The sequence below is a fragment of the Brassica napus genome, chromosome C6, assembly GCF_020379485.1.
Source record: "Brassica napus cultivar Da-Ae chromosome C6, Da-Ae, whole genome shotgun sequence".
Taxonomy (NCBI): domain Eukaryota; kingdom Viridiplantae; phylum Streptophyta; class Magnoliopsida; order Brassicales; family Brassicaceae; genus Brassica; species Brassica napus.
In genome coordinates, this window is record NC_063449.1 from 34,025,594 (window position 1) to 34,144,803 (window position 119,210).

General features: G+C 39.2%; 14 protein-coding genes, 2 long non-coding RNA genes, 3 other non-coding genes and 2 pseudogenes across 27 annotated transcripts; 13 read left to right on the plus strand and 8 right to left on the minus strand.

Annotated features, from left to right (window-relative positions):
* Positions 1 to 8,349: 8,349 nt before the first annotated feature.
* Positions 8,350 to 10,356, plus strand: LOC106402660 (fucosyltransferase 3-like). Its single transcript, XM_013843436.3, has 2 exons — positions 8,350 to 8,886; positions 8,964 to 10,356. The coding sequence occupies exons 1-2, from the start codon at positions 8,637 to 8,639 to the stop codon at positions 10,211 to 10,213; spliced, it is 1,500 nt and encodes a 499-aa protein (XP_013698890.1). The 5' UTR covers positions 8,350 to 8,636; the 3' UTR covers positions 10,214 to 10,356.
* Positions 10,357 to 10,406: 50 nt separating this feature from the next.
* Positions 10,407 to 13,341, minus strand: LOC106387214 (putative pentatricopeptide repeat-containing protein At1g74400). Of its 2 annotated transcripts, XM_013827032.3 has the most exons (6): positions 11,844 to 13,341; positions 11,458 to 11,610; positions 11,131 to 11,220; positions 10,966 to 11,008; positions 10,736 to 10,881; positions 10,407 to 10,647 (listed from the first exon to the last, which is right to left on the minus strand). In XM_013827032.3, exon 1 carries the CDS (start codon positions 13,339 to 13,341, stop codon positions 11,845 to 11,847), a length of 1,497 nt encoding a protein of 498 aa, XP_013682486.2. In that variant the 3' UTR covers positions 10,407 to 10,647; positions 10,736 to 10,881; positions 10,966 to 11,008; positions 11,131 to 11,220; positions 11,458 to 11,610; position 11,844. The 2 variants fall into 2 exon arrangements, with proteins under 2 accessions (XP_013682486.2, XP_013682485.2); XM_013827031.3 differs by having other exon boundaries at positions 11,131 to 11,610.
* A 66-nt stretch (positions 13,342 to 13,407) lies between these two features.
* Positions 13,408 to 15,370, minus strand: LOC106406374 (probable xyloglucan 6-xylosyltransferase 5). Its single transcript, XM_013847015.3, has one exon. The coding sequence runs from the start codon at positions 15,044 to 15,046 to the stop codon at positions 13,676 to 13,678; it is 1,371 nt and encodes a 456-aa protein (XP_013702469.1). The 5' UTR covers positions 15,047 to 15,370; the 3' UTR covers positions 13,408 to 13,675.
* Positions 15,371 to 17,092: 1,722 nt separating this feature from the next.
* Positions 17,093 to 18,985, plus strand: LOC106387210 (E3 ubiquitin-protein ligase KEG-like). Of its 5 annotated transcripts, XR_007324682.1 has the most exons (4): positions 17,264 to 17,335; positions 17,455 to 17,999; positions 18,396 to 18,602; positions 18,683 to 18,985. XR_007324682.1 is itself a non-coding variant. In XM_048760018.1 (3 exons), the coding sequence occupies exons 1-3, from the start codon at positions 17,316 to 17,318 to the stop codon at positions 18,440 to 18,442; spliced, it is 612 nt and encodes a 203-aa protein (XP_048615975.1). In that variant the 5' UTR covers positions 17,264 to 17,315; the 3' UTR covers positions 18,443 to 18,985. The 5 variants fall into 5 exon arrangements, 4 of the variants coding, with proteins under 4 accessions (XP_013682478.1, XP_048615974.1, XP_048615975.1 ...); XM_048760018.1 differs by having other exon boundaries at positions 18,396 to 18,985; XM_013827024.3 differs by lacking the exons at positions 18,396 to 18,602; positions 18,683 to 18,985 and having other exon boundaries at positions 17,093 to 17,313; positions 17,455 to 18,336.
* An 832-nt stretch (positions 18,986 to 19,817) lies between these two features.
* Positions 19,818 to 23,256, plus strand: LOC106406849 (chaperone protein ClpB1-like). Its single transcript, XM_013847586.3, has 5 exons — positions 19,818 to 21,147; positions 21,237 to 21,418; positions 21,538 to 22,160; positions 22,240 to 22,717; positions 22,802 to 23,256. Exons 1-5 carry the CDS (start codon positions 19,995 to 19,997, stop codon positions 23,105 to 23,107), a joined length of 2,742 nt encoding a protein of 913 aa, XP_013703040.1. The 5' UTR covers positions 19,818 to 19,994; the 3' UTR covers positions 23,108 to 23,256.
* Positions 23,257 to 23,754: 498 nt separating this feature from the next.
* Positions 23,755 to 24,898, plus strand: LOC106402672 (60S ribosomal protein L35a-1). The gene is made up of 4 exons (XM_048760019.1): positions 23,755 to 23,923; positions 24,058 to 24,093; positions 24,380 to 24,608; positions 24,705 to 24,898. Exons 1-4 carry the CDS (start codon positions 23,892 to 23,894, stop codon positions 24,744 to 24,746), a joined length of 339 nt encoding a protein of 112 aa, XP_048615976.1. The 5' UTR covers positions 23,755 to 23,891; the 3' UTR covers positions 24,747 to 24,898.
* Positions 24,899 to 39,280: 14,382 nt separating this feature from the next.
* LOC106387204 (probable phosphoribosylformylglycinamidine synthase, chloroplastic/mitochondrial) lies at positions 39,281 to 44,205 on the plus strand. The gene is made up of 5 exons (XM_013827022.3): positions 39,281 to 39,490; positions 39,705 to 40,104; positions 40,176 to 40,744; positions 40,820 to 43,199; positions 43,269 to 44,205. The coding sequence occupies exons 1-5, from the start codon at positions 39,449 to 39,451 to the stop codon at positions 44,081 to 44,083; spliced, it is 4,206 nt and encodes a 1,401-aa protein (XP_013682476.2). The 5' UTR covers positions 39,281 to 39,448; the 3' UTR covers positions 44,084 to 44,205.
* A 178-nt stretch (positions 44,206 to 44,383) lies between these two features.
* On the minus strand, positions 44,384 to 46,223 carry LOC106405173 (DNAJ protein JJJ1 homolog). Its single transcript, XM_013845762.3, has 3 exons — positions 44,829 to 46,223; positions 44,678 to 44,739; positions 44,384 to 44,586 (listed from the first exon to the last, which is right to left on the minus strand). The coding sequence occupies exons 1-3, from the start codon at positions 46,128 to 46,130 to the stop codon at positions 44,529 to 44,531; spliced, it is 1,422 nt and encodes a 473-aa protein (XP_013701216.1). The 5' UTR covers positions 46,131 to 46,223; the 3' UTR covers positions 44,384 to 44,528.
* A 1,433-nt stretch (positions 46,224 to 47,656) lies between these two features.
* LOC106405633 (formin-J-like) lies at positions 47,657 to 49,754 on the plus strand. Its single transcript, XM_013846151.3, has 2 exons — positions 47,657 to 49,452; positions 49,544 to 49,754. The coding sequence occupies exons 1-2, from the start codon at positions 48,788 to 48,790 to the stop codon at positions 49,752 to 49,754; spliced, it is 876 nt and encodes a 291-aa protein (XP_013701605.1). The 5' UTR covers positions 47,657 to 48,787.
* A 155-nt stretch (positions 49,755 to 49,909) lies between these two features.
* LOC106386362 lies at positions 49,910 to 54,158 on the minus strand (annotated as a pseudogene).
* On the minus strand, positions 52,209 to 53,505 carry LOC106406072. The gene is made up of 2 exons (XR_002656912.2): positions 53,053 to 53,505; positions 52,209 to 52,930 (listed from the first exon to the last, which is right to left on the minus strand). It is a non-coding gene; the product is annotated as an uncharacterized LOC106406072 (long non-coding RNA).
* Positions 54,159 to 67,066: 12,908 nt separating the features above from the next.
* On the plus strand, positions 67,067 to 67,173 carry LOC125589299. The gene has a single exon (XR_007325487.1). It is a non-coding gene; the product is annotated as a small nucleolar RNA R71 (small nucleolar RNA).
* A 1,994-nt stretch (positions 67,174 to 69,167) lies between these two features.
* Positions 69,168 to 77,933, plus strand: LOC111204467 (receptor-like protein 15). 2 transcript variants are annotated; one of them, XM_022699284.2, is made up of 4 exons: positions 69,168 to 69,588; positions 76,576 to 76,647; positions 77,206 to 77,409; positions 77,530 to 77,933. In XM_022699284.2, exons 1-4 carry the CDS (start codon positions 69,582 to 69,584, stop codon positions 77,856 to 77,858), a joined length of 612 nt encoding a protein of 203 aa, XP_022555005.1. In that variant the 5' UTR covers positions 69,168 to 69,581; the 3' UTR covers positions 77,859 to 77,933. The 2 variants fall into 2 exon arrangements, with proteins under 2 accessions (XP_022555005.1, XP_048615978.1); XM_048760021.1 differs by having other exon boundaries at positions 77,206 to 77,933.
* A 1,946-nt stretch (positions 77,934 to 79,879) lies between these two features.
* On the plus strand, positions 79,880 to 85,727 carry LOC106406068. Of its 2 annotated transcripts, XR_007324684.1 has the most exons (5): positions 79,880 to 81,445; positions 81,608 to 82,080; positions 82,173 to 83,823; positions 83,987 to 84,064; positions 84,237 to 85,727. It is a non-coding gene; the product is annotated as an uncharacterized LOC106406068 (long non-coding RNA). The 2 variants fall into 2 exon arrangements; XR_007324683.1 differs by having other exon boundaries at positions 81,608 to 83,823.
* Positions 85,728 to 87,262: 1,535 nt separating this feature from the next.
* Positions 87,263 to 87,369, minus strand: LOC125589398. Its single transcript, XR_007325591.1, has one exon. It is a non-coding gene; the product is annotated as a small nucleolar RNA R71 (small nucleolar RNA).
* Positions 87,370 to 97,148: 9,779 nt separating this feature from the next.
* On the plus strand, positions 97,149 to 98,504 carry LOC125575258 (receptor-like protein 15). Its single transcript, XM_048759865.1, has one exon. It carries the CDS (start codon positions 97,149 to 97,151, stop codon positions 98,502 to 98,504), a length of 1,356 nt encoding a protein of 451 aa, XP_048615822.1.
* Positions 98,505 to 98,761: 257 nt separating this feature from the next.
* Positions 98,762 to 101,226, minus strand: LOC106406070 (glycerophosphodiester phosphodiesterase GDPD5). The gene is made up of 8 exons (XM_013846661.3): positions 101,005 to 101,226; positions 100,449 to 100,627; positions 100,136 to 100,319; positions 99,976 to 100,050; positions 99,782 to 99,891; positions 99,464 to 99,682; positions 99,220 to 99,375; positions 98,762 to 99,134 (listed from the first exon to the last, which is right to left on the minus strand). Exons 1-8 carry the CDS (start codon positions 101,015 to 101,017, stop codon positions 98,895 to 98,897), a joined length of 1,176 nt encoding a protein of 391 aa, XP_013702115.1. The 5' UTR covers positions 101,018 to 101,226; the 3' UTR covers positions 98,762 to 98,894.
* On the plus strand, positions 101,139 to 104,948 carry LOC106403152 (annotated as a pseudogene).
* Positions 104,949 to 105,765: 817 nt separating this feature from the next.
* On the plus strand, positions 105,766 to 109,540 carry LOC106403106 (receptor-like protein 15). 2 transcript variants are annotated; one of them, XM_022699286.2, is made up of 5 exons: positions 105,766 to 106,258; positions 106,448 to 106,603; positions 106,746 to 106,820; positions 106,900 to 107,016; positions 107,069 to 109,540. In XM_022699286.2, exons 1-5 carry the CDS (start codon positions 105,766 to 105,768, stop codon positions 109,252 to 109,254), a joined length of 3,027 nt encoding a protein of 1,008 aa, XP_022555007.2. In that variant the 3' UTR covers positions 109,255 to 109,540. The 2 variants fall into 2 exon arrangements, with proteins under 2 accessions (XP_022555007.2, XP_022555006.2); XM_022699285.2 differs by having other exon boundaries at positions 106,900 to 106,981; positions 107,037 to 109,540.
* Positions 109,541 to 110,432: 892 nt separating this feature from the next.
* Positions 110,433 to 113,930, plus strand: LOC106403139 (receptor-like protein 15). The gene is made up of 3 exons (XM_013843981.3): positions 110,433 to 111,223; positions 111,441 to 111,515; positions 111,606 to 113,930. Exons 1-3 carry the CDS (start codon positions 110,686 to 110,688, stop codon positions 113,765 to 113,767), a joined length of 2,775 nt encoding a protein of 924 aa, XP_013699435.1. The 5' UTR covers positions 110,433 to 110,685; the 3' UTR covers positions 113,768 to 113,930.
* A 2,759-nt stretch (positions 113,931 to 116,689) lies between these two features.
* On the minus strand, positions 116,690 to 116,796 carry LOC125589336. Its single transcript, XR_007325524.1, has one exon. It is a non-coding gene; the product is annotated as a small nucleolar RNA R71 (small nucleolar RNA).
* Between the last annotated feature and the right edge of the window lie 2,414 nt (positions 116,797 to 119,210).

Below are 119,210 nucleotides of genomic sequence, written 5' to 3' on the forward strand. Positions count from 1 at the left end.
TCCGACGAACTGTAGGCGTCGGAATTTACCGACGGACATCGGTCGTCGGAATATACCGACGAACCACGTTCGTCGGTATATTCCGACGGAAATGGGTTTGTCGGTAAATTCCGACGGATATATGTCCGTCGGTATATTCCGACGACCGTTGTCCGTCGGTATATACCCTTTTTTTTTACAAATTAATTTTGCATTTTTATATATTTTTTGATATTAATAAATTTAAAAAATTGGAAATTTAAAACTAATAATATTATAAAATTTAAATTCATAAAAACCGAAATAGGAAAAAAACATTCATAAAGTTTAAAATTCATACAAACCGAAATAGAAAAAAAAAACATTCCGAAAGTTTTATAAAGCCGAAATAAACTAAGAAGAACTCGAAGACATCAAACGATCTAGCTTCTGCATAATCTCGGTGTTGAACTTCTTCTGGGATGCCAACTCAGCAAGGATAGTGGCATTCTCCGAACGGATAGTGGCATTCTCCGAAAGGATAGTGGTGTTCTGCTCCTCCAATGCCCCAATCCGTTCATCTTTGTCATGTAGCTCCTCGAGAATCATGGGATCGGCATACGGAGCTTGCGAAGAAGATGCCGGATACGAAGAAGCACGACGGGCCAACCCAACTAAACGGCCTCCTTTCCTTTTAGGAACCGCCTACAAAAATATTTAAAGTAAGTAAATATGGACAAGTAAGTAATCGACATTATAAAAAAAATATTAATAAAAAAAATTACCTTTTCAACCATCTCATTTATTTGCAATAGAGACAGGTTGGTTGAAGCTCCCGTGGAGTCGCCGTCATCAGAGAGAGGCTGAGATTGAGAAACTATCTCAGCTTCCACCAAATCAACTACACCTCTGATCACGGGGTCCTGAATTTGACCCGTCGTCTTGTTAGTGTGAGCCACCTTAATGAGTTGGAGACGATCAACGGGATTACCGTCATTTGCTTCGATCTAAAAAAACCGCCATTATTAGCCAAAAAATATATAAAATATTTATTTAAAAAATATAAAGATAAATAATAATAAAAAACTTACAAGTTCATCCTCCTTAGTAGACATGGAGCAAGCGCCGAGGTTGTGCACATACATACCTTTCCCGCCACGATCGCTCTTCCGGTTCCTGGAGTTCCTAGAAGACGTCTCTGCAGTGTCTTCCCTCTCCCAATGAGCTATCAACTGCTCCCACACCCCCCCGTTGATGAACCGTGGCTTCTTGTTCTTCTGCCAAACTGTCTTCCACGCGTTTATCTGCTTTGTGTAAGAGTCCATGGCCTTTTCGTTGAATTTCTTACGGACTGTTTCCGTAAGATCGGAGTGCCAGTTGAACTCTTGCTACAAAACAAACACAATTTAATAAGTAAATATATGTAAAAAAATGTAAAAACTTAAAAAAAATGAAGGGTTACTATACCGCAAACTGACGAAACCACAACTCTCGTTCGTCGGAAGGGATCACACTCCACTTTGGATATCCAAAACGGAGCATGGAGTACATCATCTGGTTGATGCTCCGGCTAATGCCATTTTTCGACTTGGTGAACCTTTAAAAAAAAATACAAGTTAGCAAGTTAATTAAAGCAAAAAATATAACGGTACAAATAAAAAAAAATACTAACCAAGTGCTATGGCCTCGTCGTGGGTTGGGTTGGAGAAACGGGAGATGCTCTCGACCTGGTTGTTGAACCAATAGATGAACCGGCATGACCCCCGGATCCTGTTGAGCAGCAGCGTGAGGGGCAGCGTGAGGGGCAGAGGGAGCTGGAGCGGGAATATATGCCGGAACCGAGTCATGAGACGATACCGATGCACGGGAACCGCTCACCGAACTACGTCGAAGACGGGCTGCGGGGCGGGCTTCATCCTCGGCCCTAAAAAAAAAAAATTAACCCATCAAACATATTTTCATTTATATATTTACAAAAGGTTTTATAAACGTTTTAAAAAAAACTATTAAACCTTTTATATATATATATATATATATGTATTCAAAATTATAAAAAATTTATAAATATAGAAAAATGTTGTTAAAAATTTATAAATGAAGAAAAATGTTGTTAAATATTTATATTTTAAAAAAAAAATGTTGTTAAATATTTATTAGTGGAAACTTAAAAAAAAATATAAAAAATTTTAAAATTTACTATACATGATTTACATATATATATGTATACAAAATTATAAAAAATTTATAAATATAGAAAAATGTTGTTAAAATTTATAAATGAAGAAAAATGGTGTTAAATATTTATATTTTTTTCAAAAAAACGTTTTTAAAAATCAAAAAACGTTTTTAAAAATCAAAAAACGTTTTTAAAAATCAAAAAACGTTTTTAAAAATCAAAAAACGTTTTTAAAAATCAAAAAACGTTTTTAAAAATCAAAAAACGTTTTTAAAAATAAAAAAAAAACGTTTTAAAAAATCAAAAAACGTTTTTAAAAATCAAAAAATGTTCCAAAAAAACTAAAACAACAATCCTAACTTATATATCCTAAACTATCCATTCAATCCTAAAATGTTCAATCAAACAACCTAAAATCCGAGATCAACTTCCAAAACCCTAAACAATTGAAAAAAAAAAAGGTTTGGGATGATTCTTACATGATTTGGGGTTTGGGGAAGAGATAGGAGGGTGAGGAGAGGATTCGCCGGTGAAGAGAGGCCGGAATCGCCGGAGAGTCGCCGAAATCGCCGAAATCGCCGGAGTTTTGAGAGAGGGAGAGGCCGCGGAGATAACGAAGAAGAAAGGAGAAGGTTTTTTATTTCCGTGGATTCCGACGGACACGGGTTCGTCGGTATTCCGTCGGTATATTTAAAATATACCAAATGCCGATTCGCGAAAATTTTCAAGCGGTTTGGTTCTCCCGGGCTAATTGAATTCCGACGGAACGTGTCCGTCAGTATTTTCCGACGGACACATTCCGTCGGTATTTTCCGACGGAATTCCGACGACTTAGTGTTTAGGGTGTTCTTTTCAAGTTTCTAAATGCAAAATCCAAACCTTTGATAATATATATAGTATTTGCATAAAGATTTAACAATAAAAATGTTTTATAACACGATTTTACACAACAATATTTTTTGTAGTGTAAGCTTATATAAATATGATTGTATAAGTACATAATGTTAAGATGAGATGTTATGAAAACAATGATATGCATACATAAATATTTTAATGAGTTGTTATATTTGAACGGTTGCGATCTAATACTATACTAAACACTTATTATGTGTTATTTTCATAGTTTTGGCATCTAAATTTATAGATTTTTATGATTGAAACTTTATAGAAAAACATGTCGTCGGTATTTCGTCGGAAAATACCGACGAAATTCCGACGAACTTGTCGAGTTCGTCGGAATGTCGTCGGTATTTTCCGACGAAATACCGACGACCTTTCCAATTTTCAATGAAACCCGTTGTCGTCGCTATGTCGTCGGTATATTGCGAGGGATTTCCGACGGACCATTAAAAAAAAAAAAAAAAAAAAAACTAATCAGAATCTTCTGAATCTTCATCAAACTCCCCAACCTCGGCTTCCGGCTCTGAATGTACGACAGCATCATGTCCAAACACAGTCAAATTCTCAACGAGTTGAACATTTTCCAAATCTTCAACTGCCTGGGCGTTGCTGGTAGACTCTGGTTGCAATGGTTCATCATCATCAGAAGTTCCATCCACTCGTCCTCTTGGGTTGATTTGCGTTACAGTAACCCATGGATCGTCTCTGTACGTCACCCGAGGGTAACTGATGTAGCACACCTATACATATCAATTATACAAAGTATTAGTTCAATATATAACATTAATTAATTATATTGGTAAAAAATTATGAATATATTGACATACCTGATCAGCTTGCGAACCAAGAATGAAGGGATCATAATATTGAAGTTTCCGCCGCGAATGAACTGATGTAACACCAAACGCATCAATCTTCACTCCTCTATCTGGGGTGGTGTCATACCAATCACAATAGAATACTACACAACGCAATCCAACCATTCCAGGAAATTGGATTTCCAATATTTCTTTTATGTTGCCGTAGTAGACATCGTCACCAGAAGAAGATGAAACACCAGCATCATATGTTGTCTTAGAATGACCTTTCCTTGTGAATGCATATCCTCGCGTACAAAATTTAGGATATGATTTGACCACATAGTTTGGTCCCTGCACAAATTCGCGTACCCAATCATCGAACACAAGACCTCTGGCCAAACCATCATTCACCTATAAAAAAAACATATATGATTGCAAAATTAATTAGTTTATATATATTAAATTTAAACTAATCATTTGCATAGGGTAATAGGATATATGACTCACATAACTACGAAGCCACGCAGCAAATCCGTTATCTCTAAGTTGTCGAAGCTCATCTTCTGTTGCATGCCTGTGAGTCATACGCAACTCCGCCATATATACACTATATACAAAAATATTATCAATATGAAATAAATTTATTGAATATTAATCTAACAATAAATGAATAAATATTTTTACCTCTCATATTGTAGAACATCTTCACAGTTGGTGAGCAAATATGTTTGCAAATGAGCGTTCTCAGTGTCCGTAAGTCTCCGCTTCGTGAATTTTCCACTAAGTCGTCCTATTTCCTTGAACATGCTTGGGACAGTAACATGATATGTTGCTCTCTCCCCTCTATCATCATGCCGAGCAGGTCTTCGGTGTTTTGTTTGCACTTCTGGTGGAAAATAATTTTCAGCAAAGATTGCAGTTTCTTCATTGATCACCTGTGCCACTATAGATCCTTCCACCCTGCTTTGATTTTTGACCATCTTCTTCAGATGATGCATATAACGCTCAAAAATATACATCCATCTGTACTGCACAGGACCACCAAGTTCCAATTCTCTTGCGAGATGAATAGCAAGATGTTCCATTACATCAAAGAATGATGGAGGAAATATCTTCTCAAGGTTGCACATGCTGACTGGTGCGTTTGTCTTCAAATTATTAATACCCTCTTCAGTCAATACTCTGCTGCATAAGTCACGGAAAAAAACACTAATCCCTGCAATTGCTTCATGAACATTACGTGGCAATAATGCTGAAAAGGCAAACGGAAGGAGGCGCTGCATAATTACATGACAATCATGACTCTTCAAGCCAGTAAACTTTCCTTCGCTTCTATCAACGCAGTTCCCCAAATTTGATGCATATCCGTCAGGAAATTTCACTTTCTCTGTAATCCAATCAAAGAACTCTTCTTTTCTAGCACCATCTAGCCGATAAATGGGAAAAGGGGCCGTACCGTTCTCATCAACGTGAAGTTCAGAACGATCACAAATATCGACTAAATCCAACCTTGACTTCAAATTATCCTTCGTTTTACCTTGGATGTTAAGGACTGTGTTCATCAGATTATCGAAGAAGTTCTTCTCAATATGCATGACATCTAAATTATGCCGCAATAGATGACTCTCCCAATATGGTAGATCCCAGAAAATACTCTTTTTGTGCCAGTTATGTAGCTCTCCAACCGCATTGACTCGAATGTTTTCATGTCCACCTACATCTGGCGTCCTTTCTGCATCAAAATACCTAAACTGCTTCAACAAATCTTTCCCACTAACTTCCTCAGGTGGACCATCAAACACCTGCTTGTTCTTCGTAAACGAAGTCTTACTCCTGCGGTATGGATGATCAGGTGGTAGAAATCGTCTGTGACAGTCAAACCAACACGTTTTCCTTCCGTTCTTTAGTTGGAAAGCATCTGTGTCATCTTGACAATATGGACATGATAGCTTCCCATGTGTTGTCCATCCAGATAACATACCATATGCTGGAAAGTCACTTATTGTCCACATAAGTACTGCCCGCATCTGAAAGTTTTCTTTGCGCGAAACATCGTATGTCTCAAAACCATGCGCCCATAGTTGTTGCAACTCATATATTAGTGGTTGAAGAAACACATCTAGTGATCTTTTAGGATGATCTGGCCCGGGGACTAGAATTGAGAGAAACAAAAACTCTCGTCGCATGCACAAGCTCGGCCGTAAGTTGTACGGTGTCACAATAACTGGCCATAGAGAATACTGCCTTCCATGCTTTCCAAATGGGCTGAAACCATCAGTAGATAATCCAAGATAAACATTTCTTCTCTCTTCCGCAAATTCTGGATATGTTGACTGGAAATGTTTCCAAGCCTTTGCATCTGAAGGATGTCTAATCTCACCATTTGTGGAATGCTCTGCATGCCATCTCATTGCTTTTGCTGTGCGCTCACACTGATACAACCTCTTCAATCTTTCCGTCAAAGGCAAATACCACATTCTTTTGAATGGGATCGGAACTCTTCCCCTCGTCTCCTGATAACGAGGTTTCCCACAAAATTTGCATACATTCCGTGTCTCATCCGCTCTCCAGTAGATCATGCAGTTGTCAATACATACATCTATCACTTCATACGGTAGTTGAAGACCTGCAACAAGTTTCTGAACCTCGTAGTATGAACCCGGTGCAAGGTTATCCTCAGGTAGAATACCTTTGACAAAATCAGTAATCGCATCCATACATTCTTCAGCCAAATTATAGTCTGTCTTAATACCCATTAATCTAGTTGCAGATGATAAGACTGAATGACCATCTCTACAATTTTGATACAAAGGTTGTTTTCCTGCATCCAACATGTCAAAAAATCTCCTAGACTCGGGGTTTGGTTCTTCCCCTCTATAATGATCATGTACCATCTGCTCAGTACCTACACCATAATCTATATCCGTTCTAGATTCTTCTAACCTAATATCAGGCTGAGGTTCACTAACAGGCTGAGGTTCGCTAGTACTACCATATTCATAACCAGTTTCCCCATGAAGGTACCAAACTTTATAATTACGTGAAAACCCTTTCATATACAAATGAGTCCAAACATCAAATTCTTTTATAACCTTATTATTATTGCAAGAAGAGCAGGGACATCTTAACATACCACTTTTTGCATCCGGTTGCTGTTGAACAAGCCTCATGAATTCTCCAATCCCTTGAACGTATTCTTCCGTAAGCAAATTGGTGTTCGGATCCAAATGAGGTTTATCCATCCACGAACGATAATAAACTTCTGAAGACATGATTTTCACGGAATTGTTATGACTAAAGAGAATGAAGAGAGAATGAAGTGTGAATGAGTTGAATGAGGAGGGGTTGTATTTATAGGAAATTGCTTACGGACCTCCGACGACTTTCCGACGAAATTCCGACGGATGTAAAGAAGTTCGTCGGAATTCCGTCGGAATTGTCCAATCCCAAACGGCTATACAACGGTCATATGTATTTGTCGGCAACGGTCACATGGTTCGTCGGAATTCCGTCGGACAATACCGATGGAATTCCGACGACTTTGCTATTAATCGGAATGTCGTCGGAATTTCGTCGGAATATACCGACGAACTTCCGACGACTACAACGGTTACATTTTTTAGCGGAATGTCGTCGAAAAGTCGTCGGAAAATTCCGACGAACCGTATGTCGTCGGAATTCCGTCGGAAATGGCCGACGGAATTCCGACGACTTCATTTTTTTGGATTTGGTCGGAAATTTGTCAGTATTCCGTCGCAAATGTCCGACGACCTTGGTGTCCGTCGGAAGATCCGTCGGAATTCGGTGTGTTTTCTTGTAGTGACCTAAACCATATACCCTAAACCCAAGTTTTAGACCGTAAACCCAAACCGTAAACCTTAATCCATACTCTATAGCATATAAGTTTGTGGTTTGGGTTTAGGGTTTACCGTTTGGGTTTTAGGTCTAGGATTTGGGTTTAGGGTATAGGTTTTGGGTTTAGGATTTACGGTTTAGGTTTAGGATTTACCGTTTGGACTTATGGTTAAGGTTTTTGGTTTAGGATATATAATTTGAGTTTAAGGTTTACGGTTTAGGTTTAGGATTTACCGTTTGGACTTATGGTTAAGGTTTTGGGTTTAGGGTATATAATTTGGGTTTACGGTTTACGGTTTGGTTTTATGGTCTAGGACTTGGGTTTAAGGTATAGAATTTTGGTTTATAGCCTAGTTTTTGGATTTAGGGTATATAATTTGGGTTTAGGGTCTAGAGTTTACGGTATAGGGTATATGGTATATAATTTGGGTTTAGGGTCTAGGGTTTGGATTTGAGTTTAGAATTTAGGATGTAGGGTTTAGAATTTAAGATTTAGGGTTTAACTAGAAGCGTTAGCATCGTTAAAATTAACATTTTTATTTTTTGTAGTTTTTTTTATTTAATTTAATATTTTTTAATTAATAATATATATGTCACTTTTGATTGATTGGTAGCGAAGGCCGGAGTGAATTCAAATGTTCAACCTAAGTTGTGTACTTATCATGACGCAAATAAGCAAGATATCATGTATATGAGACTTGTCCCAATTTTAGATGGTAATGTTCAGTAAAATCGTAGCAAAAGGTTGTCGTTGTCTCTGCCACGTACTCATTGTTTATCTCTGTTCTCTGAAACACATCACATGATGACTTCATCCGATCTCTGTCGTCACTCCACACTCCACACTCCACCACCAACTCTGTTTTCAAGTCTTGCTTCTAAACCCGAATACTCACTTTAAAATCCAACCCGGTTTTCACCTGACGTCTTTCTCTCTGTCTCGCCATATGAAGCGGGGCAAGAAGAGCTCGGATGCGGGTGAACCCGTGACCAACCCAGACACTCGAACCGGGTCTAGCGAAGCGGATGCAGTGAAACCAAGTCTGAGCTCCATGAAATCGATGGGTCTGCTTCTTGCTGTTCTTATGGTTGCTTCGGTTATGTTTTCTCTGTCGGTGGTACTCAGAGACCCACCTTCTGATGATGTTGTGGAGAGTGTTGCAGCTTCTAGGGTTCTTCAGCTCAGATTCTACCAAGGTAAGATTCTCACTCTCATTTCTTTGCAAGAATGTTGCATTTAGTAAACACTCTTTGGTTGCTTTTCTGGGTTTCAGCCAATGAATCAGACGGTGGGTTAAGCAAGAAGAAGGACCATCTTGTCCCTGGTTTCGATAAAGAATCATGCTTGAGCAGGTATGAGGCGAGTTTATATCGAAAGGAGTCGCCTTTTAAGCAATCTTCTTACCTGGAATCTAGATTCAATAGATACCAAGATCTTCATAGACGGTGTGGACCGTTTACTACTTTCTATAGCTCAACATTTGACAAACTCAAGTTGGGAGATCGGTCTGATGGTGGAACCTCTGGTTGTAGTTATGTGATATGGTTGCACTCTGACGGCGAGCTTGGAAGTAGAATGCTCAGTCTAGCTTCAGCTTTTCTTTATGCTCTCTTAACCAACAGGGTTTTACTAGTGGAACAAGGAGCTGAAATGGCTGATCTTTTCTGCGAGCCGTTTCCATGCACTTCTTGGTTTCTTCCCTCAGAGTTTCCGCTCAATGAACAACAGTCTCTTCTTCGCCATCTTGTTCTTGATTCCAGTGACCAACAAAAGCTGGAGAGTCAAGCTTTGTTTAACGAAACACCGTGGTTGATCATGAGAGCAGATGGTTACTTTGTCCCCTCTCTCTTCTCCATCTCTTCATTTGAGCAGGAACTTGAAAAGCTCTTCCCGGTTAAAGAAACGGTTTTTTACTTCTTGGGTCAGCGTCTCTTTCACCCAACTAATGTAGTCTGGGGTCTCATCACACGATACTATCACGCTTATCTTGCTAGAGCTGATAAAAGAATAGGAATCCATATTGAGGTCTCTGATGCTAGCAATGATCAGTTTCAGCGTTTGGTAGAACAGATTCTAGCTTGTGGGGTTAGACATGAGCTGCTTCCTGAAGTAGACAAAGAGAGACATCTCCCTTCAAGCCAAGTTATAAGCCGAAAATCAAAGGCAGTGTTCATCTCATCTTCTTCTTCTCCAGGGTACTTTGAGAGTATCAGAGACGTGTACTGGGAAAACCCGACGGTGACAGGAGAGATACTCAGTGTTCACAGGCCTAGCCGCAAGGAATACCAGAAAACTCAGAGGAACATGGAGAGCAGGAGAGAGTGGACTGAGATTTACCTTCTAAGTTGTTCTGATGTGCTGATGGTCACAAGCCCTTGGTCCTCGCTTGTGGAGGTAGCTCATGGTCTTGGAGGGTTGAAGCCATGGGTATTGAACGGGACTGATCATGACTCTTTTTGTACGAGAGCAAGGTCAATGGAGCCCTGCTCCCAAACGCCAAGGTCCCATGGCTGTAAACATTAGGAGATGAGTAGTATTTTTTTTCCTGTGCTAGGTGTTGTGAGGTCAAGAGTCTCTGAGTTTCCCAATAGAAACGTAAGGAACGTTAAGAGTTTAACTAAATGTATGAATGCATAACTTGATCAAGTTCTATATTTTTTCCAACATATCTGTAGGTGTTATTATTATTATTCATGTCTACAATAGTATACATTCAAAAGTAGAAACCTTATGGAGATGCTAAAGTTGCTATATTAATAAATAGAGATTGAAATAATGGTTCAAGAGACTTACAACAACACATAAGGACATTGAGTTTTAGCTATGTACACTGGTCGGCAACAATGGTGTTTCAATCTCTAACGGCCTGTCTGCTGAACCCTTTATCAACACACAACAGGTGAAACGTGTGATGGCATCTCGGTAAGCTTTCGTATGATTTCACCTGCCTTCAAGTCCTGTTAAATTCAAAGGGTGTGAGATGAACAAAGGGTCATGCTAAGAAGTTTGATCAGTTGGTATTAACGAATGAAACAGGACTGAAACCTGCAGACAGATTGTGCAGTGATTGATCTGACTCTTGGTCATCTCACTTGACATGATATAGCATGATAGTTTCCTTAGCGAGTCACCTGATAAGCCTCTGCGTTCCAATCCACCATACACATCATCCCGCTCTTCATAGCTTACATCTGAAAAAACAGTAGTACGTTTAATGCGTAAACATTCTTAACTAGGGGAAATTGCAGAACGTTGAGTGAACACAGGAATCATACAGGAGCGTAAGCGTACAAAATTCCCTTCAAATACTTGAGAAGTCTGCACCATGTTCATATGATGTAGCTTTCAGTTACTTTTTAATGTCGTCTCAATAGTGAAATTTCATAGAACAGTTTCTAACTATACACAAGAAGATGAGAGCAGAGAGACTAGAATAGAACCTGCCAGTGGTGTGAATTCAACATTGTCAACATAAGTTGTTCATCTACTAGTCTTATACGAAACAGTTGCTCTACAAATTCTGCCTGTATCTAAAAAAAAAAACACACCAAATAAACGACTAAGCCATTATGTCACTCCATAAGTTTGATGGCCCACCAGGAACATGTCAAAGCTAACTTCTTTTCTCTCAAAATCGTTGTCCTTCTCGACCATAAAGTCAATAGAAAAACTCCAAAATCCACTTCATATATACTTGACAAACGTATAAGATTGCTCAGATTTATTTCAAGACTAACCATAGATGATGGACCCCTTGATTCTAATACCTCTAAATACAGCCAGTAGGCACGAGAAGCCTCCAACACTGAGAAAAGCTCCAGCGATAGCGCCAAGTGCAGGCCTACGGAGGACTCCATACTAAGCAGCTCTGCCTGCCACAGCACCCGTCAACGCTCTTGTGTAAGCTCACTCAGCTCAACCTACAAGTGAGCAAAGAACAAGAATAACTTACTAATCAAATAAAAAGAAGACATGACCCATGTCTGATGAATTAAAGTTATATTAAAATTTAGATTCAACAATGTTGAACAAGAAGGGAACCAAAATTTCTTAGTTGAAGTGAATGGGTTTTGATGAATATATACTGGAAAAAGAACATTGGGCTTCACTTGAAACATAAGAATTTCAATCTGTATAAAGCACATTTTTATACCTCAACAACTTGAGTTAAAATTCTCCACCACATAATCATAACTTGTCATACAAGCAACTAAACACCTCAAAACCTCACTAATCTCTCCCACCATTAGCTTCCCATCACCATCACCACCCCCTGAAACAAACTCAGCGATAATGTTTCCCATCTCAATCCAGCTTTTCCCAGGCTCCCTTCTCTTCCTCACACGATCCCTTATCTTCAATTTCTCATCCCACATTCCTTTCGCCGCGTAGATATTCGACAACGCAACATAATCTCCCACATGATCACTATCCAACTCAAAGATCCGTCTCTGAGCTTCTTCCCCGAGCTCAACATTCCCCTGAAGACTACAAGCACCAAGCAGTGTTCTCCATATCACCGCGTTCGGCTTTACAGGCATCTGATTTATGAAATCGTGAGCATCCTTCAAACGCCCTGAACGACAAAGCAAATCCACTATACATCCGTAATGAGCGTCTCTAGGTTTCAGATTGTAGTCCTCAACCATGCTCCTGAAATGTCGTTTCCCTTCTTCCACTAAACCACCGTGACTACAAGCCATCAAGACGCCAATGAAAGTCACATCGTTCGGAGATACAGATGAATCTTGGCTCATTTTCTTGAAGAGTTCTAATGATTCTTGAGCTTGACCGTTTAGAGCATACCCTACGATCATAGACGTGTAAGTTGTCACATCTTTTCTCATTGTCTCATCAAAGACTCTCCTCGCTTTCTCAACATCCCCAGCTTTTACATACATGTTCAAAAGTGAGTTTCTCAGAGTTAAATCCATACCCAATCTTCGTTTTCTCTTGATGCTCTGCGAATATATCCGTTCTCCCATCTGCACCGCACCAAGATCAGCACAAGCCGACAAAGCCACCGTCACAATCACCTCATCAAGCTCGATTCTTTCCTCTTCCATTAGTCGAAACATCTCAAGAGCTTGCACACTTTTGTCATTCTCAGCGTAAGCTGTAATCATAGCCGTGCACAAGACTACGTTTTGTTTCTCAGGCGTTTCGTCGAACACCTGGCGTGCACTAGAGATATCACCTGCGGTTGAGTAAAACCCGACAAGGGATGTCTGAATTTGGATTATGCTATGAAACCCAAGTTTTCTTACGAGAGCGTGGATCTGTTGGCCCACAAAGGAGGGAGCTTTATGAGCTGAAGATGAAGCTTTGATGGCGAACAAGACAGAGAAACTGTCTATGAAGCTAGGGCTTTCTCTGAATCGTTGTTTGAAGTTTAAGAGAGCTTTGATTGGCTCTCCTGATTCAAGATAATGCTTCAAGGTGTGATTGGATTTAAGCGAGTTCATATGGTGATGAAGTAGACGAAAGGAACTCAATTGGTTGATCGTTCGTCTAGATGAAGCCACAGACGAAAGATGACGTAAGATAGACGCCATCGTATCCCTACCGTTGCGTCTAAAGTTTAGATTTTTAATTTTAACAGTTAAAAAAGTATGAAGGTGGCGCGTAACGGTTACTCGCTTTAACCTCATTAAGCTAAAATTGTTGGTTTTGGTTTTACAAATTTGTAATATAACAGTTATTCTGATTCCACAGTCTGATCATGGATTCTATAACTTTTCTTCCAAAGTTAATAGTTGCCAACAAGTTCAAGTGACAGACTTGCACGAGCAATGACAAAGTATATAGACTGAAGAAAACACAACAAAAACATCTATGGAAAAAAAAAAGAATTTTGCAAACAACAACAAACAAAAACAAAAAAAAGCAGAAGAAACAATGAAGTAGCAAGTACAGGCAAACAAATTTTGCTTTGCATTTGTAAGTGTCATATATATTACCTATACGTGTCCATGAAGAGCTCCTCTAGTTCTGTGGTTTGGTTTCCACTTGCGTTGTTCTGCGGATATCAAACTTGTCTACAAACTCCAACGGAGTAACCGTCTCATTCCTGATCCTCTTAATCTTGGGGCTCAACAATCCCCTATGTCCAAAACCATACAGCTTCAGCACTTGATTGTCCGCAAAGTTAAAAGCCCTCTCCATGCTCTTCAAGCACCTCTCGACCGCGTAATCAGCGTAGCTACCACACGGCTTGCATCCAACGAAATGCGTCACAAACGGCCACCTCTCATCACCTAACCCCGGGTGATACTTCTCCATCATCTCCTCATACTTATCGACCAAACCTTCCCAAAACCCATGTAGATAGTACTGATTCTCCACAAACACTTTCTCCATCCATGTATCTTTCTGAGAAAGCAGGAGATAGATCAAAGCCGACTGATCATCCGCCTCGAAAGCCGGTCTTCCTTTAAGATAAGCCGTCAGCACCTTCCCGGCCTCATCGCGAATCGGTCCTTTAGGTCCCATAGGAGCCCAAGCATCCAACAAATCCAACGACCACTGACAATTCCTCAGCAAAAAGCTACCAGTGTTCAACGCGATCCACGACTTCTGATCAAACAACAAATCCGGATAACCATGAATCACCAGGTTATGCTTCTCGTACCTAACCAAAGGGATCTGAAACAGAATGTCAGTGAACAAAGCATCACTATCCATCCACCAGATCCACTCAACTTCCGGATGAGACAGCATCAACCTCCTAATCATAGGCAACTTTGCCCAATACCCAGCGAGCTCCTTATCCAAATGAGCCATGTTATAAACAATCTCGATCCCATGGAGCCTACAGTAATCAATCTTGTTCTTCACAGACTTCAAGAGGTAATGATCACCAATAGGGTTATCACATGGCTTAGGAGGAGACCCTGTTAACAACAAGATCCGAGCTTTGCCATTAACAGTACTGGGAAACTCAGGGTTCTTGTCGAGCCATACCTTTCGCTGACTATCCCAATCCGTGATCTTTGGCCCCAGAGCGTACGTCTCGTTGGTACTCATCTCTGTTTCTTGAGGCCCTTCCAAGTCGGTTGGATCCGAATCGGACCGGATCTCGGCTAGGATCCGGTTAGTCTCCTCGATGATGTTCTGGTTAACAGCGTCGGCGCTTGAGCTTCCGAGGTTGCCGACGCCGATTGTGCCGCGTAGGACGAGGATGGTGACGAACCCGCAGAGGATCGTGATCTTGATGTTGTTGAACGTCTTCTGCATCTGTCTGCCACGTGGCAACACGCCGCGACCGCCTCTTCCTCCTCCGCCGTTTGGTGCCGTTGAAGTCGGGAGTCCTCCGCCGCCGCTTCCGGAGGGTCTTTTGTGCGCCGGCGAACCCATTTTCTCGTTTAGATTTTCAGTTAGAGAGTTGCGACGACCATTAAAGTTTGTTCCTTTTTTTGTCTGAAAAGACGGTCTTTGTAGTTCTCTCTCTCTCTGTGTGTACTTACGGATCTGAAGAAAGATCAGATCTTTAGCATGATGAGAAAGGATATTCGATCTGAAGAACCCTAATTAAAAAAAGAAACTAAACCCAATAATGCGGAAGCATTGTCTTAATTAAAAATACATTGTCGGAGGAAAATGCTTCGCTCGATCCAGAAGCAGAAGGGGAAGATACGCGTACAGCTCACTCACACCGACAAATGTCATTATTATTAGTTTAAATTGTTTTTAGTTTTTACTAAAATCGGTTTTTATGAAAATAATTTCGTTTTATAATAAAAAAATAAAAAATAAAAAAGGTGCAATACGAAGACTTCCCGGGAGGTCACCCATCTGATGGGATCCAGTGCATTAGTGCTGGTATGATCACATCCAATTTCGTTTTAGGAAATGTCAGTGGAAGCTAAATTTGTACAACTGTTAAAAAAAAATTAAATTCTATAATTATTAGTTACTAGGTTCTAACATTTTTATGAAAATCAAAGGTAACTGGTTTGATGAGTGTTAGTTAATATATAAAATTTATTGTCATTCAAAATTTATAATTTTTAATAATTTTATCAAAATTTGTATTATTAGAATTTAAATTTGTTACAATTTAATTCATAAAACAAAACTTTCAAAATATTACATATAACCTTAAATTTTTAAATGGACTATTTTCTCAAATAGCTATTTTAAAATTTTTTGTTACAAAAATAGCTTTTAAAGAGGAAAATGACCAAAATAATTTTTTTATTTTGAAATTTTTAATATATATATATATTAAAATATTTGAAACCCTATCCACAAAACTCCATTATTTTAACTTTAAACTCTAATTCTAAATTAATTAACCCTAGGGCAGAAATGTATGATTACTTTTTAATAAAACTTCTTTCGGTCATTTTTCTGTTTGAGAGTTGTTTTTATGAAAATAAACTAAAAAAAATTATCTTAAAAAAATATTAAATTATAATAGTTTATATATTTTTAAATTCTTAATGTTAAAATCAACCATTATTGTCTAATTTCAATTCCCACAAACCCCTTCTTCATGTAAGACTAGGACTATTTGGTTAACATAAAATTATGTCAAATTGAGCTTAATAAAATTTTACTTTGGTTTGATTTGGGTTGACATTTGGTTAATAAATTTTTTTTGTTATGATCTAATTTTAGAGTGTCGTAATTTTATTACAAATTCTAGTGTCTTAGTTAAATTTAGTTAGTTTGATTACTGGTTCGATTGGAAATATAATGATTTGTTTAAAAAAAAAAATCCAAACTAACTAATTGCCGAACAGTAGCCCTGGGACGGATCGGATATCCGGGGTATTTTAGATATCCGGATCCGGATCAGTAAAATTGCTATCCAGATCTGTAAAATTGCTATCCGGATCCGGATTCTGGCTCTCCAGATATCCGGGATTAGGATATCCGGACTAAAATCCGAATACTCGCAGATATCCGGATCCGGATCCTTTTTAAAAAAAAAATTAAAAAATTAAAAATTAAATTAAAACTAGCTAATTAAAATGATTTATTTAATTTATTTAGCCTATTAATTTTTTTAAATTAAAAATTATTGAAATTGAATAAAATTAAAAAACTCATTATTTTTTATATAAAAATTATATATATCATACATATATAAATATAATTAAATTTTAAATATTTTATATAAATAGTAAATTCGGATCCGGATTCGGATATCCGGACCTAAAATTTCATTATCCGGATTCGGCGGATCCGGATCCGGATCCGGAACCCCCCAGATATCCGTTTTCTCGGATCGGATCGGAGCAAATCCGGATTAGATAACGGATCTCGGATATAAGTCCTAGGCCTACCGAACAGAACCTAATTGTATCAAAGTTGAACCGAATACCAATTTTTTTCGTTTGGTTTGGCTGGTTCGGTATTGGTCAAAATCCCACCTCTAAACGGTGCGTTTTGTGGTGAATCCAGCGGCGTCAGATTTAAGGTGTGGAAATCTGTTGCGGCGGCAAACTTCGAAAGGCGTTTCCGTGTCACCGTGTCTTACTACGCGTGTCTCTTTCTGTGGTCGTCCTTACTGAAACGGCGTCGTTACGTCAGAGTTTTGGATATTTCTTTGCAATTATCCATATCTCATCTGACTAGATAAACTCTTGCAAAACAGAGACATTCCTTGCTTCGTGGTATGCTCTGTTCTCTTTGTAGGTTCGGTTGTGAACTTCGTGTCTGAAATATGATTATCTATGTCTTTTCGCTAACCATCTCTCTCTAATGTCTGAAAGATCGCTGTTAAGTTTTCTCTAATACTTCTTGTTTCTTTGAAGGGTTGTCAAGAACAAAGTCATAACCTTTTGTGGAATTTCACCCTCCTCCATTGTTATGTGGAAGCTAGCTTCAAGATCCATCAAAGAAGGCTTTACATCAAAAGGAGAAGATGCTGTCACAGAACAGAGAACGAAGGAAGAAAGACTGGAGTGTCCCATTTGCTGGGAACCATTCAACGTATTTGAGAATGTTCCTTACGTCTTATGGTGTGGTCATACCATCTGCAAAGAGTGTCTCTTAGCTTTCCACCGTGCCGTTGTGATCAAAACCTCAGGTTTTCCTCTCCACCTCCCCTTCTTCGTTACTTGCCCATGGTGCAATATGCTCTCTTTAAGGCTAGTACGTAATGGAACCATCAAGTTTCCTTCCAAGAACTATTACCTTCTATGGATGGTCGAAACCATGAACTGCTCTCGCAGTGACAGCAGAAGGGTCACTTCAGGGGAGAGAGATACGAAAGAGAGGTGTGATGGAGTGAGTAACACCGCTTCGGATGTGACCAGAGGATACTTGAGAACTGGGAGATCGCTTCATGGCTATATATGTAAGTCAATGGCTCTTGTTTCTCATTTGCTGGCTAAGTTTCCTTTGGTAGTCATGTTCTTGTTGATGGCTCTATATGCGATCCCTGTGAGTGCTGCAGTTCTCGAGGTTTATTTCTTTGTCACTATTGCTTTGGCTGTTCCGTCGTTTGTAGTCCTTTATTTCGCTTTCCCGAGCTTAAACTGGCTGATCAGAGAGATCTCAGCCTAATTCGTTGTATTGTCTTTCTCTTTGTTCCTTTGTGTCCCTTGACTTGTAAGGAACATGAACTATAGTGTCAAACGTTGTTATACTCAGTTTAGACAAAAAGAAGAAGAAGAAGAAGATTTTAATTTCAAGCTGTGTGTTCTGTACATAACGAACAAAACTACCTGTCTATCTTTATATGTCTTAACAGCAATGAGATTCTGTGAAGAAAGAAGAAAGATTTACATTTCTCTGTAACCTGGTGAAGACAAACCGTTGAAGAGCTTGGCTTTACCATATCTTAACCAACATAGCCAGAACTTCCTTCATGTTTGGTCTTGATTGAGGACGATCCACGGTATACTACACATCGACCTTTAGTAGCTCAATCATTCTGAGCTCCATACCCTGGTGATTGGTGAGCCTTTGGCTGTCACGTTTCTTGTCATTACTCATCTCTCTCATTCTACCATACACTCTTTTATCCATCATCAACAGCTCTTCTACCTGTCGCTTGTTCCATTGTCATTACACTGTAGCTGTAGACATCTCCTCTTGTGGTGGCCTGCCAAGTTTGTCAAGAGCTGCATACCCGAACAAGATTTATAAAAGTCATCCGGAAGGACATTGCTGTCAGAGTTCATAGTTGCAGATTAATGGATGTTATATATTTCTCTGTTTCTAGATTATATAAACAGCATGTGCTTTGTTTTAAGTCAAGTTGTATAAACAGATGAGGAGATTTTTAATCCATTAAGCTGCACAATTTTATAATTAAAATTTTAGGACTATCTTCTTTCATGTTGGTTACCAGTGGTTATTGCTTTGGTTTCCTCATCCACCATTATGCTCAACTCATTGTGGCGAAATCCAATAGTTCCATCATTCTTAAAGAGAGAATCCAATAGTTCCATCTCCATGGCCCAGTCCCAAGCAGAGACAGAGACATAGGAACCGGCTGAACATCATGAAGTTTTTTAAAAATGTCAGACATGCACTGTTTCCACAATACTAAGAGCATCTTTAACCCTAGACCCCACATTGAGGTTTTTTTTTTTTTTTGGGTCTGATTTAAAAAAAAAATTAAAAAGAGAACCAATCACGGACCGCCATGTGTCAGTGGAGCCTGAAAACAGTATAAGAAACAAAGAAAGAGGGTGTCTTATTTTGCATACAAAAGGGACAGTGGTTTATATTTTGGTGGAATCCGTGCACTACTTTTTTGGGTAGAAACCTCATTACATACGGGGACAAAGATGCTCTAAGCTTCTTCGGGTGAATCAAAGTCTCATGCATGCGCAGTGAGCCTAATACTGGAGTTACAAGGAGGAGAAACAGATTCATAAAAAGTCCCAAAAACCATTCATTCGTTTTTCCATGTGACAGAGAGGATAGTATTGAGATGTGGTGGGAAAGAAAATGGCTGAGGAAATGAAGGGCTTTTTGTTAAATAACATATAACATTTATCATAACTTCTGTTATTTTCTTACTCCTTCGATTTGTAGAAGGTGTCTTTTCTATAACACATTTTTAGAAGGTCCAAGAAAAATTCCACGTGGCGATCTACCAGTGAAAAAGTGAAATTCGTATCTCTCGCTCTCTCTCTTTTCCTTTAAGAAGTCTCTGGTAGCTTCGCGTTCTGACGAAGAAGACGACGAGAATTCTCCATCTTTCGAGATGAATCTCATTCCCTTAAAACCACCTCACCTTCCTCCTTCCTCACAAAGTTTCCAAACACCTGAAGAAGGCAATCTACAAACGATCTTGTTGCTAAGAAGGAGTTATACAATCAATTGAAGAAACTCGAAGATGAATCCAGAGAAATTCACACACAAGACGAGCGAAACAATCGCCGCCGCTCACGAGCTAGCCGTAAACGCAGGCCACGCTCAAATCACTCCTCTTCATCTAGCCGGTGCCTTAATCTCCGACCCCGCCGGAATATTCCCTCAAGCGATCTCCACCGCCGGCGGCGGGGAAGCCGCCGCTCAATCCGCCGAAAGAGTGATCAACCAAGCTTTAAAGAAGCTCCCCTCTCAGTCCCCACCGCCGGATGATATCCCCGCGAGCTCTAGCCTTATTAAGGTCATACGCAGAGCTCAATCCGCTCAGAAGTCGCGCGGGGATACTCACTTGGCTGTTGATCAGATCATCATCGGCCTTCTCGAAGATTCTCAGATAAAGGATCTGTTGAGCGAGGTAGGCGTTGGGGCGGGGAAGGTGAAGGCTGAGGTTGAGAAGCTTCGTGGAAAGGAAGGGAAGAAGGTGGAGAGTGCTTCTGGCGATACGAATTTTCAAGCTTTGAAGACTTATGGGAGAGACTTGGTTGAGGAGGCGGGGAAGCTTGATCCTGTGATTGGGAGAGACGAGGAGATTAGGAGGGTTGTGAGGATTCTTTCGAGGAGGACGAAGAACAATCCTGTGCTTATTGGAGAGCCAGGGGTTGGGAAGACAGCTGTTGTTGAAGGCTTGGCGCAGAGGATTGTGAAGGGAGATGTTCCTAATAGTCTTGTTGATGTGAGGTTAGTGTCTTTGGATATGGGTGCGTTGGTTGCTGGTGCTAAGTACAGAGGGGAGTTTGAGGAGAGGTTGAAAGCTGTGCTGAAAGAAGTTGAGGAAGCTGAAGGGAAAGTGATTCTGTTTATCGATGAGATTCATTTGGTTCTTGGCGCTGGGAAGAGTGAAGGGTCGATGGATGCGGCGAATCTGTTTAAGCCTATGTTAGCTAGAGGTCAGCTTCGGTGTATTGGTGCTACGACGCTTGAGGAGTATAGGAAGTATGTTGAGAAAGATGCTGCCTTTGAGAGGCGGTTTCAACAGGTTTATGTAGCTGAGCCGAGTGTGCCTGACACTATTAGTATTCTGAGAGGGCTTAAAGAGAGATATGAGGGACATCATGGTGTTCGTATCCAGGACCGAGCTTTGATCAATGCTGCTCAGCTTTCTGCTCGTTACATCACTGGTATGTTGAGATTTTTTAGTCTTGATTAGATGTTGTGGGTTTGTGTAGTGTTGTTCTTGGCTTGACGCTGTTCTTGTGTGATTGATCAGCTCGGCATTTACCTGATAAAGCTATTGATTTGGTGGATGAGGCTTGTGCCAATGTGAGAGTTCAACTTGATAGTCAGCCTGAAGAGATTGATAACCTTGAAAGGAAGAGGATGCAGCTGGAAATTGAACTTCATGCCTTGGAAAGGGAAAAAGACAAAGCCAGCAAGGCTCGGCTTGTGGAGGTATGAGACTGTTTTCTTCTTTCTTGCAGTTCAACCAAGTTTTCTTTGGAATTGTTGTTTGATAACTTCTTCTTTTGGGGCAAGTCTCTGATATTGTTATCTTGAATTATGATCTGTAGGTGCGGAAAGAGCTTGATGACCTGAGGGACAAGCTACAGCCTCTCACGATGAAGTACAAAAAGGAGAAAGAGAGAATTGATGAGATTCGCAGGCTTAAACAGAAAAGAGAAGAGCTCATGTTTGCTTTGCAAGAAGCAGAACGAAGATATGACCTTGCAAGAGCTGCTGACCTAAGATACGGAGCAATCCAAGAAGTGGAATCTGCAATAGCCCAACTCGAAGGAACTTCTGACGAGAACATGATGCTCACCGAAAACGTTGGGCCGGAACACATTGCTGAAGTTGTGAGCCGTTGGACAGGGATTCCAGTGACAAGACTTGGTCAGAACGAGAAGGACAGGTTGATTGGTCTTGCTGATAGGTTGCACAAGAGGGTTGTGGGACAAGATCAAGCTGTGAGCGCAGTTGCTGAGGCGATCTTAAGGTCAAGGGCAGGACTCGGAAGGCCACAACAGCCAACTGGATCATTCTTGTTCCTTGGCCCAACTGGTGTTGGCAAAACTGAGCTTGCTAAGGCTCTTGCTGAGCAGCTCTTTGATGATGAAAACCTCTTAGTTCGGATTGATATGTCGGAGTATATGGAACAGCACTCTGTCTCTCGCCTCATTGGGGCACCACCTGGGTAAGTACCTAACCTTTACTTTTCAAGACTATGTTATCTCCATGAGGTTTGTCTTCTTACATGGTTTCACTTTCCTCAGCTATGTTGGTCACGAGGAAGGAGGACAATTAACTGAGGCTGTGAGGAGACGACCTTATTGTGTTATACTCTTTGATGAAGTGGAGAAAGCCCATGTTGCTGTTTTCAACACGTTGCTACAAGTGTTGGACGATGGTAGATTGACTGACGGCCAAGGAAGGACTGTAGATTTCAGGAACTCGGTGATAATCATGACATCAAACCTTGGAGCAGAGCATCTTCTCTCAGGGCTAACTGGGAAAGTGACGATGCAAGTGGCCCGGGAATGCGTGATGCAGGAGGTGAGGAAGCATTTCAGACCAGAGCTCCTGAACAGGCTTGACGAGATCGTGGTGTTCGATCCCCTTTCACATGACCAGTTGAGGAAAGTAGCCCGCCTCCAGATGAAGGACGTTGCTGTCCGGCTTGCTGAGAGAGGCGTTGCTTTAGCAGTCACCGATGCTGCTTTAGACTACATTTTAGCTGAGAGTTATGACCCGGTAAGTCTCTTAAACCTACTGTAATGTTTATCTTGCTTAGTTTGGTAATGTCTGTTGGCTGACTATATTGTGTTGTATGGTTAGGTGTATGGTGCTAGGCCAATAAGGAGATGGATGGAGAAGAAGGTGGTGACAGAGTTGTCGAAGATGGTTGTGCGTGAGGAAATTGATGAGAACTCCACAGTTTACATAGATGCAGGCAGTGGTGGATCTGATCTTGTGTACCGTGTTGAGAAGAATGGTGGGCTAGTGAACGCTACGACAGGGCAGAAGTCAGATGTTCTGATTCATATTGCTAATGGGCCAAAGAAAAGCGATGCAGCTCAGGCGGTGAAGAAGATGAGGATTGAGGAAATAGAAGATGATGATGAGGAAATGGTTGAGGATTAAAGTCTTAGCCTTTAAAGTGTCTCCAATGTAATACTCATACTCTGTTCTGGTTTATGGATTGGCTTCTTTGGTTAACTTAAGTAACTAGCAGAAATCATGTGAAGATGTAAACAGTCTACTTTCATCGGAAATAAACTCAATTTACATTCCGTTGGTGTCCAAAATCTCATTCTAATTGTCACTTCTCAGCATCATAAATTAGATAAGGGCGTCTTAACAATGTCATTACAACCAAACCTTTAACGTAGTGGAGGAAGTGGCCATAAGCTGCCATGCCTCTCCGCCTTACACGGCAGCTTTGTTCTTCTTGAAGAGATCACACGAGAGAGCAAGTAGGAACGAGAAGTAAACGACAACATCTATTCTATTAAAATACAAGTGTGACCTATTGATATTAGTTTAGTCCAACAAATATTTTCCATGATACATATCTTTTGATATGATAACTGTATATAAGAAAAATACAAACTTTATACAATAACCACCGCATCAATTAACCTAATAACCACCACATCAGTTCTCACCTAACTGCATCAATATATTTGGGCATCAATAATATACCCGCACTCTCTGGTAAATAGATAAAGGCAACGAAAGACATTATAACTTGTATTTAAATATTTTAATGGGCCCGGTTTTGAGGCCCATAGGACCATTTTAATCAAATCTAAAGATGAGAGAACTAGGGCAACACGTTATAAACTCGTGGATATGTTTTAGGGTTCGGCTTCTCCGTTTTCATCACTAGCAGCAGAGTCTTGCGTTTTTATCAGCCGACGCGAAAATGGTGAAGGGACGCCAAGGAGAACGTGTCAGGTCTTTCTTCTTCTCCTCCTCTTATTGTTGACACATAAGCCTAGTTTTCAAATCTTGGTTTTTCCATAGTAGCACTTGAGCTTTGCTCCTTTTGCCTCTGTTTTTACTTAATGGTCTTATCGATTGTATTGCAGACTCTACGTTAGGGGAACCATCTTGGGATACAAAAGGTGACACATTTTACATTTGATCTCTATGTAAATTCATTGTATACTTCTTACTGTTTCCTGATTTAGCTCCAATTATGTAATGAACCGTGATGAGTAGTTTATGTAACTGAAGCTGCTAGAGGATCTCATACTCAACTTATAATTAGACTCTGTTCCTAATACCTTAAAAAAAAAATCAAAACTTTATGTAATTAGCTCCCTGCTTAATTGATTTGTCGTGTTGAACTTAGACTGAACGATTTGATACTTTCCTTTAAGTCTCTGACATTTTTCTTGATTGGTGCAGGTCGAAGTCTAACCAGTACCCAAACACATCCCTTATCCAGATCGAGGGAGTCAACACTACAGAGGAGGTGACATGGTACAAGGGAAAGAGGATGGCTTACATCTACAAGGCTAAGACCAAGAAGAACGGTAGCCACTACCGCTGCATCTGGGGAAAGGTTACAAGGCCTCATGGTAACAGCGGTGTTGTCCGTGCCAAATTCACATCCAACTTGCCTCCTAAGTCCATGGTACTTTATCAGATATCTTTTAATCGTTATATTGTTTAGATGTTAAATCTTTTGCTTGGTCTTCTAAAGAAGACAGCTGTTTCTTACATTTTGCAGGGAATGAGGGTCAGAGTCTTCATGTATCCGAGTAACATATGAAGCAAAGTTTGATGATGTAGCTGTGGTTTTTGTCCACTAGTTCGTTATTTTGTATTTTGATATTTAAAGAATTTTACTTTCTTTCTTTTGAAGTGTTTTGTTGATCATGGTTCATGGATTTGGTCTTTAATCCCAAGTTAGAATCTCTCAAATCTTTTTTTCCTCATCATATAGTAAGTTGGATCAGAATGAATATCATTTAAATAGATTGATAACGTACTTGTTATAAACATATTCACATTTTATAGAAGTAAAAAATTTATATTTATGTTAAATCTCTTCTAATCATTTTTGGCATCATTAACTTATCCTTCATGGTTTCATATGATCGAAGTTCACTCGATAATTACATATACTAGGGATTTTGTCCATTTATACAAATATCTGTGCATATAATGATATGTATTAGACATATATTACATCTCTGTTCTAAAAATATAAATAGTAAATTTAATTTAATTAAATATGAGTATTACTCATAAATAATTATTTTAACTATCTAAAATATGTATGGGATGGGGAACAAAAGTAAAAGAAAAAATAATTTATTAAATCAATGTTAAAAAATTGGACCAAATATTGATTCAAATATTCAATATTGTAAGAGTACCTCCAACGTGTGTATAGCAAGGTGGAGTTTTTACGATTTTTAATATTAAAAAAAGAAAAATAAGTTAAAAACTGATCAAAATTTTTTTAATAAAAAACTTTTTAGAACCGTTCCTAAACTTTCTATGCTTGTGTGTCTGTTTTCTATTGGTACAACTTTTTTTTTAGTTTTAACTTTTAACTTTAGTTCTTCAATGAAATAGTAGTAATGTATTGTTTAGATACGTGATTTAGGAACTTAACCATTAAAGTTGCTCTAGCTGGTTAGAGCGATCCAGAAAAATAAATTACAGAATAACCATATAGCTTAAAATAATAAATTTTATATCAAAAATTGAAAACATCATCTAAATTGTAACAAAAAAATCTCTTAACATCAAATATGTATCACACATGAATAACTTTCAGTTCAAAACTTCGAATATGATATGAGGGTTCAAGAAAATACATACACTTATCCCTTAAAAATTAGTTAAGTAAATATATATTTTTAGTTTGATTTATGAGTTTTTAAAATCAAACATTCACTTTAATATTGTTGTCAAATTGAATTTAGTTATTATAATCAACATTTGGAATAGTATAAAATTGTCTTTATTTATATATCTAATGTAATCATATTGTACACAATTATATTTTTAGATCCCAATGAAAACTTATCTTGTTATATACATAACGTAGCTGAAGTCAGCTTTGAGTAACTAATGTTGATTTGAAGTAATATTATTCGGTCTGTTGTAATTACAGAGTTTAGAGACTGAATATTTCTGTGTTCTTATTAATGATAACGGGGTTCATTTATATAAGGATTATAAGATGAAGATAAATGGAAAGTATCCAAAACCTAAACTCACTAGGATTAGGAAAACTACTAATACATAATAATGGAAAGATTACATCTACTAGGAAAAGAAAATGGTTTCTTTTTCTCTAAGCTTTGTGGCCGCCTTTCTCTTTCCTGAAGTCGGCTTTCTCTCTCCTCTCTCTAGGCTTCGGCCGACCCTCCATCTTCTAGGTATTGGGCCGGTCTTGGACCGGGCCTGGTTAATGGCAATCCACTCCATGATTTATAACACTCCCCCTTGGATGCCATAACCATACATGATTCGTAGTACGCTTCATGTTGCCTCATTAAAACCTTATCAGGAAAACCCAGTGGGACAAAACCATGATGAAGGAAAAAGAGTACAACACGCACTACTCCTCCTGATGTGAACCTCAGTGTAGGTTCTACATTCAACGCATCTTGGTGCGTGATATTTCCTGTATGTATAGGATAGGAGTAATCGGCCAAGTTTACTACTAAGCCGTATCTAGACCACTTTGACCTCTTAGGTCGTTTCTCATGTCTCTTGACATCGAGTGTCCCGGTAAAGCATATGTGCTAAATAATGTGAACCATATTGTTCTCGGGGATCACTACTGGGTCTTTGCAAATCGTGTTTGCATGTGTCCATAGTCTAGACGTGATCGTCTACTGTTAACTTTTTACTTTGGTCGGACAAAATAAGTACTTATGGACAATGTACTAGACATGGTTATCATGAACCTATGTCTCGATCTGGCCGATCCATGTCTGGGTCATAGACCTCGTCTATACATGTCCACTACTTGTCTCATGAGTGTTCAAGATCAATGATCATTGCTGTGAGTTTTATAATCTCTTATTATGGCTCTATGGCCGAACACTCTCATGTATGTGGACATCGATTTCTTTGCCTTAGCTAATGCCAATGCCGTATTCATTATTCTTTGCATTCCTATCTTAATGATGATGATGGCGTCTCATGACCTCAGTTGCTATGGATCATATCACACGCTAAGTATATATTATTATGTCATGGACTTCGGCTTTCACGAGCTTATGGACTATAATTCTTTATATCCGACAGGTAAGGATAGATTAAACATCTTCTCTTATCCTTACGAAAAAACTTTGTGGAGTTTATACAGCAGTAGACCGTTCTGCTATACCGGATCCTTAAGGGATCTGATTGTCGGATTGCAACCTGATGGTTGATCTTTTCTACTAGCCCGTGATCAAAGGATAAGAGCCGAACGCCTTTTAGCAGAAGGGGCCAGACGCCTTTATCTGAAAGCCGGATGCCTTTTAGCTTAAGGGCTGGACGTCTTTAGTCGAAGGACCGGACGCCTACAGATACGTTATGTATCAGTCTACTAACCTCTTTTAGGTTTAGTATAATCACAAGGAATTTAAAATATATAGACTGTATTGGATTGTCTTTTATACAACTCCAAGATCAATGATCATGCGTGATCAATTTCTTTTACATACTATATGCAGTTGCTTTATGTTTCAGTCCATTAATCAGCTTAGGAATGAAGCTGTTCTTTCATCTTATCCAGTGATCCATATGCTGCATCATTGTATCTAGTTTCTTTCTTATGACCAGACCATTGTCAATTTCGAAAATCTGTAGCAGCATCTACCACATAGGAGTTTATCTCCTTATAATCTGTTCTTTTGATCTCTGTGAGTACCTTGTGTAACAAGCTATAATCTAATGCTGTTAAGTAGGAAGGCATGAACACTCTTAGACCTCGTGATCATGTGCCTTCTCTCACGGTTTCTTTATCTCACAAGATCCATCTATTTCACTGGTTTATCAGATGGCGTTTCTGTATATGTATATGGCCAATACCCTCATCTCTCCTTTAGATACATTGAACCTCCACGTTTATCTTTCAATCTAATCTTTATTCTTTATGATTGTATGAGTACTCTTTCGTGGGTTCATGATCCTCGTTCATCTCTTTATGTTCAAGTGCTATAACTTTATGTATCTTTATACAAATGTGTGTGTGTGTCGAAACTTTCATGTGGTTCCATTATGTTCCAGACATGATCTATAGATTTGAGATCTTATTATCCAGGACCTTTATTACCTAGTAGCTTGGCGTCCCAAGACTACATGGTTTGGTACCTTAGATGTGTAGCTGCGCAGCTTTTTCTCAATGTCTGGTATGGTTTCTCTTATAATCTCGGATCTGTATTCAATGCACCATTCTTTTCTATCCGAGATTCCTTTATCTTATGGAACACTTGGTCTATCTTGTATAGACTCTATAGCAACTTGATTATGTCTCTTCTAGGACATTCATTTGGTGCTAAGCTGGTTAGTCATTTCTCGGGTCAGTGTCTGGCATTTCGATTAGCTTCTCAATTAGCTAGCTTTATATAATCTTTCTTTGGACGTCTTAAATTATAATCTCTAGTCTGAGGATCTTTGCCAAGACAATGATGGTTAAAACCATTCTTATCATTCTTTTACTTTTTAATCTTTCTTTGTCCAGCTTATAATCTTTCTCCTTTAATATTTAATATCCGGATTCATTTATTTCATGCAATCCGTACCTGGCCACTATTTGATCACCCATGTTTTGGCTCACGGTCCTTTGAATTCGTGGAGAAGATCTTATTCTTATATATTCTCAATCAGAGGTTTCATCTTAGACGGCACATATATGTATGTGGTGGTTTATTCAAAATCTCTTAAGATGGTGTATGTCTGGTTTTATGACCTGTATTCAATCTGAGATGGGAATATCTATACTCACTTATATGGCTTGATGCATATGATCATATTATCATTCTATACATGTAAAACATAATGTCTCCAAGCTTATAGACTTTAGAATCTTAGTCTTATAAATAATGGCTTATATGGCCGAACCTTTTATAGGTAATGGCTTACTTGGCCGAACCTTTATAGGTAATGGATTGTGTGCGGCCAAGTTATGGCCGAGCCATTTATTCTCATGGTCTCTTCAGTCGGGTAATGGCCTCTTTGGTTTGTCCGTTTGTATCATGGCCTTTACGGCCGAGGAATGGTCCTTTATGGCCGAGTAATGACCGAGCCATATAACATGATGTCTTAGACCATAGTGGTACACGAACTTGTAGTATTGATCATGGGTTTATCCTCTCTCCCCCTCATGACCATACTATAAGGTCGTGGTGCTTGGGACAATTAAGCCTAATGAGTTTCCCTTTGTGTACATGTTTCACAACGTGAGATCATTTACGGGATAACTCTTTGTGCCTTTTCAATTTCAATCTTTGCATCAAGTTCTAGATTCGGATGGCTAATCCTATCATGCCATATATTGTAAAATTTTGTGGTGTATATCAGTATTGTCACCACTTCTCTTGCCTCTTATCATACTGATCTTATAGCATAGTTTTAAATCAGTAGAGATCATAGGTATAGTCTCGACCACTTATAAGGTCTTAGGCGTTTGTTTTTCTTTAAAACCGAAGGAACTTGTTTCCTTCTTGCCCATTGTTTCTATTTGGAAACCATTTATAATTCAATGGGTCACATATCATTGGGTGTGTATAATGCCCTTTAGGCAATGCCTTAGCCATAGTTTCTTTACTAGGCTTACTATACCCCTTTCATGATTTCTTACTTGGTATTATGCTCTTTAGGCAAAAATAGAATCATTCATATGTTCAAGTATGATCAGGCAAGATAATGAATTCAAAACCAATTCCATTGTATATGTAAAATCGTGAATGACAATTAGGTTAAAGCAAATCACAAATCAATAAAATGTCGAGATCTCTCTTAGTCAATAGACATGCCGGCCACTCCTTGAGTTATATTGGACACGGCTCCCTTGGATTCATCCTGATCTATATCGGTCTTATTTGTATCAGGGTATCTCATCTCACTGCTCCTCTTTAGTACCTTGTCATTCTCAATCACCGTTAGGCAAAAGATCAGGTCATTGTAAGTGGTAGAACCTCTTTCTATGTAGATATGTTTTGACAACAAATCTTCTGGATGGAATGTGGAGTATATCTTGAATAGACAATCATTATCTGTTACCTCTTCTCCACATGATCTCAGTTGGTACACGACCCTGGACAAGGCAAAGTGAAACTCAGCCACTGTCTCAAAGTCTTGGAATCTGAGACTCATCCATTCATGTTTGACCTTTGGTAATAATACCATAGTGTATCTGGACTTTAATTATGTCCAAAGGTCACGAGGATTCTCAATATGTAGATACTGATTTCTCAGTTCCTCAGTGAGATGATGGCGCATTATTGTAATGACTCTTAACTTTTCACTTTCAATTTCATCATTTCTTTCAATGATACATTTCCCGAGTCCTCTAGACTTCAGGGCAATTGAAGTGTTCATTTCCATTCTGGATAATATCTTCCAGAGAGATTTAGAATGGTATAATCCATGGGTTCAAATCTCGGCATCTGAAATCATGTTATCAATTTATGATTTAGAATTCTTGCAACCAATTAAATAATCAGTGCATATGATCTCATAAGTCTCCCTATGATACTTGGACCACACGGTCATGTTTTGTGATGCTTAGACTTCACGGCCATTATTTGATACAACGATCTTAAGGATCGAATCATGATGCAATCCGGTTTATATAACCATCCGGATACTAGGCCACACGGCCATATGGATATGCATTTAGCCAAACGGCTTTTAATCAATCAAGGGCACAAGGCCGCAAGTGTGGACAATGTATTTAGGCCTCACGGCCGTTCAGTATGATTCATAACACAATGCCACACAATCCATATCAATCAAGTTTACCAATTTCAAGGTTGGTAATGTTTCAGCTAGAGTTTAGTGTTTTAGAATCAAATAATCTAGCAACCTAACTCTCATTCAAAACAATATTAAACTTTCAATCTTTAAAGTTTTGTGAGATTTAAGGTTTCAAGGCCTTTAGGAATTTTAAAATTCGAGATTAGGGTTTTAGTTTAAACAATATTCAGATTCAAGTTTTAAAAACAATCCTAACCATAGCTCTAGGCGATCAATCAAACACTCAAGTTTCAAATCAAAATTAAAACCGATTTTCCAAAATTAGGGTTTTAGGGGACTTCGAAAACTTTGATCTTTGATCAAGGGGATTTGATTTGAGATTCAAAAACCTTTAAGGTTCTGATTTTAATTGATCAATGGATCAATCTCGTTCTTAGGTTTTAGATCGAACTTATAGAGCTTCGATTTACTCATAGGGGATTGATCTATTTAACCTATGGCCTTTAGTTTTAGAGATTATATTTTAAGGTTTCAATCTTTACAAAACAACCAAATTCGATTCTTGTTTTCAGATTTTGAATTACCTTTATTTTGTAGGGTTGAACCGGACCACCAAAGTCAGATGAACCTCTAGTTGCACACGGACGCGAGCTGGCTCCTTATCGGGTCGCAAGCTGGGACGGGACGCGAGCTATCTGGAACGTCTTGCGTCTGGTCACAGACGTGTGCTGAGGTAGTCGGACGGAATCGGGACGCGTCTTCTTCTTATCTAGTTCGCGAGCTGCTGCAAGCGGCTGATCTGAATTGCGAGCTGGCTGTAACGCGAACGTGAGCTGGTTCTGTTGTGTACACGAAGCTGCGAATGTCTAGGATCAGGAACGCTTAAGAGCTTTAGCTGATCAGGTGTTTGCAAGCCGGAACGGAAGCAAGAACAAGTTAGGGTTCTTCGGGATTAGATCTTTGCACCAACTCCTCTTAGCTCATGAAATAAAAACAAGGAGTATTAGATTACATGAACACCATAATCTGAACAAGATATCATCAAAAAACTAAGGTATGATAAACTTATCTTTCACAGGATTTGAATTTGGCTAGAAAATCATGTTGGTTCGGATTAGGGTTCCAAAAGACCAAGACGGCGCCGTGTATTGTTTCTGCGAGTGAGGGCGCGTCTGAGATCGGATTGACAAACGGTTTACGCTGATGGATTTGTCTCGTCAAGAGCTTCAAGATAATATGTGGCTTGTCGTCTGGTTCCTCAGGGTTTGAGAGATAGATCGATTTTAAGTTGCGCCTGATTTAGGGTTTATGTGTGACGGATTTTAAGTTAGGTTTAGGGTTTTTCTTTCTCAGGGTTTTGGTAGTCTATCGTGCTGATAACGTGTTGTAATTAGAGAGTTTAGAGACTGAATATTTCTGTGTTCTTATTAATGATCAACGGAGTTCCTTTATATAAGGATTACAAGATGAAGATAAATGGAAAGTATCCAAAACCTAAACTCACTAGGATTAGGAAAACTACTAATACATAATAATGGAAAGATTACATCTACTAGGAAAATGAAAGGGTTTATTTTTCTCTAAGCTTTGTGGCCGCCTTTCTCTTTCCTGAAGTCGGCTCTCTCTAGGTTTCGGCCGACCCTCCATCTTCTAGGTATTGGGATGGTCTTGGACCGGGTCTGGTTAATGTCAATCCACTCCATGATTTATAACACGGTCTATCTATTTGTATTTAACTAAATGCACCAGTATGATAACAACATTTTGGTAATGAAAACAAAACAAATCAAACTGAATCCTTAGGGATACACAAACCGTAGAAACTTTCTTAATCTTCTCATTGCAAATACTTCTTTAGTTTTCTTCTGACATTGTAGTCGCCACTTTCAAGTTTTGTCGCTTACTTCTTCTGTGGTGTTTGAATCTTGTGACATACTTCTTCTGTGGTGTTTTTGAAGACCTTCCTTTCATCTTCAATGCCTAGAGTCAAACATAAACACATATTAGTATACAGTTTGACAACCATTTTTTAGGTTGCGTATGCGTCCACATCTTTTTCACTTACCCAAAATAATGATCAAATACCTTATCTACTCAACAGCTTGAACGAAGCAAAGAATGATAATCGAATTTAACATCAGGTTCTACTGACATTGTCCCCTCCAAATTTTTTCAATTCTCAATAATGTGTAAATTAAGAAAAGATTTATGTGCTTGACCAAAAAAAAAGATCAAAGTGCTCACACACGCGATTCAAAAGTCGAAGAAATTACCATGATTGTCTTCATGCTCTACTGCTTGAGCTATTACAGCCACCTCATGTCATAAATCCATTCTCAGCAGGCTTCTTTGAACCACCTTCAGAGCCAGACCCATTGACCAAATTGAGATGAATAAAATTTGGGTAAATTACTCTGGTTTACGAGAAAAGCTTTTTGCAGCCTTTTGTATATTCAGCAGTAGAAGAAGAAGCGCTATTATCTCCAAATTGTGCAGAAATGTAGCCCTCGGAAACCATGACCTTGTTGTCTCCTTAACTTTTTACAACTAACATGTAACCCAAATCTGGGAAAAACTACATGTTTACATAATAATAGAATCAGTCGAAGCCAAACAGATAAATAAGTGAGAGTTAAAATTTATTCATGAAGGATAAAAACTATATTTACGATGAACTAAGCTTTTGAAAAGGAAACACAAATGTAGACTCATGAAGCAAACATCAATAGAAAGACTTACGATGACAAGTCGTAAAGATATATATATCTTTATAGCTTTTACCAAAAGGAGATGTATCATACGGAAGTATATAAATAATAAATATATATATACTGAGTATGTCCTTTACCATCCAATCCATCAATGTATCACTCAAATCAGTACCTGCAGAAATATAATCTTAATTTCCAGAGATGCAAACCAGGGATTTAGAATAACGAAGATAAGACTGAAAAGAAAATTTATTCATCCAAGTATATTATGTTTCAAGGGCATAAGTAGCTTAAATAAGAGACCAACAAAAAGATTGTGCCAGATCATAAAGATTGACACAGATGGAAAGTAATCCCATAAATCACAAACCGCTCTAGTATTAAACCACTCCTCACAAACCAGTGAAAACAAACAGAGTAATGCAATGTCTCTCAGATGTGTGGAGTACCAGAGAAACTGGGTAGAAACTTGATGATATGAAAAAAATGGTGAACTATGACATGAAAAGGTGACTGGATTCTTACCTTCTCAACTATCTGTTCCATTTGAGCAGCCCTCAAAATAACATCCTCTAGGCACTCTTTAAAGGTTCCAACAGGGAAACAGGAGCAACGATAGTAAAAAATACATTACCACAATCTGGAAAAGTAGATGGACTTCAAACCATTTTAGATGGGACTTACTTCTCTCGAGAGAGTGGGAAAACAATATTTGACTAAGCACCATTTCTCTAGCCTCCCTAAACAAATGTTCCAATCATAAAATAGATTAGTTCCAAACTTGTAAAAATATTAAACTAATAGACAGCCACAATGCAAACCTTTCAGCATCATCTGGTGATCTCCGTTGATTTACGTTCTGTTGATTGACACTCTTCTCCTGCTAGACAGGTTGGTTCACGATGAGATAAAAATGTAACTTTTCCCAATTATAAAAAAGACTGGCATAAGTAAAGGTAATAAATAGTTACAGCGCCATGTCGAGAGGCCAGCTCTAGCAATTCTATGTCTAATATCTTCTTGTTCAGAACCAGCCTACACAGAAGAAGTAGAAGAGTCAGATCAATAAAAGATTAATTTTGCAAAGATCGTAACTCTCAAATAAGAACTATTTTTTGGCTTAACTTGGTACAATACTTTGATTGCTGTAAACTTATCTATCAAATGAAACAAATGATCAAGGACATTGATCCAATTTTGAACCTGATTGGGCTGTTTCTGTGGCTCAGCCGTCGTTACCAGTATCGGGATCCACGCGGCCGAGGGGTACGCTTTTGGTTGCGTCGCTAATCCATTGATTTAAAAAAAAAGAAACGAATTTGGGTGAAGAATAAAATTGAATATATGATTCAAGAATGTTATTTGATGAGTAGGAGTGGGTGGTGAATCTGGTGATTAATACACAAAACTGAAATTTGTAGCAAGTCAAATCGATTCAAATGAAGTGGAAGAGTCGGGACGATGGTGACAGGATTTGAGTTCTTTTGGGCTCATTAACGATGAGTCATTTAACATGTAGCCCACATAAGTTACTCGACTCATAGGAGTGACGTGGCGTTGGAGAACTTTATGATTGACTGATTAAATTGGAGGACGTGGACACCCTAGCTGATGAGTATATCCTACTTTTAGTATTGCGACTAGAGTCATTCTCCGCGCTACGCGCGGATACGTGTATGATGATCAACAATTGCATAAAGTTGTAAAGTACAGGAGATAAGTTGTAAAGTAAAAGTTTGGTGCAAATCATGTTTAGAAGCAGAGGAAAATTGTTATCATTATAAAGAGCAGATATTAAGGTCTTAAAACAGAAAAGTGAAACTCATAGATAAGTTGGTGGACTTTTTGACGAAGATGGCGTGTAGATGTGATGAGATTTTTTTGAGTTGGAGTGCCTGAAATTGTTTTAAAAAAATCAGTGAACATAACTTAGTAATATAAGTCAATTTATTTAATTCATAGTATAGGTAGACGTACTTGAAAGTGGTGAGATATCCATCATCAGGGAATGAGTTTTAGATCTGATTTGTTTTTGTTGATAGCGAAAACACTGAATAGCAAATAAATGTGAATTATTAGTTAAATAACAACTTAAAACATCTTGAATGAGATGTTGAATTTAAAATTTTACTTACTCTCATGGGAACGAAGGCGGTTGAAGATTTCTTTGTAGACTATGTTTTTCACTTTTTGTATCGGTTTTTATGAAATATATAATTTTGTGTAAATTTTCTTCTATGTTCAAGTTTTAAGTGTGATTATGTTAAGAGAATGAGATTGAGTTTTCAAATACCAAAATTCTTTTTTTATGTCAGGGTATTTAATAAAGTGGAGAATAAGATCTTAATTTTGAGGAAATCTTAGTCGAATATATTTTGTAGTTGTTTAGAACAATGTCAGTAATTGTTATTACTAACACTTGTTGTTGTTTTTTATATATATTTATGTTATATTTGAGGTTTTTATAAAAAAGAGTTTTATATCTGATGATTTATTTTTGCTTTACGTTATGGTGCAATTATAATGGATTATTATGGTTACTGATATAGAACAAAGAAAACAGAGAGCTTTTGACTGAATAATACTCTTTCCTTAACCTTTACAAAGATTATTACATAATAGTTTTATAGTGACAAATAGACAATCTAGGCTAGGCAATTTGGACTATTAGAACCAGCTATTTAGGACAGCTTAAAGCTTCATTGTCCTTCACATACAGATGAGAAAGCATCAAAATGGTTGTGGCAAGGTACAGTCGAGGTCGTACTATTCCTCTTTTCCGAATCTCTTTCATGTTGATAAGATGACCATTGGATACTTGAAGGATTGGGCTTGAGCTCTCTATCGTTGATGTCTTGGGCTGACATGGGTTTCGTGTGGGCCACTTCAGTATCTTCACTTACAACTGAATGTATTGAAACATAAGTAATGGCGTTGAATTGTTGGCTAAAGAGTAATGTATTTCTTTGTCTTTCTTTGTTTCTTTTGTTTGATGTTTTTGGTTATATTTGCTTATATATTCTGAATTAGTTGTACTGATATGTTTATAATAAGGCCAAAAGGTAACAAATAACAAATCCAAATGTTAGAAAAAGAGTAACAAATGTACTATTTTAAATGGAGAAACTGAGCTTAACGTTTATCTGAATTTAAACACATAATAAATCTTCATTTCATTTGAGAAATATTAATTCATTTGTATGTAGGATACATGAGTTGTTTTCTTTCTTGGTTCTAACATATATTTTTAATTTAGAATAAGCATATGTTGGTCCGAATATAACACATGTTAATTTTATTAGTTATTTAATATCTATTTCTCTGTTTTCATGTTTTATAGTGTTTGCATATTTTATTAAAGTATAATTTTGTTGTATAAATGTGATAACTAATTTTCTATTTATATATTGCAAATTTATTTAAAGTATGACGTTGATGGTTAAATGTTTCTTTAATGACACATCACTTTATCTATTTTAGGATCGACCCTTTGGTATCAAGATGTGGCAAAGAAAAAAAGCTACCATACGTTAATAGTAGTACTATGGGATTATTAATATTATTAATTTAATTTTTGTAAATACCATGGGATTATTATATTCACCTGTATGCATTTTTCTTTTGATTGATAATTACAGGAATCTTGTGTGGTATGACTCTTGTCGATTTGCTCTTTGTTTCCAAATTAATGCAACAAAAGTAACAAAAGATGGAAAATGTGTTAGAAATCTTGTGAGTTATGAGGGGCTCAGCTTGGAAAACAAATCTTTCGGACTCGTGCTGGAGAATCAAGTGACCACGGCGACTTTCCTCAGCTTTAACTTGGCACAATTAGAGTCTTCTAAACAATTTTTGTCTCCACTTGATTATTCCTGGCCGCCAGGGCAGAGGAAGGAGCCACAAGTGTACTTGACGGACTTGACACTCAGAGAGAGCTAACCGGCCAGGTTAAGGAGAGGAGGAGCTTGGTGGTGCCACAAGTCTTTATGATGACTTTGTAGGGGTAGACAAAGAAGCTGGACTCAGAGAGGACGCAAGAGTCGAAGTGATTGTTGGAGAGAGAAGAAACAATCTCGCAGGAAGCAGGAGTGTGTATTTCGTCAAGCTGGGACCTGGTCAGAGTATGGAGACCCAGTCCCTTGGAGTCTTGAAAGATGCTAGGCTCAAAGAAAGAGACCTCGGGCGGCTTCTCGTAACTTCAAAACCGATTGCAGATAAGGCCATGTCACCTTGTTGTTTGAACTTGTAGTAGGAGGAGAGAACGATGGGATTGGGGAACCAAGCAGAAACGGAGCTTCACAGAAAGTAAATTATAAACTCGAAATTAAAGAAAACAGCTATAACTATAGTGAAGACTCGGTGCGCTACAACTCAGGATGGCCTCTTAGCGCACTGCAAATAAAGAAAGAAACATTGTTAAGAAACATGATACTGTAATGGAGAGAGAGGGTAATGTAATGAAGGGAAGAAGAAGCTTTACGTTGGAGTAGACAGAGATTTGAATTTCTTGATTCCACCGTTGGGGCGAACGTCTTCAATGCTGTAACCGAGGGGAGCTTCGTAAAATAAGGAACTACTACTACTGCTGGACTTCTTTTTACCATATTTTGACTCCATCACAATCTCATTCACGCTTTCTGCAATTTCAAGACCAAACCATATGTATTAGATGCAGGAAAGAAAAACAACGCTTAATAGAGACGTATCAATGTTCAAAGTTTTCACATTTCAATAACAGATCTTGAATAAACGTTCAATTTATCAGATGAGACATGATCAGAATTGTTTCATTATATCTACAACTATGAGACTTAAAACGAATATAGGCATCTATATATGTAAACACAACATCAATCAAAACATAAATCGTCTGATACATAATATAAGAATTGCTCAGAATGATGAATCTCTTGTACCAAAAAACGAATAAAATGTAAATCAATCGTAATCGTAGGTAAAGACGTTAGAGATATTTACTTTATATATAAAGATTTAGATCAAGACCAGAATTACGAATCCCTTCTTTCCAGATATGAACGAAACCTCCAGAAACTTAAAGTCAAAACAATCGAGGTTATGATAGCATCATCCTCAGGGTTGTTAGGATGATTTAGAGTGTAGGGATGCTAACCTTTTTACCTTTTTATAATCGAACCTCGACTGTCCTCGAAGAGAAAAGGTGGCATTGAAGATAGATCGATGAATTTAAGAAGAAATTTAATAGGAATGACCGATGGATTTCTGGATCAGTAGGAAGAAGATGAAAAGTTGGTTTGAAACCTAGAGGCGGAGAAGAGAGAGCGAGATGAAACTATATCATAACAAAAGTCCAAAATACAGATCCAAAACCACAGAAGCCCAAACCCAAGTAATCATTTAATGATGTGGAGGAATGCTGCAATTCTACTGGACGAATTTCCAGTCCGACGTGGACACCCTCAGAGGGCTTTATATTTGGCTTTTAGTATAGTTTTGATTTTGATAGTGTTGTATTTTTTTGTTGTTTATATAATGGAAACAATAGAAAAATTGATACCATATGTAATATCGTAATATCTACGCTTAGGCCCATTATACATTTTGGACCTAGATAGCCCAACTTTGTAAAAGTAACCATCTTTTGTTTTTTGTTTTTTGTTTTTGTTTTTATACCTGAAAATTGAAAAAAAGTAGCAACCCACTAAAAAAACCTAAAGACTCGCGTTGCGAAGAGACAAATACAGTGTTGTGTCGACTCTGGTGTTTCTCGCAGTCGCAGGCTCTCAGCCTCGTTAAACCATTAGCAGAGAGAGAAAGACCCTTAAAACCCTATCTGCCTTTGTTCTTGGCGATGAATACCTCCCAAGCAACTCGTGCGGCTCTGTTTCTAAACGTAACTATTCTCTTACTCGCAGTTTTACTCTAAGTCCTCTGTCGTATGATTGATAAGCTTAATTACTCATGTTCTATTGCATAAGCGTTTCATAGATTATTGTTAATACAGTCGCATAGCTCTGTGTTGGCGTCTGTGATGTTGTTTTATTTGGTAGAAGATTCCTTTTTTCTAGATTTTTTTCGTTTTAACAAAGCTTTAATGGCTCTTGCAGGGGGTTTCCAATAGACAAACGACGCTTTTGCAGAGAAGCTCAACAACTCAACTGTGGGGTTCTGTTAGATTTCAAACCCCACAGGGTCTGCGGTCTCTGAATAGAGCAAAAGCTACTACTGGCTTGAGATGTTCTACTCCTGCTGTTTCTGTTGTTGAGCAACCGAGCTTAGTTGAGAAACCTGCTGCAGAGGTCATCCATTTCTACCGCGTCCCTTTGATTCAAGAAAGCGCAAACGCTGAGCTTCTCAAAGCTGTTCAAACCAAAATCAGCAACCAGGTTGTCAGTTTAACAACAGAACAATGTTTCAATATTGGTCTTGAAACTGAATTACCAGAAGAAGAAAAGCTATCTGTCCTAAAGTGGATTCTTCAAGAAACATTCGAGCCAGAGAATCTAGGTACTACTTTCATCCTCTCATTGTATTATTTTGTTTACTTGCAATGGTAACTAAACTGTTTATGCTTACAGGCACAGATAGTTTTCTTGAGAGGAAGAAGCAGCAAGGACTTCACGCTACAATCATTGAAGTCGGTCCCAGACTGTCTTTTACAACAGCTTGGTCCACCAATGCGGTATCGATATGCAGAGCTTGTGGTTTAAACGAAGTGACTCGCTTAGAAAGGTCCAGGAGGTACCTCTTGTTCAGCAACGAGCCACTCTTGGAGACTCAAATACACGAGTTTGCTGCAATGGTTCACGATAGAATGACCGAGTGTGTGTACACCCAAAGGCTGACTTCATTCGAGACAAATGTGGTCCCTGAGGAAGTAAAGTATGTGCCTGTGATGGAGAAAGGTAGAGAGGCGCTTGAAGAAATCAACCAGAAGATGGGTTTAGCCTTTGATGAGCAAGACTTGCAGTATTACACTAAACTTTTCAAAGAGGACATTAAGCGTAACCCCACCAATGTTGAGCTGTTTGATATCGCTCAGTCCAACAGCGAGCATAGTCGACATTGGTTCTTTGCTGGGAACATTGTTATTGATGGAAAGCCAATGGATAGGTCTCTTATGCAGATTGTAAAGAGCACTTGGGAGGTAGGTAACTATAAATGGTGAACTTTAATTTTTTTTAAATGATAAAACTCTTATTTTATGTGTTTGAATATGCAGGCAAATCGAAATAACTCTGTCATTGGGTTTAAGGATAACTCCAGTGCTATAAGAGGGTTTATGGTGAACCAGCTACGACCTGTGCTTCCTGGTTCCACTTGCTTACTTGATCTCAGCGCACGTGATCTCGACATCTTGTTCACTGCTGAGACTCATAACTTCCCTTGTGCGGTGGCTCCTTACCCTGGCGCTGAGACAGGTGCTGGAGGGAGAATCAGAGACACACACGCAACTGGAAGAGGCTCATTTGTGGTTGCATCCACTTCTGGTTACTGTGTTGGTAACCTCAACATGGAGGGCTCTTATGCTCCTTGGGAAGACTCCTCTTTCCAGTACCCATCAAACCTTGCCTCACCTTTACAGATACTCGTAGACGCTAGCAACGGCGCGTCTGACTATGGTAACAAGTTTGGAGAGCCTATGATTCAAGGATATACAAGAACCTTTGGGATGAGACTGCCAAGTGGGGATAGGAGAGAGTGGTTGAAGCCTATTATGTTCAGTGCAGGTATTGGACAGATTGATCATACTCATATAACTAAAGGTGAGCCTGAGGTTGGGATGCTTGTTGTTAAGATTGGTGGACCTGCTTACCGTATTGGCATGGGAGGAGGCGCTGCTTCGAGTATGGTGAGTGGTCAGAACGATGCGGAGCTTGATTTCAATGCTGTGCAGCGTGGAGACGCTGAGATGTCTCAGAAGCTGTACCGTGTTGTCCGTGCTTGTATTGAGATGGGGGAGAAGAATCCTATCATCAGTATTCATGATCAAGGCGCTGGTGGGAACTGTAATGTGGTGAAAGAGATTATTTATCCTAAAGGTGCGGAGATTGATATAAGAGCGGTTGTTGTTGGTGATCATACCATGTCTGTGTTGGAGATTTGGGGAGCTGAGTATCAAGAGCAAGATGCTATTTTGGTAAAAGCTGAGAGCAGAGAGGTTTTGGAATCGATCTGTAAGAGGGAGAGGCTTTCAATGGCTGTGCTTGGAACAATTAATGGAGAAGGTCGCTGTACTTTGATTGACAGCACAGCTGCAGCTAAGTGCAAGAAGGAAGGCTTACCTCCACCACCTCCTGCTGTGGATCTTGAGCTCGAGAAGGTTCTTGGCGACATGCCTAAGAAGACGTTTGAGTTCAACCGCGTTTCTTATGCACGGGAACCACTTGATATCGCTCCTGGGATTACATTGATGGACTCTTTGAAAAGGGTTCTGCGTTTACCATCTGTTTCTTCCAAGCGGTTCTTGACAACCAAAGTGGATAGATGTGTGACAGGTCTTGTCGCTCAGCAGCAAACAGTTGGACCATTGCAGATCACTCTTGCTGATGTTGCAGTCATCGCACAGACATTCACAGATCTAACAGGCGGTGCATGCGCCATTGGAGAGCAACCAATCAAAGGTCTGCTTGATCCAAAAGCCATGGCGAGACTAGCCGTTGGAGAGGCTTTGACAAATCTGGTTTGGGCGAAGGTTACTGCGCTTTCTGATGTTAAAGCTAGTGGTAACTGGATGTACGCTGCCAAGCTTGAAGGAGAAGGATCAGCGATGTATGATGCTGCGATTGCTCTAGCTGATGCCATGATTGAACTTGGCATTGCAATTGATGGTGGCAAAGACAGTCTTTCAATGGCAGCTCATGCGGATGGTGAAGTTGTTAAAGCTCCAGGGAATCTTGTGATCAGTGCCTATGTTACCTGTCCTGACATAACAAAGACAGTGACTCCTGATCTGAAGCTAGGAGATGATGATGATGGTGTTCTCTTGCATGTTGATTTGGCAAAGGGAAAGAGGAGGTTAGGTGGATCTGCACTGGCTCAGGTCTTTGGTCAGATTGGAAACGACTGTCCTGATGTTGATGATGTTCCGTATCTAAAAAACGTTTTCGAAGGCGTTCAAGCTCTCATCTCAGAGGACTTGGTATCTGCTGGACATGACATCAGCGATGGTGGACTAGTTGTAGCAGCTATGGAAATGGCTTTTGCTGGAAACAAAGGTATAAGCCTTAACTTGGATTCAAACGGGATTAGCCTCTTTGAAACTTTGTTCTCTGAAGAGCTCGGTCTCGTGATGGAGATTAGCAACAAGAACTTAGACGCTGTGTTGGAGAAGCTCCGTGGGTTTAATGTTACTGCTGAGATCATTGGGAAAGTCACAGACTCACCTTTGATTGAGGTGAAAGTAGATGGAATCACTCATTTGAGTGAGGAAACATCGTTCCTCAGAGACATGTGGGAAGACACCAATTTCCAGCTGGAGAAGCTTCAGCGATTAGCGTCTTGTGTTGAGATGGAGAAAGAAGGTTTGAAGTTGAGGCATGAGCCTAAGTGGGAGCTCTCATTTACTCCTTCATGGACCAACGATAGTTACATGTCTAAGGGTAAGCTTCTTTTTCTCATTAAGCCTATGTAACGTGTTGAGAGTTTTTATTCATTGTTTATGTTGTCAGATGCTAAACCGAAAGTAGCTGTGATCCGAGAGGAAGGCAGCAACGGAGACAGAGAAATGTCAGCTGCATTTTACGCTGCCGGTTTTGAACCGTGGGACGTGACAGTGTCTGACCTTCTAGCCGGAGCCATCACTCTTGACCATTTCCGTGGGATTGTGTTTGTTGGAGGGTTCAGCTACGCTGACGTTCTTGACTCAGCCAAAGGATGGGCTGCTTCTATAAGATTCAACTCTCCTCTCCTCAGCCAGTTCCAGGACTTCTACAAAAGACCAGACACGTTCAGCCTTGGAATCTGCAACGGCTGTCAACTAATGGCCTTGTTAGGATGGGTTCCAGGCCCTCAAGTAGGCGGGTCTCTCGACACGGCCCAGCCAAGGTTTGTTCACAACGAATCAGGAAGGTTTGAGTGCAGGTTCACAAGCGTGACCATTAAGGACTCGCCGTCGATAATGCTGAAAGGAATGGAGGGAAGCACCTTAGGAGTGTGGGCGGCTCATGGAGAAGGACGAGCTTACTTCCCGGACGAAGGGGTCTTGGACCGTATGCTTCACTCAGATTTGGCTCCGTTGAGATACTGTGATGATGATGGGAGTGTGACTGAAGCTTACCCTTTTAACCTCAATGGCTCACCGTTGGGGATAGCGGCTATATGCTCGCCTGATGGGAGACATTTGGCGATGATGCCTCATCCTGAACGTTGTTTCTTGATGTGGCAGTACCCGTGGTATCCGAAGAGCTGGGAGGTTGAGAAAGCTGGGCCTAGTCCGTGGTTGAAGATGTTCCAGAATGCTAGGGACTGGTGCTCTCAGCTTTAAGAGTTATGTTTAAGTTTGGTTGAATCTGATGTTGAGTTCTGACAATTGGATCTACGTTTTGTTTTACTTGATAATACATTCTTCATATGTAATAATATATCATTGGATGGATAGATATTGAAGTGGTGGTCCAGGATAATAAAAGCTTCCTCCAACAACACTAACAACATAGACCACCTGGTGATATTTGGATAATAAGACCCTCGACATTGATCAGAAAGTTAAAAAATGTTATAATATGCTCCCACAATCTTGATATACTTGAAAGAATGCAATTATAGAGCCAACCTTTGATAGCTTTTTTCTCTGCAAAATCTTTGTTTCAAACATACTAAGTAAAAGTACATATATAGTCTGATCACCATTTCGTTTGCACTAAAAGAAATATAAAATTAAATCAAAGAATACAATTCTTGTTTCTACTCTGCATAAAATGAGCAATGGATCATCTGGATTTCACTGTAGCATGATCGGTATCAGCTAAGTGCTTGAATAGTTTTGTCCTGGCCAAGGTAGATAAAATGGTGAGTCAATGAGTGATACAAAGTATACTGCTGGAGATGTCATAAAGAAACAAATTTTTAATGGACCAACCTTGACTCAAACTTTTCTCCGCATCTACCACATTTGTTATAAAAAGCTTTCTTCGATGTGCCCTAACAAAATTTTGATATACATATGATTTCAGTAACTACCAGGCCAGAAACTATGATCTAGTGATGCTACAAGGGAGGAACGATAGTACCTCGGATGTCATTCCTCTGGTTGATGTTTTTGATCTTGGAACTCTCTTGCTTTCCTCAAACGTTTCTGCATGAAACTCTTCCATGTCTCCATTTCTATCTTGAGTATTATCAGCTTCACTGCTCTTCTCGATTAACCCTCCAAGGTTATTCTTATCCTTATCCTTCTTACTTCTGCGCCTCCTCCCTGTGCTCTTCCTCTTATCATACTCCATTGAATCTTGCTCATCCTTCACATTGTCATCTGTGTTTAACTCTACTATGTTGGCATCACCAGCATTCTGTTTAGTTCTCTCAATCTCGACTACAACTTCATCTTCTTCTCTTGACACAACATTCTTCAGCTTATTTTTCTGCTCAGATACCATCTTCTTGAGTAGACGCATCTCGTCATCCTCATCCTCACTTTCACTAGACCCTTTCACATCCTCCTCTGTCATAACAAACTCATCATCAGTCTCATCAGCTTCTCCTATAACCTCCTCCTCAACATACTTATCTTTGGCTTCGTCATTGTCAATATTAAACCCTTCCTGAATCTTCTCTTGAAGCTCCTCTACAGTTTCAGTTTCAGCTTCCTCAACTCTCAACTCTGCCACTATCTCTTTGTGCTTCTTAGACTGCTCATGGTTCTTCCACTGCTTCTCAGTTTTGAAATTCTTGCTACAAACAATGCAATACAGCACCATACCATCATCATCATCATCATCACCATCACCATCATCCTCTTCCACTACACTGAACCCTCCATCCTCCCCCTTTGCCCAATCAGGCTCCTTGTAGTTCATAGCTCTCTCCAACCTCTCCTTAACCATATTCTCCTTCCTCTCCCTCTCCTCCACCTTCTTCACCTCCATCTCTATCCTCTTCATCACCATCATATCAACCACTCTCTTGTCCAGCTTCTTCACAAAAGCAGCCAAGCTTCTCACACTCTCGTTATACTCTCTCTTAGCCTTCTTCCTCACCTTATCATTCTCCTCCTTCATCTTCTTCCTTACCACACCGTCAGGCTCAGCCATCACATCAAACTCATCCACCCAGCAAAAATCCATAACAGTCCTAAACCCTAACCAGTAACTATAAAACTCCTTTACCTGAGCGTACGGACACTCTAGACTCCCCATGACTGGAGGAGCCTCCATTCTCAACCCTAAATTCCTAGCGAAGTTAACCTCGTTGAGATAAACACTGTTGAACACATCGGAATACACCTTGTAGAATCCTTTCCAGGTGTCAGAGTAACCGGAGTATACCTTGGTGGAGAAGAAAGGGAGGAGATTCGGAACTGTGCCGCCAGACATTCTAAAAGATTATGTAGATTGTTGTATTCAGTTATCTCAGCCGTCTGCAATAGTTTGTCTAAACTATTTATATGTTCATAAGTCATCTAAACCGAAAAATATACCTATACATAAATAAGAAAATATTGGTATAGATAGGCAAAATCTCCAAAATAAGACATTTTAAAATATTGTTGTAAATTTGTTACCCAATGAATTTTTTTTTCCAGATAGCACTCATGTGAACAGTGGTAAGAAAAAAAACTAAATTACTGTAGCGCCTAAACTCTAATCCCACCCACCCATAAATACTAACCATAAATTCTAATCATTAAATCCTAAATTTAAATATAAAATATATATATATTTCCAGATAGCACTCATATGAACAGTGATAAGAAAAAAAACTGAATTACTGTAAAGCCTAAACTCTAATCCCACCCACCCACCACCCATAAATACTAACCATAAATTCTAATCATTAGATCTTAAATTCAAATATGAAATATATATATATTGTGTTATTTTATCATAAAACATAATTTAGTGTTATTTGATGGTATTTTTCTATAAGATACACTCCATCCGTTTCAATTTATTTGTCGTTGTACAGAAAATTTTCCATTTCAAAATAAATGTCATTTTATAATTTTAATGAAAAATTTATTGACTTTATATTCCAATCTATTTTTCTGTTTGATGAAATGTGGTTAGGTATATTGGTAATGATGTTTTTATTTAGTAAATATAAAAAATTAAATATTTTTTTAATTTGTGTGCACAACTCTAAAACTGTAAATAAAATGAAACAGAAGAAGTATCTCTTAATACCCTTTTAAGTTGGAGGACAAAAATTAATAATGTCTGACTTGGACGGTTTGAAAAGAGCATTCTCTGATACTCTGCTTCTGCGGAAGGACATGATATCACGTCTTGCTTCTTCGATTTCCATGGAAAAAAATAATTATCTAATTGTATAATCCATTCAATAATCTTTTTTTTTTGTAATTGGACATCTAACCCAGTCTGAATCACACTAACTTATAAATTATAATCAACTCTAAATATTTTCAGGACATCCTTAAGTAACAAACAACCTCAATGATTCTCTAAATATATCCAATGATTCTCTCTTTGTTGTTGCATAAACATAAACAATACATGAACAGAATAAACAAGATTTGGTCTAGTGGCAGCAATGTATATTGACCTTCCAACTAGTCTATGACAGTTCTATTGATTTATAAATCGACCTCGCCACATGATGATTTTGGTTGATCAAAATTTGTTGTGAAAACTAAATCAATGGTCGATGGAATCAAACCGAATCGAAACCAATTTATTTGGAGTGACAATTTACTTTTTTCCTCAGAACTCAGAACTATCATATAACATCACATTCAAAAATATTTAAATTCACGTTCTGTAGACTCACAATATGAAATTTGAAATCCATTTTCCTTCCATTATGAAAGTTCTTTTTTTTCTCCATTATGAAAGTTCAAATTCTATGTCCCCGTTTATCCGAAGTTTAAACCTAAACACACACATGCATAGGTTATATTCGGTTTACTCTTTACCAATTAACCTTAAACTAGTTTTCCCGAAATACAAAATTAAACTGAAACTACCCAGTTAGAACCCATTGATTCCGGATCAAAAATATGTCGATTTCGATAGCACGGATTCTCGGTTTCATTTCGATGGTTTTAGGGTTTTCATGCCTGAAGAGATGAAAATGGGAATTAGAGACTTTTGTAATCTGATAATATGTGTTACAATCAAGTTTTAATTGAATAATTTTGATTTAATTATGTATTTGATTGAGCAAAATTGGATTAAGATTGATTGGTAAACATTAAACCGAATGTATATGCGGAAATATAATTCGAACTTCTATATTGGGTGGAAATCCACTTTCGATTCATGGAGTTACAGAACGTGAGCTTAAGTATATGTAAATGTGGTGCTATATGATAGTTCCGAGGGAGAAATAGATTATCACCCCTTATCGGCTGAAACTATTATAAATAGTCCTTGGTCAGTATTGAATAATGTTTTAGGAAAGTATATGACAACAATGAAATAAACTCCATTGAGTAAATCTAGTAATCACATTTTTAGTTAATGTATTATCAATTGCAGTTCATTCCTATGTTAAAAGACTTTATCTGGAAACTTGCAACCCAGGCTTTAATATTATCTATGGAGACTTGAAGCCACACCACAATAGTTACTGAGTATGGAATTCACTATTGCGTACGGTGTCTCCTTCGAAAACGATTTTCTTGTATCCCGAGGCCGAGTAAGCGTACATTTATGCATTTTCAGGTGTCGTTCTCCCTTCGAACTCTCCTATGCCGCATTCTTGAAAACTTCTAGTACTATTTCAAACCGAGCTTTACTTAGCAATGTCGAAAATAGTTGATTAAAATTGGGTTACAATTATTGTTATCATCAGTAATATATATAAAAATTCCTAGACGCGTGCGTGTCCTTTAAACTCTTAATCTCCTCTTGATTCCAAAAACAAACAACATTCTCTTTCTTGTCATCTAAACTTTCTAAAAATAGACATCTTCTTGCTTGTGTTCTTCGTCTTCCTCTGAAACATCTTTTGTCTTCTTCATACTTGCATTGCAGATTAAAACTTTTGGCAGAATTTTCATTTTGGAACCATGGAAACGTCACACGAGCACAACTTTTTCAACCCCACGTCTAAACCAGAAGCAGAAGATCCAACCCTAAGACTTTCTTCATCGTCTTCTTCCTCTTCTTGTTCTTCCATAGAAGCAGAACCAAGACCTGATCATAATCTAAGAAACAATCAATCTCCTCCAACGCAAATCATGGAGAGATCTACAAACGACACAACCTCAACACCTACTTACAGAATCCCATCACACGTTTTCGAAACAACAACCTCAACAGCTCCCCTTGAATGGAGCACTCTCTCCAACGAATCCCTCTTCAGCATCCGCATGGGAAACAATAGCTTCACCGAAATAGATTACTTCAAATCCGGCGAGCTTACGTTTCCTCAGCCTCCTTCTCCGAGAACTCCTCATATGCCTTCTCCGCGTCACCACACAAACCAAGCAGGAGTGGCGGAGGAGGCCAAAACTCCGGTGGATGTAGGCAAGAAAGCAGCTGAGACAGACAAAGCGTACCGGGCAAGTAAAGATGAAGAACAAAAAGCTGCCGCAAGTATAAGAGAAGTTATCATGGCTAATGAAGCTTCTAATAAAGACAACAACAACAACAACAACAAAAACAATAAGTTAGATCGGTCTGTTTCTCGACGGTCTGAAGATTTAAGCGTCAAGTCTTTCGCTTTTCAAAAGTAAAACAACAAAAACAAAACTCTTCTCTTCTTGTCTTAAAATAGAAATGTCTTTATCTTTTCTCACTTGTTTTATTTTTCATTTGCTTAGATTGGGGAATGCAGATAAGGGCGGATTACAAGGCTCAACGCCACAAAAGAGGAGGACTTCGCAGCCAGAGTCGCCAAAGAGTTCGTCTGAGGCTGATGAAGGAGATGAAGCTCAAAAACCTCTTACTCCTAAAGCAGAAGCTGATCGTGCATGTAATCACAACCCTAGATGGTTATCTTGCTTCCCTTGCTGCACAACTTTCTGTGTCTAATTGAGTTTGATTTGTTTACTATCTCTTAAGTTATTTAGAGAGATTGTTTCTTCTTCTTAGTATTTTAGAAGTATGTTCCAAGATTTACATAGTTTTTTTGTCTGTTTGATCTTTAAGACTCTCTGTTTCTTATTTGTTAAAAATGATATAAAATACAATGGCAAACAATGGTATTTCAAGCCTTTGCATAAGGGAGGACCAATGAAGCAATTTGACTCAAGAGCTGTCGTGGAGACTTGGAAGTTTCAGACAATGGAGACGTCCATTCTTGGTAGTTATGGAGGCTACCAGTGAAGTCATTGAAGAGTCCATCAACACCAATCTCATTGATCCAGTACTCATATTCCTTATATGGATCTTGGCTGAAGTTCAAGTGTAAGAACTCGTTTTCATTTCTGTACGTGTATGGATGCACCTGAGTTTTTATACATTTTCAAGAAGTTAGCAACATGTTACAGACCCTTAATCTCAGGGGGTGTTTTGAAACAGACCTGTAGATTATGTGCATGAGCTCTTTTGACCAAATCTGTGGGAGCTTGTATGTAATTGTTATTACTGGAACAACTGTGTCCTTCCAAGGTCCTATCCCGACAACATATTGCTTAATGTAATTGAAATACACATCTGATGTGATCTCTGCGTAAGTCTAAATTTGCATGAAAGATTGATCAATCACTTACGCAAAAGAATAAGAACTTTCAAGAGAAGTAAACAAATAAGAAGAGCAGATGATGGACCTGGTTAGTATCTTCTGTTAGCACGGTTACATCGTCTATTAGTAACACTTTTGGCGAGTCTATCAAGTTTGATATGTACACTAGAGAAGATGGGGCAAATGACTGAATAAACAATGGTCTTTTCAACCACTTCTTGGACAAATAGGAGCCTCCATATCCATACTTCTTAAGTGTCTCCACCACTTTATCCTCAAATCTCTTACCACCAGGCCATTTGACCTGTGGATATATAATAGTTGATTAGAAGCAAAGCTAGAGGTTTCAAGGGAGATAAAAGGCAAAGAAAGTTATATCGTTTCTGCAATGAAAGTAGAAGTGAAGCTTATAGGATTGTGACTCACATGCTGGTTTATTAAAACTGAATTCTTAATCTCAGGATATATACTGACAACCCTTGGAGCATCCCGAGCAATGGTAATGAACTCTTCAAATGTAATGATAGGGTACTTTCCTGCAAAAACAAAAAAGATATCTTTAGAGTTAGATGTTTTCATTACCAAGCATTTTTTGGTTGTTTCTTCCAACAGCTAAGTCCAGTAAAGACAGTCTAGCTAACCGTTATACTGTTGGTCCCGGAAAGAGTATGAGTGAGTTACTCTCAAAGACACATTTGTCTTTTTTCTTTCATAAAAGGACACATTATGTCTGAAGCACACAATTCATGAAACTAAGATCTTTTTTTGACCATTATGCCCTTTAGCTTTACGTGTAGTTAGCAAAAAAAAAAGAATTAGTTACTTTCTTCTAGTTAGTTAAGTTAGGAAAATAGTTGGATTATTAATGTTTTTTTCCAAACTGAAATATCTTCTGTCTCTGTCGCAAGCTTCACTTGATTCATTTTCTTCGTGGATCTTCTCACCTTCGACTGCAACTCGTGGCAACCAAGCTTGGCGGCTTCTCTCCCATTACAATCTCCAGCCACTGTACTCCAACCAACAGTTCTCAACCGCAAACCTCCTTTGTTGCGTATGCTTCATATCCTCCGTGATTAACCTGTCTTGAGCTCTCTCTTTTCCGCCGCAGCTCGTCGCGTCTGTCTCAGGCCACCAGACCATCTCCGTCGTCTTGCTCTGCCGACGGTGTCATGCTCGGATTCAAGCCTCGTCGTGCTCATCATCGCTGTCTCTGTCTCGTCACATAAGAGATCAAGCAACAATGGTGGATTTTCAATAATTTTCAGATTTGGTCCTTCACTTTTTGATTTCTTTCGATTGTTTTGCAGAAATGTCCTCTTAAATTAACACCAAACTTTCAGTTGTGCAGTTTAGACCCCAATAAATTTTATTTCTCTACTTCTGCTTCACAATCCTCAAATTATAGTTTTCTACCAATAAAAGGACAACAACTATGTTCTTATACTTGATGTCTCTCTCTTTTATCAATCATGAATAAAATAAAGAAGTTGTAGCATGGATTGGAGACAGGTTTTTGTAACATTTTTTATGGATACGTCTTTGTGGACGAGTGTTATGTGGACAGATGAATTGTGGACGAGTGTTATATGGATAGACGAATTGTGGACGAGTGTTAACATTGTGGACAGTTTTCTGGTGGATATATATGTTGTGGACAAGAGTCATGTGAATGTGTTCTTATAAACAAGTTTGTAGTGGACCTGTTCTTATGGACAAGCTCTTACAATTATAGTTGTGTAACTATGACTGTTTGTGAACATGTTATTGTAGACAAAGATCGTGTTTGAAGTTTAATCTATCTAGGGTTTGTGTTGTTTGTTTGAAGATAATCCATCTAGAGAACATATTGTATTGTGACGTTTTGAAAGAGAGAAAGGGATTAAGCTTTTTGTGTGGACGCAATTCAATGGACGTAATTTATGTAGACAAGCTTCTGTGGACATAATTTATGTGGACACAAAAATGTTATAATGTTTTTGTGGACAAGTTTCTATGGACAAAATATATTTGTATCCATATATATATTTTTGATATTTTATAAATTTTTATTTTATTAAATAATATTTAATGGACATAGCAAGTGTGGATATGAGTTGATAAGAAAATTATTCTTACGTAAAGTACATAATTAAAAGTTTGAGACGAAATCAAGAGGATCTATAAGTAAATTAAAGAATGTTGGGGTCAAATTGCAAAAATCCAAAAATGGGAGGACTATATGTGTAAAATAGAGTAATTTGACCATTGTTTCTTTTAGAGCTTTCTCTCTGCAACAGAAGCCACCATGAAGAGATAAAAAACTTAGATCCAAGGCAACTACCTCGAGTTCATCCACGTCGAATCCCAAGTTCATCCACGGAAAATCACGAGCTAATCCACTGAAAAGGATGGGCGACATGTGAATCAAACTTAGATCCAAGACAGCTTTGTGGATAGTTCATTTGTGGACAAGGAAATTGATGGACATGAAAAGGATGGGCGACATGTGAATCAAATGTTGCAGGAGATACATCGGCTTTGCTGTCTGCTTAAGAAGAAAATCAAAACTTTATTTATTTCTTATCTTCTTGTATATCAATTAGAAACAAGGATGAAAGAGGAAAAAAATTTGTAGATGAAATTCTCATAGTTCAATTAGAAGCAAACCTTGGATGTATTCGTCGGCGAAGATCTAGAATCACCCAAGCTGAAATTTCAGAATCGACTTTCCTTAGCTCCCAATCTGAAGTTTCCATGAATTCGAGATTTAAAAAATAAAGTGGTGAAAGATAAAGATTCGACAACAAAAATTAGTAATTTAGAATTATAAAAAAAAAAATCTACAAATTTAGTGAAGTAGAAGAATATTTAGAAGGATACGAAAGATGAGAGATGAAGATGACGATAGATGGAGGCATGATTAAGTTTAGGGAATTAAAAAATATGAAACTAAAAGGTGAAAGTTAAATGGAATTATATTGAAAATAATTTTGACACATGTTATGACATCTTCTTTTTAGTTGAAGGGCAATTCAGACAAATGAACATAAGAAAGTGTTCTCTTAACTCAATGTGTCTTTATATGTAATTGATAACTCATAATGTGTCTTGGAGGGTAAATGTTTCAAAGAGTATCTCTGTTTTGTCCTTAGTTTCTTTAGTTCTTTGAGGGTAAAATCAACTGTATGCAATCAAAGAGAACCTATCGGCATGCATCAACTCAGGTACGAAAAAAAACAAAAGAAGAATCATGGGAACGTACAAGTGAAAAAGCCAGTGATGTTGAATCCTTGGACCTCATATGTTCTCTTACGATCAGCAAACATCTTGTGGCTCGCAATATTGGCTGTTTCGTCAAGGATGACATCATGGAAGCAAATAAGCACACCATCTTTGGATGATAAGATATCAGTTTCTATGAAGTCTGTTCCCTCTTCAATTGCTCTCTGTCCAAAGAAGAAGATTCACTTCAACAAAACAAACTAGATATAGCCATGGAAGTAATACGCGAAGACAATCAAATCAAAGAGAGAGAATGATCAAAGGAAAGATCAATGGTGTACCAAGTATGCAGCTGCAGTTTCTTCAGGGATCTCTCCATTAGAACCTCTGTGTGCGATGTTATAAGGACGTGAAGTCTGAATCGGCAGCCTATCGCCTTTAGCTCTTTTACCAGGGAGTGGGTATGGTGTCCTTCCAGCACAGACAGTAAGCAGAGATAGCCATATTAATGGGAAGCATTCTGTAAAGACGAAGAATAACCACTTCTTATATCAGACTCCATGAATGTTATTCTTGTTTCTCTTTTTTTTAGTAGGAATACCCAAACTTCTTTTTGATTTTGTAGTGAAAAAGGTAAAACAAGTTGCATTACAAGCATACTATCACATGGAGACTAATTAAACAATGAGAAACCCACAAAACATATAAAAAGGTTGAGAAGTTTACTTGTAAATATCATGAAAATCTCTTAGATCAATCGGATTGCTTTGTTCATGTCTGTGACTCAATTGGTTCATGTCCAGGAGTTTTCAAGGCTCCTAACACAAATGATGTAGTATAAAAGATTGTCGAACCAATTCTAAGGGATTTCAAAGCACCGAGAATGCAAGTACATACTTAATCTAAGTGCAACCGATAATTTGAATGGTTTTAAACTACTACTAATAATAGAATGCAAGAACAGAACAATAAAACAATAAAAGAAGTGACTTTCTTTGGTTATGATAAAAAGAACTCATGGGTATAGGAATTAGACCTTGGGTGATCAAGTTTCAAACTAAGGATGACAAATGATCAATCAAACTATTAACCTTAAGCTTAGACACAATCTTAAACAAACTCTATGTCTAGATGAATGTTCATTTACTAACATATTTCAAACATCAAATGTCTTTGGTTGAATAATATGAAAGCAATCATTACTAACAAATCTATTGGCTATCTTAACACCTTTAACAACAAATGTCTTTGGTAAAGTATGTTAAAAGCTTAGGAGAGTTGTCTCAGACATTTCATCAAACACCTTGTGGGTGGGAAATGCCTAAAGATCAACTTTTGAGAGACCAACTCAGAAGATGCATTATAAATACTCTACTAGCAAGGAATAAGAAGGATCTACACTGTAACATCCTAGATCTAGCCTAATCACCCTCAATCTCCCTAACCCATGAATTCAAGAATGAATTACTCACTACTCTTCATGATTCCTCTTAAACCCATATTGGATTTCAGATTAATCATGTAGAGAAATTCAGATAATAGATATGAAAACAACATAATTGCAATAACAAAATGATCAATTGATTCAAAGAGATGAACTTTCCAAGAGGTTTTGGTGGTTTTCTTTTGATAAAAGACAATCTGCCTCTAATGGCTTACAAAAGATACTTAAACTTAGGTTTAGAAAGTAAAAACGTGCATAATGAAATGACCAAAAGGCCCTTGAGTAAACATGAAGTCGAGCAAACAAAAGGCGCGCAACGACCTCCAGTAGTTGCTCCAGGCTTCGGGAGCGACCTGGAGGGGTCACTGCGAGACGTCGCTCCGGGTCGCTGTCGTGTCTCCGAGCGATGAAAACGCGAGCGACTTCTCCGCGTCACTCTGGTAAGGTCGCTCTCGTGCCTCCGAGCGATGAAAACTCGAGCGACTTCTCCGCGTCGCTCTGATAAGGTAGCTCTCGTGCCTCCGAGCGATGAAAACGCGAGCGACATCGGGGTGTCGCTCTGGCCAAGTCGCTCTGAAGGGGTGTCACAGCGACTTCACGGTGTCGCTCCGGTGAGGTCGTTCCCATGCACTGTTCGTCCAATGATCACCTTTATCACCTCTTTTGAGCTCCAAATGCACTCACATGTCTCCAAGAACTTCATGTGGTACTCCAATACCTGATAAAGACTCATGTATGCAAAATGCAACCTAAACATGGCTAAATCCTAGTCTATATGATCAAAATGCACATGGGTGAATGGATAAAACAATGGAAATATGCAAGATATCAACTCCCCCAAACTTGTTCTTTTACTTGTCCACAAGTGAACTTTCTAGAACTCATAGGGAGAGAGGGTTGAAGGTGGGAGCTCATAGCCAAAAGAAACACAACTAGCACTCAATTCAACATCTAATCCAACATGAGCACACTCTCTTATTACACTCTAGCTTCTCTAGGCCTATCTCAACTCCTTTTTGCCCTTACACTCATCATCAAGCATCCACACATTCAAATCAACCAACTCTCACATTCATTAAGCATAAAACATTAGGTGAATTCTTGCAAATGGTCAATTTGTCCAAATCATTTGGTTTGGTAAGAGAAGACTTTTTATTCAAGTGAGTCAAGAGGTTCAAGATATATGATCTTTAAGGTGGTTTACTCTCGAAACAAGTAGCCTTGACATTGCACATAATATATCTAAGAAAGGGACCAACTCATGCATACAATGCTCAATCTCCATTGTTCTACCATTTTCCCAAACATACAAGTTACACAATCACTTCCCAATGTCAAACCCAACTCACATCTCTCACCAAAAAAACTCAAGAACACTTTGCACATAAAACTCTTTTTCTTTAAAATCTATAAAAAAATTTACTCAACTTCAAAACAATCTTAGCTCCTAACAACTTTGTTAGCCCCCTTTTCTTTCTTTTTCTTCTTTTTTTTTTCTTTCTTCTTTTCTTATATTTTTCTTCTCTTTTTTTTTCGGGGGCCAAGACTTTTCATAAACTCGAGCTAGATGTTTATCTACTAATTCCAATAAGATTCTCCATTTAAACACAAAGAGTCTATTCTTTTCCTTCGAACTTTTCATACTTCCAAATCATAATGACAATACTCACCCCCACCTATAGCTAGACAATAGAGTGCCTAATCTAGCAAGAATGAAGATCAAGTATTGTCGTTCCCGATACTCTCAACATTATGCACATGTAAGACTTTCCGAAAAAGGCCTCACTCATCAAACAATGAAAGCTTAAAAGGAGAAAAGGGTTTTGGGAGTGGTGTACCACTCGAGTTTGTCAAAAAGATTGGCATAAAGGATGTGCCAACTCAAGTGTGTATATCCATGACTCAGTACACAAGGGACCATAAGCAAGAAGCATTAAGTTCGTTCAGTTCAAATAAGGTTGTAGTTGGCTTCAAAGATTGAGTTTCAGCAACTAATGAGATTCAGGAAGACTTTTCAAGGCTCGAAACATACAAGGCTTTTTGAAAGATGCAATAGCTACTCGAGTGTGAGATAGTGTTCTTTACAAGGCATCTTAAATCATTGCTCCAAATGCAAATGAATGCAACCTATATGCTCTAGACTCTCCTAAAAATGCAAGTGATGCAATCTATATGTTTTTTTTAATGCAAAAAGGTATGTGTGCAAGACTCAATGCAGATTCATCAAAGCAAACATGATCAAATACTTGGTACCTCCCCCAAACTTAAGTTACACAGTCTCTGTGTTGTCAAGTAGAGGGCGATATCCACAAGAAAAAGCTAATATGAAAAAATGAGATGGTATATACAAGGGGAAATAGTGAAGTACCTTCAAGGATAGTGAGTAGGGGCAGAGGCCCCAACATCGTCGTCGTCCGGTGGGAACATGGTGTAGTAACCCCCAGGAGCTGAGTTGTAGTCTCCATACCATTGTTGGCTCTGAACCTCGTCAATCTCAACCTCACTGTCCGAAGAGGCTAGGGATGGAGACTTGTTTCCTGAGGTGGAGGGTTGAATGGGTGGGTTCCTCCATGTTCGCTGGAGCTGTCTATCAGTGAGGGGGAAACCAAGATCTGTAGGCTGAGGTGGGGGCTGGGGTACTGATGTGTTCGCGAAGGCGAAGTCCGCTGAGCTACATCCAGCTATGCCTCCTCTGGTCAAGACATCGGCCACTTTCTTCATGAACTTGGCTGAAGTCTTTGCTTGCTTCTTCACCGTCTTGCTCAACGCCTTGCACTTGTCCTTCAGATTTTCTATTGTCCTGTCTTGTGCCTTATTCCATCTCTGAAGTCGACCAATATGCTCATGAGCGTCACGAAGCGCACCAGGAGGAAGAACCCCATCATGTGGCTTGAAGTAGTAGCTCAGAGGTCCATAGACGGGTACAGATGCTTCCCTAGGAGGTTCGTAATGTCTCGTCGGAACACTCCTTTTCCTTGGTGGAGAAATGGGACCGAGAGACCCGTGTTCTCCAACAAAGTTCTTGGGATATGTTGAAGCTGATAGCTCCAGGTCTCTCTAAGCTCGTCAGGTTCTGGTTTGGAAGAACCACTTCGACCGGCTTGCCCTGCAAGTAGTAGTGGTAGACGTAGTCCTTCCCATACATCCCACTAAAATAGGTGGCAATCCTCAAGTAAGTGCCATCGATGAACTTAGGCCCTGCTGAGTCCTTTCCCAAGGGAACATTCAGAAATTGGAGCAGTGGTGTGATCATCCCGCCTTTCCCAACCTTTGGGTGCGAATCAGTGGTGTACCATGCCCAGTCTCTGTAGTGCTCGAGACGATTCACGAAGAAGCTGACCATCCCGAAGGTAGCATAGATGTCGGTGCTTGGAAGGGGCAACTCTCCAGGTGGGGCGTAGGGGCGGATAGCTGGGCAGAGCAGTCGCATGTCTTCCTCGGTGAGATTATCAGCTTGCTTCCATGGGTAGAATGCATGGACGAGCATCCTATGGAGGTAGCGTACAGACGGGTGCCAGATATATGAGTTCTTGTCAGCCCCTGTAGAGTGCTTGTTCCAGTGATCAACTTCCAAAGCTGGGTGGGGAGGTTTTCACACTTGGGAATGGAGTAGTCTGCCAAGTCTTGGAAACCCATGACTCTCCCAATGTCTTTGAAGTTCATGTTGTAGTCTCTCTCATTGACCTTGAACCTGATTTTGCCCCATCCTTGCCTCACGTGCAGAGCGTCATGGTAAGTCACCTCAAGGGAAGACAAGAACTGACAAGAGACATCCCTGTAGACAGGGTAGGCCATGGTGAGGAGTTTGGGCATCTTCAGGTGCTCCTGCATTGCCTCAATATCAGAATCGAGACTCAACTCCTTCAGCAAATCAAGGTCGGCGAATCTGGTTGGAGTCCAAGTCACCCCATTCAGCAAATGATGATACAGCTCTTCCTCAGATGGAGTTTTCGCCCTATCTCTATCAACGGCAACCTCCTTCCCTTTTGACATCTTGGCCCTCTTTGTAGGAGCCTGATCATCCGCACTTTCATCGCCACTCTCCTCGTCTGTGGCAACTGCTACACTTTTTCCTGCCCTCCTCTCCTGCTCTATTGTCTTCTTTGCAGCCAAGTTTTGCTGTCGAGAAGTCCTCTGTGTCCCAGAGCCAGTCTGCTCCGAGGATAAATCTTTCCCTCTCAATGCAGATTCTCGTCTCTTAGCTTCTTGTTTCTCAGCATCCGACTTTCCCTTAGTTTTCTTAACCATTGGTAACTGAAAAATTCAAAACTTGGAAAGGGATAAGTGGATGAACTTTGCAAATGAAAATGGCAAGAGTAAACTCAACAAATGAATAGCAATTAAAACTCAAGTTAATTAAGCAGTCAAGCTAAGAGTAAAGAATCACACTTCTCAATCTTTTAAAAATTTAAAAATTACAAGAAAAATAAAATTCAATAATCAAAGTGGTTCTAGAATGAGAGAATTCTTTAATCAAATCTTTCAACACTTTAACATACTATCTTAACCACTAGCACACTCAATTGGGGTCAATTTTGAAAACCCCAAAATCCATGAACCCTAATTTTGCCAAAGTTCAAATTAAACTCAATTTCACCATTGATTCAATAACCCAACTTGATAGATAAGCTTTCCCTAGTCAATTTTACCACAATCTAGCAAGAAAATGACCAAATTTCGATTTTCAAATTCTAGGGTTCATAGACCTACGAATTTGAATTTAAAAACTTAATACCTTGCTTTGGATGAAAGGAAATGGTGGATGGGTGGTGAAGAATAGACTACAGGGGCGAAAGCTTGGATTTAGAAACAAGAACTTGGTGATTTGGGTGAGAATTGAGAAAGTTAGGGGATTTTTGGTGTGGGTGAGTTTGAGAGAGTATGAGTGTTTATGAGAGGAGTAGAGGGTGAGGAAGATGAAATCGTGGGTGTTGGGTAGGTTTAGGGGCGTCCGGTTCGGTTTAGGTAGATTAGGGATTGGTTTATTTTAATTAAATCAGGTTTAAAACGAAGAAAACTTACCTGGACCGGCGCGGGAGTGACTTGAAGGTGTCGCTGCGAGAGGTCGCTCCCGGGTCGTTTTTTCGCGAGCGACCTGGCTGTGTCTCTCCGAAGACGTCGCTCCCAGATGGAGCGACTTCATGTGCTCGCTCTAGGAGGTCGCTCCGAGAGCGATTCTCGCGTATCCGATGCCATAAACGTGAGCGATCTCGCTGTGTCGCTCCTGCCACGTCACTCCCAGCTGGAGCGACCTTATGGTGTCGTTGCGGAACGTCGCTGCGAAGTCGATTTCGTGCCCAAAACCCGCGAAAACGCGAGCGACCTGGCTGTGTCGCTCCGAAGACGTCGCTCCCAGCTGGAGCAACCCTTCACACTCGCTGCTGATCCTCGCTCCCACGATCGATTCTCTGCTCAAACCGGATCGATCAAGCACCTGCACACCACTTCAAAAAAATTTCTTTTTTTTTTTTTTTTTTTTTTTTTTTAGAAATATGATGAAAATAAAAATACTAATGCAATATGTACAAGGATACGTATGAGACTTCCTCCCAAGTGGGCTTGTTTTAAGTCTCTAGCTTGACTTTGCCTCCTTTTGGATTAGGCCGGGGTAGGATCAGACAGTGGAATTGAAACCCCATCTTCCTCGGGTGCATTTGCCATGTAGAGCTTAACCATTTGCCCATTGACTGTGAAGTCTCTTCCATCAGTACTCCACAAAACTATTGCTCCATATGGCCTAACCTCCTTGACCTTGAAAGGACCGGACCACATTGACTTAAGCTTTCCTGGAAATAACTTCAGCCTAGAGTTGTAGAGAAGAACTTGATCTCCTTCTTTAAACTCTCTCTTCAGGATATTCTTGTCATGGAAAGCTTTAGTCTTCTCCTTGTAAATCCTTGAGTTCTCAAAAGCATCCATTCTTATCTCATCAAGCTCATGTAGCTGAAAAAGCCTTTTCTCCTTGGCACTTTTGGTGTCAAAGTTCAGCAACTTTACTGCCCATAGTGCCTTGTACTCAAGCTCCACTGGCAGATGGCAAGCTTTCCCGTACACTAGGTTGAAAGGTGTGGTCCCCAGAGGTGTCTTGTAAGCTGTCCTATAAGCCCAAAGCGCATCATCAAGCTTAATTGACCAATCCTTCCCTGTAATCCCCACAATCTTCTCCAAAATGGACTTGATCTCTCTGTTAGAAGTCTCAACTTGGCCACTTGTTTGAGGATGGTAAGGAGTTGCCACCTTGTGCTTAACACTGTTCTTCTTGAGAAGTCCTCAAGCAGTTTGTTGATGAAATGAGACCCTCCATCACTGATTACAACTCTTGGAACCCCGAACCTTGGAAAGATGGTGCTCCTGAACATCTTGGTTACAACTCTAGCATCATTGGTGGGACTTTCAATAGATTCCACCCATTTGGAGACATAGTCAACAGCTACAAGGATGTATTTGTCGTCAAAAGGTGATGGAAATGGCCCCATGAAGTCTATAACCCCCATTTATCAAACACTTCAATTTCAAGGATTGGATTTTGAGGCATCTCATTCCTTTTTGAGATGTTCCCTCTCCTTTGGCATGAATCACACTTTGAAACAAAATCTTGTGTATCCTTAAACATATGTGGCCACCAGAATCCAGCTTGTAGCACCTTCGTAACAGTCTTGAAGGTAGCAAAGTGGCCTCCATAGGATGATCCATGACACTGTGTAAGGATCCCATCAATCTCCTCATTAGCAACCACTCTCCTATAAAGTTGATCCTTGCAGAGAATGTAGAGGTAGAGCTCATCCCAGTAGTATCTCTTCACATCCCTGTAGAACTTCTTCTTGGCATAGCCCATAAGATTCAAAGGTTCTTTTCCTGTGGCTAGGTAATTTACCAAATCAGCATACCAAGGTTCTTTCTCCTCTGTTGCCTTGACTTCTTCAAGCTTCCTACCAGTCTCACAAACTGCCATCACTGCTCCAATAGCCATGATCTGTTCCTCAGGAAGTCCTTCGTCAATAGGAATGCCACACTCCACTCTCAGCCTGGACAAGTGATCAGATACACCATTCTCAACTCCTGGCTTGTCCTTGATCTCTAAATCAAACTCTTGAAGCAAAAGAATCCATCTCAAGAGCCTGGGTTTTGCATCATTCTTTGCCAAAAGGTGTCTCAGCGCAGCATGATCTGTGTAGACAATGACTTTAGATCCAACCAAGTAGCTTATGAACTTCTCAAAGGCAAATACAATGGCTAGCATCTCCTTCTCTGTTGTGGCATATCTCATCTGAGCATCATTCAGGGTTTGGCTCGCGTAGTAGATCACATGGGTCTTGCCATCTTTCTTCTGCCCCAAAACAGCTCCCACAACATAGTCACTAGCATCACACATGATCTCAAAGGGGAGATCCGAATCAGGTGGCTGGACAATCGGAGCAATGATGAGTTCACCTTTCAGCTTCTTGAAGGCTTGTAGACATTCCACATCAAAGCTGAAAGTGACTTCCTTGCACAGCAGCCTGGTCAATGGTCTAGTGATCATGGAGAAGTCTTTGATGAATCTTCTGTAGAACCCAACATGACCAAGAAAACTTCGGATGTCTTTCACTGTCTTTGTTGGGGGCAAACCAACCATAACATCGATTTTAGCCTTATCCACCTCAATCCCCTTCTCTGAAATCTTGTCCCAGCACAATCCCTTCCTTAACCATGAAGTGACACTTCTCCCAATTCAGCACAAGGTTGGTGTCTTCACATCTTTGTAGGATCCTGCACAAGTTTGACAAACAAGCAGAAAACAAAGATCCGTAGACAGAGAAATCATCCATAAACACCTCCACAACATCCTCAATTAGATCAGAGAAAATTGACATCATGCACCTTTGAAAGGTGGCTGGAGCATTACATAGACCAAATGACATTCTTCGATATGCGAAGGTACCATAAGGACATGTGAATGTTGTTTTCTATTGATCATTGGGATGTATGGGGATTTGGAAAAATCATTAATATCCATCAAGAAAGCAATATAATTGATGGTTTGCATGTCTCTCAAGCATCTGATCAATAAATGAAAGTGGAAAATGATCTTTTCTAGATGCAGATTTCAGTTTTCGGTAATCAATACACATTCTATGACCAGTGACTGTTCTTGTTGGTATCAATTCATCCTTGTCATTTTTAATTACAGTTATACCACCCTTCTTTGGCACAACATGCACATGAGATACCCATTTAGAATCTGAAATAGGGTAAATCACACCAGCATCTAAGAGTTTAAGAATCTCTTTCTTTACAACATCCTTCAGGTTAGGATTTAACCTTTTTTGATGCTCGACAGAAGTCATTGATTCATCCTCAAGATGTATCCTATGCATACACAAAGAGGGTGATATTCCTTTGATGTCATCAAGAGAGTAACCTATTGCTTTTCTAAATCTTTTAAGTGTTTTCAAAAGTTCAGATAGCTCAGTTTCAGTAAGTTCACTACTCACAATGACTGAGTAAATTTCATTAGGACCAAGGAATGCATACCTTACACCATTGGGGAGAGGTTTAAGCTCCACTTTAGGCGACTTAAGCTCGCTCCAGTCGTCTTGCTGGGTGTCCTCTTGTTGAATGACTGAGGCTTCTTGATGAACCACTTGTGGCAGCTCCTCATACTGATCCTTACTACCAAATCCTCTGTGTGAATCCATCATCCCATAGGCAGCACTCTCCAGGTTCTCAATCACTTCAGATTCTCTCTTTATCGTCAAAGCATGCTATAGAGGGTCTTCTAGTGACAACTCTTCAAGGAGCTCATCAGCAAGGGCGTCCATCTCTTCAACGTAGAAAACTTGCCCTTGAACTGTTGGTTTCTTCATTACCTCCTTGATGTCAAAGTGAAGAACATGCCCTTTACCCAAGTGGAGATCAATCTTGCCCTCTTTCACATTAACAATTGCTCCTGCTGTAGCTAAGAAAGACCTTCCAAAGATTAAAGGATCTGCAGCTTCCTCACCCATCTCAAGCACCACAAAGTCTGTAAGGATCTCATATTTTCCAACCATAACGGGGAGGTCCTCCAAGATACCCACAGGTTACTTCACTGAATGATCAGCCAATACCAGAGACAGTCTACACTTCTTGTACTGAGTGAAACCAAGCTTCTTAGCAACAGATAAAGGCATCAAGCTGACACTAGCTCCCAAATCGCAGAGACATCTATCAAATACCATAGGTCCAAGAGAACAAGGTAATGTGAAGCATCCTGGATCTTCTAGCTTCTTTGGAACAACAAGCCTCTGGATGATGGCACTGCACTCATGAGTGAGAATCATCATGCCCTCCATCTCTTTCTTCTTTGCTGCTACAACATCTTTCAGGAACTTGCTATATTGAAGAATCAGCATGAAAACATCAATGATGGGCATTGTGACTTGAACTTCACTCATTTGCTTCTCAAATAGAGCTTTGTACTTCTCTAGCAGCTACCTCTTGAATCTACCAGGGAATGGTAGTTTGGGTTTATAGGGAGGAGGAACAAAAGAATTCTCACTTGCTGGAGCAACAACTTCACCATCTTTCACTGTTTTCTTCTCTTCCCCAACCTTTCCTATACCTTTGGCTTCCACAATCTTCTCCAAGATTTCATCATTGATTTTCTCATCAACAATCACCACTTCATCATCTATGTTGATGGCAACCCCCTCACCTTGTTTCTCAACATCCTTGGTGAGAGCTCTCTGAGGTAACTCCTTACCACTCCTGAGGGTGATAGCTTTCATGGTCTCCTTGGGGTTTTGCTCAGATTTTCCAGGTAAAGAACCTTGTTGGCGATTTTGTTGAGTGTTCATGGCAGCAAACTGGTTCTCCAAGGTTCTGAACTTGTTGTTGAGCTCATTGTAGCTTCCATCAATCTTTGAGTGAAGGTTCTTCAACTCATAGCCAACATGCTTCTCACTTCTTGTCTGAGACTCCAAGATTTGTTTAAGTAGGGCATCAGTGCTGCTGACTTGAGGAGTAGAGGTAGAAGGATTAGCTTGTTGTTGGGAAGAATGGTGTCCTTTGTTGTTGAAACCAGGAGGAGGGTTTTGTTGAGGCTGATAGCTGCCTTGCTGGTTGTTCCGAGGCTGATAACCACTCTGTTGGTTGTTGGAATAGGATTTATATTGGTAGTTGTTGTACTGAAATTTAGGTTCTTTTTTGTACCAACTACCATTGTTATTGATAAAACACAGCTCTTCTTGACCTTCCAAACCCTCAACCTCATGGACAACAGGTGGTGTCTCTTGGCTTGGGTTACCAACAAAGTGCAGCTGCTCTTGGGTGGCTTTATCAGCAATGAGGATGTCTATCTTATCCTGTAGAGTGATATCTTGCATATTTCCATTATCTTATCCATTCGTCCATGTGCATTTTGATCATATAGACTAGGATTTAGCCATGTTTAGGTTACAATTTGCATACATGAGTCTTTATCAGATGTTGGAGTGCCACATGGAGTTCTTGGGGACATTTGGATGCATTTGGAGCTCAAAGGAGGTGAAATAGGTGATCATTGGACGAGCAGAGGGTGGGAGCGAGTTTCCGCAGCGACATCATGAGGTCGCTCCAAAGCACCTCTCAGAGCGACCTAGCTGGAGCGACCCCGTGAAGTCGCTCGCCATATTCATCCCGTTGGAAGCCCAGAGCGACTTGCCCAGAGCGACGCACCGAGGTCGCTCGCATCTCACACCCCTCTCGGAGCGACCTCCCAAAGCGACACCCCGAGGTCGCTCGCGTCTCTATGGCGAGACGACACGAAGCGAAGCCCGGAGCGACCTCTCAGAGCGACCCACTGAGGTTGCTCCCGAAGGCCGGAGCGACTTGTCGCAGCGACGTGCCGAGGTCGCTCCACGTCTATTTGTTGGCCGAATTCATGTTTTCTCAAGGGCCTTTTGGTCATTTCATTATGCACGTTTTTATTTTCTAAACCTATGTTTTTATACTCTGTAAGCCACCAGGAGGAGATTATGTTTTGATCTATTGAGAAATACACAAAAACTCTCTTGAGAAGTTCATCTCTTGGATTTTGATTGTTATGTTCTTGTGTTATTGTTGATTTCTTATCTATTTCTCTACATGATTAATCTGAAATCCAATATGGGTTTAAGAGGAATCATGGGGATTAGTGAGTAATCACCTTTTTGAATTCATGGGTTAGGGAGATCAAGGGTGATTAGGTTAGTTCTAGGATGTTTTAGTGTAGATCATTCTTGTTCCTTGCTAGTCGAGTATTGATAATGCATCTTCTGAGTTGGCCACTCAAAAGTTGATCAATTGACATTTCCCACCCAAAAGGTGTTTGATGAAATGCCTGAGACAACTCTCCTAGGCTTTTAGTATACTTTGCCAAAGACATTTGTTGTTAAAGATGCTAAAATAGCTAATAGACTTGTTAGTAATGATTGCTTTCATATTATTCAACCAAAGACATTTGATGTTTGAGATATGTTAGCAAATGAGCATTCATCTAGACATAGAGCTTGCTTAGAATTGCGTCTAGGCTTAAGGTTGATAGTTTGATTGATCATTTGCCATCCTTAGTTCGATACTTGATCACCCAAGGTCTAATCCCTATGCCCATGAGTTCTCTTTTCCCTTAGTCAAGAAAGTATCATTCTGTTATTGCTTTCTAGTTTTAGTCATAGCTTAAAACTCATCTAAATCATTGGTTGCACTTAGATTAAGTTAGTACTTGCATTCTCAGTGCTTTGATATCCCTCAGAACTGGTTCGACAATCACTATACTACAACATTTGTCTTAGGAGCCTTGAAAACTCTTAACATCATAGAGCTTTCAACTCCTTCCTCGTCTACTTGTCATCTGATCTACTGCCTCTGTCGTGGTCTCCACTGTAGACTGCATCACTCTTTACCATGTTCTCAACCAGCTCTTCTGCATCTTCCTCAGTTCTCCCCAAGAAGAACCCATTGCTAGTTGTATCCAGTCTGGCCCTATACTTAGGAAGAGCACCCCGGTAGAATGTGCTCAGCAAGCATTCCTTAGAGAAGCCATGGTGTGGGCATTGAGCTTGGTAGCCCTTGAATCTCTCCCAAGCTTCATTGAATCCTTCCAAGTTCTTTTGTTGAAAATTGGAAATCTCATTTCTCAGCTTAGCAGTTCTTGAAGTAGAGAAAAACTTCTCCAAAAATGCTTTCTTGCAGTCATCCATGTGGTTATAGAGTCGCTGGGTAGAGACTTTTCCCACTGACGTGCCTTATCCCACAAAGAGAAAGGGAATAGCTTGAGCTTTAAGGCATCTTCGGACACACCATTGGTCTTTGACAACCCACAGTAGCTGTCGAACCTGTCCAAGTGATCAAATGGGTCCTCTAGAGCCAAACCATGATACTTGTTGTTCTCGATCACGTTGAGGAGTCCTGATTTAATCTCAAAATTGTTGGCTGCTACAGCTGGTGCTCGGATTCCCAATCTATGACCATGAATGTTGGGGCGGTCATAAGTGCCAATGGGTTGAGCTGCTCGCTGTTGGTTTTGTGGAACGTTGTTAGCTCCATTGGCTTCCACATCATTTTGAGGTATGTCTCCCATATCAGTATCCAATCTCTGCAAGTGAGCATGTTGCTCTTCTTCTCTTCTCTTTCTAGCACACCCTCTCTCTAAAGCTCTGATGTCTGCAGCTCTTGGAACTAGGTTTGATGGACCCCTGCTCCTCAAGTTCATACACCTGTAAATTAAAGGGAGGTGAAGAAGGAGAATCAGTAACAAAAGAAAATAAAAATGACTTAGTCTCAAGCAACTGACTAAATCTCAATGTTCAAATCTACTCAGAATTTAGCAACGGCGCCAATTTGATGTTAGGAGTTTTCAAGGTTCCTAAGACAAATGATGTAGTATAAAAGATTGTCGAACCAATTCTAAGGGATTTCAAAGCACCGAGAATGCAAGTACGTACTTAATCTAAGTGCAACCGATAATTTGGATGGTTTTAAACTACTACTAATAATATAATGCAAGAACATAACAATAAAACAATAAAAGAAGTGACTTTCTTTGGTTATGATAAAAGAGAATTCATGGGTATAGGAATTAGACCTTGGGTGATCAAGTTTCGAACTAAGGATGGCAAATGATTAATCAAACTATCAACCTTAAGCTTAGACACAATCTTAAACAAACTCTATGTCTAGATGAATGTTCATTTACTAACATATTTCAAACATCAAATGTTTTTGGTTGAATAATATGAAAGCAATCATTACTAACAAGTCTATTGGCTATCTTAACACCTTTAACAACAAATGTCTTTGGTAAAGTATGTTAAAAGCTTAGGAGAGTTGTCTCAGGCATTTCATCAAACACCTTGTGGGTGGGAAATGCCTAAAGATCAACTGTTGAGAGGCCAACTCAGAAGATGCATTATGAATACTCTACTAGCAAGGAATAAGAAGGATCTACACTGTAACATCCTAGATCTAGCCTAATCACTCTTAATCTTCCTAACCCATGAATTCAAGAATGGATTATTCACTACTCTTCATGATTCCTCTTAAACCCATATTGGATTTCAGATTAATCATGTAGAGAAATTCAGATAATAGATATGAAAACAACAGAATTGCAATAACAAAATGATCAATTGATTCAAAGAAATGAACTTTCCAAGAGGTTTTGGTGGTTTTCTTTTGATAAAAGATAATCTGCCTCTAATGGCTTACAAAAGATACTTAAACTTAGGTTTAGAAAGTAAAAACGTGCATAATGAAATGACCAAAAGGCCCTTGAGTAAACATAAAGTCGAGCAAACAAAAGGCGCGCAGCGACCTCCAGTAGTCGCTCCGAGAGGTCGCTCCAGGCTTCGGGAGCGACCTGGAGGGGTCGCTGCGAGACGTCGCTCTGGGTCGCTCTCGTGCCTCCGAGCGATGAAAACGCGAGCGACTTCTCCGCGTCGCTCTGGTAAGGTCGCTCTCTTGCCTCCGAGCGATGAAAACGCGAGCGACATCGGGGTGTTGCTCTGGCCAAGTCGCTCTGAAGGGGTGTCACAGCGACTTCACGGTGTCGCTCCGGTGAGGTCGCTCTCATGCACTGCTCGTCCAATGATCACCTTTATCACCTCTTTTGTGCTCCAAATGCACCCAAATGTCTCTAAGAACTCCATGTGGTACTCCAATACCTGATAAAGACTCATGTATGCAAAATACAACATAAACATGGCTAAATCCTAGTCTATATGATCAAAATGCACATGGATGAATGGATAAAACAATGTAACTATGCAAGATATCATCCGATTACTTTAAGTATAAGGAAAAAGATTTTGAGATCTATTTTTATAATCAAAATGTCAGTCTATTCCATTATTAGTAGAAAATAATTCAGACAAGTTGGTCGCGGTGGGTGACACAAAGAAATATAGAAATACACATTTTGGGTGACCAAGATTACCTTTGGTGATTTGTACCTCAGAGAGAGTTCTCTTCTTGTCTTTCTTTGTTGCATCCCTTTGAAGAGGTTCAAAGTCTGGACTTATCCAAGTTTGCTTTCAGTACCTTGTTTAATAATATGGAAGGTATATCTGTGAGTTTTTTCCCATGTATAACTATTTCTCATTTATTTGTTCTAACTCTTGAAAGTTAAAACACCTCTTAAAATATATGGTACTTAGAATTTCCCCTGCATCAAAAGGTTGTAGTACCTTTCTGGGCATTAGCTAAATATCTAGATCGTGTAGCACAAACTTTAATCCAACTGTCAGTCATGTTTCCTACCAAAATGCATATGCAACTCTCTTTATTCATGCAGAGTAGATTAAAAATTGTCACTGAACCTATTGCAGAGTATATTATATATTAAAATTATCCCAGCATACTTGATTTAGTATGCTATTTGTCTCTACTCTCTCCTTTTTTTTCTTTTCATTCTGCTCATTTCATTCAGATTTACAATTGGTGGGGCTAAGGTATGGCATATTTTTTTTTCTTGATATTTACATATATGTTATGGGTTCGTGGCCAAGTTGGGTGTCTACAAGCTTTTATGCTACCGTTCCTATCCCCGTTTCTCCTTTTGTTTCCGAAACATTACTTTGGACAGAGAAATGATGGTGTACACGTTTTCACGTGAATCCTATGCTTGAAAGGTTGATCATTATGGTTGGCAGAATTCAAATTAGTTAATGATGAAAAAAAAAAAAAAATTAGTTAATGATTAGTTGAATACTTCAAAAAGGCTTACATTATTAGTAAACGACTGAAACACATGTGAATATATATACATACGTATATCATGGAAGTGAATTATTACAAAGAATATTTTCGGTTATCTCTTTTCTTTAGTTTAATTATTTTCGATATAGAGTGTAATGTCCCGACCGCCCACAGTTAATGTACTTTCCACGTTCGTTCTCTCGGTCTGCGGGTATTCAGTGCAACGGTGCGTTAATTTTTCGGAGGCTCGAAATTCATGTTTAGTGACCCTGTAATCCACTACAAGAAAACATATTTTTTACGAGGGCGGTATTCGTTGTAAATTCGTCGTAATAGGGGCTTTACGACGAATTAACATCGATACACGTTTCGTTGTTAAACGCTCGTCGTAACGGAGGTTTCGTCGTAAAGTCCTAGTTACGTTTACGAGGAAGTCAATTCCTCGTAAAGCGGAAGGAAACTATTCGTCGTAATGCCCTCGTAAATAACGATGTAAATACCTCGTAATAGTTTGTTGTAAAAGCCACGTAAGACTTCCACGTAAAGTCGATGTAAACTTTACGAGGACTTTACAACGACTCCATGTAAATTCCTCGTAAACGTTACGAGGACTTAACGTGGAATTTTACAACGAATTTACATCTCCATATTTAAAATATTAATTAATTATAATAATTATATAAATTTTATAAAACAATAATTTTAAAATTTAAAATATTTGAAATAAAATTAAATATGAAACCAAATAATTTTTTTTTAAAAACTATAAATTCATTAATTAAATAGAATTTAAATTTTTTATACAAAACAAAAGAAATTAAAAAAGGAAACTAAAGGCCAACATCATCGTCATCGAAGTAGTTAGCTGAGGGGTTCGGGTCTGTAGACGTTCCTGCTTCGGGATCCGGCTGGCTCATCCCGAGAGCTGCTCGTCTCTCCGCCAAAGCTCTCTGCAAAGTTGGATTTCCCACCGCCATCACATCCAGCAAACCCTCGAGAGAGTCCAAACGCTGCTGCTGGGTATCCATGCGAGCCTGCATCCGGTCGTTGTCCTGGTCCCGTCTCGAATAGTATGAAGAAGTCGCCCTTGCAACTTCGTTAACGGAACCTATTCCGACAGTCCTTCCCTTCTTTCTAGGAGCCACCTATATGTATATATATAAAAGCGTATTTAGAGTTAATAATAAAATAAAGAAAAAAAATTAAAATTATTAAATTTTACCTCCTCGAAGATCCGGTCGACCTCTTCGGTTGACAACTTGACGGGTAATCCATCTGCAGACTGTTGGATAAGTTGCGTCTCTTGCTCTTCAACCCGAGACGCCACAGCGTTGAAGAGTTTCTCGGATGCAGGATCCACAAAAACCCCATCTGGTGAGGCGTGAGTCATCTTGAATAAGTCCGAGAGAGATGGCAAAACTCCCGTCTTCTCCAACTAATAAACAACAATAATAAATAAATTAAATATAATTAATAAATACAAGTTTAAAATAATGAAAATTATAAATTTAAATAAAACTTACAGCTTCGAGACGAATTCCGGCATGGGGTTTTTGGCCGGTTCTATGAACCATGGGCAAATGGCCATCTTTATCCCTCGTTCTTCGGGAAGCGGAGCAGGAGTTGGCTTTGCGGATGGAGCTTGGTTCGTTCCAATAGGTGATGAGGCCATCCCATGCTTCCTTTGTGACCCCGCTCGGCTTCCCCTCATAGCCGTAAATCTCCCACTTGTCCTTCCAATCGGAGACGGTGTTGCAAAGACGAGTTTTCGCCTTTGCAATAAATTCGCTCTTCACCCTCTCGGTGATTCCTACGGACCAGTTCCACCTTTGCTGAAAAAACAAACATTTTAAAAGATTAGAAAAAAATAATAATTATTTAATTAACAATATAAATATTAATAATATGTAAATATAATTACCGCAAAACATTTAAACCACGTCGTCTTGACGTGATCGGGAGTCATTGTCCAGTTGGGATAAGAGCCGTCATAATATCCCTTCATCGTCTCTGAAACGCTCCGGCTAACACTGTTGTTAGCCCCAAACCTGCAAATATAACAAATTTGTTAAAAAAATTGATCAAAGATTTTAAATTTTAAATTAATAATTTTATGTACTTACCAATAAGTACCCGGGGGTCTATCGGGGTCCAGAACGTGTAAACCCTCTCGTCCGGGCTGGGCAAGCAAATCCTCGACGGTGTATCTTGCGAATGGTGCATGAGCTGGCACCCGCAAATCGGGATGAACTGCAGCCGGTGGGGCAGGCTGATCCGGGGCGACAGGTGGAGCTGGTGGGGGAGGCATCTGAGATGGAAGAGGAGGAGGGGTCGAAGAAACTCTCCGAGATGTGTGAGAGTCCGGAACTGTCCCGGAAGAAGACGATGGACCGCTAGAGGAAGATCCATCGCCAAACAAATCCGCATACATAGGTGCACGAGCTGCTGGTCTCGGTCTAGGAGCCATCTAGAAAATTTAAAAAAATTAAATTAATATATATCCTAAACGAATTGTTTAAAATAATTTTCTAAACTAATCATCTAAACTAATTCCGTTAACTAATCACCTAAACTAATTCCCTAAACTAATCACCTAAACTAACCACCTAAACTATAAAAAAAAAAAAAAAGATAGAGAGAGAAAGTTACCTTAGAGGGGGAGAGGAGTTAGGGAGGAAGATACGAGCAGTGCTCGTCTGAAAGACTTCTCCCATATATATAAAAACGGTTTCCTCGTAACTTCGTCGTAGTGTTACGAGGAAGTTACCAGACCCGTGTTTTCGTTTACGACGAAGTTACCAGGCCCGTGTTTTGGTTTACGACGAAGTTACCAGGCCCGTGTTTTTTCATTTACGACAAAGTTACCAGGCCCGTGTTTTTTCATTTACGACGAAGTTACTAGGAAATAGTATTTTATGTTACGACGAATTTACATGGAAATAATATTTTATGTTACGACGAAGTTACCAGGCCCGTGTTTTTATTTACAACGAATTTACGAGGAAAGTATGAAACCCCGAAAATCAAATCCCTAAACCCCAAAGTTATCATCTTTACCATTATCACTCATTCATACTTTCATCCTCTTTATCCAACTAAAACCCTTAACTTCAACAAAATAAAATTTTTTACCTTAAAAATAGATATTATACAAGACAACTTATAGTACACATACATTAAGTATCTCACTTAAGTAATAAAAAACAACATTGGGTACAATATTTTGTAAAGATAAAAACAACATTTGTTACATATATTACATCATTCTGAATCGTTTGAGTTCTCATCAACATCTGAACAGTCATCGTCGTCACTACAATCGAACTCGTCTTCACGTGCTTCATCTGTCGCATCTTCGGGAAGATCTTCATATTGATGGTTATTTGGGTCGATCAGAAGATTTTCATGTTGATCAGGAACCTCAACTTCATTAATAGCATCTTCTTCTTGTAATGGTGGTTCTTCTCCAGTAACAATTCATCCACGAGGTGTAATTTTGATATTAGCCAACCAATTAATCCCAGAACTTCGAAGGCGAGGGTATGGAAGAAAGCTAACTTGTTCAGCCTGGGAAGCTAGGATGAAAGACTCGAATTTGTTGTATCTTCTCCCAGAGTTGACATCCACAACACCAAATTTGTTAAACGAACACCTCGATTCTCAACGGGATCGAACCATTCACATTTGAAGAGGACACATTTTAGCTTCAATAACCCTGGAAATTCCACTTCAATAATCCTCTGCAAGATCCCGTAAAATTATGTTTCGCTTTTCACACATATTCCGTAGTTACTTGTTGCCCGATGTCTTCCATACTCGTATGTGTGAAAGGTATCCCACATACGAGTATTCTCTGAAGAATGCTTCAATTGTTGTATGTTGCGAATATAACCCAATTAATAACATTTTATAAACATATGTAATATATTATAAATTAATATTTACCTGCAAGTGCTTCATGTACATTTGTTGGAAGGAGCTCAGCAAAAACGAATGGAAGTAGTCGTTGCATAAACACATGACTTTACAACTTTTTTACAAGGATTTTACATCCACTTTACAAGGAATTTAGTTAGGTATAAAGCACACTTAATACACGTTTCGACCAAGTATAACGGTAACCCGATTCGTTGTAAAATACTTGTTAAATTACAATGCCATTACGAGGAAATATAAGGAAATAGGATTCCTCGTAAAGTCCTTGTAACATTACAACGTCTTTACGAGGAAAGATAAGGAAACATGATTCGTCGTAAAGTCCTTGTTACATTACAAAGCGTTTACGTGGAATTTAATTTTCCTCGTAAAAGCGTTGTAACTTTACAACGACTTTACGACGAAACAGTTTCGTTGTAATATTACATCCGCTTTACGACGAAACTGCTTTTCGTCGCAACGTCGACGTAATCTACTTGTAAATTTACGAGGAATTATGTTCGTCGTAAAACTTCGTTGTAAAGCCAGTGTTTTCTTGTAGTGATCACCACATGACTTTTTCTCGTACTTTGGCTTCACTCATACGATATTGCGAACCACTTCGCGATAGATCGCTCATTCTTTCATTACTCCAGCGCAAACACGCTTAACTATGGAATTTTAAATGGATGTATGACCTAAAAGATAAGTGAACTTAAATGACATATATTGTCAGATCAATTTATTTAAACCTTTCTTTATGTACCAGAAATCCGGATGTTACATAGAGTATGTCAAATATTTTTATGAAAGAAAATCAAACTTCTTCATCTTTCTAGGACCACAAATATGTGAGGACTGGCCTTGATGTTTTTAACAGTTACATATATGAAATCAGTTGCTTGATGTTTTGTTTCCCTTCACCTTGTACTAAGTCATAGAAATTAACTACCAAATTCTAGTTTTGCTGCTGTTTGTTCAAAAAGCTCTATTGAAATTAGTAACGTTAAGACACCACAATCAAGTTACATGGTTTGAGTGTTTTTCTTACATACTCTTATCCGTTTCATTTTAATTGTCATTTTCGAGTTGGACACATATATTAAAAAACATTAAATTTTACATATTTTTAAAATAAAAACATCATTACCAATACAGCTAACCACATTTTAACCAATAGAAAATAGATTGGAATATAAAATCAATAAATTTTTTATTGAAATTATAAAACGACACTTATTTTGAAACAAAAATTTAACTTTACAACGACAATTAAATTGAAACGGAGGGAGTATAAGATATTAACTTGGTAAAAGTTCTTATGAAACTTGGTTATTTCCAATTCCTCTTTGTCAAACCACAATTTTAATGATTACTAGATTTTGATCCGTACACCCGTGCATATTTTTTTTAACTTTTAAAAACATACGGTTTATGTTTATTGTGCATAAATATTATGATATTAGCATTGAATTATTGTTGTATTGAATGTTATTTTGCTTTTTATTATATACTAATTATATACACTATTGCATGTTGTTTTGTATTTTAAGACTTTTAGGCTTACAAAATTATTAGTAATACAATAAGTAAGTGATTATTTGAATCATGTTATTCATTTTTATGTCAGTTTTATATTATTCATATATTAATACTTAAAATTTTGAAAATAGTAATTATTATAATATAAACTGACTACTTATTTTCTGAAGGAAAAAATGATTTGTTTTAATATTTTTGAAATGGTAAAAATAATTTTATATTGTTTTTATATCATATTATTTGTATTAATAGGCGACAAAAAGTTTATTTAAGATCCTAATAATAAATTCAATAATATGAACATAGAAAAGTTTATCAAAAATTGAGTATAAATATTTTTTTCCACAAAAATTGAGTACATGTATTTTGTTAAGTTTCATTCCATCTGAAAATAAAAGTGAGCAAATGCATATGATTGTAATTGATTCAGCCACACTATGACTTTTGTTTTTGTTTTTGATAACAAATATAATCATATAGAAACTTAAAATTACATATTTACGTTTCCTTTTTATAAGATTGTTTGTCATTATTTATGGATTTGTTAATTTCAGTAATTTTTTTTTTGGTCACTAAATTAATTTTTTTTTCAGTAACTTAAAATCATACTTTTATGGATTTTTTATACATAAAAGTTTTTGATTGGTTTTTCATGGTCTGTAGCAAGTTGTGTAGTAACATAATTAATGTGTAGTAACATAATTAATTATCCAAAATTTGTTATTTTATAGATTTCATTCATAACAACTCATGCTATCAATAATTTTTTCAGAATTAATAATATTACTGACAAATATATTTTGTTCAGCTAGATTTTTTTGCTTCTTGGTTACACTTTCAGCTAGTTTTGAGATCCTTGTCAATGCTTGACATTTCAAACAACAATCTTACAGGTGTTATTCCAAGTTGGATGGGTGAATTTACATCCTTAACTGTGATACTTCTTTCAAACAACTCGTTGGAAGGTAAAATACATATTTCCTTGTTCAATATATCTTATTTAGGATGTTGGATCTATCTGCAAATAATTTATACGGAGATATACCTCCACACAACAATTCTACAATGCCGGCGGTGTTACTCATGCAAGACAATAATTTATCAGGAGAAATTCCAGACACACTGTTAGGAAATGTAGCCATACTTGATCTAAGAACCAACAAATTGTTTGGAAATATTCCAAACTTCAGGAACACTCAAACAATCAGTATTCTTCTTCTGCGAGCGAATAATTTAACAGGTCATATACTTAACCAGGTTTGTGGGCTAACCAACATCCACGTACCTACTGGATCTTGCTAAGAACAGATTAAACTGATCCATACCTTCATGTCTTAGCAACATATCATTTGGTTTGGGGAAAGTTGATGAGTTATATTATTATGATTCTGACTTTGGTTACATTCCTAGTGATGTCTTCACTAGTTATAACCGGGATCAGGTCTTCAGCACCACTGGAAAAATTGGCATATATTTCAAATCGCAGCTTGCGCTTGATCCGTTTATTATGGACTAATTGGCAGGTGCCCAGACTAAAATTGAATTTGCAACAAAGCATCGATATGATGCCTACATGGGTGCAAATCTCCAAAACTTTTCTGGATTGGAACTCTCAGAAAATGAGCTAAGTGGTGAGATCCCAGTGAAGCTAGGAGGTCTTCTGAAACTACATGTTCTCAACCTATCGTACAACTATTTATCAGGCGTGATACCTAGAAGTTTTTCAGGTATGAAGAGTGTGGAAAGTCTTGATCTTTCTTTCAATAAATTACAAGGAAAAATCCCACCACAACTAGCAGATCTGAGTAGTCTATCTGTGTTCAATGTCTCATACAACAACTTATCAGGAGTCATTCCACAGGGAAGACAGTTTAACACCTTTGACATGCAAAGTTACTTAGGTAATCCTCTTCTCTGTGGACAACCAACAAACATAAGTTGTAACGGTAAGGAGCAGGACAACAATGGAGTGAAATATGATGAATCCACAATAGACATGGTTTCTTTCTACTGGAGTTGTACTGCAGCTTATGTGACGCTACTTTTTGGAATACTCGCATCACTCTCTTTTGAATCTTCCTGGAGAAGAGCTTGGTTCCTGTGTGTTGTCACGTCTGTATTCAAATACTTGCAAGTATATGTGTTTGGGATTATACCTTCCATGGATATATGTTAATATGTTTGGAGTCTCTTGTCTATATGGACTGTACTTTTTTTCAGATAATGAGTTAAGTGCTGAAACCTTCATAGATCCTGGAGATCTTTCTGCTTCGTTGATGCAATAAAATAATATCCAATTTTTTCCAAGAAGTTTAATATAATGATATTTTCTCTCTGATATATGGAATAGTTGCTGACATGTTACATTTATCTGCTGCTTTTGAGTTTGTATCTTTAGTTTGGACTCATCGAACTGAAAACAAGGTGGCTGATGCTTTAGCAAAAGCAAGTCTTGTTAGATGAATCTTTTGTATCTGCTCGCATAGACCTTGGAATTAAAGAAGACGCCTCTTGTGAAGTATGCTCCATGATGCTTTAAAGAAATTGTTTCCTTCTTCTTGGTATTATAAAAGTATGCTCCAAGATTTACATTTTTTTTTTTTTTTGCTTTTATGTATAATCTTGTGAAGTAAGCAAACACATTTGATCTTTAAGACACCTCTGTGGTATTTCAAGCCTTTGCATAAGGGATGACCAATGAAACAATTTGACCCAAGAGCTGTCTTGGAGACTTGGAAGTTTCAGACAATGGAGATGTCCATTCTTGATAGTTATGGAGGCTACCCGTGAAGTCTGTGAAGAGTCCATCAATTCCAATCTCATTGATCCAGTACTCGTATTCCTTATCTGGATCTTGGCTGAAGTTTAAGTGTAGGAACTCGTTTTCATTCCTGTACGTATATGGATGTGATATCTTGCATATTTACATTGTTTTATCCATTCATCCATGAGCATTTTCATCATATAGATTAGGATTTAGCCATGTCTAGGTTGCATTTTGCATTCATTGTCCTTATTAGGTGTTGGAGTGTGCCATGGAGTGATTTGAGATGTTTGGGAGCATTGTGATCCAAAAGGAGGTGAAAGATGAGTATGGATGGAGCCTTTAGAGAAATCTCCTGTTGCTAAGATTTTGTGGAGACACAAAAAATTGAGTTAGCTTTCTAGTGGAAGTGGTTTCAAGTCATTTGGAGATGTAATGAAGGAGTTATGATCAATTTACTATAGGCATATCCATCCTGGTCGAGCATCGCAGAGTGACCTCTCAGAGCGACCTACCGAGGTCGCTCCCAGCCAGAGCGACTAGCTCAAGTCACTCCTAGCCAGAGCGACCAGGCAGAGCGACCAGCTCAAGTCACTCGCGTTTTGACGGGTCGAGACACAAAGAAACGCGTCGGGAGTGACCTCCTGGAGCGACTATGCTAGGTCACTCCGCGTGTTTTGCTTGGACGATTTTTATGTTATTTCAGGGGTCTTTTGGTCATTTGTTTTGATGTTTTTACACTTTCTAAACCTAAGTTAAGTACTTTTTGTAAGATTGGGAGGCAGATAATCTCTTTTCTAGAGAAGAACTAGTCTAAAACCTCTTTTGATTCAGATTTCATTGCTTTCATCTTGTGTTCTTGTTGATTTCTTATCTATTTCTCTACATGGTTAATCTGAAATCCAATATGAGTTTAAGAGGAATCATGGAGATTAGTGAGTAATCACCTTTTGAATTCATGGGTTAGGGAGATTAAGGGTGATTAGGTTAGTTCTAGGATGTTTTAGTGTAGATCATTCTTGTTCCTTGCTAGTAGAGTATTCCTAATGCATCTTCTGAGTTGGCCACTCAAAAGTTGATCAATAGGCATTTCCCACCCGAAAGGTGTTTGATGAAATGCCTAAGACAACTCTACTAGGCTTTTAGTATACTTTGCCAAAGACATTTGTTGTTAAAGGTGCTAAGATAGCTAATAGACTTGTTAGTAATGATTGCTTTCATATTATTCAACCAAAGACATTTGATGTTTGAGATATTTTAGCAAATGAGCATTTATCTAGACATAGAGCTTGCTTAGAATTGTGTCTAGGCTTAAGGTTGATAGTTTGATTGATCATTTGTCATCCTTAGTTCGATACTTGATCACCCAAGGTTTAATCCCTATGCCCATGAGTCCTCTTTTCCCTTAGTCAAGAAAGTATCATTCTGTTATTGTTTTTTAGTTTTAGTCATAGCTTAAAACTCATCTAAATCATTGGTTGCACTTAGATTAAGTGAGTACTTGCATTCTCATTGCTTTGATATCCCTCAGAACTGGTTCGACAATCACTATACTACAACATTTGTCTTAGGAGCTTGAAAACTCTTAACATCAGGATGCACCTGAGTTTTATCGCTAACAACATGTTCAAGAAGATAGTAACATGTTACAGACCTTTAATTTCAGGGAGAGTTTTTTGACCAAATCTGTGGGCATGTAATTGTTATTTACTTGAACAACTGTCTCCTTCCAAGGTCCAATCCTGACAACATATTGCTTAATGTAATTGCGATACACATCTGATGTGATCTCTGTGTAGGTCTAGATAATATTTGCATGAAAGTTGATCAATCACTTTAGCAAAATTAGTTATCGCTGACTGTAGTGCACTGTTGAGGATGAGGAAGTTTTCTTGCATAATGCATATAATTAAAGATTCGTTGAAGTTGATAATGCTAAGCACGCCACAAATCGTCATCTGATATGAGTATTTTTATCCACAAATTGACTTTGTAAATATATATTCTTTTGCAACTTGGGTTTTCCAATTCCTCTGTCAAACAGCAGGTTTAATGCTTCTAACCATGGATATATTTCGGGAACAGTCCCCACTTTTTAAGTTTTTGATTATATGTTTTTTTGGCTCAAACCAATGGAAAGGAAGGTGCTCTTGAGTCAAACCCTGATTTGTGTGATATTACTGTTGGGACAGCTACATGGATACAAAAGCTGTATTCAGAAAGAAAGGAAAGCTTTGTTTGAGCTCAAGCAATACCTGATCTCAATTAGTGTTGAATGGGCCCTCGACTCTGTTCTCCCTACTTGGACCAATGACTCAAAGAGCGATTGCTGCCGGTGGGATGGCATTAAGTGCAATCATACAGGCGGACGGGTTATCGGAATTTTCATTTCAAAGACAAGCTTCAAAGAGAGGTCTCCTTTAAATCTTTATTTGCTGCATCCTTTTGAAGATGTTCGAATTCTGAACTTTTCGGGGAGATCCAACCAATTCAGTGGTTTGTTTGGGGCTTTTCACCTGTTTTTTTCCAGTGTGTTAGTTTATCCTTGTGTTCTCTGTTTGGAAACATTTTTCCCTGCATTGGAAATTAAAATTCTGGAAGGGCTATATCTTATTTATTTGTTCTAGTTCTTAGAAGTTAACGCCGTTTAAAACTAAGTAAATTAGATTTTCCCCATGCATCAGAAGGACATAGTACCTTTTCTGTATTAACCAATCTGTTGATGTGCAGTATCTTCCAAAAGTAGAAATATTTTTACACTCTTAATTCCACTTGTATATACTGAGTAAACTAAAAAGTAGAGTACTTCTGTACATGTTGTTAACAAGACTCTTGTTTGCAGGTTATAACAGCCTTAGAAGATTAAGAAAGTTAGAGATTCTGGATCTATCCTCAAATAGTTTCAACAGTAGCATATTTCCCTTTCTCAACGCTGCTACATCTCTTACAACCCTTGTTATTCAGAATAACTTCCATGAATGGCTCTTTGCCTTTTAAAGGTGTGTTTTTCTGTTTGTAACTAGCTGCCTATCTAGCACAGCCTACTTATTCATTATGTATCTTTGGTTAGTTCGTTTGATTTTTGTATTGCAGTGTCTGTCATTTTCTGTGTATTAATTGCTGTTCATCTCATTGTTATATTCTCTTGGACTCCCTTTCAGAACTGAAAGACTTGACAAACTTGGAACTGCTTGATCTGAGTGAAAATATGTTTACTGGTCCCATGCAAGGTAGCAGCTATATCAATTTTCTTCAAAGTAGAAGTTTAACAGATTTAACTCCGTTCAAAATTGTGAATTGGTTCAAGCCAACTCAAAAATCATCTTATCCATATTAATATAAAAGGTGTCTTGGTTTGCGTCTCTTTTTCTACTGGTAGAGTGTGCTCACATGAAAAAACTGAAAGCTCTGGATCTAAGTTTCAATGATTTTTCTAGCTCAATGGAATTGCAAGGCAAGCATGTTCCCTTCTAACCTTTTTTTTTATTAGGGATGGAGATGAATATCTTATTTACTTTCATATTGTAAGGTAAAAACTTGTGGCCTTTACTTTTTTTAGAACTAAAGAATCTGACTAACTTGGAAGTCCTTGGTCTTGCATGGAATTATTTAGGCGAACCAATACCAATAGAAGGTGATATGTGTTTGATTTACCTATGTGAGCAACATAGAAACTACTCTGGTTACTCATCATATATATTGTTGTTTTCTGAACCTTTTTTGCAGTTTTTTGTGAAATGAAGAATCTGCGAGAACTTGATCTTAGTGGGAACAATTTTGTAGGTCAGCTTCCTCCATGTTTAGGTAGCTTGAACAAGCTACGGTTTCTTGACCTCTCATCAAACCTATTAAGTGGAAATCTACCATCTAGTTTCAGTAGCCTCCAGTCTCTCGAATATCTATCGTTAGCAGATAATAACTGCACAGGCTTATTTTCGTTCAGTCCACTTGCTAATCTAACAAAGCTCAAGGTGTTCAAACTTTCTCGTACTTCTGTTCTTCGATTGTTTTTGTCGTCGAGCATGGATCCATCATGTCGATGCTTTCATCGCCTCAGCAAAAAGTCTTTTTTCTTAAAATCACGACAACTCAGTGCTTTTCTTATTCAAGTTTGTTGCTTGAATACATTGTGTTCCTGTAAGTGTATGTTGGGATTTTGATTAATATGTATGGAAGTCTTTTTTTCTTAAAATTAATCATCTGACTAGTTAAAACTAGCGCTAAGTAAACGATTCGTGGCTAACGCTGGAAGTTTTCAGCAGATCAAGAAATAGTATTTTCTCCATCTTATTTTCCTTAGCTTAATTCTTTCAAATATAAGTTATTGTCTATCTATTTATAGAGAGTTTACCTTTCGTCTTTGTTATCTGTGCACAAATCTTCGTTGAAGTCGATGTATAATTATGTTTTTCAAACAAAAAAAGCTGATGAATAATGATGCGCACGTCACCACTTTGTCATATAATATGAGTATTTTTCCTCCAGGGAAAATTAACTTATAAGTAAATGTTATAAAATCATGCAACTTGATTTATCCAGTCCCTCTTTGTCAAACAAAACATTGGAGACATTTGGATATTTACCTTACATACAATCTCTTAATCTGTTTTTCGTTTTTTGCTTAAACCAATGAAAGGGAATGTGTTCGTGGGACAATACTTAATATGTGTGATGTTACTGTTGGGGCTACTACATGGATGCAAAAGCTGTATTGAGAAAGAAAGAAAGGCACTCTTGGAGCTCAAGAAATACATACTTTTGAGGGCTGAAGAAGGATCCGACTTTATTCTGAATACTTGGACTAATGACACAAAGAGCAATTGCTGCCTGTGGGAGGGCATTGAGTGTAATCAAATAAGTCTGCGGATTATAAAGATATCCACCGGTAAATCTTCCGTGGTAGAGGATTCTGTCCTAGATCTTTCTTTGCTGAATCCCTTTGAAGAAGTTCGTAGTCTGGACTTATCCGGGGATGGAGCTATCGGATTCAGTGGCTTGTTCGATGATCTGGAAGGTATACCATGTTTCTCCAATGTTAGATTTATTTTATGGTCGCCATTAGGAGTTAGTTCTCCTGTTTTTTTTTTAAGAATCTAGATAGCAGATGGGCTACTTCTAGTTCTTGAAAGTTAGTAGGGTTCAAAGCTATTGCGGTTAGATTTTTTTGTTTGGAACTCTTTGTGCATTGACCTGCTTTGTTAACAAGATTATTGTTCTGCAGGTTATAAAAGCCGAAGCAGATTACAAAATCTAGAATTTCTGGATTTCTCTGCAAATACATTCAACAACAGCATCTTTCCCTTTCTTAATGCCGCTACGTCAGTTAAAACTTTGATTCTTCAGTTCAACGTAATGTATGGTCCACTTCCTCTTAAAGGTGCCATTTCAGTTCTTTATCAAGTTCTATAATTGGTGTAACCCACCTTGAATTTCAGTTTGATCCATATGATCAACTGAAATTTTATTTTGTGACCTTTTTATGTCTTACATTCTCTTCTAATTTTTTTAAAAAAAAAATATTCTCTTCTAAATCTTTTCAGAACTTATAAACTTGACGAGCTTGGAAACGCTAAATCTAAGTGAAAACAATTTTAACAGCTGCTTCATACCAGTAGAAGGTAGCATCTACACTAATAACGACTGTCCATTGATCATGGATGCTTGTGTTTCTTTTCTAGACTAGACCTTTAACATATTTAGTTCATACAACGTAGTTTACCTGGTTTATGCAATTCTGTGAGATCATCATGTCCATGTTTCGTGGTGTCATGGTTTGTTGTCTTGTGGCAGAGTCTCATCACTTGAAAGAGCTGAAAGCACTGGATATAAGTGATAACGGATTCTCTGACCCTGTGGAAGTTCAAGGCAAGTTTGCTTAGTTTTTATTCAGATTTTAAATTAAGAACCTAGGTGAATTGAAGTCTATTTTTTTCTTCTATTTTTTAATTGGCAATCACAGGACTCTGTAACTTGAAAAATCTACAAGAGCTAGATATCAGCCATAATGAACTTGCGGGCCAGTTTCCTTTATGTATAGCTAGCTTAACTGGACTTAGAGTTCTTGATCTCTCATCAAATCAACTCTCTGGTGAGGTACCACCTGCTCTTAGTAACCTTGAATCTCTCGAGTATTTATCCCTGGTTGATAACAACTTCGAAGGCTTCTTCTCACTTGCTTCGCTCGCTAACAATACAAAGCTTAAAGTGGTTACACTTAGCTCAAAATCCAATTCACTGCAAGTAGACATGGTAACTTCTTGGAAACCAAAATTCCAGCTGAGTGTTATCTCACTACGGTCGTGCAACTTGAAGGAGGTTCCTGGATTTCTACTGTACCAGAAAGAATTGCGCCAAGTTGATCTTTCCAACAATATAATTTCCGGAATGTTTCCTTCTTGGCTGTTGGAGAACAATACCAAACTTGAGGTTTTGCTTCTGAAAAATAATTCATTTAGCAGCTTTGGGCTACCGAAAGCTGCTCACAAAATGTTGTTCTTGGATGTGTCAGTTAATGAGTTCAACCAACTCTTTCCTGAGAACATTGGATGGATTCTTCCTAACCTACGACATATGAATCTATCAGAGAACAATTTTCAAGGAAATCTTCCATCTTCTCTGGGTAACATGGAAAGTATGCATTTTCTTGATGTATCTCACAACAGTTTCAACGGGAAGCTATGATATTCCGTGTTTTTAACGGTTTTAAACTTGTTTTGAGGCAATTAAATGGTCGGTTTTAATTAATGTTTTGGTCTATTTGATGCGTTTTGGTGTTCTTAAGTGTAATATGCAGGTTACTAGATAGCTTGCAAGAAAAGAACGCATTCGAGATTTATTCAGAAGCAAGATGGACCGAACAATGGACCGAATGAGAAGTATTGATCGCACATGACATAGATCGACCGATCCATTTTCTGTAGATCGACCGATCCAGAGCTAAGAAGAAAAGCCGTGAATTGTAGCGACATGCGTAGCGACCAGAACTTGTCGCTACGGTTTCATGCACTAGATCGACCGATCCTACCACTGAGGATCGACCGATCTCACACTCTACGGGCTCCACACGCACCAATGAGCTTTTCACTCCTTTTTACCCACTCCCTTCAATAATGGACGAGGAGAGAGGACTTTTGGGACTCAAAAAAAAGATTGGAGACGACCAAGAAGGAGATTTACAAGTTCTTGAGAGAGATTTGAGAGTTTTGTAACTTGTTTTGTGTGATTTGTGAAGATTTGTAAAGGAGTTCATCTCAAAACCATTTGGAGAAGATCTTCTGAACCTTTACTCTGTTTTAATACAATCTTATCATGTTTTCTTCATCAAAATCGTGTTGTTCTTGCTTAGTTATGTGTGAGTAGTCATCTAGTTGGGTTTAGGGGTTCTCATAGGGGATTTCTTGATGTTTTGATTCATAAAACGTGTGTAGACTAAGGGATTACGTTTTGGTTCTTCATCTAATGGATTTCTTACTGCTTGAACTGAATTGATCACTTAGTTCATGATATCAGATTGTTTGATGCACCGAAAGTGATTGTTTGAACTTCCGAAAATACTTTAGATGAGCAAAGTGTCCTTAACCCTCGGAAGTTGATGTTATTGCGCTTTGTGAACATATTGAACATGTTCTTAATGCTTGTTTAGAAATTGAAACTCAGCGGAAGTTAGTGTGGAGATTTCTATAACATAGAGAATTAGCGCTACGGAAGTTGGTTAATTCTAATATCGTGTTTGAGTTCTAGACGGTTCTTAATATATCCATGTGTCTGCCATTAATTGTATCTTGATTAAAAAGAAATCCCTGAGAATTCCCAATGCCCAACGTTTGCTTTAAAATAGTTTTCAAATCGTTTAAATCATCTTTTTACAGCTTGTTTATGTTTTGTGACACTAAAGAAAATTAAATAAAATCCATCAAAAATATATATTCGTTCGCTGTAGCTATTAACTTGTCTGCAACTCTACGTGTGATCATCGGTCCCTGTGGATTCGATCCCGCATTACTACTGCGTACTTTACTGTACACTTGCAGTTAGATAATCGGGTTAAAACTCGACACATCAAGTTTTTGGCGCCGTTGCCGGGGACCATTTGGTCACCCTAGAGTTAATGATCAGTTTAAGACTATAGCATTCCTTATTTTATCTAATGTTTCTGTCTTTCTTTTTCTGTTTGTGTTTTCAGGTGAATGAGCGGATTTCATACTAGAAGCAAAGGATCATTGAATTTAATACCTTTGGAGTTAGAGCTCGGCCGCCTAGAGAGACAAGTGAAAAAGAAAAGACTTGAGTCCGCTGAAGAGGTTGAAATGGCTGAACACCAAGAAGACCAGTTTCAGGACAACCCGCAAAATCCAATTCCTGTAGATGAACGAGAAGGCAACAATGCTGGTGATAATCAGCAGGCTGGTGTAGCTGCAAGACAACAGGCTGGAGACTATGGCATGCCTAGGATGACGCTTGCACATTATGATACACCAGATGCATTCTATGCCGATCGTTCTGGGATTCGCCCACCTCCCATTGAGAGAAGAGACTTTGAGATCAAGACTGGTCTCATTAATTTGGTGGAGAAAAATCCGTTTCATGGAAACCCGTCTGAGGACCCGATGTATCACTTGGAGCATTTTGAGCGAGTCTGTGACACCAGCAGACATAATGGAGTTCCTCAAGGCGCTTTGAAATGCAGGTTGTTCCCGTTTTCCTTAGCTGATAAAGCTATCAGATGGTTAAAGTCCATCCCTCCAGGATCTCTTACTACATGGGAAGAGACAAGAGCTGCTTTTCTACAGCATTTCTTCACCAAGTCGAGGTCTACATATCTGAGAAGCAGAATTGGAAGCTTTCAGCAGCTTGATTCAGAAAGCTTTCATGAGGCTTGGGAGCGTTTCAAGGAGTACACACAGGACTGCCCTCACCATGGTTACACTGATGTGAGCTTGCTGAACATTTTCTATAATGGAGTTCATGAAGAGAGTCAAGATGCCATGGACACAGCAAGTAATGGTGATTTCATGACCAAGACTGTTGAAGAAGCTTACACCTTGCTGAACAACCTGTCATCCAGCAAAGCAAACCGCAAGTCAAGGTTTGACACCAGCCAGAAGGGTGTTGGTTATGAATCCAAGAAGATAGATGAGCTGAATGCCAAGATTGAGATGCTTCTCAAGAGAGATCAGAAATCTGTGAAATTTGTGGAGGAGCAAGGCTATCGTTCCTCACAAGAAACTGTTGGTGATGATTCAGATGATATGCAAGCTGATGTGAACTACATTGGTGGTCAAGGAAACTACAACAGAGGCTACAATCAGAACCTTGGATGGAGTCAAAATCAGCAAAATAATCTGTCTTACCGGAGCAACAATGTGGAGAATCCACAACATCAGTCCTACCCTCAGGCAGGAAACAGGCAAAACCAGAATCAGAACCAGAGTGTGTTCAACCAAGGATATCAGAACAGAAATCAATATCAGGGGAACAACTCGGGCAACTCAGGATTTCAGCAAAGGCAGCAGTACAACAATTACCAGAATCAAGGGAATGCCTCTTCGTCACAGTCTTCTCAGGATAACGAAATTAAGAAGATGCTGCAAATGGTGCTAGAAGGTCAGAAGAATAGCACTGCAGAGATAAACACCAAGGTGGATAACATGTATGGAGAGCTTAATGGGAAGTTTGAAGCTTTGAACACCCATTTGAAAGTTTTGGAAAAGCAAGTTGCTCAAACCGCCTCCAGCAGCAGAACAGCACCTGGATTTCTACCAGGGAAGTCAGAGACGAATCCCAAGGAGTTTGTGAATGCTGTAACACTTAGGAGTGGAAAAACGATTGAGGGATCGAATAAGAAAGAGATCGACCGATCTCAGGAACAGATCGACCGATCCAAGGGGACGGAGATCGACCGATCCGGTCCATGTGGATCGACCGATCCCGTGTCAACGAAGCCAAATCCCTCTGAACCTGAAGAGGTGTATGTGGCGCCTCCTGCTTATGTTCCTAAGGCTCCATACCCATCCAGACCAAGGCAGAAGATCAAAGAACGTGAGTACGAGAAGCTAAAGAACCTTGTTGGGGAGTTACATGTGAGATTGCCATTCGTTGAAGCGGTGAAGATGGTACCTTCTCTTAAAAGGTACATGAAGGAGATTCTTACCGATAAGATGAGCCTAGAGCGTGGTGTGTTGATGCTCAATGAGGAATGTAGCGCAGTTCTACAAAATGTCATGCCTAAAAAGCGTGAAGATCCCGGAGCATTTGTTCTACCATGCCGCATTGGATCACTTACCTTTGAGAAGAGTCTCTGCGATCTGGGTTCAGGAGTGAGCCTAATGCCTTTCTCTGTCTCTGAGAGGCTAGGCATGACGAACTACAAACCTACAAGGATCTCCTTGGTCCTTGCTGACCGATCGGTGAGAAGACCAGTCGGTGTACTAGAAAACATCCCTGTTGGTGTTGGAAAGGGATATGTGCTTACCGATTTTGTAGTTCTGGAGCTGGAAGAGGAACCTAAAGATCCTCTCATTTTGGGCAGACCGTTTTTAGCTACTGCTGGAGCCATGATTGATGTACAGAATGGGCATATAGACTTACGTCTAGGAGACATGGCGATGAGATACAATGTGGAGAAGGTGCTGAAAAATCCGACTATTGATGGACAGACTTTCTGGGTTGATACATTGACTGAACTGGTGGAGGAAATGGATGAAGAGTTGCACACTGATGATCCTCTACAAGTCGCATTGACCCAAAGGGAGAGTGAGTTCGGGTTCATGAACCAAGAAGTGGTTGGATTTTCTGAGATTTTGGATTCAGCCTCACCGATTGAGAAGCATGTCGCCTATGTCAGCCTTGAAGACTCAGGCACCGATAAAACCGTCAAACCGTCATCCTCCCAACCAGATTGGAGTGAGGAGAATGCTCCAAAGGTGGAACTTAAAGCCCTCCCAGCTGGGCTGAGGTATGCATTCTTGGGACCGAATTCCACATATCCTGTTATTATTTGTGCTAACCTGAATAATGTGGAGACCGCTTTGCTTCTTTCAAAATTGCGAAAGTATAGAAAAGCATTGGGGTACTCTTTGGATGATATTACAGGTATTTCTCCAGATCTTTGCATGCACAAGATTCACTTGGAGGATGCGTCAAAGACGTCCATAGAGCACCAGCGAAGACTGAATCCCAAACTGATGGAAGTTGTGAAAAAGGAGATTCTAAAGCTGTTGAGTGCAGGGGTGATCTACCCAATTTCAGACAGCACTTGGGTGAGCCCGGTTCATGTGGTTCCTAAGAAGGGTGGCATCACTGTCATCACAAATGAGAAGGCTGAGCTGATTCCTAGCAGAACAGTCACAGGGCATAGGATGTGCATTGACTACAGGAAGCTAAACTCAGCCACAAGGAAGGACCACTTCCCACTTCCCACTTCCTTTCATTGACCAGATGCTGGAAAGACTAGCCAACCACCCCTACTACTGTTTTCTCGATGGCTACTCCGGGTTCTTTCAGATACCCATTCATCCAGAGGACCAAGAGAAGACAATATTCACCTGTCCATACGGTACTTTTGCCTACAGGAGAATGCCTTTCGGATTGTGCAATGCTCCTGCCACTTTCCAGAGATGCATGATGTCGATCTTTACTGATCTTATTGAGGACATTATGGAGGTTTTTATGGACGATTTCTCAGTCTACGGTTCTTCATTTACCGACTGCATTGCTAATCTGTGCAAGGTGCTGGAAAGATGTGAGGAGAAGAACTTGGTGCTAAATTGGGAGAAGTGCCATTTCATGGTGAAAGATGGCATTGTTTTGGGTCACAGGATATCAGAGCAGGGTATCGAGGTTGACAAAGCAAAGATTGAAGTTATGACCAGCCTACAGCCTCCTAGGACAGTGAGGGATATTCGGAGATTTCTGGGACATGCTGGTTTTTACAGGAGGTTTATCAAAGACTTCTCTATGATAGCGAGGCCACTCACCCGTCTGCTGTGCAAAGAAGCGAAGTTTGTTTTTGATGCTGACTGCCTCGCTGCGTTTCAGATTCTCAAGAAGTCTCTAGTCAGTGCTCCCATTGTGCAGCCACCAGATTGGGACTTGCCATTTGAAATAATGTGTGACACAAGTGATTACGCGATTGGAGCTGTTTTGGGGCAGAGAAAAGACAAAAACTCCATGTGATCTATTATGCCAGCCGAACGCTTGATGATGCTCAAATCAAGTATGCTACCACTGAGAAGGAGTTGCTGGCAGTAGTTTATGCTTTCGAGAAGTTCAGGTCCTATTTGGTGGGCTCGAAAGTAATTGTGCACACAGATCATGCAGCCTTGAAGTACCTGATGACGAAAAAAGATGCTAAACCGAGACTCTTAAGGTGGATCTTACTGCTACAGGAGTTTGATATTGAGATCAGAGACAAGAGAGGAGCAGAAAATGGAGTGGCAGATCATCTTTCCCGAATGAGAGTGGAAGCTGAAACACCACTGGATGATACATTACCCGAGGAGAATGTCTATGTGATCACCTTGCTGGAGGATGAGTATTTGGATCAGGCTGATTGCTGTGTCATGAGACAAATTCAGGATGATCTCCCATGGTTTGCAGACTTTGCAAACTACCTATGTGCTGGAATTGAACCACCGAACCTGAAGGGGTATGAGAGGAAAAGTTCATGAGAGATGTGAACCACTACTACTGGGATGATCCCTTCCTCTACAAGAGATGCTCAGATGGTTTATTCAGGAGATGTGTTCTGGAGAATGAGATGCAAGGGATTCTTTTCCACTGCCACAGTTCAGAATACGCAGGCCATTTTGCAACATTCAAGACGGTTTCTAAGGTCCTGCAGGCTGGTTACTGGTGGCCTACACTTTTCAGAGACGCCCATGAGTTTGTCTCAAAGTGTGATGCATGTCAGCGGAAGGGCAACATCAGTAAGAGAAATGAGATGCCCCAAAATTTCATCCTTGAAGTTGAAGTTTTTGATGTATGGGGAATTGATTTTATGGGCCCTTTCCCATCTTCTTATGGAAATGAGTACATCCTGGTTGCGGTTGATTATGTCTCCAAGTGGGTGGAAGCAGTAGCCAGCAAGACAAATGACTCTAGTGTTGTCAAGAAAATGTTCAAGACAGTCATTTTTCCAAGATTCGGGATCCCGAGAGTGGTTATTAGTGATGGAGGCTCTCACTTCATCAACAAGACGTTCGATAAACTGCTGAAGAAACATGGAGTAAAGCATAAGGTAGCTACACCTTATCATCCTCAGACAAGTGGGCAGGTTGAAATATCGAACCGAGAAATCAAGGGGATTTTGGAGAAGGCTGTAGGCAAAACAAGGAAAGACTGGGCTGTGAAGCTTGATGACGCCTTATGGGCGTATAGAACCGCCTACAAGACTCCCTTGGGCACCACTCCTTTTAATCTGGTCTATGGAAAGTCTTGTCACCTACCTGTGGAATTGGAGTACAGTGGTTTTGGGGCAACGAAGTTGATGAACTTCGACATTAAAACCGCTGCAGAAAGGAGGATGGTTCAGTTGAACGAGCTGGACGAGATTCGGTTGAACGCCTATGAGAACACCAAAATCTACAAGGAAAGAACTAAGGCGTGGCATGACAGAAAGATAATCCCGAGAGACTTCGCTGCTGGAGACAAAGTCCTTCTGTTCAACTCTAGACTCAAGCTATTTCCTGGAAAGCTTAAGTCTCGTTGGTCCGGACCTTTCACCATCACAGAGGTTAGACCTTATGGAGCTGTTGTCTTGGAAGAGAATGGGAGGAAGTTCACAGTCAATGGGCAGAGGCTAAAACCTTACTTCACAGATGCAAAACCCGAAGAAGGAACCAACATTCCTTTATCGGAACCTGATCTCACCTAAGGACAACAAAATAGTCAGGCTCGCGACTTTAAACAAGCGCTGAGTGGGAGGCAACCCACATGGTTTGATTTTCTTTCTCTTTTGTGATTATGTTTTCTTGTGTGAATTTATTTTTGGTTGTGTTTTTAGATGATTTTCAGGCATGTATCACGATCAGGCAGAGATCGATCGATCCAACAGAAACAGAACGACCGATCCATGTAAGAGATCGGTCGATCCGGGTGAGGTAGAGCGGTCGATCTCAGGAGAAGATCGGTCGATCCGACTCGTATGGATCGGTCGATCTAAGGTAAGTATTGCCCGGTTTGATTTCACTTAATTTAAACCGGAAAACACCCATAAAACACCCAACTCGCGAAAATATCGATCAAAACACATAATATTTCATCTTCCTCTCCTCTCAAACTCTCTCAAACTTCTCAAGAACACCCAATTCGATTTCCATCATCTCTCATCCGATTTTTGTAATTCTTGGTGCTAAACTCATTAGTTTTTCAAGCTCTATCCGTTTCTACTATCAGTTTTCATCAAGACACAGATAATGCCTAAGAGACAGAAGAAGAAGGGTGAGCGTGGGAGTTCCTCGGTACAGACTGCTAGGCTCAGCACAAAGGGCAATTTCAGAAAGACGGATAGGTCTCATCCTGCGAATCGAGAGATAACCCAGTAGTGGGATATACATGATGATGATTTCTACGAGCAGATGAAGGGAGTGGAAATATGTCCATCGCGCTTCGCTCACAGAGACACTACAGATGCATTGAGGATAACCGAGGATATTGAAGCCTTGTTCGAGAAGATTGGCCTGGGGTACATCTTCGATCTCCACTGTGATTGCTATGCTGATTTGACCAGGCAGTTCCTCGCATCAGCCCGCCTCTACCATCCTGACGAGGACAACCCGGTAGCTGATAAGGCAATGTTCTTCTTCATTGTGAACAGGCAGTTCCACTCCATGACCATCTTTCAGCTGTGCGACGTCTTTGGGTTCGAGAAAGGACGTCAATCTTATGTTCCTGACTTCCCGGAACACAATGATTTCTGGAAATTCATCACTTCAGGAAACTTCATCTCTAGAGAGGCCAAGCAAGCTAGAATTCGTAGCCTTGTTCTGCGATATGCAGTGAGAGTGATCAGCAGTGTTATCTATGGGAAGACAGAACCCGCTGCAGTGACAAAAGATGAGCTAGCTCTTCTGTACATCGGGGCTGGACACCTATGGCCTCAGGGCGCAGACATTACCTATGTTAGCGGGAAGGACATAAACATAGGAGCTGTGATCGCGGAGAAGCTTGCGTACTTCAAAGTTTCAGACACGAAGAGATGTGGGTTTGGAGCGGTTATCACACGGATCTTAAGGCAATGTGGAGTGTTTCTTCCACCTTTTGACAGAGTGGTGGATAAGAAGGGGATGCATCAGAACTTTTTCGACATGAGAGCACTCATTAGCAGCCACTACCTCACCGGCCCTTGGCGAGGTAGCATCGACAAGTCAGCCCCTCATATCTACCAGTTCCATGACCCACAAGGGAGAGAGCAATTTGTCAAACTACCCTATACCGCCATCACCGAGCGCTGACTGATCCAGGTGCTCTCATATTTCTACCACCGCCTGCATTTCTCTGCGCCAGACCCGCGACACTGAAGAAGAAAGGAGTCGCATCATCATCGACACACCAGCAGACACCACATGATGATATAGAGGAGGAGCCTGAAGATGAGGAAAGTCTTTTCCCCACGGATTTCACTCCGTATATGCTGCCACCAGCACCTCCCGCTACTGCATCCGCTGCTGAGATCAACGCTTGGTCCATCAAGAGCCATCAAACCAACAACTCCATACTGCTGAAGATGTGGAAGGGAATCTGCAACATTAAAAAGGGATGCGCATCACAGCCAGCTGTTTCTGGAGATAGTGATGACGACTCAAGCGCTCACGACACCGCTGCTGGACCTAAGGCAGCGGAGGACTCTGATGATGATGGAGCATTGGAGAGGCGCTCGAAGAGGCGCACTGACCGCAACGCCTGATCGGTAATCTCTCTTGGAATTATTTTCACACCGAGACGGTGTGAAGTAAGTCTGGGGGAGGATGCTACTTATGTACCATATTGCATTATTTCTTTCATTTTCTTAGTTTATCGGATTTGCTTGTGTTTTAAAAACTCTCTACGTATTTTTATCAGACCCTGTGATGATTATTAGACTATTTCCTTGTGTGTTGTGCATTACATTTCATATTGGCCATTTTTCAGGACTGTTAGCGCAGACAAACCGAGGAACCACTTGACCAAACAACCTCTCCTTAAATCTTTTATCAAGTCTCGGTGAATTGTAATCGACTCAACTATTTTTGACCATTAATGAATTTAATTTCTTTTGACCAGGAATCAACATCAGGAAATGGTACACCATATACACATTGAGGATTTTATTTACCACATTTTACCACTCTTTAATAATCCTGAATGGCCAGACTCATCTATAGTTTGGTACCACACCTACACCTTACCCTTTTATTTCATCTCCATGCATTCTTACACACTGATCATATGTGCATACATGTGCAAAAACAATGGAGAGATTAGGGTAGACATGGTTCATCCGACTGCTTAGGTAGGATCGGAACATTTAGGTGGTTAGACACGGACCTGTGTGTCTAGAGGTGTAAATAGAAAATTGGGTGTTGTAAGTGTGTGATTGCATCGCAGTGTATATATTCGATTTCGGTTTGTATAAGTTTTCGTTCTGAAATATAAAAAAAAAAAAAAAAAAAAAAAGTTCATGTTTATATCTCATTCAGTAGATTTGATTTAGACATTTTATTTTTATTTTGTGTACCAGAGATGATGCGTTGTTTAAATTTAGGGTTAGAGTTTGAGATTTGTTGGGTTTTGATCATTTGAGACTTGAGCAGTTCGAAAACGTGGTTATCAATATACTCAGTTTCTCCAGCGATTTTGCATAATGTTTTGCATTTTTTGTTATTGCTGATACCCACAAACACTTGAGCCTCACCTAATTAAACACCAAAACAGCCTCCCAAACACCGAGCCCGTTATACCTGATGGAGATATCTTTGGTGGAAAGGTCACGCCCTTTTTAATGAATGTAAAGAGTTGATTACTTGAAACTGAGACTTGCAGGTCTGAAATATGGAAAGGTTTGCGCGGTCTTGGTGGGGATTTTGAATGAATGCCTTGACAGTCTCTGATTTAAGTGGTTAGCGAAATCACAAGGTAAGGTCTACTGAGGGTTAGTGAGCTCCCAAATTTTAATCCTCTTTACTTGAGGACAAGCAAAGATTCAAGTCTGGGGGAGTTGATATTCCGTGTTTTTAACGGTTTTAAACTCGTTTTGGAGCAATTAAATGGTCGGTTTTAATTAATGTTTTGGTCTATTTGATGCGTTTTGGTGTTCTTAAGTGTAATATGCAGGTTACTAGATAGCTTGCAAGAAAAGAATGCATTCGGGATTTATTCAGAAGCAAGATGGACCGAACAATGGACCGAATGAGAAGTATTGATCGCACATGACATAGATCGACCGATCCATTGTCTGTAGATCGACCGATCCAGAGCTAAGAAGAAAAGCCGTGAATTGTAGCGACATGCGTAGCGACCAGAACTTGTCGCTACGGTTTCATGCACTAGATCGACCGATCCTACCACTGAGGATCGACCGATCTCACGCTCTACGGGCTCCACACGCACCAATGAGCTTTTCACTCATTTTTACCCACTCCCTTCAATAATGGACGAGGAGAGAGGACTTTTGGGACTCAAAAAAGAGATTGGAGACGACCAAGAAGGAGATTTACAAGTTCTTGAGAGAGATTTGAGAGTTTTGTAACTTGTTTTGTGTGATTTGTGAAGATTTGTAAAGGAGTTCATCTCAAAACCATTTGGAGAAGATCTTCTGAACCTTTACTCTGTTTTAATACAATCTTATCATGTTTTCCCTCATCAAAATCGTGTTGTTCTTGCTTAGTTATGTGTGAGTAGTCATCTAGTTGGGTTTAGGGGTTCTCATAGGGGATTTCTTGATGTTTTGATTAATAAAACGTGTGTAGACTAAGGGATTACGTTTTGGTTCTTCATCTAATGGATTTCTTACTGCTTGAACTGAATTGATCACTTAGTTCATGATATCAGATTGTTTGATGCACAGAAAGTGATTGTTTGAACTTCCGAAAACACTTTAGATGAGCAAAGTGTCCTTAACCCTCGGAAGTTGATGTTATTGCGCTTTGTGAATATATTGAACCTGTTCTTAATGCTTGTTTAGAAATTGAAACTCAGCGGAAGTTAGTGTGGAGATTTCTATAACATAGAGAATTAGCGCTACGGAAGTAGGTTAATTCTAATATCGTGTTTGAGTTCTAGACGGTTCTTAATATATCCCTGTGTCTGCCATTAATTGTATCTTGATTAAAAAGAAATCCCTGAGAATTCCCAATGCCCAACGTTTGCTTTAAAATAGTTTTCAAATCGTTTAAATCATCTTTTTACAGCTTGTTTATGTTTTGTGACACTAAAGAAAATTAAATAAAAACCATCAAAAATATATATTCGTTCGCTGTAGCTATTAACTTGTCTGCAACTCTACGTGTGATCATCGGTCCCTGTGGATTCGATCCCGCATTACTACTGCGTACTTTACTGTACACTTGCAGTTAGATAATCGGGTTAAAACTCGACACATCAAGCTACCGAGAAGTTTTGAAATGGGTTGTTATTCCATGCAATTCTTGAAGCTTTCGCATAACAAACTAAGTGGAGAGGTTTTTTCCTATATCGCCGAACTTTACTGACTTATCTGTATTGTTCATGGATAACAACCAGTTCAGTGGAAATATTGGAGAAGGTTTGAAGAGGTTGATATCACTGACGGTACTTGACATGTCAAAAAACTATCTCACAGGTGTTATTCCAAGCTGGATTGAAGAACTTTGGAGCTTGTATATGCTATCCCTTTCAAACAATATGTTGGAAGGTGAAATACCAATATCTTTGTTCAACATGTCTTTTCTTGGACCATTGGACCTCTCTGCAAACAAGTTATCCGGGGCCATACCTCCACGGCTCAATTCAATGTTTAAAGTTGTGTTAAACCTGGAAGATAACAACCTGACAGGGACTATCCCAGACACATTGCTGGAAAATGTTTCCGTTCTTGATCTCAGAAATAACAAATTCTCTGGTAATATTCCAGAGTTCATCAACACTCAAAACATCAGTATTCTACTTTTGAAGGGAAACAACTTAACAGGCGCTATTCCTCTCAACATTTGTGACTTCAGCAGAATCAAACTCCTGGATCTTTCTAACAAAAGACTGAATGGATCCATACCTTCATGTCTGAGCAAGACATCATTTGGTAGAGGAAAAGACTCTGAGACATCTGATTACGATTACTCTGAGACATCTGATTACGATTTCAACATAAGATTTGATAGTATATGTATGGAAAGTGACGGCATTACCCCCAAAAATTCAAGAAGATATTACAACTCTCTGCTTGTGTTAGACCCTTTTACTATGGAGTATACCACAGCCGTCCAGACTAAAATAAATTTTTCAGCAAAACATCGGTACGATACCTACATGGGAGGAAATCTCAGATATATGTTTGGGTTGGACCTCTCAGAAAATGAGCTCAGTGGTGAGATCCCAGAAGAGCTTGGAGATCTTTTGGAACTACATGCGCTGAATCTTTCACGCAACAGTTTATCAGGTGCCCTCCCAGAAAGTTTTTCCAGGCTAGACAATATGGAGAGCCTTGACCTTTCTTTCAACAGTTTACAAGTCCGAATCCCATCACAACAGACAGAGATGAGAAGTCTTGTTGTCTTCAATGTCTCTTACAACAATCTATCTGGCGTCATTCCACAGGGAAGACAGTTTAACACCTTCGATGAAAGCAGCTACATTGGTAATCCTCATCTCTGTGGAAAACCCACAGGTAGAAGTTGTAGTAACAATGTTTCAGAAGAACCAGAAGATGGGGTTGAAGATGATGAAGATGTAGTCTTCATGGAATCTTTCCGCATGAGTTTTGTTGTAGGCTATGTGATCATAGTGCTGGTAATACTCGCTTCAGTCTCTTGTGATTCTCCTTGGCGTAGAGATTGGTTTAGTGTTGTCGATGCTTTTAACCGCATGATGAAAAGTTTGTCATCCTAAATTACATTGATTAAGATCAGTTATCTCTAAACTGGTCCAATGATGGTATATACATTGTTGTGTCAATTCCATTGTGGTACTTTTCCGTGTGTGTGACATGTTGCATTCGATCATAAACCTTTACTCCTAAAGCAGAAGCTGATCATGCCTCTGACCGCACCCCCTAGATGGTTATTTGCTTCCCTTGCTGCACAACTTTCTGTGTCTAAGAGCTTTGAGGGACTGAGTTTGATTTGTGTACTATATCTCTGAAGTTATTTAGAGAAACTGTTTCCTTCTTTTTGGTATTATAGAAGTATGCTCCAAGATTTACATAGTTTTTTGTCTCTCATGTATAAATCTCGTGAAATAAGCAAACACATTTGATTTTGAAGACTCCTCTGTGGTATATCAAGCTTTTTCATAAGGGAGGACCAATGCAGCAATTTGACTCAAGAGCTGTCGTGGAGACTTGGAAGTTTCAGACAACGGAGATGTCCATTCTTGGTAGTTATGGAGGCTACCAGTGAAGTCGGTGAAGAGTCCATCAACACCAATCTCATTGATCCAGTACTCATATTCCTTATATGGATCTTGGCTGAAGTTTAGGTGTAAGAATTCGTTTTCATTCCTGTACGTGTATGGATGCACCTGAGTTTTTATACATTTTCAAGAAGTTAGCAACATGTTTCCACCAACCAGACACTCAATCTTAGTGGGAGGTTTTGAAACAGACCTTTAGATTATGTGCATGAGCTCTTTTAACCAGATCTGTGGGGGCTTGAGTGTAATTGTTACTTACTGGAACAACTGTGTCCTTCCAAGGTCCTATCCCGACAACATATTGCTTGATGTAATTGAAATACACATCTGATGTGATCTCTGCGTAAGTCTAGATTTGCAGGAAAGATTGATCAATCACTTAAGCAAAAGAATAAGAACTTTCAGAAGTAAACAAATAAGAAGAGCAGAGGATGGACCTGGTTAGTGTCTTCTGTTAGCACGGTTACATCGTCTATTAGTAAGACTTTTGGCGAGTCTATCAAGTTTGATATGTAAACTAGAGAAGATGGGGCAAATGACTGAATAAACAATGGTCTTTTCAACCACTTCTTGGACAAATATGAGCCTCCATATCCATACTTCTTAAGTGTCTCCACCACTTTATCCTCAAATCTCACACCACCAGGCCATTTGACCTGTGGATATATAACAGTGATTAGAAGAAAGGGAGATAAAAAAACCAATCATATTTCTGCAGTAAAAGTAGAAATCAAGTTTGTAGGATTGTAACCCACATGCTGGTTCATTAAAACTGGATTTTTAATCTCAGGATATATACCGACAACTCGAGGAGCGTCCCGAGCAATGGTGATAAACTCTTCAAATGTAATGATAGGGTACTTTCCTGGAAAAAAAAGAGAGCAAAAGATTGACATGGGTAGATGTTTCTTCCAACAATTGAAATCCAGGAAAGAAAGGATTAGCTAACCGTTGTATTGCTGGTTTCGAAAAGAAAATCTCTGTTTTGTCCGTAGTTTCTTTAGTTCTTTTAGTGTAAAATCAACTGTAAGCAAATCAAAGAGCACCTATTGGGATGCATCAACTCAGGTATGAAAAATAACAAAATAAGAATCATGGGTGGAACGTACAAGTGAAAAAGCCAGTCATGTTGGATCCTTGGACCTCATAAGTCCTATTACGATCAGCAAACTCCTTGTGGCTGGCAACATTGGTTGTGTTTTGAAGGGTGAAATCATGGAAACAGATCAACACACCATCTTTGGTTGATAAGACATCTGTTTCTATGAAGTCTGCACCCTCTTCAATTGCTCTCTGAAAAAGAAAATAAAATTGCTTATAAGCATTCACTTCAACAAGCAAACTAGAGACAGCCATGCCAGCCAGATAATCAAATGAAAGAGTGAGAGAGAGAGGTTGATCAAGGAAATGTCAATGGTATACCAAGTATGCAGGAGCAGTTTCTTCAGGGATCTCTCCATTGGAGCCTCTGTGTGCGATGTTATAAGGACGTGAAGTCTGAATAGGCAGCTTAGCGCCTTTGCCTCCTTTACCAGGGAGTGGGTATAATGTCCTTCCAGCACAGGCAGTAAGCAGAAAGAGCCATATCAATGGTAAGCATCCTGTAAGATGAACAATAACCACAGAAACAAAAAGGGAAAAACTCCCTTGTTATTCTTGATTCTCTTTTTTTTTTTTTACCGTTGTGTCAGCAGAAACAAAAGGGAAAAACTGATCAATAGGAAACCCAACCACAGAATCAATAGAATAAGATATAAGCCTAGTTTCTAAAGACCCAAACTTGTACTTCCTCTTTTCATTTTGCTACAAATTTTTTTATGGATGAACAGGGGAAACTCAAAGGGCAATGATCAAGTTTTCCAAACTCCATCCACAAGTTAATGGGGGTTTAATAAAAGCATACTAGCAGATGGAGAATAATAGAACAGTGAGAAACCCAGAAAAACAAATAAAAGAAGTTGGAGTTCGAAAAGCTTACTTGTAAGAATCATGACAAGCTCTTAGATCAATCGATTTTCTTGTCTGCCACCCAATTGGTTCCTGTCCGTTTACTAAGAAGAAAGATTTTGGGATCTATTTTTTTAAATATATCTCACACCATTATGAGCTTCTTTTTTTCCACGAAACATTGACTTGTCTTATCTTATCATACAATTCAAAGTAAACGATAGCGATCCATCACTTTACTCATGTCACATGACTTTTAAGTGCTTTCACTAAATGAGACGAGACTTCTGACTTTTCTAACACAACCATTTCTTGTTGAATTTGTATTACCATGGATGTATTTGCGTTGAAACCAGTCTCACTTTGATTAGGAGCTTATTTCCCATTTGCTTTTTTTTTTTATCTTACTTGCAATGGAGGGGAAGCTTTTCTTGGGTCAATACTTGATATTGGTGATATTATTGTTGGGGCAGCTACATGGATACATAAGTTGTATTGAGAAAGAAAGGGTGGCTTTGTTGGACCTCAAGAAATACACTATCGCAAGTAAAGAATCCAACCAGTTTTTAACAACTTGGACTAATGTCACAAAGATCGATTGCTGCCAGTGGGAGAAAGTTAAGTGTGATCGTGCTAGCGGGCGGGTTATCAGGCTTTCCATTGGTTGGGCGCTCTACGGAGAGAGTTCTCTAAATCTTTCTTTGCTGCATCCCTTTGAAGAATTCAAATTCTGGACTTATCCTCGTTAGGATTCAGTGGTTTGTTTGATGATGTGGAAGGTATACCAGAATTTTCATAATGGATAAATTTTTTTTTTTTATTTGCGTTGGAACTTTGATTTTTCCCCTCCGTTAGCGTTCTGCTTCTCTAAAGAATCTAGATGGACTACATCTTAGTTCTTTGTTGCTTATTTATGAAAGTTAAATACCTTATGCTACTGAGATTTTCTTTGACGTTTGTGTCCCATGCTGTATGTTGCAATCCCATAGGACCGTCACTTACTTTTACCTTTCCATGTACATAGTGTGAATGGAGCAGGATCGTCCTGGGCATAACCAAGTGAAACATTTGCATATGGCTCCCAAAATTTTAAAAATTAATTTACGTAGTGTGATTGGAGCGAGATAATGTTATCTTTATAAGGTTAGGAATAATTCTTATTTGCAGGTTATAAAAGCCTAAGGAGATTAAGAAACTTGGAGATTGTGGATCTCTTTGAAAATGCATTCGACAACAGCATATTTCCATTTATTAATGCTGCTACATCACTTAGAACTCTGTTACTTCCTTCGAACAACATGGATGGCCTATTTCCTGCTAAAGGTTGTTTCTTTTCCATTTGTATCTAGCACGGTGTATTTCTTGATGATGTATTTTTTTTCTTCTAAAAATTAGTGTTTAACTTTTTCTGTACCTCTTAAACTCAGTTTGTATCATTCTTCTGTTTGGTAAACTCTATTTCAGAACTCAAAGATTTGACGAACTTGGAAGTACTGGACCTAAGTGAATACAGATTTAACAGTTCAATACCACTGGGAGGTAGCTTTTGCATTCATGTTTCCTTCTTCTCGAGGGTGTAAATTCGATTTAACGGCTGTCTAGTACATCTTTCGGCTATTATTTAAAGGAGTTTTCATTTGTGCGGCTTTGTGGCAGATTTTCATGCTCTGAGGAATCTGAAAGCTTTGGATCTACATGGTAACGAATTTTCTACATCAGTGGAACTGCAAGGCAAGTCTGCGTAGATCTTCAACCTATGAATTAACTCTAATGATGAATTAATGAATACTCATGTGAATAAAAGTTTTGCGTTCGATTACCATAGGTATTTGCGAACTGAAGAATTTGGAGGAGCTCAATCTCAGTCAAAACAAACTTGTAGGTCAGTTTCCCTTATGCTTACTTAGCTTCAATGGACTTCGAGTTCTTGATCTCTCATCTAACCAACTAAATGAGAAGCTACCATCTGCTATCCGTAACCTTGAATCCCTGGAGTACTTGTCGCTGTCTAATAACAACTTCAAAGGCTCCTTCTCACTTGGTTTACTCGCCAACCTCTCAAAGCTTAGGGTGTTCAGACTTGATTCAAAAGGCAACTCACTCCAGGTAGAGTCTGGAAGTTTCTGGAAGCCAAAATTTCAGCTGAATGTTATTGCACTACCATCATGCAACTTGAAGAAGGTTCCTCATTTTCTCCTACACCAGAAGGATTTGCGTCATGTTGATCTCTCTGACAATAATATTAGTGGAACTTTCCCTTCTTGGCTGTTGGTGAACAATACGAAACTCGAAAATTTGCATCTGCAGAATAACTTCATTAGGAGCTTCCAGCTTCCTGAATCTGATCATAATCTGCATTGGTTGGATTTTTCTGTTAATAAACTCACTGGCTTGCTTCCTGAGAGCATTGGGTGGATACTTCCTGATTTATCGTATATGAATATCTCGAAGAACGGTTCTGAAGGAAATCTGCCATCTTCACTGGGCAACATGAGGAGTATTGAATATATCTATCTCACAACAGCTTCCACGGGAAGTTACCTAGAGCTTTTGTAGAGGGTTGTTATTCCTTGGTAATCTTGAAGCTTTCATACAACAAACTAAGTGGCGAGATTTTTCAAGAATCAGTCAACTTTACTGGTGTCAATGTGTTGTTTCTGGATAACAATCATTTCACAGGACGGATTGGACATGGTTTACGGAGGCTGATAAACTTGTCACTGCTTGACATTTCAAATAACAATCTAACCGGTGTTATTCCAAGCTGGATTGGCGAACTTCCTGTCTCTGCTCTGCTGCTTTCAAACAACTCATTGGAAGGTGAAATACCTATTTCTTTGGTCAGCATATCCAGTCTTATTAGGCTACTTGACCTCTCTGCAAACTCTTTATCTGGGGCCATACCTCCACACGTTAATTCTGGAACTTCAGTAGTGTTATTGCTGCAAGACAATAATTTATCAGGGGTTATTCCAAATACATTGCTGTTAAATGTTTCTCTACTTGATCTGAGAAATAACAGATTTTATGGGAACATTCCAGAGTTTATCAGCAACGAAAGAACCAGTTTTCTTCTTTTGCGTGGGAATAATTTAACAGGGCAGATTCCTAGCCAGTTATGTTCCCTAACAAGCATTCACTTTCTGGATCTTGCTAACAATAGATTGAGTGGTTCAATACCTTCATGTCTAAGCAATATATCATCTGATTTGAGAAAAGTGTATGCGACAATTTATGATTTTGGCATTGAATCACTTGGATTATCACAACTTTCTTATCTGGACAGGGACTCCATTTCCACACGAGATGTCGGTACATATTTCAAATCTCTGCTTATACTGGATCAGTTTACAACATATGAATATGATGTTCGCACCCAAACAAAAATAGGATTTGCAACAAAAGGCAGATTTGACGCCTACATGGGTGGAAACCTAGGATATTTGATTGGAATGGATCTCTCAGATAATGAGCTGAGCGGTGAGATTCCAGTAGAGCTTGGAGGTCCTAAGGAGTTTCATGCTTTAAATCTTTCTCACAAGCTTTTCAGGTCTCAAGAACATGGAAAGCCTTGATCTTTCTTAAAACAGACTACAAGGTCGGATCCCACCACAACTAGCAGAGCTGAGCAGCCTAGCTGTCTTCAATGTATCATACAACAACTTATTAGGAGCCATTCCACTGGGAAGACAGTTTAACACCTTTGAAACACGAAGCTACTTAGGTAATCCCCGTCTCTGTGGGAAACCAACCAACATAAGCTGCAAGAGCAATAACTTTCAAGAAGCAGATGATGGATTGGAAGAGGATGAATCCACAATCGATATGAAATCTTTCTACTATATTCTTGTTGCAGCCTATGTGACCATACTCATTGGAATTTTTGCGTCTTTCTCTTTCGATTCTCCTTGGAGCAGATTTTGGTTCTACAGCGTTGATGCTTTCATCTACAAAGCGAGGAGTTGGTTGTGGTAATGTTTATTGTATCACATCTTTTACTGTGCTAGTTCCTTCGTTTTTCCCTATTTATGGCTGTTCTTCAAAAAGCTGCTTTTGTGTAACAACACCAGAACATAATGTGTCATCTTATGTATTGTCTTTTTTTTTTTGAATAAATGTAATGCCTAAAACATATCTTGCAGCTGGTTTGGTGATTAATTCACTACATATTTTGCGTGATCGAAGTAGAAAGATTACACAAAAAAAGTATTGAAAGTAAATTAAAGAAAATTCCCCATTTGTTATATATATTTTTTGAATAATCTTTATATTTATGCCAATTACAGTTGCGCACAGAGCATTTTGACTAGAAATTATACAGTCTCGTGCAACTTGGTAGGTTTTAAATCCCCCTCTGTATTTTGGTGTTCGCTGAATCGATGTATCACTTAGGTAGGTGTTACACCAGATGTAGTGGCCTTGGTGATAATACCCTTTGTCATGCCATCGCCCGTGACGGAGACGTAGTAATGCAAACAATCCTAGAGAGCCCCATCATCCCTGACCTTCGACTCAAATCTAGTTAGGCTACGTTTCAACAAGAAAAAGTGAAATATTCTTTAATTATTTCAATAGTTTTTGTTGAGATGTCTTAACACCAAGAAATAATTCAATGTGAAAAAGAGACGGCTCTCGTTTATTTTCTTTCCTTGAAGCTTATCTGGTTACTATAATATAAGCAAAACATGAATTTAACTTGACTTGTAGGATAATGATTGCTCACGCTACGAAAGTCACATGACTTTCAGTGGTCTCATTTAAAGTAACTTTTGACTTTTCTAAATATAAAACTATGCTATTTACAGTCATTTTGGATTCTTCTTCATTTGCTTGTGTTATCAAATTTATAATGGAGGGGAAGATGTCTTTGGGAAAATACTTGACATGGGTGATCTTACTGTTGGGGCAGCTACATGGATACCAAAGCTGCGTTCAGAAAGAAAGCATAGCTTTGTTGGAGCTCAAGAGATACATAATCTCAATTACTGAAGAAGGGGAATCCAACTCTGTTTTCCCTACTTGGACTAACGACACAAATAGCAATTGCTGCCATTGGGAGGGCCTTGAGTGCAATCGTACAAGCAAACGGGTGACTGATATTGCCTTTGGTACACTTCACCTCAAAGAGAGTTCTCTCCTAAATCTTTCTTTGCTGCATCCCTTTGAAGAAATTCGAAGTCTCAACTTGTCCAAGTCCAGATTCATAAACTTATCTGCGTACAAAGAGAATGAATTCAATGATGATGCATTCAACCAATTTTCTGGCTTGTTTGATGATGTTGAAGGTATACCAGGCTTTTCGCCTAGTGGTTAGGTTTTAGCGTTCTGTTTTTTTCATTGGAACTTTGATATTTTCCTTGAGTTAGGGGTCTACCGTCTACTTCTTTAAGGAACCTATATCTTTGTGATTGTATTTCGGATATGCTGAGCAATATTCTTGTGTGCCTTCATCCAATAGATAAGTTTGTTTGCAGGTCATAATAGCCTAAGCAGATTAAGAAACCTGGAGATTCTGGATTTTTCTTCAAATAAATTCAACAACAGCATTTTTCCTTTTCTTAGTGCTGCTACATCACTTACAACTTTGTTTCTGCGGGGCAACAACTTGGATGGCCCATCTCCTCTTAACGGTGTGTTTTTGTTCTCATTTGTAGCTAAGCATGATGTAGCTCTTGGTTATATTTTTCGTTCAAACTATTCTATTTTCATAATTATTGTTATTAACTTTATCTTCATTCTGTTTGAGTCATTATTAGTTGGGCTCTGTTTCAGAACTTAAAGAATTGACAAACTTGAAACTGCTGGACCTAAGTGATAACAGATTCAATGGCTCCATACCAGTACAAGGTAGTTCATATGCTTTCCTTTCTTTTATACAGTGGGAATTTAATAAACGTAATGGTTTGTGTTTACCTTTTTGTGGCAGAGCTCTCTACCCTGAGTAAGTTGGAAGCTCTGGATGTAAGTGATAATGAATTGTCTGGCTCAATGGAATTGCAAGGCAAGTTGGCTCAAATATTTCTAATTAAACATAAAATTTGTGGTTGTAATCACGTTTATGCAAGCGACTTACCTTCTGCGTTTGATTAACATAGGGATTTGTAAACTGAAGAATCTGCAAGAGCTTGATTTGAGTCGAAACAAACTGTCTGGTCAGTTTCCCTTATGTTTAACTAACTTAACTGGACTTCGAGTTCTTGATCTATCATCGAACCAAATGACTGGGAAGGTACCATCTGCTCTTGGTAGCCTTGAATCCCTTGAGTACTTATCGTTGTTTGACAACAACTTTGAAGGCTTCTTCTCAGTTGTTTCGTTTGCGAACTTCTCAGAGCTGAGGGTGCTCAAACTCGGTTCACTATCCAACTCACTTCAAGTAGAGTCTGCAAGTTCTTGGAAGCCAAAATTTCAGTTGAATGTTATTGTACTACGATCATGCAACTTGGAGAAGGTTCCTTATTTTCTCCTACATCAGAAGGGTCTACGTCAAGTTGATCTCTCTCACAATAAAATACCTGGAGATTTTCCTTCTTGGCTAATGGAGAACAATACGGAACTCAAAGTTTTAACTCTACAGAATAATAACTTTACGAGCTTTCAGCTACCACAGTCTGCTCATGATATTCTTATGCTGGACATGTCGGTGAATGGCTTCAGTCACCTGTTTCCTGGGAACATTGGTTTGGTGCTTCCGCATTTAGCGTCTTTGAATATATCAAATAACAGGTTTCAAGGAGATCTGCCATCTTCTCTAGGTTTCATGAAAAGTATTCAGTTTTTGGATATTTCTCACAATAGTTTCCACGGGAAGCTACAAAGAAGTTTTGTGGAGGGTTGTTATTCATTAAGAATCTTGAAACTTTCACATAATAAACTAAGTGGAGAGATTTTACCAAGTTCAACAAACTTCACTCATATATGGGAGCTGTCTATGGATAACAATCTGTTTACAGGGAAGATCGGACAAGGTTTGCGAAAATTGGAATACTTGTTACTGCTTGACATTTCGAACAACAATCTCACAGGTGTTATTCCAAGTTGGATTGGGGAACTTTCGTCTTTAAATGCAATACTGCTATCAAACAACTTGCTGGAAGGTGAAGTACATGTGTCCTTGTTCAACATTTCCAATCTTCTGTTGTTGGACCTCTCTGCAAACATTTTATCTGGGGGTATACCTCCACACGTCAGTTCTGCAAATCCTGTGGCTTTATTCCTACAAGACAACAATTTATCAGGATCTATTCCCGCCACGTTGCTAGTGAATGTCACTATACTTGATCTCAGAAACAACAGATTGTCTGGAAACATTCCGGAGTTCGTCAACACCCAAAACATCAGTATTCTTCTTCTGCGGGGGAATAACTTAACAGGTCATATTCCTCATCAGCTGTGTGGCCTAAGAAACATCCATCTTCTGGATCTAGCTGATAACAAACTGAATGGATCCATACCTTCATGTCTTAGCCATACATCATTTGGTTTGGGAAAAGAGGATATGTCATATGATTATGATTTTAAGTGGGGCTACATGGGTAGTAATTTCAAGGATGCTTTTACTCTGGAACAAGATTCAACTTCCACAGAAAATGATGGTAGACATTTCAAATCTCTTCTTGTGCTAGATCCTATTAACTGGTACTTCATGCATGACACCCAGACAAAAATTGAGTTTGCAACAAAACACCGATATGATGCCTACATGGGTGGAATTCTCAAATATATGTTTGGACTAGATCTCTCAGAAAATGAGCTTGCTGGTGAGATTCCAGTAGAGCTAGGAGATCTTCTGGAACTTTATGCTCTCAATTTTTCTCACAACTATTTGTCAGGTGTGATACCAAAAAGCTTCTCAGGTTTGAAGAATGTTGAAAGCCTTGATCTCTCCTTTAACAGATTAGAAGGCCGTATTCCAGCAGAACTAACAGAGCTAAGCAGACTTGCTGTTTTCAAGGTCACATACAACAACTTATCAGGAGCCATTCCACAGGGAAAACAGTTTAACACGTTTGATATACAAAGCTACTTAGGTAATCCTCTTCTTTGTGGGAAACCAACCAACAAAAGTTGTGAGACCAATAACATCCAAGAACCAGATAATGAAGTGGAAGCTGATGAATCCACAATAGACATGGTCTCTTTCTACTGGAGTATTGTTGCAGCTTATGTGACAGTACTTCTTGGAATACTTGCATTTCTCTCTATTGATTCTCCTTGGAGCAGAGCTTGGTTCTACATTGTTGATGTTTTCATACGCAAGGTGAGGAACTTGTTATGGTAATCTACTATTGGTGTTAAATCCTTTAATGTGGTAGTTGTTTTATTCGTCCCGATTTATTGCAGTTCTTCAAAAAAAAAATTATTAGCAAAGTCGGAACTAAATTTATGGTTGGTTCCTCTGAACTGTTATTATCTTTTTTTCGTTGAATAATTTAATGCATCAAATATATCTTAAAACTACTTTGGTGGTGGTTCCTCTGAACGGTTATTGTATTTTTCTTTGAATAATGTAATGCTTGAAACAATCTCAACTTCATGTTTTACAATTGAAGAATAAGTTTGCATAAGTTGCAAAATCTGTGGACCTCCCTGATATTATTGGCCATGTGCGTTCGCATATCATGTATGGATGGCTTAGATCATGGGATCCGAATATAGTGATTCGCAGATTAAATCCCGATTAAATTTTTGTATACTAAAGCAAGAATCACATAATGAATTCCATGACCTGTTAGGCTTTTCTCAAGTCTAGGGGGCAGTTCATCGATATTTAAACTTATGGTTGGCGCGTACGTTCGGTTTTCAGTTCAGTTTGATTCGCGGTGATTCTCGGTTCTGGTTTGGTTACTTTGCTTTTCAGTTCAGTTCAGATAACAATGTTAAGAACCGATTAATATCTGATAAATTTTGGTTCCAATCCGGTTTCGGTTCAGTTCAAATTTTTTGGGTAAATTTGGATAATTCGGATAAAAAATTATATTTTCAGTTTTTTTTTAATATTAAATATCAGGTAGTTCGGATAAATTTAATATTTTAGATAAAATAATCGAATAGTTTGGTTCCTTCGAATAATACATATAATTTTAAATATTTTAGATAAAAAATATTTGTATAATGTGATTTTTTAGGTAGTTCGGTTTTTAAGTTGTATTTTAAAAGTATTTAATAATCTTAAAATAAATATAATTAATATTTTTAGGTATATAAACCGTATTTATAATATTTGGGTACCTATTTGGTTTTTGGTTCAGTTCTAGTTTGGTTTCGAGTTTTTGATCCCAGAGATATAAAAACCATTCAGTTATTTGTCGGTTTGGATTCAGTTTTTTTCAATTCAGTTTCGGTTTAATATTTGATTCTGGGTTTATATGTAATGCCTAGGTTAGATATTCATTTATTGATTAATTTTAACACAACAACAAAAAAAAAACATTTCTAGCAACATGCTATTTTTAAAAAAAAATTAATATCCTTGTCTTATTTGTTATGAGTGTTTTCTACAAAGACCTTGACTTGTCTACCATACCATTCAAAGTAAACGATAGCGATCACTCATTTACGTATGTCTCATGACTTTCAAGTCTTTTCATAAACAGAGACTTTGACCTTTTCTACCCTTTCTTGTTGAATTCTTATAACCGTTGAGGTGTTTGCATTGAACCAACATTGAAGTTCATTTTCATTTGCTTTTTTTTTTATTAACTTATTTGCAATGGAAGGAAAGCTTTTCTTAAAACAATACTTGATATGGGTGATGATACTATTGTTGGGGCAGCCGCATGGATACAAAAGCTGTATTTTGAAAGAAAGGAACGCGTTGTTGGACCTCAAGAAATTCTTGATCTCAACTACTGAAGAAGGGCAATCCGAACCTGTTCTCCCTACTTGGACCAATGACACCACGAGCGACTGCTGTCAATGGGAGCGTGTTAAGTGCAATTCTACAAGCGGGCGGGTACTCGAGCTTTCCATTCGTGGACTGAATCTCAAAAAGAGTTCTCTCCTAAACTTTTCTTTGCTGCATCCCTTTGAAGAAGTTCAAAGTGTAGACCTATCAGAGTCCAAATTTGGTGGTTTCTTCGATGGTCCGGAAGGTTATAAAAGCCTCAGTAGATTAAGAAACCTGGAGATTCTTGATCTCTCGTCAAATAAATTCAACATCAGCGTCTTTCCTTTTCTTAATGCTGCTACATCACTTACAACTCTGCTTCTTCAGGGAAACAACATGAGTAGCCCTTTTCCTGCTAAAGGTGTGTTTTTAATTTGTAACTAGCATGGCTTATTTCATCTTATGTTTGCTGGAAACCCTTTAAGAACTTATAGATTTGAAAAAATTGGAAATAAGACCTGAGTACAATTTTTTCTTAACGGCTGCATATAACATTTTTATATGGTTTGCATCATGTTTTCGATAACCATGTACGTTAGTAAAGGTGTCTACCTTTGTGTGGTTTTGTATTGTCACAGAGCTTTCTGCCTTGGTGAAGCTGAAATTTTTGGATTTAAGTGGTAATGGATTTTCTGGCTCAATGGAATTGCAAGGCAAGTCAGTTCATAGCTTTAAGTTTTCCATTAAAGTTGTGAATTCACTTTTGATTATGTGAATTAATGTTTTGCATTTGATTACCGTAGGGATTTGCAAACTGAAGAATCTACAAGAGCTCGATCTCAGTCAAAACTATCTTGTAGGTGACTTTCCTTTATGTTTAACTGGCTTGACTGGACTTCGAGTTCTTGATCTCTCCTCGAACCAAATGAGTGGGAAGATACCATCTTCTCTCGCTAACCTTGAATCCCTTGAGTACTTCTCATTGTTCGATAACAATTTTGAAGGCTTCTTCTCCCTTGATTCCCTTGCCAACCTCTCAATGCTTAAGGTGTTTGGAGTTAATTCAAGATCCAACTCATTCCAAGTGGTTTCAGACGATTCTTGGAAGCCCAAATTTCAGTTAAATGCTATTGCATTACGCTCTTGCAACTTGGAGAAGGTTCCTGATTTTCTCCTACACCAAAAGGATTTGCGCCATGTTGATCTCTCCAACAACAACATATCTGGACAGTTTCCATCCTGGCTGTTGGCAAACAATACAAAACTTGACGTGTTGCTTCTGCAGAATAACTATTTGACAAGCTTTCAGCTGCCAAGATCAGCACAAAATCTGCTGTTCCTGGATCTGTCGGTTAACAAATTCAACCATCTATTACCTGAGAACATTGGATGGATACTTCCTCATTTACTGTCTCTGAATATCTCAAAGAACGGTTTTCAAGGAAGCATGCCATCCTCTCTGGGTAACATGAAGAGTATTAATAATCTTGATATATCTCACAACAGTTTTGGCGGGAAGCTACCAAGAAGTTTCGTAGAGGGTTGTTATTCCTTGTCAATCTTGAAGCTGTCACATAACAAACTAAGTGGAGAGGCTTTTCCAGAATCAACAAACTTCACTCGTGTATCTCAGCTCTCCATGGATAACAATCAGTTCACGGGAACAATTGGACAAGGTTTGAGGAGATTGAGATCTTTGTATATGCTTGACGTTTCGCACAACAATCTCACAGGTGGTATTCCAAGCTGGATCGGACAAAACCAGTTCCTAGGCGCATTACAACTCTCAAACAATATGTTGGAAGGTGAAATACCTCCTTCCTTGTTCAACATATTCAGCCTTCGGCTGTTGGATCTCTCTGGAAACGGTTTATCTGGGGGCTTACCTTCAGAAATCAGTTTCAGGACCCCGGTGGTATTATACCTCCAAGACAACAACTTGTCAGGGCCTATTCCAGACACATTTCTAGCGAATGTCGTAGTACTTGATCTCAGAAACAACAGACTATCAGGGAATATCCCGGAGTTCATCAACACTCAAACCACCAACATCCTTCTTCGGGGGAATAATTTAACAGGCCGTATTCCTCGCCAGCTGTGTGGCCTCAGCAACATCCACCTTCTTGATCTGGCTAACAACAGATTAAGTGGTTCTATACCTTCATGTCTTAGCAACACATCACTTGGTTTAGGGAAAGAGGATGCACCATACAGCTACAGTTTGGGCGTTGCTGTCGTTGCTCCTGGTGACTCCACTTCCACAGATTCTTTTAGCTATTTGAGTTTGAAAATGTCAGTGTATATTTCAGATCCTTTTAGAATGGCCTACCTGTCAGACACTCAATATGATATTGAATTTGCAACAAAACATCGATATGATGCTTACAGAGGCGGGATTCTCAACTACTTGTACGGACTTGATCTCTCGGAAAATGAGCTCACCGGTGAGATCCCATCAGGGCTTGGAGATCTTTTGAAGTTACGAGCTCTCAATCTTTCTCACAACTACTTATCAGGAGTGGTACCAGCGACATTCTCAGGTATAAGGAATTTGGAAAGCCTTGATCTTTCTTTCAACAGATTACATGGCTGGATCCCACCGCAGCTAACAGCGCTAAGCAGTCTAGCGGTCTTCAACGTCTCATACAACAACTTATCAGGAGTCATTCCACAGGGAAAACAGTTTAACACGTTTGATACACAAAGCTACTTAGGTAATCTTCTTCTCTGTGGGCAACCAACCAATACAAGCTGCAAGAATGTTACTTCTCCAGAATCAGATAATGAAGTGAAGGATGATGACAGCTTAATCGACATGGTATCTTTCTACTGGAGTTCGGCTGCAACCTACGTGACAATACTTATTGGGTTATTCGCATCACTCTCTTTTGATTCCCCTTGGAGTAGATTTTGGTTCTACATCGTTGAGGTGTTTATCAACAAGGTGAGGAATCTATTGTGGTAAAACTACTGTTGGCGCCAAACTCATGATTGTCCTAGTTTCTTTACTGTCCTCTTCTTCTCTAAAACCTCTAGTTTTGTGAAACGAAACGAGAGCATAGCTTGTTTTTTGTTTATCATGTGCTGTTGCCTTTGAAATGTAATGCTTCAATCTTGGTGCTGGTTAATTTGGTGGTTAGTTCAATATATAATCTTCAGAAACACAGAACATTTGCATGAAACAATCTCAAAGTAGAAATAATAGTATAATACAGAGTCTTTTCACTTATACGATCATTAAGATCGTAAGGGTATGGATCCAAAAGCAGGGTTGAGTTAAAAAATAAAGCTTTGTTAAGAAGCTCAAGACATACCGATCGATACAAAAACATTCAGTTGATTTGACATGACCTATCGCATGCTAAATGAGTCTTACCCTAAGACCCACGGGGACGGCATTTCATTGACGTCTCACGTACCAGCTGGGAGTCCGAGACAGGGACTGAGAGTGGGGACATGGCGGGGATGTTTCTGAAACGTTTCGGAGATGGTGGAGGCATCAAACTTTTTGGAAACGTTTCTGATGTTTATATGTGTCATTTCTACTCATTAACTTCTCTCTTATGGAAAATCATTTAAAAGGAAACCCATTCTTACTTAAATAATTAGGGTCTATAAAGTTTCCATATCTTCATTATCTTCTTCTTCAATAGCAATCCTCACAGTCGCCATATTTACGGAGTACACAGTAAGTGATATCTTGCATATTTATATTGTTTTATCCATTCACCCATGTGCATTTTGATCATATAGACTAAGATTTAGTCATGTTTATGTTGCATTTTACATACATGAGTCTTTATCAAGTATTGGAGTACCACATGGAGTTCTTGGAGGCATTTGGGTGCATTTGGAGCTCAAAAGAAGTGTTTAAAGCGATCATTGGACGAGCAGAGCAGGGGAGCGAGGTTCCGCAGCGACGTCATGAGGTCGCTCCAAAGCACCTCTCAGAGCGACCTAGCTGGAGCGACCCCGTGAAGTCGCTCGCCATACTCACCCCGTGAAGCGACTTGCCCAGAGCGACCTCCCGGAGCGACATCACGAAGTCGCTGTGTCCCACTTCTCAGAGCGACCTTCCTAAAGCGACGCCATGAAGTCGCTCGCGTTCTCGTTACTCCAAACAGTCTTAGATGACCCTGGAGCGACCTCTCAGAGCGACCTACCAAGGTCGCTCCCGATCCAGAGCGACCCGTTGGAGCGACACACCAAAGTCGCTCGGGACCTCTCGCCCGGAGACACCAAAAATCGGCCCTGGAGCGACCTTCCGGAGCGACGCCTGCAAGTCGCTCCGCGTTATTTTGCTGCCGAAAATCATGATTTCTCGAGGACCTTTTTGCAATTTATTTTGGACGTTTTGCACTTGGAAAAACCTATGTTTTAAACATCTTTTGTAGCCACCAGGCAGACGATCTTTGGATCTATTGAAAAATACACAAAAACTCTCTAGAGAAGTTCATCTCTTGGATTTTTGATTGTTATGTTCTTGTGTTCTTGTTGATTTCTTATCTATTTCTCTACATGATTAATCTGAAATCCAATATGGGTTTAAGAGGAATCATGGAGATTAGTGAGTAATCACCTTTTGAATTCATGGGTTAGGGAGATTAAGGGTGATTAGGTTAGTTCTAGGATGTTTTAGTGTAGATCATTCTTGTTCCTTGCTAGTAGAGTATTCTTAATGCATCTTCTGAGTTGGCCACTCAAAAGTTGATCAATAGGCATTTCCCACCCGAAAGGTGTTTGATGAAATGCCTGAGACAACTCTGCTAGGCTTTTAGTATACTTTGCCAAAGACATTTGTTGTTAAAGATGCTAAGATAGCTAATAGACTTGTTAGTAATGATTGCTTTCATATTATTCAACCAAAGATATTTGATGTTTGAGATATGTTAGCAAATGAGCATTCATCTAGACATAGAGCTTGCTTAGAATTGTGTCTAGGCTTAAGGTTGATAGTTTGATTGATCGTTTGTCATCCTTAGTTCGATACTTGATCACCCAAGGTCTAATCCCTATGCCCATGAGTTCTCTTTTCCATTAGTCAAGAAAGTATCATTCTGTTATTGCTTTCTAGTTTTAGTCATAGCTTAAAACCCATTTAAATCATTGGTTGCACTTAGATTAAGTGAGTACTTGCATTCTCAGTGCTTTGATATCCCTCAGAACTGGTTCGACAATCACTATACTACAACATTTGCCTTAGGAGCCTTGAAAACTCCTAACATCAAATTGGCGCCGTTGCCAAATTCTGAGTAGATTTAAACATTGAGATTTAGTCACTTGCTTGAGACTAAGTCATTTTAATTTTGTTTTGTTACTGATTCTTCTTCTTCACTTACCTTTCACTTTCAGGTGTATGAACTTGAGGAGCAGGGGTCCATCAAACCTAGTTCCAATAGTAGCAGACATCAGAGCTTTTGAGAGGGAGTGTGCTAGAGCTAGAAGAGAAGAAGAACACCAGGCCCACTTGGATATTGATATGGCAGATCCACCGCAAGGGGCAGAACACCAACCGCGGGCAGCTCGACCCATTGGCACTTACGACCGCCCCAACATACATGGTCATAGATTCGGAATCCGAGCACCGGCTGTGGCAGCCAACAACTTTGAGGTCAAGTCAGGACTCCTAAACGTGATCGAGAACAACAAGTATCATGGCTTGGCTCTGGAGGACCCATTTGATCACTTGGACAGGTTCGACAGCTACTGTGGGTTGTCAAAAACCAATGGTGTGTCCGAAGATGCTTTCAAGCTCAAGCTATTCCCTTTCTCTTTGGGGGATAAGGCACGTCAGTGGGAGAAGTCTCTACCCAGCGACTCTATCACCACTTGGGATGAGTGCAAGAGAGCATTCTTGGAGAAATTCTTCTCATCCTCAAGAACTGCTAAGCTGAGAAATGAGATCTCCAGTTTCCAACAGAAGAACTTGGAAGGATTCAGTGAAGCCTGGGAGAGATTCAAGGGCTACCAAGCTCAATGCCCACACCATGGATTCTCTAAGGAGAGCTTGCTGAGCACATTCTACTGTGGCGCTCTTCCTAAGTACAGGGCCAGACTGGATACAGCTAGCAATGGGTTCTTCTTGGGGAGAACTGAGGAAGATGCAGAGGAGCTGGTTGACAACATGGTAAAGAGTGATGCAGTCTACAGTGGAGACCACGACAGAAGCAGTCGAACAGATGATAAGCAGACGAGGAAAGAGTTGAAAGCTCTACAGGATAAGATAAACATCCTCCTTGCTGATAAAGCCACACAAGAGCAGCTGCACTTTGTTGGTAACCCAAGCCAAGAGACACCACCTGTTGTCCATGAGGTTGAGGGTTTGGAAGGTCAGGAAGAGCTGTGTTTCATCAATAACAATGGTAGCTGGTACAAAAAAGAGCCCAACTTTCAGTACAACAACTACCAACAGAAATCCTATCCCAACAACCAACAGAGTGGTTATCCGCCTCGAAACAACCAGCAAGGCAGCTATCAACCTCAGCAAAACCCCTCATCTGGTTCCTCTGCTCCTCAAGAGAGCAGCACTGACACCCTACTGAAACAAATCTTGGAATCTCAGACTAGAAGTGAGAAGCATGTTGGATATGAGTTGAAAAACCTTCATTCCAAGATTGATGGGAGCTACAATGAGCTCAACAACAAGTTCTCACATCTTGCTTCTACAGTCAAGAATTTAGAGAATCAGTTTGCTTCCATGAACACTCACCAGACTCGCCAGCAAGGATCTCTACCTGGAAAATCTGACCAAAACCCCAAGGAGGCCAAAGCTATCACCCTTAGGAGTGGTAAGCAGTTACCTCCTACAACCCTCACCAGGGATGCTGAGAAACTAGGTGAGGAGGTGGCCATCAACTTAGATGATGAAGTGGTGATTGTTGATGAGAAAATCAATGATGAAATCTTGGAGAAGATTGTGGAAGCCAAGGGTAAAGGAAAGGTTGGGGAAGAGAAGAAAACAGTGAAGGATGGTGAAGTTCTTGCTCCAGCAAGTGAGAATTCTTTTGTTCCTCCTCCCTATGAACCCAAACTACCATTCCCTGGTAGATTCAAGAGGCAGCTGCTAGAGAAGTACAAGGCTTTGTTTGACAAGCAAATGAGTGAAGCTCAGGTTGCAATGCCCATCATCGATGCTTTCATGTTGATTCCTCAATACAACAAGTTCCTGAAAGATGTTGTAGCTGCAAAGAAGAAGGAAATGGAAAGCATGATGATTCTTACCCATGAGTGCAGTGCCATCATCCAAAGGCTTGATGTTCCAGAGAAGTTAGAGGATCCAGGATGCTTTACACTACCTTGTGCTCTTGGACCTATGGTATTTGAGAAATGTCTCTGCGATTTGGGAGCTAGTGTCAGCGTGATGCCTTTGTCTGTTGCAAAGAAGCTTGGATTCACTCAGTACAAGAAGTGTAAACTCTCTCTGGTGTTAGCTGATCGTTCAGTGAAGTACCCTGTGGGCATCCTAGAGGACCTACCTGTGAAGATTGGAAGGTATGAGAAACCTACAGATTTTGTGGTGCTTGAGATGGGTGAGGAGGCTCAAGACCCATTGATTCTTGGAAGACCATTCTTAGCTACAGCAGGAGCAATTGTTAAGGTGAAAGAGGGCACGATTGATCTCCATTTGGGTAAAGGGCATGTTCTCCACTTTGACATCAAGGAGAAAATGAAGAAACCAACTGTGTTCGGGCAAGCCTTCTACATTGAAGAGATGAGCACTCTTACTGATGAGCACCTTGAAGAGTTACCACCTGAGGACGACGAGGAGGGAGCATCTCCCTCTACTCATTCTCCATAGAAGGTAACCCATTACTTTCCCTTGTATATACCATTTCGTTTTTGCATATTAGTTTTCTCTTTTTGGGTATCTCTCTCTCCTTGACAACACAGAGACTGTGTCATTTAAGTTTGGGGGAGGTACCAAGTATTTGATCACGTTTGCTTTGATGATTTTGAGTCTCATGCATTGCATTATACATATATATTTGCATAAAAAAAATTCATTTAGTTTGCATCATTTGCATTTCTAGGAGACTAGAGCATATAGGTTGCATTTACTTGCATTGGGAGCAATGATTTGAAATGCCTTGTAAAGAACATTAGTTTGCACCTGAGTAGCTTATGCACCTCTCAAAAACACTTGTATGCTTCGAGCCTTGAAGACTCTTCCTGAAACTTGTTGATTGCTGAAACTCAGTCTTTGAAGCCAACTACAACCTTATTTGAACTGAACGAACTTAATGCTTCTTGCTCATGGTCCCTTGTGTACTTAGTCATGGCTATACACACTTGAGTTGTCACATCCTTTATGCCAATCTTATTTTGACAAACTCTAGTGGTAGACCACTCCCAAAACCTTTCCCTCCTTTTAAGCTTTCATTGTTTGATGAGTGAGGTCTTCTTCGGAA

Bases quoted from the DNA above. Each gene is read 5' to 3' on its own strand.
- LOC106402660 (XM_013843436.3), top strand. From the start codon at position 8,637: ATGAAGCGGGGCAAGAAGAGCTCGGATGCGGGTGAACCCGTGACCAAC. The intron at 8,887-8,963 runs GTAAGATTCTCA...TCTGGGTTTCAG, and splicing joins TCAGCTCAGATTCTACCAAG to CCAATGAATCAGACGGTGGG.
- LOC106387214 (XM_013827032.3), bottom strand. From the start codon at position 13,341: ATGAGGTTAAAGCGAGTAACCGTTACGCGCCACCTTCATACTTTTTTA.
- LOC106406374 (XM_013847015.3), bottom strand. From the start codon at position 15,046: ATGGGTTCGCCGGCGCACAAAAGACCCTCCGGAAGCGGCGGCGGAGGA.
- LOC106387210 (XM_048760017.1), top strand. From the start codon at position 17,316: ATGCTCTGTTCTCTTTGTAG. The intron at 17,336-17,454 runs GTTCGGTTGTGA...GTTTCTTTGAAG, and splicing joins ATGCTCTGTTCTCTTTGTAG to GGTTGTCAAGAACAAAGTCA.
- LOC106406849 (XM_013847586.3), top strand. From the start codon at position 19,995: ATGAATCCAGAGAAATTCACACACAAGACGAGCGAAACAATCGCCGCC. The intron at 21,419-21,537 runs GTATGAGACTGT...TATGATCTGTAG, and splicing joins GCAAGGCTCGGCTTGTGGAG to GTGCGGAAAGAGCTTGATGA. The intron at 22,718-22,801 runs GTAAGTCTCTTA...TTGTATGGTTAG, and splicing joins TAGCTGAGAGTTATGACCCG to GTGTATGGTGCTAGGCCAAT.
- LOC106402672 (XM_048760019.1), top strand. From the start codon at position 23,892: ATGGTGAAGGGACGCCAAGGAGAACGTGTCAG. The intron at 24,094-24,379 runs GTGACACATTTT...TGATTGGTGCAG, and splicing joins ACCATCTTGGGATACAAAAG to GTCGAAGTCTAACCAGTACC. The intron at 24,609-24,704 runs GTACTTTATCAG...TACATTTTGCAG, and splicing joins ACTTGCCTCCTAAGTCCATG to GGAATGAGGGTCAGAGTCTT.
- LOC106387204 (XM_013827022.3), top strand. From the start codon at position 39,449: ATGAATACCTCCCAAGCAACTCGTGCGGCTCTGTTTCTAAAC. The intron at 40,105-40,175 runs GTACTACTTTCA...TTATGCTTACAG, and splicing joins ATTCGAGCCAGAGAATCTAG to GCACAGATAGTTTTCTTGAG. The intron at 40,745-40,819 runs GTAGGTAACTAT...TTGAATATGCAG, and splicing joins TTGTAAAGAGCACTTGGGAG to GCAAATCGAAATAACTCTGT.
- LOC106405173 (XM_013845762.3), bottom strand. From the start codon at position 46,130: ATGTCTGGCGGCACAGTTCCGAATCTCCTCCCTTTCTTCTCCACCAAG. The intron at 44,740-44,828 runs GTACTATCGTTC...AAATTTTGTTAG, and splicing joins CCAGAGGAATGACATCCGAG to GGCACATCGAAGAAAGCTTT. The intron at 44,587-44,677 runs GTTGGTCCATTA...TACCTTGGCCAG, and splicing joins GGAGAAAAGTTTGAGTCAAG to GACAAAACTATTCAAGCACT.
- LOC106405633 (XM_013846151.3), top strand. From the start codon at position 48,788: ATGGAAACGTCACACGAGCACAACTTTTTCAACCCCACGTCTAAACCA. The intron at 49,453-49,543 runs GTAAAACAACAA...TCATTTGCTTAG, and splicing joins AAGTCTTTCGCTTTTCAAAA to ATTGGGGAATGCAGATAAGG.
- LOC111204467 (XM_048760021.1), top strand. The intron at 76,648-77,205 runs GTAAAATACATA...ACTAATTGGCAG, and splicing joins TTCAAACAACTCGTTGGAAG to GTGCCCAGACTAAAATTGAA.
- LOC125575258 (XM_048759865.1), top strand. From the start codon at position 97,149: ATGGATAACAACCAGTTCAGTGGAAATATTGGAGAAGGTTTGAAGAGG.
- LOC106406070 (XM_013846661.3), bottom strand. The intron at 100,320-100,448 runs GTATACCATTGA...TTTCTTTTTCAG, and splicing joins AAACTGCTCCTGCATACTTG to AGAGCAATTGAAGAGGGTGC. The intron at 99,683-99,781 runs GTGGGTTACAAT...ATATATCCACAG, and splicing joins CAGTTTTAATGAACCAGCAT to GTCAAATGGCCTGGTGGTGT.
- LOC106403106 (XM_022699286.2), top strand. From the start codon at position 105,766: ATGCTATTTACAGTCATTTTGGATTCTTCTTCATTTGCTTGTGTTATC. The intron at 106,604-106,745 runs GTGTGTTTTTGT...GCTCTGTTTCAG, and splicing joins TGGCCCATCTCCTCTTAACG to AACTTAAAGAATTGACAAAC. The intron at 107,017-107,068 runs GTTGTAATCACG...TGATTAACATAG, and splicing joins AATTAAACATAAAATTTGTG to GGATTTGTAAACTGAAGAAT.
- LOC106403139 (XM_013843981.3), top strand. From the start codon at position 110,686: ATGGAAGGAAAGCTTTTCTTAAAACAATACTTGATATGGGTGATGATA. The intron at 111,224-111,440 runs GTGTGTTTTTAA...GTATTGTCACAG, and splicing joins TAGCCCTTTTCCTGCTAAAG to AGCTTTCTGCCTTGGTGAAG. The intron at 111,516-111,605 runs GCAAGTCAGTTC...TGATTACCGTAG, and splicing joins TGGCTCAATGGAATTGCAAG to GGATTTGCAAACTGAAGAAT.